The 144,179-nt window shown below is 40.5% G+C and overlaps 1 protein-coding gene and 2 pseudogenes across 3 annotated transcripts; all 3 read left to right on the top strand.

Moving 5' to 3' along the window:
* The first annotated feature begins 29,872 nt into the window (after positions 1–29,872).
* Positions 29,873–130,710, top strand: CYSLTR1 (cysteinyl leukotriene receptor 1). 3 transcript variants are annotated; one of them, XM_058292212.1, is made up of 4 exons: positions 29,873–30,133; positions 124,425–124,508; positions 127,084–127,245; positions 128,668–130,710. In XM_058292212.1, exon 4 carries the CDS (start codon positions 128,695–128,697, stop codon positions 129,718–129,720), a length of 1,026 nt encoding a protein of 341 aa, XP_058148195.1. In that variant the 5' UTR covers positions 29,873–30,133; positions 124,425–124,508; positions 127,084–127,245; positions 128,668–128,694; the 3' UTR covers positions 129,721–130,710. The 3 variants fall into 3 exon arrangements, with proteins under 3 accessions (XP_058148195.1, XP_058148194.1, XP_058148196.1); XM_058292211.1 differs by lacking the exon at positions 127,084–127,245 and adding an exon at positions 31,155–31,244; XM_058292213.2 differs by lacking the exons at positions 29,873–30,133; positions 124,425–124,508 and adding an exon at positions 125,280–125,362.
* Positions 61,938–69,891, top strand: LOC101423009 (caprin-1 pseudogene; annotated as a pseudogene).
* LOC139436156 (caprin-1 pseudogene) lies at positions 69,470–71,271 on the top strand (annotated as a pseudogene).
* Positions 130,711–144,179: the final 13,469 nt, after the last annotated feature.

The raw sequence follows: 144,179 nt of genomic DNA, 5'->3' as shown, positions 1-144,179 counted from the left end.
CTGAAGCGTGTATAGACTGTCAGTAAAAATGTTGAGAGGCTGGTCCGGGTGGAGATTAAGGACTGCGGCGACAGCTAGAAGTTCGCCTACTTGAACAGAAAAGTCATTTGCGAACAGCAGTTGCCGGGGCTCAGGATTCTTGGGAGTGTATATGATGGCTGCAAACGCTGTTTTTGAGGCGTCTGTGAAAGCAGTGATGGCTGAGGGGATTGGGTTCCGTGCAGGCAATGGACGGAACGGGTTGGAAAACACCAATTGAGACATTCCCTGCAGCAATCGGTGATGAGGATAATGGTTGTCAAAGGAGCCACGAAAGAGCTCTACCAGGCTTTGCATCTGGGCATTGTTCATGATGAGGGAGGTAGCTTCTTTTGCATCTAAAGGCCAAACAATAGTGTGTGGCGGGATGCCATACGTTTGTATGGAGAGGAGTACCAAGTCAGTGGCCAACGCGATCCAGGCCCTGGTAAAGGGGCAAATTTTTGGGAGTCTGCTTTTTGACGTATGCAGGAAAAGAAGGGGGCCATCTTGCCACAAGAGGCCTGTGGGTGTGATTGGCGTTGGCAGGACTAAAGCTAAGATTGGAAGGTCAGGGGAGAGCCGCTCTAGGCGGCACTGCTGCAGCACGGCGCTAACTTGCTGGACGACTTCTCGAGCAGCAGGAGTGATGGTGATGCTACGGGTGGCTGCAGTTGGTGGGCTGTCTTTGGTCTGCAAGAGCTCGAAGAGGGGTTGCATCTGCGCTGTTGTGATGGGCAGCGCCGAGCGAAGCCAATTGATTTGTCCACAAAGTCGTTGGAGTTCAGTCATCGTCATCTTGTGAGAGACATGAATTTGTGGGCTTGTGGGCTGAATGAAGTGATGAAAATGAAAGCCCAAAAATTGAAAAGGAGGTTGGAGGTTTATTTTGTCTGATTGCACGGTAAGTCCGAGGCTTGAAAGGTTTGTCATAACTGCAGAGAGCAGGTCATTGAGGAGCGCGCTGGAGCTCGCTGCTAAGAGAAGGTCATCCATATAGTGGAGGATGTATGTTTGCTCTGGATGGAATTTAGAGCGTAGCGGCTCAATGGCATGGTTAACATAGAGCTGACATATGGTTGGGCTGTTCCGCATACCCTGTGTCAGTACCCGCCATTGGAATCGAAGCGCTGCGCCCTGGTTGTTAGTGCGTGGGACTGTAAACGCAAATCGCGGACAGTCCTGCGGGTGAAGAGAAATAGAGAAAAAGCAGTCCTTGATGTCGATGGTTGCCGCGTAAAAATGCTGGGGGACTGCGGTGGGATGCGGGCAACCTGGCTGAGGTGATCCCATTGGCTTAATGTGCTTGTTGATTTCTCGAAGGTCATGGAGAAGGCAGAACTTGCCCGTGTTTTTCTTGTTAATGACGAAGATTGGCGAATTGTAGGGACTGGTGGACGGTTCAATATGCCCTGCTTGCAATTGCTCTTCAAAGAGGGCAGAGAGAGCTTGTAGCTTGTGAGCTGGCAAGGGCCACTGCTCGACCCAGATGGGCTCCTCTGTGTCCCATTCCAGAGGGATAGGGTCAGGTCTTGAGATGGGAGCAGTGGCCCCTATGAGGGGGGGGGCAGCGCAGCTAAAAAGGCTTCTGTAGTGATTCGAGCTTTTAGCTGGCTGAGGACATCTCTCCCCCACAGGATGGTTTGGACTGAAGAGAGTACGAGCGGGCAAATATGGCCTTCGTGTCCCTCTCGGTCGCTCCAGTGCAGGGGCTGGGATGTTCTCCAGGAGGTAGCGGCTCCCGTGGCACCTATGACTTGAGGGCCAGTCTCGAGGGGCCAGTGATTGAACGCAGCGATTTCAAAGGGAACACAAGAGATTTCAGCACCAGAGTCTAAAAGTCCATCAAGCCATTGCCCATCTATTTTGAGCTCTAATGAAGGTTTTTGGTGACGTCTAATAGGCATTGTCCACATTATGGTTTTGGAGCTTTCTGGAGGGCCTCTTGGGAGAGGGGCTGAGGCCTGCCCCATCGCCCGTTTAAAGGCTGTCTTGGAACACGACAGTCACGTGCCCAATGATACCCTTTTCCACAGCGCGGGCAGGGGGTGGAGGGCGGTCGGGCGGCAGGAGCAGGGCGTGGCGGTGGCACTATAGGCTGGGCTACTGGCTGCGGTGGGGCTGGAAGGTTGGGGCACTCACGAGCGAAGTGGCCTAATTCGCCGCAGCGGAAGCAGGTGTTGGTTGTTTGAACTGCAGCGACGATAGCTGTTGCGAGCGCAGAAGTTTGTCTGGACACTCCGGAGCAGGCGAGGACCCAGTCTTGGAGTGGCTTGTCACGCAGGGGGCGGATGATGGCTTTGCAAGCTGGGTTAGCCCCCTCTTGTAGGATGTCCTTAACGAAGGACTCGCGGGCTGTGTTGCCGACAACTCGCCTTTCTGCAGCGGCTTGCACACGAGCTACGAACTCATTGAACGGCTCTTCGGGTCTTTGGAAGAGCTTCATGAGAGGCTCTGGGGAGGCCGCGGCGCACGAACGGAAGGCTCAAAAAACACAGTCACGGAGCTGGAGGAAAAACCCAGGCGGGGTGGCAGTGTAGGCGCTGGGATCGCCGTAAGGGCCAAACCCGAGAAATGCGTTTGCAGGGTAATGCACACCCTGACGCGCGTTGTCAGCAATCTGATTGTCGATTAGGACACCGAGATGGGCTCGCCAGTCAATGAATTACCCGGGGGAGAGAACCGCTCGGGCTAGAGAGATCCAGTCGTAAGGGATGCAGCGAGGGATGGCCATACGCTCGAGAATGTCTTGGGCATGAGGGCTGGCAAGGCCATCCTCTTTTATCGCGTTGCGGAGCATTTGGATGTCTTTGGGAGAAAAGGGGCTCCACGCTTGTGGGTTCTGCGGAGTGCGAACAGGATTAAGGGGGAACATCTGAGCCAGAGGCGGAGTGGGAGGGGTGAGAAAGGCGGTGTCGTACGCCAGCGGAGAGGGGTTCACGATGCTCCCGCTATTGCTGGGGAAGGCGGGAGACGAAGCGGGCCATGGAGGTGAGGCATTGGCAGTGCTAACGGGCGCCGGCCAGGATGGCGCGGCAGTAAATGTGTTTTTGACTGGCCAAGATGGCGGCACGGAGACGTCACGCCTGACATCACTTCCGGACTCGGGCCAAGATGGCGGAGTGGCCGCGTCACTTCCGGACACGGGCCAAGATGGCGGGGTGGCCACGTCACTTCCGGGCACAGGCCAAGATGGCGGGGTGGCCGCGTCACTTCCAGGCACAGGCCAAGATGGCGGGGTGGCCGCGTCACTTCCGGGCACAGGCCAAGATGGCGCCAGAGGCTCTTCCGGTTTAGCGGAAAATGGCGGCCGGCAGGCATCCGGGGCGGGGCCGGATGGTGACGAAACAGGAAGAGGCGGGTAGAGGCGGGAAGACGGCGCAGAGGAAGAAGAAGGAGGAAGCACGCCATGTTGGCATTGTTTGCAGGGCGCGGTCAGGGAGGAAGAAGGCGGAAGGTCGCCATCTTGGTTGGGGTCTGGATCAGAGGACGTGGGGGGATTCAGTTCGAGTGCAGCCTCGAGCTGGGCGGGCAGAGAGCGAGTATCGTCATCTCCATCAGGGTCGCAGGTGAGAGGGTGGCTAGGCTCACAGGCGAGAGCGGAGGCAGGGGAGGGCATGCCTTGGAGACAGGCGCGGATAGCGACGAGAGCTGGGATAAGGCCAGGGGGAAACTGCTTGCGTTCGTGCTCCATAGCGGATGTTACCCGCTGAATTAAACGTTCATAAGTCTCTGGGCTCCAGAGAGCACAGGTGATGAGCCAAGGGTTAAAGGGTAGGAGAAGGTCCCAATACCTCTGTAGTTGACGGAGAGAGACCTTCACGTGGTGAGTTTCTAAAAGGGCCGCGAGTAAACGTACTTGAGGGACTTGGTGGGACGAGAGAGAGGCTCCCATTGTGACGGAGGGTTTAGGAGGGGGGTAGACTCGCTGTCGTTGAGGGCCGGATTAGGTTCACGGGTGGGCTGGGATGGCGAAGAGGGAGGGAACAATGCCGGAGAGTCCCTACCTTGAGTGGCGGTATGGGAGGACGGCAATGGGTCCCGTGCGGGAAGTCGAGCGGCTGGCCGGCCAAACAGGAACACGAAGATGTCGCTCCATCGCATACAGAAGGGAGCGGAGTCCCTGTTCAGGCGCCAATTGTTGTGCGGACTTCTGCTACCGCTGGAGTACAGCCGGCGGATCGCTGCCGGGGGTCGGGCCTACGCCACGGCCTGAACGGGGCGGCAACGGGCGGCTCAAGGCTTGGAGGGGACGCGCGGTCAGATGGAAGAAACCACGGAGACAAGGTCTATGCGCAAGTCTAATTTATTGAGGAAGTACACTTAGTTATATATGGTTGGGTAGAGGGAGGGGTTGAAGCTAGGGCGGGCTGGCTAGGGGTGATAATGGATAGGCGGGACTGGGCAGGCGGCTATGAGGTAAGCAGTGGCTAAGGAAGAAGGCAGATTATATGTTGGCAACGGGGGTGGGACTGGCGGGAAGGACAGCAACGGCTGGAAGAAGAAGATAACAAAGGCTGGGGGAAGGGGTGGAGGGAGGCAGCAACAGAGCAGCACTGTGCCTAGGAGTTTCCTCCTGACAGCCTTCATGTTAATCAAATGTGGCCAGTCTCAAAGCCAAACGCAGCATGTAAATGCAGTGCATTCCCCCCAGTGTGGGACATGACACCCGAGGATGAGCCTCCCTGGCACCAAGGGATCACTACCAAGTACCAACTGATGATGAAACTAGAAAATGACCTTGAATTAAAGGTTCAACGTGGATCAGCAGAATATCCCTGTCTACATATAACAACAGGAGTTAAAAATGCTGTTTGACCTAAATTAAGGGGGAAATGGAAAGGACAAATGAGTTTATGTGGCTATGAGTCTCTAAAAAAGAGTCTAGAGGATGTCAGAAGGATTGCCCTTATGCACAACTGAGCAGAGTCTCAGAGACAGATAAAGTAGATACAACCCCAGGTATTGGTTCTTTTGAGGGCTAAAGAGACCCACTGGTTCTATGGTCATGGCAGATGAGGTTCACTGCCATGTCAATTGGCCCTTCTTTGGAGCTGGTGTTTCTGCATGATGGAGCTGCACTCAGATGGGATCTCTTTTCACAAGACTTTCATGCTACTTTACTGGAATTGTACTTGATGCTGAGGTTTAAGATATATCTAAGGGATTTGAATCTCTGGACTGAAAATATGATAGCCAGGCCCTGAGCCTCAACAGATTAGAACTCCTACACTCTGATTTATTGGACTTACCCCACTCAGCTAACATGGAGTTGAAGAATGTCAACCACCACACCATGGAGCCTAGAGTGCCTACAACTGAAAGCAGGAGGATTGCATCCAGTATCCATGTGGAATCTAAGCCTCCTCTTAAAATAGAGGTGCAATGGACACAACCAATCAAAGGTCCACTGAGAAAATGTGGCATTGGAGTGGGAAAAGTGGCCATGGTGGCTGATGGGTGCGGGGAATGGGAAGAAGAGATGAGATGTGGAGGCATTTTTGGGACTTGGAGTTGTCCTGGGTGGTGCTTCCGGGACAATTACCGGACATTGTAGATCCTCCCAAGGCCCACTGGATGGAACGTGGGAGAGTATGGGCTATGATGTGGACCATTGACCATGAGGTGCAGCGATGCCCAGAGATATACTTACCAATTGCAATGGATATGTCATGATGATGGCAGAGAGTGTTGCTTGGGGGGAGTGGTGGGGTGGGGGTGGTGGCATTGAATGGGACCTCATATTTTTTTAATGTAACATTTTTACAAAATGAATTTTTTTAAAATCATGAAAAAAAGACAAACAAAAAAAGAAAGTGAATGGCTGGAAAACCATCATACAAGCAAACAGTAACCAAAAAAAGGCAGGAGTAGCTATATTAATATCAGACAAAATAGACTTTAAATGCAAAACAATTGTGAGAGACAAAGAAGGATACTACATTTTAGTGAAAGGGACAATCGGTCAAGATCGAACAATCAAAAATATTTATGCTCCTAACAAGGATGCCTCTAAACACATGAAGCAAACGCTGGAAAAACTAAGTGAAACAATAGATGCATCTACAATTATAGTGGTGGATTTTAATACACCACTATCAACTCTGGAAAGAACATCTCAAAAGAGAATCACTAAAGAAACAAAACATTTGAACAGTATATTAGAGGAGCTGGATCTAATAGACATATATATATCATTACACCCAAACACAGCAGGATATACATTTTTCTCAAGCACACATGGAACATTCTCCAAGATAGACCATATGCTAGGCCACAAAGAAAGGCTTAATGAATTCAGAAAGATTGAAATCATACAAAACAATATCTCTGACCACAGTGGAGTGAAGCTGGAAATTTGCAAGGGACAGAGGTCCAGATTTCATACCACAATTTGGAAATTAAACAGCACACTCTTTTTTTTTTATTTTTTTTATTGACTTTCCAATAATATTACATTGAAAATATATATGTGAGGTCCCATTCAACCCCACCCCCCCCTCTCCCCCCCCCAACAACACTCGTTCCCGTCATCATGACACATCCATTGGATTTGGTAAGTACATCTTTGGGCACCTCTGCACCTCATAGACAATGGTTCACATCATGGCCCATACTCTCCTCCATTCCATCCAGTGGGCCCTGTGAGGATTTACAATGTCCGGTGATTACCTCTGAAGCACCATCCAGGGCAGCTCCATGTCCCAAAGACGCCTCCACCTCTCATCTCTTCCTGCCTTTCCCCATACCCATCGTCCACCATGTCCACTTTTCCCAATCCAATGCCACCTCTTCTATGTGGACATTGGATTGGTTGTGTCCATTGCACCTCTATGTCAAGAGAAGGCTCAGATTCCACATGGATGCTGGATGCAATCCTCCCATTTTCAGTTGTAATCACTCTAGGCTCCATGGTGTGGTGGTTGTCCTTCTTCAACTCCATCTTAGCTGAGTGTGGTAAGTCCAATAGATCAGATTGTAGGTGCTGGAGTCTGTTGAGGCTCAGGACCTGGCTATCACATTGTCAGTCCAGAGATTCAAATTCCCTAAATATATCTTAAACCCCAACATTAACTGCACCTCCAGCACATTAGCATGAAAGTCTTATGAAGGGAGATCCCATCTGAGTCCAGATTCATCACACATAAACACCATTTCCAAAGAGGGGCCATCTGCCCTGGTAGTTAACCCCATTGGCCATGACCATAACTCCCATGGGTCTCTTTAGCCCTCAAAGGAACCAATATCTGGGGGTTGTATCTGCTTTATCTGTCTCTCTGACTCTGCTCAGTTGTGCATGAGGGCAATCCTTCTGCCAGCCTCCAGACTCTTTTTTAGAAACTCTTGGCATATAAACTCATTTCTCCTTTCCATTTCCCCCTTACTTTAGGTCAAACAGCATTTTAAAGTCATGGTATTTTATGTAGACATGGATATTTTGCTGATCCGCATTGAACCTTCCGTATAAGGTCATTTTCCAGTTGCATCATCAGTTGGTAGTTGATAGTGGTCCCTCGTTGCCAGGGAGGCTCATCCCCGGGTGTCATGTCCCACGCTGGGGGGAAGGCATTGCATTTACATGCTGAGTTTGGCTTCGAGACTGGCCACATTTGAGTAACATGAAGGCTGACAGGAGGAAATTCCCAGGCACAATGTTGCTCTAGGCCTTGTTCTTATTTTAGGTTTATCAGCTCACAAGCATAGTCATTAGCATCAGGGGCTCACTGTTGAACCCTCACTCCCTCCCGGTCCCTGCCACTGTACCTGGGAGACTGTTGGTGCTCCCCTAGGGACCACGACAGAGCACCACTGGCCAGGAACCCAGTACCCCCCCTACTGTGGTTTTTAATTGTTGCCACTATGAGTATATCCAGACATTACCATGCTCCCTGGACATATGTTCTGTACAGCTCCCTGTCAGCCATATATCACCGGTCATTGGCATCCCATACCAGTATCCCTCCATTGCCATTGTTGAAACACTCTGTGATCCAGAACTCCCTGAAATTTGAAGCCCAATATAATGTCATGGTCCCTTACTAGGGAATGGCATATAGTGATGGGTTTAAAGGATAGATAAAGAATTTGGATAAAGTTAGATAAAGAACTTAGATAAAGAATGTTGACTTGAAAAAATTCCACATCCTATCTTTTTCTTCCCCCCCCCCCCCTAATTATTCAGCTTTTCTTCACAGGAGTCCTAGACCACAGCAATGTATATATATAATATACAGCACTCCCACACATCCACCAGAAAACCTTTTCCCTTCCACAGTGATACTCTTACGCCCTATTCATATCATATTTACTTAAAGTGATGTACAGAGTCTGAGACATTAGCTTTCTAACAAGGTGACATCTGTGCTTACATTATGGTGCATACTTTAGGATACACAGTTCATTACATTTTTAGTTATCCTATGTTTTACATTATGGTTTATATTATCAGTCTGTCATCTCCTATATGTTATGGTTTAATATTACATGTTTTATATCCATCCTTGTGTACTCTCAAGAAACTCCTCTCTTGCCCCCTATTTACTTTGGTTCCACATATTTAACATCCATTTTCCCTTCCACCTTGGTGCCCACAGTGACAGCCAACCTCCGTTTCCTGAGGAGCCACTTCCAGAGATAGATGAAATAGTGTTCAGGGCCTAACTTGCTCAACTGCCCCAATGCCCTGGGAGCCACCCTTTCTCTCGAGGGATACAGTTCCCTCTATTTGATGGCATTAGTCCTCCCCAGGATGTGGGTCCACCCCCACTCTTACTACTTGGGTTTCTACCCCATGGTGTCACCCACTCTGGCAGAATGAGCATTTAGACATTCCCCAGGAGCCCGTCCTAAACAGCACACTCTTAGGAAAACATTGGGTCAAAGAGGAAATCTCAAAAGAAATCAATGACTACCTTGAAACTAATGATAATGATAACACAACATACCAAAATTTATGGGATGCAGCAAAAGCAGTAGTGAGAGGGAAATTTATAGCCATAAATTCATATATCAAAAAAGAAGAAAGAACAAAAATTGAAGATCTAACTGCACATTTGAAGGAATTAGAAAAAAAACAATAAAGTAATCCAACAGGAAGAAGAAGGAAGGAAAATCAAAGATAAAAGCAGAACTAAATGAAATAGAAAATTAGAAAGCACTTGAAAAGATAAACAAGACCAAGAGCTGGTTTTTTGAGAAGATCAACAAAATTGACAAACCTTTAGCGAGACTAACAAAGAAAAAAAGAGAGAAGATGCAAATACACAAAATAAGAAATGAGAAAGGCGATATCACCACTGACCCATTAGAAAAAAAGACTATCATAAGAGGATACTTTGAAAAACTATATTCCAACAAAAATGACAATTCAGAGGAAATGGACAAATTCCTAGAAACACATAAGCAGCCCATATTGACGAAAGAAGAAATTGATGATCTTAACAAACCAATCACAAGTAAAGAGAGAGAATCAGTCATTAAAAACATCGCAACTAAGAAGAGCCCAGGGCCAGACGGCTTTACAGGAGAATTCTACAAAACATTCCGGAAAGAACTAAAACCAATCCTGCTGAAACTATTCCAAAAAATCAAAACAGAAGGAACATTGCCTAACTCATTCTATGATGCCAACATTACCCTAGTACCAAAGCCAAACAAAGACACCACAAGAAAGGAAAATTGCAGACCAATTTCTCTAATGAACCAAGACACAAAAATACTTAACTAAATACTTGCTAATCATATTCAACAACACAGTAAAGGAATTATACACCACGACAAAGTGGGGTTTATTCCAGTTATGCAAGGATGGTTCAACGTAAGAAAATCAATCAATGTGATACACCATATAAACAGATTGAAGGAAAAAAATCACATGATTATATCTATAGATGCAGAAAAAGCATTTGACAAAATACAGCACACTTTCTTGATAAAAACACTCCAAAAGATTGGAATACAAGGAAATTTTTTGAACATAATAAAGAGTATATATGAAAAACCTACAGCCAACATTGTTCACAATGGAGAAATCCTAAAATCCTTCCCTCTAAAGTCAGGAACAAGACAAGGATGCCCATTGTCTCCCCTTCTATTCAACATTGTCTTAGAAGTACTTGCTCGAGCACTCAGACAAGAACCAGATATAAAAGGCATTCAACTTGGAAAGGAAGAAGTCAAAATTTCATTATTTGCAGATGACATGATCCTATACATAGAAAACTCTGAGAGATCTACAACACAGCTTCTAGAAGTCATAAATGAGTTTAGTAAAGTCTCAGGTTATAAGATCAATGCGCAAAAATCAGTAGCATTTCTTTACACCAATAATGAGCAAAATCAGGAGGAAATCAAGAAAAGAACACCATTCACAATAGTAAATAAGAAAATCAAATATTTAGGAATAAATTTAACTAAAGATGTAAAAAACTTGTACACTGAGAACTATACAAGACTGTTTAAGGAAATCAAAGAAGACCTAAATACATGGAAGAATATTCCTTGTTCATGGATAGGAAGACTAAATATTATTAAGATGTCTATCCTACCAAAACTGATCTACACATTCAATGCAATCCCAATAAAAATCAACACAGCCTTCTTTAAGGAACTACAAAAACTAACTTTGAAATTTATTTGGAAAGGAAATAGGCCCCAAATAGCCAAGGACATATTGAAAAATAAAAACGAAATTGGAAGAATCACACTACCTGACTTCAAAACATACTACAAAGCTACAGTAGTGAAAACAGCATGGTATTGGCATAAGGAGAGACACGCAGACCAATGGAATTGAATTGAAAGTTCTGATATAGAACCTCATCTATATAGCCATATAATATTCGATAAAGTCACCAAACCCTCTCAACTGGGAGAGAGTGGCCTATTCAACAAATGGTGCCTGGAGAACTGGATATCCATATGTAGAAGACTGAAAGAGGATGACCATCTCACACCTTATACAAAGATCAACTCAAGATGGATCAAATACCTAAATATAAGAGCCAAGACCATAAAGACCTTAGAAAGCAGTATAGGGAAACATCTACAGGACCTTGTAATAGGAAATGGCTTCATGAACATCACACCAAAAGCAAGAGCAGCAAAAGAACAAATAGATAAATGGGACTTCCTCAAAATTAAAGACTTCTGCACCTCAAAGGAGTTTGTCAAGAAATAAAAAGGGAACCCACGCAATGGGAGAAAATATTTGGCAACCATATATCTGATAATAGACTTATAACTTGCATATATAAAGAACTCATATATCTTGAAAATAAAAAGATAAACAACGCATTTAAAAAATGGGAAAAAGATTTAAACAGACACTTCTCCAAAGAAGAAATACAAAAGGCTAAAAAGCACATGCAAAAATGCTCCAAATCGCTAGCTATCACGGAAATGCAAATCAAAACTACAATGAGATCTTACTCCCATAAGATTGGCAGCTATGAAAAAAACAGAAGAATACAAACGCTGGAGAGGATGTGAAGAAAGGGGAACACTCATCCACTGCTAGTGGGAATGCAGAAGGATCCAGCCATTCTGGAGGACAGTTTGGTGGTTTCTCAAAAAACTAACCATAGATTTTCCATATGACCCAGCAATACCATTGCTGGGTATATACCCAGCAAAACTGAAAACAAGGTCACAAACCGATATATGTACACCAATGTTCATAGCAGCATTGTTCACTATCTCCAAAAGTTGAAATCAACCCACATGCCTATCAGCATATGAGTGGATCAATAAAATGTGGTATATACATACAATGGAATACTACTCGGCTATAAGAACAAATACACTACAAACACACATGATAACATGGATGAATCTTGAGAACTTTATGTTGAGTGAAGCAAGCCAGGCATTGAAGGACAAATACTACATGACCTCAATGATATGAAATAAGCAAGCTGCCTCAGAGAGCTAGAGACTGGAAGATAGACTTACAGGAAATTGGGGGGTGGAGGAAGGATGTGAGCTGACGTCTGCAGAGGTGGAATCTATGATCAGCTGGCGGTAAGTATGAGCACAAAAGAAGAGATAAAATGGAGGCAAGGGGTTGCCTTTGTGGTTTTGAGGGGGGCTGGGGATGGGCGGAGGGGTAATAGTGCCCAAAAAATTGGGGGGAGGGAGGGGCAACATACAAACATAGGAGAGTGTCAGGTGTTGGTTGAGAGTAAAATGCTGAGAAAATTGTATCAAAATATAATTAGGAGGGTTACCTGTTTAGGATGCTTGGAGGGGATGGTCTGATGAGGGACGGACTCCTGGGGAATGTCTAAATGCTCATTTTGCCACGATGGGTTGTACCATTGGGTAGAGACCCAAGTAGTGAGAGTTGGGGTGGACCCACATCCTGGGGAGGACTAATTACATCAAATAGAGGGAACTGTATCTCTCAAGAGAAAGGGTGGCTCCCAGGGCTTTGAGGCAGTTGAGCAAGTCAGGCCCTGAACACTGTTGCAAGTATCTCTGGATGTGGCTCCTCGGGAAATGGAGATTGGCTGTCGCTGTGGGCCCCAAGGGGAGGGTAAAATGGATGTTGAATGGAGGGAACCAAGATAAATGTGGGGGTAAGAGAGGAGTTTTGCGAGAATACACAAGGATGGATATAAAACATGTAATATTACACCAAAAACATATAGGGGACGACAGACTAATAATGTAAACCATAATGTAAAACATAGGATAACTAAAAATTTAGAAAACTGTACATCCTAAAGTGTGGACCACAATGTAAGCACAGATGTCACCTTTTTGAAAGCTATTGTCTCAGAGTCTGTACATCAGTTTAAGTAAATATGATATGAATAATTTATAAGATTATCACTGTGGAAGGGAAAAGGTTTTATGGTGGATGTGTGGGAGTACTGTATATTGTATATATGAATTACTGTGATCTGGGGCTCTTGTGAAGAGAAGCTCAATAATTAGGAAAAAAGAAAAGAAAAAGATAGGATGTAGAATTTTTCCAAATCAATACGTATTCTAGATCTGACCTTTAAACTCATCGCTATTGGGCTTCAATTTTCAGGAAGTTTTGGATCACAGAGTGGTTCAACAATGGCAGCGGAGGAATACTGGTATGGGATGTGATGGACAGGCGATATATGGTTGACAGGGTGTTATACAGGGCATATGTCCAGGGTGCATGGTAATGTTTGGATATACTCATAGTGACAACAATTAAAAACAACAGCTGGGGTGGGTACTGGGTTCCTGGCCAGGGGTGCTCTGTCCTGTTCCCTAGTGGAGCAGCGCCATTCCCCCAGGTGTAACAGTATGAACCAGGAAGGAATGAGGGTCCAACAGTGAGCCCCTGATACTAATAACTATGCTTGTGAGCCTATACGCCTGAAATAAGAACAAGGCCTAGAGCAGCATTGTGCCTGGGAGTTTCCTCCTGACAGCCTTCATGTTACTCAAATGTGGCCACTCTCGAAGCCAAACTCAGCATGTAAATTCAATGCATTCCCCCCAGCATGGGACATGACACCCGGGGATGAGCTTCCCTGGCACTGAGGGATCACCACCAAATACCAGCTGATGATGCAACTAGAAAATGACCTTGAATTAAAGGTTCAACGTGGACCAGCAGAATGTCCCTGTCTACATATAATAACAGGACTTTAAAATGCTGTTTTACCTAATGTAAGGGGGAAAAGGAAAGGAGAAATGAGTTTATATGGCTACGAGTCTCTAAAAAAGAGTCTGGAGTCTGTCAGAAGGATTGCCCTTATGCACAACTGAGCAGAGTCTAAGAGACAGATAAAGTAGATACAATCCCCAGGTATTGGTTCCTTGGAGGGCTAAAGAGACCCACGGGTTCTATGGTCATGGCAGAAGGGGTTCACTGCTATGTCAGATGGCCCTTCTTTGGAGCTGGTGTTTCTGCATGATGAAATTGGACTCAGATGGGATCTCTTTTCATAAGATTTTCATGCTACTTTACTGGAATTGTAGTTGGTGTTGGGGTTTAAGATATAATTAGGGGATTTGAATCTCTGGACTGACAATATGATAGCCAGGCCCTGAGCCTCAACAGACTCCAGCTCCTACAATCGGATTTATTGGACTCACCTCACTCAGCTAAGTTGGAGTTGAAGAAGGACAACCACCACACCATGGAGCCTAGAGTGCCTACAACTGAAAGCAGGAGGATTGCATCCAGTATCCATGTGGAATCTAAGCCCCCTCTTGACATAGAAGTGCAATGGACACAACCAATCCAAGGTCCACAGAGAAAATGTGGCATTGGTGTGGGAAAAGTAGCCATTGTGGCTGCTGGGTGCGGGGAATGGGAGGAAGAGATGAGATGTGGAGGCATTTTTGAGACTTGGATTTGTCCTGGGTGGTGCCTCGGGAACAATTACTGGACATTGTAAATCCTCCCAGGGCCCACTGGATGGAACGTGGGAGAGTATGGCTATGATGTGGACCATTGACCATGAGGTGCAGCGATGCCCAGATATGTACTTACCAAATGCAATGGATGTGTCATGATGATGGGAGAGAGTGTTGCTGTGGGGGACATGGGGGGTGGGGGCGGTGGGGTTGAATGGGACTTCATATTTTTTGAATGTAATATTTTTTTAAAATGAATAAAAAATAAAAATAAAAAAATAAAAAAATAAAAAGAAATGGTTTAATGAACTTCAAACTCAAACCACAAGCAGTGAAAGAAAAATTAGATAAATGGGACCTCCTCAAAGTAAAAACTTTTGCACCTCAAAGGAATTTTTGAAGAAAGTGATAATCCAACCTACACAATGGGAGAAAATATTTGGTAATGATATATTTGATAGGGGACTAATATCCTGCCAAATAAAGACCTAAACCTGAAAAATAAAAAGAAAACTCATTTTAAAAATTGGTGAGTGGTTTGAATGGACACTTCTCCAAAGAATAAAGACAAATGGCTAAAAAGCACATGAAAAAAATGCTCAACTTCACTAGCTATTAGGGAAATGCAAATCAAAACTAAAATGAGATATCTTCTGATATCCATTAGAGTGGTGGCTATTAACAAAACAGAGGACTACTAGTGTTAGAGAGATGTGGAATAATGGGAGTCCTCACCCACTACTGGTGAGAATGTCAAATGGTGCAGCCATTTTGGAGAACATTTTGACAATTCCTTAGAAAAATAACTACTGATATGGCATATTATCCAGCAATTCCACTCCTGGTTATATACACAGAAGAACTGAAAGCAAGGACACTAATAGCTATATGCACACCAATGTTCATAACAGCATTGCTTAACATTGCCAAAAGTTGGAATCAACCCAAATGCCCTTCAACAGATGAATGGATAAGCAACTTGTGGTATATACATACAATGGAATTTTACTCAGCTGTGAAAAGAAATACAGTGTTGTGGGTTTTTTTTGCTGGCAGGAGTTTATTGGGAAGCTCTCCCAATGCAGGGGTTCTGAAGATTAGACTTCAGCCCCCCACCAGTATGGTGGGGATCTGAAGAAAGACTTCATTCCCAGAAATACTGTATTAACACACGGGATAACATGCATGAGTCTTGAGGGCATTATCTTGAGTGAAGCAAGCCAGACACTGAAAGACAAATATTACCTGAACCTACTGATATGAATTAAAGAATTTGAGGAGACTCACAGAGCTAGATTATGGAAGATAGTTTTACAGGAAATAGAAAGTGAGAAGGAGGTTGTCAGCCAATGACCATATGGGTAAAAACTACAATAAGGTGGAAGTGTGTAGTTGTACAGTGGAGGGGCATGACAGTGGAGTAATGATGTTGTTAGGTTGGGCAGTGCTGGTTTGCCAGGGGGGTGGGATGGGGAGGGTGGACTGGACTGTCCATGGAACTGGGGAGAGGGTTGGTGGAGGGAACAGGTGAACAATGTGGATTGGCAGGTACCTTGTTGAAACTACGATGTTGGGAATGCTCTGTTGGCAATATGGCAATTGAAGTCTCCTCGTTTGTGGTGTTTGATGTGGGAGGCATTCAGGATAGCACACACCTGGGGCAGGCTTCTAGGTTGTGTGAGTGTTCATCTTGCCATAGTGCATTATAACAGTGGGTAGAGACCCATATAATGAGCAGCAAGGTGGTGAACTAACATCCTGGGGGTGTCCACTATGTTCTCAGATAGAAAGGTAAGAATCTCCCAAGAACATGTGCAGTGACTAATAGGGGAGGACAGACCAGTGAGTCAAACCCTCAGTGCTGTTTCAAGTAACTATGAAACTTGTCCTTTGAGGAGAAGCTGGGTGGTTGCCCTGGGTCCCGACTGGAGAGGGAGGAATAAAACTGAAAAAAAGCAGGCATTTTGAGGGCAATGGAAGTGTTCTACATGATCTTGTTATGATGGATACAGGCCATGTTAAATTTCATCAAAATTTATAAAAGTGTATGGTCCTAAATGTAAACTATAATGTAAACCATTGACCATGGTTAGTCACTATGTTCCAAGATTTGTACACCAGTTGTAACAAACGTCCTATACACATACAAAATGTTAGTAATAATGGAAGGGGGAAAATGGGGAGGATGTTGTGTATATAGGAGTTCCCTGTTTTTGGTATGTGACTTTCCTGTAACCTAAAACTTCCTTGAAAACAAAATGAAAAAAGTAAGACACTGAGGTAATAAACAGAAGAAAAAGGCACAGTACATAAAGGAGAAAAGATCTTACAGTGATGAAAGGCAAAATGTCAAAAAAATCAATATTTTTTTCATTAGTTTCTATTATTTCAAATTTTTCTTTTTTTTTTGTATTTTACTTATTATTTTTAATCATATCATTATTATTTCATTTTCTTATTAATTGTAGTTGGCTATTTTATTGGATTCATTATTGAAAAAGTTTTGGACCACAGAATGGTTTCAACTTTGGCAGGGGAAGTTCATTGGTGTGGGGTGTTAGTGACAGGCAATACATGGGAGGAAGCTAACCTGGGCATACATATAAGGCATATAAATGTGTTCAAGTGTTCATGGGGCATTGGCACAGTGGGTTGAGATTCATGCAATAACTGAAGGAATTTCCAGTTCCCATCCTGGGGAGCTCTGCCACATTCTCTTGGAACACCAAGAAACCCCAAGTAGAGGGGCAATGACTAGTAAAAGAGGATAGTCCAATGATGGACCCTTGATCTTGATGACTGTTGTTATGAACCTTTACTATTGAAATGAAAACTTTTCCTAGTATCATAAGGTGCCTAAGAGTTGCCTACTGGGAGCCTCGTGTTGCTCAAATGTGGCCTTTCTTTAGGCTGTACTCAGCGTATAAATACATTACCTTCCCCCCAGTGTGGGGTATAACCCCTGGGGATGAGCCTGCCTGACACTGCTGGATTACTACCAAGCATCAACTAGCAATGAAACCTTAAAAAGACCTTGAACAAAAGGGGGGAAAGGTAAAGACAAAACAATTTATTTGGCTAAGAGACTTCAAAGTGAGTCGAGAGGTCATTCTAAAGGTTATGCTTTGGCACATCTCAACAGGATCTCATTGACTGCCAAAGTAGATACTACCCCAAATAATAGGGCTCCTGAGGGTGCTGAGATCATCCAGACTTTAAAATCATGGCAGAAAGATCTGGAGTTTGGTGCCTTGCTGGTGGGCCATACTTTGGAATTTATTTTTTTTCTTCTTCATTTTCTTTTAAATGTTACACGCAAAAAATATGAGGCCCCCACATACCCCCCACCCGACCCACCACTCCCACATCAACAACTCTTCCATCATCATGGCACATTCACTGCACCTGGTGAATATATTCTGGAGCACCACTGCACCACATGGACAGTGGTCCACATAGTAGTCCACACTCTCCTCTGGTCCACCCAATGGGCTACGGCAGGACACACAATGTCCAGTATCCATCCCTGCAGCACCATCCAGGACTACTCCAAATCCTGAGAATGCCCCCACACCATATCTCTTCTTCCCTCTCCCAACCATCAGCAGCCACAGTGGCCACCCTCCCCACATCACTACTAAAATTTCTTCCCTTACTAATCACAATAGCTCCCTAGCAGAACACCAGTAAGTCCACTCTAATCCATACTCTATTCCTCCATCCTGTGGATCCTGGGATGGTTATGTCTAGTCCCCCTCTACATCAAGAGGGGGCTTAGATTCCACATGTATGATGGATGCAATTCTCCTGCTTGCAGCTGTAGGCAATCTCAGCTCCCTGATGTGGTGGTTGATCCGCTTCACCACCCTGTCAGCTGGCCAGGGGAAGTCCAACAAACCAGAAGGTAGGAGCTGCAAGTCTGCTGAGGCCCAGGGCCTGACAGTCACATGGAGAGTTCAGAGATTCAGGTCTCCTGAGTATACAGCAACCCAAACGCCAACCACAGGTCCAGTAAAAGTACCAGAAGAAGGCATGTGTAGAAAGGACATATCTGAGTCCAACTCCATTACAATCAGGAACACAAACTCCAAAGTAGGGCCAACTGACATGGCCCTGAACTCCAGAGCCATCTGCCATGACCATAGAACCTGTGAGTCTCTGCAGCCCTCAGGAGAACCAGCACCTGGGTTTTCATCTACCTTGGCTGTCTCTGGTACCCTACTGAGGTGTGCATAAGCATCACCCCTCTGATGACCTCCTGACACTTTTTGGAGATTCAGAGCCATAAAAACTCAATTGTCCTTTCCATTTACCGCATTTATCCACAGTCAAAAAGCAGTTTTTAAAATCTAATATTACATGTAGGCTGAGATATTCTGATTTGACTGATATGTCTGATTTGACACCTTTATTCAAGGTCTTTTTCTAATTACATCATCAGCTGGTGCTTGGTAATAATCCCTCAGTGCCAGGAAGGCTCATCCTCAGGAGTCATGTCCCAGGCTGGGGGGAAAGCAAAGCATCTACATGATGAGTTTGGCTTAGAGAGTGGCCACATTTGAGCAACATGGAGGCTCTCAGGAGGTAACTCTTAGGCACCCTGCAGTTCTAGGCCTAGTTCATATATCAGGCACACAGGCTCATAATTGGAGCCATCAGTATCAAGGGCTCATCATTGGACCATCTTTCTTGGTCTTTGCTGTTTCACTTGGGGAATTGTTGCTGTTCCATTGGGGAATGTGATAGAGCTCCCCTGGCCAGGAACTCAGCACTCTCTCAGCTGTCGCTTCCAACTGAAACCACTATGAAAATATCCAAACGTTTCTATGTACCCTGTATACATGCCCTGGAGAGCTCCCTTTCAACCACGTACCCCGCACAAATAACACCCCACACCAGTGTTCCTCCCCCACCATAGTTGAACATCTCTGTAATCCAAAACTATTTCAAAAAGGAAGCCCGTTGTATTGCCAGGTTCCATTAATAGTAAAATGGAATATAGTGAAGGGTTTAAAGGTTAGATATAGAATACATAGTAATTTAGAAAAATTATAAAGGAAAAATAAATTGGGGTATCAGAAAATGAAAAAATGAAAAAGCTTCATTTTTGATATTTTGCCTCTCATCACTGCTATAAGTGTTGCCCTGTATATTCAGTGGCAAGACAATTTCTTCCATTTCTTCCTCACTGTCTACATACTTCCTTTTTTTCTAAGTATTCAGTTTGTCTTCACATGAGTTTTAGATCACAGTAATTCACATATACTATATATGGTACTCCCACATATCCAACATCAAACCCTTTGACCCTTCCTGAACAATGATGTTTTTACATGTTCATATTATATTTGCTGCAGCTGATGTACAGATATTGAAACAAGAGCTTTGAAACACAGTTCCATTTGGGTTTACATTATGTTTATATTTTAGACTATACAATTTTCTAACTTTTTAGTTATCTTATGTTTTACATTATGGTTTACAACTTAGCCTATAGACTTCTATACTTTTGGTGAAATTTAACATGTCCTATGGCCATCATTGCATGATCTTGTGGAACACTCATTGCCCAACAGTTACACTGATTCCATGTATTCAACACCTCTTTTCCCCTCTCCTCAGGGTTCACCATGGCAATCAATCTTCCTTACTTAAAGGACCATATTCAGAGATACTTGCAACAATGTTGAGGGCTTGACATACCTGACTGCCCTAAGCCATTGGGAGCCATCAATTCTCTCTAGAGATACAATTCCCTCTGTTTGAGAACATCAGTCCTCCCCAGGATGTGGGTATACCTTCACTCTTACTCTATGGGTCTCCACCCAATGATATAACCCACTATGACAAAATGAGCACTCACACACTCCCTAGAAGCTTGACCTGTGTTAGATGCACCCCCTTAAGCATCTTAAACAGGTAACCATCCTTGTTAGATTTTCTAAATAGATTTCTCTACATTATAATTTCAACCGCGTAACTGACAATCTCCTATGTTCAAATGTTCCCCCCACCCTCTCCCAATTTCTTGGGCCATCTGATCCATCCTCCCATCCCTAGCCCCTGCAAGCCCACAAAACCCCACCCAAAGGTATCCCTATGCCCCTATTTTACCCTTTCCTGTACAAATACTTACCTCCAGCTTATCATAGATTTCACCCATGTAAGTGTCAGCTCGCAACCTTTCTCTACCCCCCAACTTCCTTTAAGCTGATCATCCAGTATCCAGCTCTCTGAGACACCTTGGTATACTTATTTCATATCAGAGAGGTCGTGTAGTATTTGTCCTTCAATGCCTGGGTTGCTTCACTCAACATGAGGTTCTCAACATTCATCCATGTTGTCATGTGTGTTTGTTCTGTATTCCTTCTTATAGCTGAGTAGTATTCCATTGTATATATATACCACATTTTATTTATGCATTCATCAGTTGATGGGCATTTGGTTTGATTCCAATTATTGGCAATAGTGAATAGTGTTGCTATGAACATTGGTGTGCATATATCGTTTTGTGTCCTTGTTTTCAGTTCTACTGGGTATATACCCAGTGGTGGAATTGCTTGGTCATATGGCAAATCTATAGCTGGTTTTTTGAGAAACCACCAAACTGTCCTCCAGAATGGTTGGATCCTTCTGTATTCCCACCAGCAGTGGATGATTGTTGCCATTCTTCCGCATCCTCTCCAGCAAATGTAGTCTTCCGATTTTTTGATAGCTGCCAGTTTAATGGGAGTAAGATGGTATATCATTGCTTTTTGATTTGCATTTCCCTTATAGCTAGTGATTTCGAGCATTTTTTCATGTGTTTTTCAGCCATTTGTATGTCTTCTTTGGAGAAGTGTTCATTCAGAACTTTTTCCCATTTTTTAAATGGGCTGTGTGCCTTTTATTTTCAAGATATAGGAGTTATTTATATATGCAGCATATGTTTCTTATCAGATATATGGTTACCAAATATTTTCTCACATTGTGTAGGCTCTCTTTTCACTTTCTTGACAAACACTTTTGAGGTGCATAAGACTTTAATTTTGAGGAAGTCCCATTTCTGTATTTGTTCTTTTGCTGTGCGTGCTTTCAGTGTGAAGTTCATGAAGCCATTTCCTATTACAAGGTTCTGTAGGTGCTTCCCTACATTGCTTTCCAAGGTCTTTATAGTCTTGGCTATTATATTTAGGTCTTTGATCCATCTTCAGTTGATTGTTTTATAAGGTGTGAGCTGCTAATTCTCTCTCATTTTTTACATATGGATATCCAGTTCTCCAGGCACCATTTGTTGAAGAGGACATTCTTTCCCAGTTCAGAGGGTTTGATGGCCTTGTCAATATACCCTATGGCTGTATATATGAGGATCGATATCAGAACTCTCAATATGGTTCCATTGGTCAGTGTGTCTATCCGTGTGCCAATACCAGGCCATTTTCACTACTGTAGCTTTGTATTATGTTTTGAAGTCAGGTAGTGTGATTTCTCCAATTTCATTTTTCTGTTCTTTTTCAATATGTCTTTGGCTATTCAGGGCCTCTTTCCTTTCCAAATAAATTTCATAGTTAGTTTCTATAGTTCCTTAAAGAATGCTGTGTTGATTTTTATTGGGACTGCATTAAATCTGTTGATAAGTTTTAGTAGGATACACATCTTAATAATATTTAGTCTTCCTATCCATGAACAGGGAATATTCTTCCATTTATTTAGGTGTTCTCTGATTGCCTTGAAAATGTTTGTGTAGTTTTCTGTGTATAAGTCTTTTCCATCTTTAGTTCAATTTATTCCTAGGTATTTGATTTTTTAATTTACTATTGTGAATGTATTTGATTCCTGATTTCCCCTCAGATTTCTCATTATTGGTGTAGAGAAATGCCACTGATTTTTGCCTATTGACCTTGTAACCTATAACTTTACTGATCACATTTATAAGTTCTAAAAACTTTGTTGTACACTTCTCAGGGTTTTCCATGTATAGGATCATATCATCTGAAAATAATGAAATTTTGAATTCTTCCTTTCCAATTTGGATGCCCTTTATGTCTGGTTCTTGCCTCAGTGCTCGAGGAAGTATTTCTAAGACAATGTTAAATAGGAGGGGTGATAGAGGGCATCCTTGTCTTTTTCCTGAGCTTATAGGGAAAGATTTTAGGATTTCACATTGTAAATGATGATAGCTGTAGTTTTCTCATATATATTCTTTATCATGTTCAGAAAGTTTCTTTCTATTCCGATCTTTTGCAGTGTTTTTATCAAGAAAGGGTGCTGTATTTTGTCAAATGCTTTTTCTGCATCTATACATATGATCATGCAATTTTTTCCTTCAGTCTGTTTATATGGTGTATTACATTAATTGATTTTCTTATGTTGAAACACCCTTGCATACCAGGAAGTAATCCCACTTGGTCATGGTGTATAATTTGTTTAATGTGTTGTTCAATACGTTTAGCAAGTATTTTGTTGAGGATTTTTGCATCTAGGATCATTAGAGAGATTGGTCTGTAATTTTCCTTTCTTGTGGTGTCTTTGTTTGGCTTTGATACTAGAGTAATGTTGGCATCATAGAATGAGTTAGGCAATGTTCCTTCTGTTTCAATTTTTTGGAAGAGTTTAAGCAAGACTGGTGTTAGTTCTTTCCAGAATGTTTGGTAGAATTCACCTGTGAAGTCATCCGGCACAGGGCTCTTCTTAGTTGGAAGGTTTTTAAAGACTAATTCTATCTCTTTACTTGTGATTGGTTTGCCGAGATCATCAATTTCTTCTTTTGTCAATGTAGGCTGCTTATGTGTTTCTAGAAATTTGTCCATTTTCTCTGAATTGTCATTTTTGTTGGAATATAGGTTTTCAAATATCCCCTTAATGATAGTCTTTATTTCTTTGGGGTCAGTGATGATATCTCCTTTCTCATTTCTTATTTTGTTTATTTGCATCTTCTCTCTTTTTTTCTTTGTTAGTCTAGCTAAGGGGTTGTCAATTTTATTGATCTTCTCAAAGAAACAGCTCTTGGTTTTGTTTATTTTTTCAAGTGATTTCTTATTTTCTATTTCATTTAGTTCTGCTCTGATCTTTGTTATTTCTTTCTTTCTTCTTCCTTTGGAGTTAGGTTGTTGTTTTTTTACTAATTCCTCCAAATTTGCAGTTAGTTCTTCAATTTTTGCTCTTTCTTCTTTTTTGATGTATGAATTTATGGCTATAATTTTCCCTCTCAGTACTGCTTTTGCTGCATCCTATAAGTTTGGATATGTTGTCATTTTCATTAGTTTCAAGGTAGTTATTAATTTCTTTTGAGATTTCCTGCTTTACCCACTGTTTTTCTAAGAGTGTGTTGTTTAACTTCAAGATCTTGGTGCCAAATCTGGGTCTCTGGCCCTTGCAGATTTCCAGCTTCATTCTACTGCAGTCAGATAAGTTATTTTGCATGATTTTGATCTTCCTGAATTCATTGAGAGTTTTTCTGTGGCATAGCATGTTGTCTATCCTGGAGAATGATCCATGTGCACTTGAGAAGAATGTATATCCTGCTATATTTGGGTGTAATGTTCTGTACATATCTATTAGGTCCAGCTCCGCTAATATATTGTTCAAAACCTTTGTTTCTATTTTGATTCGCTTTTGAGATGTACTGTCCAAAATTGATAGTGGTATATTAATGTCCCCCACTATAATCGTAGAGGCATCTGTTCCTTCACTTAATATTTCCAGTGTTTGCCTCACATATTTGGAGGTGCCCTTGTTAGGTGCATTAATGTTTATGATTGTTCTTTCTTCTTGAACGATTATCCCTTTCACTAATATGTAGTGTCCATCTTTTGCATTTGTTTTGCATTCAAAGTCTATTTGTCTGATATTAATATAGCTACTCCTGCCCTTTTTTGGTTATTGTTTCCTTGTAAGATTATTTTCCAGCCATTCACTTCAATGTCCTTGAATCCCTGGGTCTAAGATGTGTTTCTTGTTGACAGCAGGCATTTGGGTCAATTTCCTTATCTAATCTTCCAGTCTGAGTCCTTGACAGGCGAGTTTAATCCATTGACATTCAGTGTTATTACTTTCAAGGAATTACTTATATTAGCCATATTTTCTTTGGATTTGTGTTTGTAATGTTTTGTTTAATTTTCTTTTTCTGTTTTTGTCTTTTTAGTTGCTCCTGCACTCTCCTCCAACTCTGTCTCTCTTTTGTTTTTATCTTTCTTCCTACAGAACTCCCTTTAGTATTTCTTGAAGGGTAGTATTCCTGTTGGCATATTCTCTTAGTTCTGGTTTATCTGTGAATATTTTGAACTCTCCATTATTTTTGAATGCTAACTTTGCTGGATAGAGTATTCTTGGTTGAAATTTTTTTTTTAGTACCTTGCCTGTGTCATACCACTGCCTTCTTGCCTCCATGGTTTCAGATGAGAAATCAGCACTTCATCTTATGGAGCATCCTTTGTATGTGATGGTTCTCTTTTCTCTTGCTGCTTTAGTATATTCTCTTCATCTTGAGCATTGGATAATTTGACAACTATATGTCTTGGGGTAGGCTTGTTGGGATTTATGCTGTTTGGGGTGCATTGTGATTCCTGGACATGTACATGCATCTCCCTCAGTAGGTTTGAGATGTTTTCAGCCATTTTTCCCTCCAGCACCCCTTCTGTCCCTTTTCCCTTCTCTTCTCTTTCTGGGATGCCTATAATGCATATGTTTGTGCATTTTTTATTGTCATTCATGTCCTTAAGTCCCTGCTGAATTTTTTCTATCTTTTTATCGCTCAGTTCTACTATCTGTTTATTGTCAGATATACTGTACTTCCACATCCCTAATTATTTCTTCTGCTTCAAGTCTGCTCTTATTTGCTGAGAGTGTATTTTTGATTTCTTGAATTGTGCTGTTCATCACCATCTTATCTGTTATCTTTATCTTTTTGTGTATGATTGCAATTTCCTCTGTATTCTCTCCAAGTGTTTTCTGCATATTCTTAATCTCTTCCTTCACTTCATCAAATTGGTCCCTTAATATATGTTTTGAGAGCTTTAATTACTTGTGCAAAGTTCTGCTCCTCTTCCTGATTTTGAGTTTGTTCTTTGAATTGGGGCATGTTTTCCTGATTATTGGTTTGGTTTGTAGTTTTTTGTTGTTGTCTGATCATTCTATCTTGATGGGTTTAATCAGTTGCTTAGCTTCTTTGTCTAGTTTGGGGTTTAATTACTTTCTGTTTTTTCCTGTGTGTCAAGTCTTCTCTTTTTCACTTTGTTTGTCTTATTCTATTTCCTTGTTGTTGGTTAAGTTCACTTGAAGGAAAAAATTAGGGCCAGAGAAAGCAAAAAGAGTAAGTTAAGAAAATGAATAATAGTAGTATTGACAGTTGATATTAACAGAGGAACCATGTGAGATCTAGGAGAATGGATATTATACTCAGGTAAGTTATGTAGTGTTTTAACATTAAGAAAGTAGAGTACCTATAATGAGACAGTAAACTGAATATGGGGAGGAATGTGTGAATTAAAAGGCTAGTGTGTTCAGGAGAGAGGAAAAGAAAAAAGAAAGGGCAATAATGTGAAGAGTGAATATAAGACAGAAAACAGAGCAAAGGTATTAGAAATAAAAAGTCAGAAAAATAGCGGGGCAAAGAAAGGGATGTGTAATGTAAGAGGAACAATAAATGATGGTGGATAGAAAGATGTAGAGGAAAGGAGATAATTTTTGGTGGCCAAAATCAACACACAGACAAGAGGAAATGGAGGATGAGGAAATACAGTGATTGTGAAGCGCTCCCTGCAGCACCTAATGGAAAAAGAATAAAAAAGAGGAGAAAGAAAGAAAGAAAAAAGAGGGGGTGAGCCAAAAGGGAGAGGGGAAGCATGCAAGAAAAAGAAAAAGAGGGGGAAAAAAAGAAGAAGAAAGGCCCTTGGGGGAATAAAAAGGAAGGAAAAACAAGAAGACAAACCAACAAAATACTAGACAAAGTAACAAGCAAGGAATCCTCTTTGTAGTTAAATAAAATGCTTAGGGTTCTGAAGTTCCCCCTTTCTCTTTTCCTCACTTCCCTCTCTCCCAGGCAGCAGGAAAGCTGCCTGAGAGGTCCAGTAGGAGATTCAAGTGCATCCTTGTTGAACCAGCTCTGCACAGAAAGCAATGACTCTTAATTTCCAGAGAGAGAGCACCCACACCTCACCAGGAACTCCAAGTATACTATTGGAACCTTGGAAAGCACCTCCCAAAGTCTCTCTCCTTTAGGTGTGCTATGAGAGTGCTAGTTGATTTTCTGACTCCACCTTCTCCCAGACCAAGTTTCCTATCCCAGGGTATTTAGATGAATTGGGCTATCTCAGTAGATTCGCCACTCCTCTCTTCCCAGGCTCTCCCCAAGCCAACCGGTATGCGTCTCCAAGTGCAAAAAAAAAAGGGGAGGGGGAAGGGACCAGAAAATTGAACCTCCATTCCCTGGTCCCTCTGGTGCACCCCCCACCGAATCCCTCCCACTCATGGTGTCAGTCCAAAACTGGAGTGCTAGGGCAATCCTGGACCTCCGGGAGCACTGGACTTGGGAAAGGGAAGTCTGGGACACTGCAGACTCAGGGTATGTAGGTCTGTGGGACACGGGCTACAGGGGCTTAGGGGACATGGACCTTGGGACCATGCATCTAGGGATCATGGGGCCTAGGAACACCACCGCATAGCTGACAGTTCTCAGGGAACACTGCAGCAGCCAGCCCTAGGGGGAAAGGTCCTGTCTCCCCAAAGCCTCCGACTTTCCATACTTGCAACCCTCCATTCTACCTTTAGCAAGCACTACCTCTGTCACCGTCTCTCCAAATCGACATCCACACACCTTCTGTCTTGCAAAAACCCAAAGCAGTCCACTGCGGCAAGACTTCAACCGAACTTGGTTCCCTCATTGCAGGAGTGACTATGAGGTGCACTCACTCAGACACCATCTTGCCTATTCACCCTACTCTGGAATTTATGTTCCCCAGGGTGACACAGTTGGACTCAGTTATGGTTTCCCTACACATGACTCTTCTGTTCTTCTATTTGAACCTATAATTTGAATTAATACTAGAGTTGGTAGTCCAAGAGACTTAAATCTTTGGGTTGTCTATGTGCCAGCTGGGCCCTGAATCTCAACAAAGTTGTAACATCTACACTCCAGTTCACTTGTCTCACCAGGGCAATTAACAAAGACGTGATGATGGACAACTACCAAACCAAGGAACTGAGAGAGTCAACAACTGCAAGCAACAGAGTCCCATTCATCAGCCCTAATGGACTGCAGGCCCCTCTCAATTAGAGACAGAGTGGACATAACCTTCCCAGAATCCTCAGGATTGGAGAATGAACTATATACTAAATTAGACTTACTAGTATACTCCTATAGACTTATTGTGAGTCTAGCAATGGAATGATTTATATCACTGATGTGGGGGCAGTGGCCTCTGGAAGTTCTGAGGGCAGGAAGAGGGAAAAACAGGTGTAATTCAGGGGCATTTTCAGGACTTGAGAATTGTCCTGAATGGCATTAGAATGACAGTTACAGGCCATTATATATCTTGCCATAACCTATAGAATCAGGTGAGAGAGAGTGTAAACTACAATGTAAACTTTAATCCATGCTTAGTGGCGATGCTCCAAAATGTGTTCATCAATTGCAATGAATGCACTGCACTAATGAAGGATGTTGTTAATGTGGGAAAATGTGGGATGTGTGGGGAGCAGTGCATATGGGAATCCCCTATATATTTTAAGTAACATTTATGTAACCTAAGTATCTTTAAAAAAATTAGGTGTAATATGGTGGTATTTTGAGACATTGGAATTGTCTTGAATCATGTTGCTGTGATGGATACACACTGTTATATATCTTGTCATAACTTACAAAAATGTGTGGTAGAGAGTTTAAACTATAATTTAAACTATAATCCATACTTAGTGGCAATGCTCCAATTTGAGTTCATCAATTGCAACAAATATTCCACATTAATGAAGGAAGGGTAGGGAGTGGAGTATACGGGAATTCCCACATTTTTATGTAACCTAAGTATCTTTAAAATTTTTTAAATTTGGTTGGAAAGGCTTTTCCCCAACCACCAAACCCAAGGATTTACAAAATGAGATAGAGCTTCCAGGGGTCTGAGAGGCCAGGTCCCAGATTGGCTAGGAAATTTTTCTGGTACCTAGACGTGCACAGCTTGAGCCAATTGCTTTGTTCCTACAGCTTGTAGCAGGCCAGAGGACTATTAATGGGCTCATATTTTACTGAATGCATCAAACTATTTATTGATTATGAGGTAATGTTTAAAAAGCATTTTTAAAAGGCTAAATTGTGCCATTACCCTTTTGAAAAATTTAAACGTGAATCAATATAATTGATGTAATAAACATCAAGGTGCTGGCCCAGATTCCAATCAGCACATACCAAACTGCTATGTTCTCTATTCTCTAGAAGCCAGACAGAACACTCCATAGTTTGAACACCCCAGAGCTTAACTGAAGGCCAAAAGCACTCACTTAATTCTCAATTTCCTAACGCAAGACTACTGGCATGAAGCCCAGTCATTCCAGACCATTCTCAGTGGGACAGAAAACACACACACACTTTTAACGCAGAGGAGGCAATTAGTTGCTCTTGGGATTTCAGGAACACTAAGGCAATAATTTTCCAGGACAGTAATGCACCAGAAAGGAAACGGTATTTTAAAATGTGGATAGAGCAGGAGTGCCCTTCATGAAGGAATGAAAAAGAAAAAGATAAGGGCGGCAGACTTGGCCCAGTGGTTAGGGCGTCAGTCTACCACATGGGAGGTCTGCGGTTCAAACCCCAGGCCTCCTTGACCCGTGTGGAGCTGGCACACATGCAGTGCTGATGCGGGCAAGGGGGGGCCCTGCCACGCAGGGGTGTCCCCCGCATAGGGGAGCCCCACGCGCAAGGAGTGGGTCGCATAAGGAGAGCCGCCCAGCGCGAAAGAAAGTGCAGCCTGCCCAGGAATGGTGCCGCACACATGGAGAGCTGACACAAGATGACGCAACAAAAAGAAACACAGATTCCCATGCCGCTGACAACAACAGAAGCGGACAAAGAAGACGCAGCAAATAGACAGAGAACAGACAACCAGGGTCGGGGGGAGGGGAGAGAAATAAATAAATAAATCTTTTAAAAAAAGAGAGAAAGATGAAATTTATCTTGCCTAAGATCAAGTTTTACATAATACCAGTTATATTAGCATAATTGGAATTTTCTCCACCTACAAATATTCTAACCACCCATCCTCCAGTCAAAAACATCAGAGAGAACTAAATAAGACACAGTACACTCTTCCTTGCTTCCCATGTCAGAGCAGATGCATGATTTCCTGAGGAGGATTCTGTTGCTGGAGTCTGGCATAAAAGCTCACTTACACACACTGCAATGTGTAAGTCTCTATTTTCTATTGTTCCTCCCTCTCTCTCCTCCCCTTCCTCCACTTCGCACTAGAGGAGCCAAACTCATGCGTGCTTTGAACAGTTTGGGGACTAATCAGAAAGAGGAAGAAGAATCTGTATATATTGGCTAACAAATGTGCCCAGCCCTTTACATTCTTGAAAATAGCAGCTCCCAAACCTTTTCAAAGAAGTTTGGCAAAAAAGCAGGCTTCCTGTGAGTGGTGTGTGCCTTCAAGACTCTCCAAGGTATCCAGACTCACAACGCAGCTCACCAAAGAGGTTTAGCTCTCTAAGGGACTGGCAGATTGGATTTACTGAAGACTTGAAGCTTGCTTCGATAGATGAACATAAAAGGACCCTAAACTGACATGCTTGAAGGTAGCAGGTAAGGAGATTCAGTATTTCAATGTTAGGAACAAAGCAGTGTGCAGTAAAATTCTGCTAATGGCAGATTTTTAGCAAATTCCTGGGAGTTTTGGGGTAACTAATCTGCCTTGCCTGCTTTAAATTAGGTTGCTAGTATGAATTATTTTCTGCTTTTTTTCCTGGCCAGAGATTTGATTTTATCAGTCTGTCAACAAATATTGCTCAGTGCTTCTTCTAGGGGCTCAATGAGGCAAAAGACGCTGGAGACACTCCCCAAACCTCCAACCCCTTTCAAATTAAGCCAGAAATGTAGGGCAAGATTTAAAATCCTATTTTAAGGGCTCAGTAGAGTTTCTCTAATGTGTCATGGCAGTTTCCTTCAAGATGGAAAAAATCATACAGTGACTGCTAACGGTACATCAAACAGTGAGGAGTGATCTATTGTTTTCACAAGGCAGTTTCACATTCATTATCCCACTTAAAGCTTTCAATACTCTGTAATATAGACAATGTAGGTGTTACTATACCTGTTTTACAAATGAGGAAACAGAGAAATTATGTAATTTTCACACACTGCAAAACTAGAAATTGGTGAATTATGTCTGAAGACTGCCAATAGAAAATTCTTTCAACTACAAATTTGAAACAAATCAGACACACTAAATTTACACAGATCCAACAATTCCTACATTTTAGTAAAAATCTTTGACCAGGAGCATTCTCCTACTTGGCAGCAATGGGTTGGATTCAGTGGTTTCACTTTACAGAGCTCTGATTATTTTGGAACCTAAAGCAAAATGTGACTATATCTGGACTCAGGACTCTATTGCATTTTAAATATATTAATGAAATGTTTTTATAGACGATTTTTAAGTTTATGGTATCTACTGAAATAAGTCAATCATTCCAAAATAATTTTTGTTTTTTTATTATTAATGACTCAATTAGAACTAAAAGCCACCTGTGACTACATAATAAATAAATCAACGACCTCAATACTATATTTACATCCATTACCTTAACAAAAAGTTGTTCCCCAGGTCCTCATAATATTTACATGACTACGCCAGCCAGTCAATTCCTGCCAATAAAATAAATCAGCCTGGGAGTCAGTGCGCCTACCCAGAATGGTGAGTGAAAGAAAATTAACAGATTGCATATAAATCTGACTAACATTTCAATGTCTTCCTAATGCAGAATCATCAATTCTCATTTTCCACTACCTTCTCCCTCCTACCCTTAATCAAGCTAATGATTCATTTAGAAACTATTTATCTGGGTGAAAGCAAGACTCTTCCATGGTGCAGAAAATTATAAATTTGCCTTTGCAGTATCACTGACTGATAATAGCAGAAATTAAAGGGAAGGCTCCAAAATTTAAGATACGTTCATATTTGATACCATGAAGGGTAACTATCATAATCTCCCATATGATATAACTCTACATAAATCTCTTCTTTGTAGCCAGTATATTTCTTTTGTTCCTTTGAATGACATTAACTATATTGTAATCCATTTCAAATGTTAATCAGGCTCAATACTCTATGTGGCACAAAGTAAGTTAAGACATAGTCCCTGGCCTTGGGAAAAAGACAATATTTTGAGGGATACAAAAGTTATCCAACATAAAAACATAAGGTATTAAATCATATTTTAATGACAAAGGAGTTCAGAGAAGAAAGATAGCAATGGGCTGAATGGAGAAGTCATCACAAAGAAACCAAAATGAGATGGGCCTAATGAAATATCTAAGATTTGGTCCATTTCTTACATTTGGTGTATTTCACCCAACTTTCCCTATTATTAACACTCTGTATTAGTATTATATATTTGTTGTAGTTCATGAAAGAACATTCTCATATCTGTTCTGTTAACCACAGTCGAGAAGTAATATTTTGACAATGCTTTTTCATCATTTCTAACAAATGTTACACAACATAGCAAGGTATTGATTGTGGGGTGATGTTTGGGAGCCTTGTGTGTTATACATATTTGTTCTGCAAGTTCACAACTTCACTTATACACTTATGTTTATATATCTCCATGTATGAATGATATACTTCAATAAAATTTTAAATGAAAAAATATATCTATAAGATTTGGAATCAGTCTGAGCAAATTTGCCCTGTATATAGTAAGTGACCAATATATATTGTTTGAATTCAATTCTAGTAACAGAAATTTTATGTCAGAAAATTTATTGCAGCAGGAGTGAGCTTGGCACCAGCAGGGCACATTGAGAAGCTTGATCTGTCCAGGTAAATGAGTTCAGTTGGGGAATAACAGAAAATAAACGTGAGTAAAAATTTAAGGCCACATTATTAAAGACATTGCACTCCAGGAACTTTTTAATGGGTAATCATTTCACCAAACTTTGAGTAAGTGAGGACATGATGGAAAAGTGTTTTAAACAGATGAATCTGGTAGAGTTTCATAGACTTGACTATATTTGGGGAAAATTGGAGGTGAGGAGACTACTTATAAGGTGTAACTTAATGAGACACTTAACTAGGTTGGTGACAGTGGAAATGAAATGGAGAGAAACTCGAGAGACATTTAAAGGAAGAAGAGCTGAAAGTTGATGAGTGATTAGACAAGAAATCTAGAAGAGGAACAAGTCAAGCTGCCTCTGACATTTGGCAACCTGTAAGATCTAGGTAGTGATGTTACTATTCATAGAAATAGGTAACTTGGGGGTAGGGGTGGGAAGCATAGGACATAATGAGTTCTGATTGGGACCTATTGAATTTGAGGTAATGGCAAGAATTCCAAGTATAAATGTCTGGCGAATGGTTGGACAAAATGGCTCTGAATGTGAGTGATGGGTAAGCTTCCCTGCAGTTTGTTTTTTACTTTTTTTAATTGAAGTTTATCTTTCATACATGAACATCCATAAACAATAAGTTTATAGTAATTGTGGTGAACTTGCAAAACAAACATGCATATCATCATACTAATCCCGTATACCACCCTACCACCAACACTTTGCATTGCTGCAAACTATTTGTTACAAATTATGAAAGAGCATCATCAAAATACTACTATTAACTATAGCTCATATCTTATATTTCATATATTTTCCCCCAACCCACCCAGTTATTAACACCCTGTATTAATATTATATACTTGTTATAGTTTGTGAAAGAATGTTTTCATATTTGTTCAGTTAACCACAGTCCATCATCTGCCACAGGATTCACTGTTATACAGTCCCATGCTTTGCATAATCTATTCAAAGCATACACACAGTGACTTTCATATTCATCAGAGTTGAGATGTCTTCACATCATTCAATTTCAGAATGTTTTCATTACTCCAAAAGGAAAAATCCCCGTATTCCCTTATAACCCCCCATTGGTCCTTTGAATTGATATATCTTCTTTGTCATTGCTGCAAAAATATTACAATATTGCTGTTAACTATAATCCATAAATTACAATAGTTGCAATTTTCCCATGTATCACCATACTCTTAACACTTTGTAAAAAGAACCTTCTCATACTTATGCTATTAACCACAATCTTCATCCACCACCAAAATCACTATGTTATACAGTCCCTGGATTATTCTCTAGTTTCCGCTCAACTGATACATTGCATCCACAGACTACCCCTTTCAGTCAAAGTCACATTTATAAATCAGCAGTTAGTTATACTCACTATAATATATTACCATCAACTCTATTGTATTGCCCTGATAATATAAACTAAATATGATGAGTAAACTCATGGAGTTAAACGCTAGAGTATAGGTTACTAGAAAATAGGATGTGGCTTGAGAATGGGAGTGATGCTTAATGTACATAAAATTTTTACTAAGGTTTATTGTAAATGTGTGGAAATGAATAGAGTTCATGGTACTACATTATAGTGAGTACAACTAACCCTTCAGTTTTTAATACCAGTGAGAATGCTGCTAAGCATATCCCTGCAAATGCCAAGAAAGTTATATATCGTGATGCTCCACCTGAGTGGTACCAGATCTTCCTGTCCTCCTTCTCAACATCCTTGTTCACCATGGTGAAAAGTCACTGGGATCATTATTATAAGCATGGTTGTTTATAGGTTAAATTTCCATAGAGGATGCGTAGCTTTGCTCCAGTCAGTCAACAGTCAATCACTCAAAAAACATCAATTGCTTATTTTTCTATGTGTAAAATATTGGCATAGGCTAGGAAATGGGATCATAAAGCTTAAGATCAAAAGGTTGGATTTTTTCTCTACTGACCTAGGGGAGTTCACAATTTACCTAGACAGATAAGATTCTTATACATTAGAAGATACAATACAAGGTAGTAGAATAATGGGTGCCATAGGATTGGTACAGAAAATGAACATAATATACGTTCGGAAAAGAGAGAGGTGGGAGTGGAATAGGGAAGTCAGAGTAGGTATCAGGAAGTGGGACCTGAGCTAAACCTATTTTGGGAAGTAAAGAGAATTTTTAAATTTACATTTGTATGGTGCTGTGCAGTTTACAAAACAGTCTTATTTGCTCTTATTCATTTATAAATCCATTCAACAAACATCAGTGAGCAGCAGCAATATAAAAAGATTGCTACAACATTGCTCCTAACCTCCCTGAGCTCAGACTTACAGAACAACTAACTTTTTTCATTTGACAATAATAGGATATGTGGAAAGGAGAAAAGAGTGTAAATAAAAGTGGTGACCCTCTAGGCTGCACTCTCGTAAAATCTAAGTTTCCTGTATCTTGCCACTGCTCAGCAGAAGTGGAGGAAGTATCTGTGTTCTGAAGCTGAGTACTGAGTTTCAGTTTCCCCCACTTCCTCTTCTGTTTTAGCCCTACCCTTGTCACCCCACCCTTTTTGGCACTCCTCCAACACATACAGATCATCCATTTCATGGTTTCTAGCTTTTATTAGAAAGATGAAGGAAGTCTTGGGGTGATATTTGAATTAATAGAATCATAAACTACATCCAGATACTGAATTAACCTTTCATTATCTCCTATTGATTCAATTCATAAACATCCATCATCAGTCTCACCCAGGCCATATAGTTAGGAGCATCCTTGGGCTTTAGATGCTAAACAATCTAGGCCACTTTTGACTACTACCAGACTACTAGGTTATTTTAAAGTAAATTTTATTTCAAGTTCAAAAGATAATATAACAGACACAAGGCAGATTAACAAGTTATGGAAGCATTATTCCAAAAAAAAATCTATCCAGGTACTTTTATCACATCCTAAAAAGAAACCCAATTTTTTCTCTCCAGTATTCAGAAAGATACACAGATAAACATAGATTCATTAAAAGGTCTCTTTGTTAATGAAGAAAATTAAGAAGATAAAAAAATTTAATCATATTCATATTTCATAAAATGAAATGCCATATTCTTTTTTTTTCTTTTTTTGATTGACTTTTAATTAAATTTTTAAAATTAATTTATTGAAGCATATCACTCATACATAAACATATATAAACAAGTGTATAATAATAGCTGTGAGCTTACAAAACAAACATATATAACATCATACAGGACTCTCATAACTCACCCTACCACCAATAACTTCCATTGTTTTTAAACCATTTTAACTAATGATTAAAGAACATTGTCGAAATATTACTACTAACCAAAGTATTTTCCCCCAACCAACCATATTATTATTTTCTTTATATCATTTATATATGACATACATAAACAATTAAGTGCATAGTAAATGTTGTGAACTTACAAAGCAAACATGCATAACATCATTCTGGGATCCCATATATCAACCCTCCACCAACACCTTGCATTGTCGTGAGACGTTTGTTATAAGTTATGAAAGAATATTGTCAAAAACTTACAACTAATCATAGTCCTTATCTTACATTTGTTGTGATTTTCCCCCAACCCACCCTGTTATTTTTTTTTTTAATTAATTTTTTTTATTTTTTATTGACTTTGTAATAATATTACATTAAAAATATATATGTGAGGTCCCATTCAACCCCACCCCCCCACCCCCCCTCTCCCCCCCCCCCAACAACACTCGTTCCCATCATCATGACACATCCATTGGATTTGGTAAGTACATCTTTGGGCACCTCTGCACCTCATATACATTGGTTCACATCATGGCCCATACTCTCCTCTATTCCATCAAGTAGGCCCTGTGAGGATTTACAATGTCCGGTGATTACCTCTGAAGCACCATCCAGGGCAGCTCCATGTCCCGAAGACGCCTCCACCTCTCATCTCTTCCTGCCTTTCCCCATACCCTTTGTCCATTATGTCCACTTTTCCCAATCCAATGCCACCTCTTCTATGTGGACACTGGATTGGTTGTGTCCATTGCACCTTTATGTCAAGAGGAGGCTCAGATTCCACCTGGATGCTGGATGCAATCCTCCCATTTTCAGTTGTAATCACTCTAGGCTCCATGGTGTGGTGGTTGTCCTTCTTCACCTCCATCTTAGCTGAGTGTGGTAAGTCCAATAAATCAGATTGTAGGTGCTGGAGTCTGTTGAGGCTCAGGATCTGGCTATCACATTGTCAGTCCAGAGATTCAAATCCCCTAAATATATCTTAAACCCCAACATTAACTGCACCTCCAGCACATTAGCATGAAAGTCTTATGAAGGGAGATCCCATCTGAGTCCAGATTCATCACACATAAACACCATTTCCAAAGAGGGGCCATCTGCCCTGGTAGTTAACCCCATCGGCCATGACCATAACTCCCATGGGTCTCTTTAGCCCTCAAAGGAGCCAATATCTGGGGGTTGTATCTGCTTTATCTGTCTCTCTGACTCTGCTCAGTTGTGCATGAGGGCAAACCTTCTGCCAGCCTCCAGACTCTTTTTTAGAAACTCGTAGCCATATAAACTCATTTCTCCTTTCCATTTCCCCCTTACTTTAGGTCAAACAGCATTTTAAAGTCATGGTATTTTATGTAGACATGGATATTCTGCTGATCCGCATTGAACCTTCCGTATAAGGTCATTTTCCAGTTGCATCATCAGTTGGTAGTTGATAGTGGTCCCTCGTTGCCAGGGAGGCTCATCCCCGGGTGTCATGTCCCACGCTGGGGGGAAGGCATTGCATTTACATGCTGAGTTTGGCTTCGAGACTGGCCACATTTGAGTAACATGAAGGCTGACAGAAGGAAATTCCCAGGCACAAAGTTGCTCTAGGCCTTGTTCTTATTTTGGGTTTATCAGCTCACAAGCATAGTCATTAGTATCAGGGGCTCACTGTTGAACCCTCACTCCCTCCCGGTCCCCACCACTGTACCTGGGAGACTGTCGCTGCTCCCCTAGGGACCACGACAGAGCACCACTGGCCAGGAACCCAGTACCCCCCCTACTGTGGTTTTTAATTGTTGCCACTATGAGTATATCCAAACATTACCATGCACCCTGGACATATGTTCTGTACAGCTCCCTGTCAGTCATATATCACCTGTCATTGGTATCCCATACCAGTATCCCTCCATTGCCATTGTTGAAACACTCTGTGATCCAGAACTCCCCGAAATTTGAAGCCCACTATAATGTCATGGTCCCTAACTAGGGAATGGCATATAGCGATGAGTTTAAAGGATAGATAAAGAACTTGGATAAAGTTAGATAAAGAACTTAGATAAAGAATGTTGACTTGAAAAAATTCCACATCCTATTTTTTTCTCTTTTTCCCCCCCCCCCCCTAATTATTCAGCTTTTCTTCACAGGAGTCCTAGACCACAGCAATGTATATATATAATATACAGCACTCCCACACATCCACCAGAAAACCTTTTCCCTTCCACAGTGATACTCTTATGCCCTATTCATATCATATTTACTTAAAGTGATGTACAGAGTCTGAGACATTAGCTTTCTAACAAGGTGACATCTGTGCTTACATTATGGTGCATACTTTAGGATACACAGTTCTTTACATTTTTAGTTATCCTATGTTTTACATTATGGTTTACATTATCAGTCTGTCATCTCCTATATGTTATGGTGTAATATTAAATGTTTTATATACATCCTTGTGTACTCTCAAGAAACTCCTCTCTTACCCCCCATTTACTTTGGTTCCACACATTTAACGTCCATTTTCCCTTCCACCTTGGTGCCCTCAGTGATAGCCAACCTCCGTTTCCTGAGGAGCCACTTCCAGAGATAGATGGAATAGTGTTCAGGGCCTAACTTGCTCAACTGCCCCAATGCCCTGGGAGCCACCCTTTCTCTCGAGGGATACAGTTCCCTCTATTGGATGGCATTAGTCCTCCCCAGGATGTGGGTCCACCCCCACTCTCACTACTTGGGTTTCTACCCCATGGTGACACCCACTCTGGCAGAATGAGCATTTAGACATTCCCCAGGAGCCCGTCCTGCATCAGACCCTCCCCTCCGAGCATTCTAAACAGGTAACCCTCTTTATTATATTTTGATATGATTTTCTCGGCATTTTACTCTCCACCAACACCTGACCCTCTCCTGGTTCGTATGCTACCCCTCCCTCCCCCCACTTTTGGGCAACGTTACCCACCCGTCCCTCCCCAGCCACCCTCAAACCTGCAAAGCCCCAAGCAAAGGCAACCCCTTGCCCCCCTTTTATCTCTTCTTTGTGTTCATACTTACCACCATCTCGTCTTAAATTCCACCCCTGCAGACATCGGCTCATATCCTTCCTCCACCCTCCGATTTCCTGCAAGCCTATCGTTCAGTCTCTTGCTATCTAGGGCAGCTTGTTTATTTCATATCATTGAGGTCATGTAGTATTTGTCCTTCAATGTCTGGGTTGCTTCACTCAACATAAGGTTCTCAAGATTCATCCATGTTATCACATGTGTTTGTAGTGTGTTTGTTCTTACAGCCGAGTAGTATTCCATTGTGTGTATATACCACATTTTATTGATCCACTCGTCTGTTGATGGGCATTTGGGTTGATTCCAACTTTTGGCAATAGTGAACAATGCTGCTATGAACATTGGTGTACATATATTGGTTTGTGTTCTTGTTTTCAGTTCTGCTGGGTATATTCCCAGCAGTGGTATTGCTGGGTCATATGGCAAATCTATGGCTAGTTTTTTGAGAAACCGCCATACTGTTCTCCAGAATGGTTGGATCCTTCTGCATTCCCACCAGCAGTGGATGAGTGTTCCCCTTCCTTCACATCCTCTCCAGCACTTGTATTCTTCTGTTTTTTTCATAGCTGCCAATCTTATGGGTGTAAGATGGTATCTCATTGTGGTTTTGATTTGCATTTCCCTGATAGCTAGAGATTTGGAACATTTTTTCATGTGCTTTCTTGCCATTTGTATTTCTTCTTCGGAGAAGTGTCTGTTTAAGTCTTTTTCCCATTTTTTAAATGGATTGTTTATCTTTTTATTTTCAAGATGTAGGAGTTCTTTATATATGCAAGTTATAAGTTTCTTATCAGATATATGATTGCCAAATATTTTCTCCCACTGTGTGGGCTCCCTTTTTACTTTCTTGACAAACTCCTTTGAGGTGCAGAAGGCTTTAATTTTGAGGAAGTCCCATTTATCTATTAGTTCTTTTGCTGCTCGTGCTTTTGGTGAGATATTCATAAATCCATTACCTATTACAAGGTCCTGTAGATGTTTCCCTACACTGCTTTCTAAGGTTTTTATGGTCTTGGCTCTTATATTTAGGTCTTTGATCCATCTTGAGTTGATCTTTGTATAAGGTGTGAGATGGTAATCCTCTTTCATTCTTCTACATATGGCTATCCAGTTCTCCAGACACCATTTGTTGAATAGGCCACTCTCTCCCAGTTGAGAGGGTTTGGTGGCTTTATCGAATATTATGTGGTTGTATATGTGAGGTTCTACATCAGAGCTTTCAATTCGATTCCATTGGTCTATATGTCTCTCCTTATGCCAATACCATGCTGTTTTCACCACCGTAGCTTTATAGTATGTTTTGAAGTCAGGTAGTGTGATTCCTCCAATTTCGTTTTTCTTTTTCAGTATGTCTTTGGCTATTTGGGGTCTCTTTCCTTTCCAAATAAATTTCATAGTTAGTTTTTCTAGTTCCTTAAAGAAGGCTGCATTGATTTTTATTGGGATTGCATTGAATGTGTATATCAATTTTGGTAGGATAGACATCTTAATAATGTTCAGTCTTCCTATCCATGAACAAGGAATAGTCTTCCATTTATTTAGGTCTTCTTTGATTTCCTTGAACAATCTTGTATAGTTCTCAGTGTATAAGTTCTTTACCTCTTTAGTTAAATTTATTCCTAAGTATTTGATTTTTTTATTTACTATTGTGAATGGTATTTGTTTCTTGATTTCCTCCTGATCTTGCTCATTATTGGTGTACAGAAATGCTACTGATTTTTGCGCATTGATCTTATAACCTGCGACTTTACTAAACTCATTTATGAGTTCTAGAATCTTCGTTGTAGATCTCTCAGGGTTTTCTATGTATAGGATCATGTCATCTGCAAATAATGAAATTTTGACTTCTTCCTTTCCAATTTGAATGCCTTTTATTTCTGGTTCTTGCCTCAGTGCTCGAGCAAGTACTTCTAAGACAATGTTAAATAGGAGCGGCGACAGTGGGCATCGTTGTCTTGTTCCTGAGTTTAGAGGGAAGGAGTCTAGGATTTCTCCATTGTAAACAATATTGGCTTTAGGTTTTTCATATATACTCTTTATCATGTTCAAAAAATTTCCTTGTATTCCAATCATTTGGAGTGTTTTTATCAAGAAAGGGTGCTGTATTTTGTCAAATGCTTTTTCTGCATCAATAGATATAATCATGTGATTTTTTTCCTTCAATCTGTTTATATGGTGTATTACGTTGATTGATTTTCTTATGTTGAACCATCCTTGCATACCTGGGATGAATCCCACTTGGTCGTGGTGTATAATTCGTTTAATGTGTTGTTGAATACGATTAGCAAGTATTTTGTTAAGTATTTTTGCGTCTAGATTCATTAGAGAAATTGGTCTGTAATTTTCCTTTCTTGTGATGTCTTTGTTTGGCTTTGGTACTAGGGTAATGTTGGCATCATAGAAGGAGTTGGGTAATGTTCTTTCTGTTTCGATGGTTTGGAATAGTTTCAGCAGGATTGGTGTCAGTTCTTTCCAGAATGTTTTATAGAATTCACCTGTGAAGCCATCTGGCCCTGGGCTCTTCTTAGTTGGGAGATTTTTAATAACTGATTCTATCTCTCTGCTTGTGATTGGTTTGTTAAGATCATCAATTTCTTCTTTTGTAAATATGGGCTGTTTATGTGTTTCTAGGAATTTGTCCATTTCCTCTAGATTGTCATTTTTGTTGGAATATAGTTTTTCAAAATATCCTCTTATGATAGTCTTTATTTCTGTGGGGTCAGTGGTGATATCGCCTTTCTCATTTCTTATTTTGTGTATTTGCATCTTCTCTCTTTTTTTCTTTGTTAGTGTTGCTAAAGGTTTGTCAATTTTGTTAATCTTCTCAAAAAACCAGCTCTTGGTCTTGTTTATCTGTTCAAGTGCTTTCTTATTTTCTATTTCATTTAGTTCTGCTCTTATCTTTGTTATTTCCTTCCTTCTTCTTCCTGTTGGGTTACTTTGTTGTTGTTTTTCTAATTCCTTCAAATGTGCAGTTAGTTCTTCAATTTTTGCTCTTTCTTCTTTTTTGATATATGAATTTATGGCTATAAACTTCCCTCTCAGTACTGCTTTTGCTGCATCCCATAAATTTTGGTATGTTGTGTTATCATTATCATTTGTTTCAAGGTAGTCATTGATTTCTTTTGAGATTTCCTCTTTGACCCACTGTTTTTCTAAGAGTGTGTTGTTTAATTTCCAAATCGTGGTGTGAAATCTGGGCTTCTTTCCCTTGCAAATCTCCAGCTTGACTCCACTGTGGTCAGAGATAATGTTTTGTATGATTTCAATCTTTCTGAATTCGTTCAGCCTTTCTTTGTGGCCTAGCATATGATCTATCTTGGAGAATGATCCATGTGCGCTTGAGAAAAATGTATATCCTGCTGTGTTTGGGTGTAGCGATCTATATATGTCTATTAGATCGAGCTCCTCTAATATACTATTCAGATGTTTTGTTTCTTTGGTGATTCTCTTTTGAGATGTTCTGTCCAGAGTTGATAGTGGTGTATTAAAATCCCCCACTATAATTGTAGATGTATCTATTCTTTCACTTAGTTTTTCCAGCGTTTGCCTGACGTATTTAGAGGCACCCTTGTTAGGGGCATAGATATTTATGATTGTTCGATCTTCTTGACAGATTTTCCCTTGGACTAAAATGTAGTATCCTTCTTTGTCTCTCACAATTGTTTCACATTTAAAGTCTATTTTGTCTGATATTAATATAGCTACTCCTGCCTTTTTTTGGTTATTGTTAGCTTGTATGATTGTTTTCCAGCCTTTCACTTTCAATCTCCATGCGTCTCTGGGTCTAAGATGTGTCTCTTGTAGACAGCATATGGATGGGTCATATTTCCTTATCCAATGTCCCAGTCTGAATCTTTTGATAGGTGAGTTTAATCCGTTGACATTCAGTGTTATTACTATCAAGGAATTATTTGTGTTAGCCATACTTTGATTGGATTTGTGTTTGTCATATTTTGTTTGTATATATTTTTTTGTCTTTTTTGTTGTTGTTGTTGGTCTTATACTCTCCTCCAACTTTGCCTTTCCTGTTTTTTCCTTTCTTCCTGCAGCATTCCCTTTAGAATTTCTTGAAGGGGAGGTTTCTTGTTGGTATACTCTTTCAGTTTCTGTTTGTCTGCAAATATTTTGTACTCTCCATCATATTTGAATGCTAGTTTAGCTGGATAAAGTATTCTTGGTTGGAAATTTCTTTCCTTTAGTACCTTGACTATATCATACCACTGTTTTCTTGCCTCCATGGTTTCAGAAGAGAAATCTGCACTTAATCTAATTGAGCTTCCCTTGTATGTGATGGTTTTCTTTTCTCTTGCTGCTTTTAGGATTTTCTCTTTGTCTTGAGTATTGGATAATTTGACAAGTATATGTCTTGGGGTGGGCCTGTTGGGGTTTATGACTTGTGGAGTGCGCTGTGCTTCTTGGATATGTACATCTGTCTCTTTCAGTAGATTTGGGAAGTTTTCAGCCATTATTTCCTGCAACACTCTTTCTGACCCCTTTCCCTTCTCTTCACCTTCTGGAATGCCTATAATACGTATGTTTGAGCGTTTTGCATTGTCATTCAGGTCCCTAAATCCTAATTGGATTTTTTCTATCTTCTTATTGACCCCTTCTACTATCTGTTTGATTTCTGATGTACTGTCTTCCACATCACTAATTCTCTGCTCTGTCTCTTCTAGTCTGCTGATATTTGCTGCAAGTGTATTTTTGATTTCTTGAACTGTGGTGTTCATTCCCATCATATCTGTTATGTTTTTGCGTATGTCTGCAATTTCCCCTCCAAGTGATGTCTTCATGTTGTTAACCTCTTTCATTACTGCATCAAATTTGTCGGTGATAAATGTTCTGAGATCTTTCATTGCTTGTGCCAAGTTTTGCTCCCCTTCGTGATTATTGGTTTGTTGATTGGATTCAGCCATGTTTTCCTGATTATTGGTTTGGTTCGTAGATTTTTGTTGCTTTCTGGTCATCTCTTTATTTTGACGAATTTAATCAGTTCCTTAGCTTCTTTGTCTGCTCTTGGAGGTTAATTAGTTGTTATTTTTGCACAGGTGTTATATCTTCTCTTTGTCACTTTTTTCTTCTTATTCTAGTTACTTGTTGTTGGTTAAGTTCACTTTAGAGGAAAGTATTAGTGTTGGGGAAAGGCAATTGTGTAAGCAAGGGAAAAGTGTAAAGTTGTATTGGTGATGTATGTTAATAAAGCAGGAATATGAGATCTGGAAGGATGGAGGTTAGATTCATGTAGATTGTATAGAGTTATAGCTGTAGGTAGAGTACCTTTTATGAAGTTGATGACTGAATTTGGGAGGAATATGGTATGAACTACACAGCTATTGTTTTCATGAGAGAGGGAAAAAGAAAAGAAAGGTAATAGTTTCAAGAGTGGATAATAGACAGAAAACAGAACAAAGGTATTAGAAATTAAGAGTTAGACACTTTGTGGATCAAAGAACGGGAGGTGGGGGGTGGAATATAGGAGAGACAGTAGATGATAGTGGATATCAAGATGCAGGGGAAGGGGGATAGTGTAGGTAGCCTAAATCAGTTCACACAGAAATGAGGCAGTGGAGGATGGGAAAACCCAGCAAATGTGAGGTGTTCCCTGTAGCACCTATTGTATACTTGAATTAAAGTAAAAATAAGTGGAAGATGAGGGACAAGAGGGAAAGAGAAAACCGAAAGAAAAAAAAAACTAATTATAATAAAGAAAAAAGAAAGGCAAGAAGAAAGGAAGAAAGAAAAAGAGGATGGGCAAACGGTGGGGAACGGATAGGGAGAAGAGAGATACAGGTACACACGTGTCACAATTGCAACACTATCTAAAACAACAACTTCCCCCTGCTTTGCCCTAAAACCCCCCGTCTGTCTGCCCAAATGGGTCTGCAAGCACCTCCCTTCCCACAAACCCCCAATAGGCCGCCCAGGGCCCACGAACTCCCCAGTACTGCAGATGCTCAAAAAAAAAAAAAAAAAAAATTAAGTAAAATATATTAAAGAAAAACAACAAAAAACAAACAAACAAACAAAAAAAAAAAAAAAAACAGAAACCCCTCCGCAGGCCCGGCTCCGCCCACCGCGGAGGCTTAGACCGGCTCTGCCCGGCTCCTCACGCCGCCTTGGCCTGGCCTGGCTCCGCCCAGCTCCGCTCGCTACAGCGGCCCAGCCGGCTCCGGCGTCCACCTCCCGCCACCACGGCCTGGACCGGCCCTGCCCGGCTCCGTACCCGCCGCGGCCTGACCCGGGCCCGCCCGGCTCCAAACGCTACCGCGGCCCGCAGCCGGGGCCTGCACCGGCCCCGCCCGGCTCCAAACGCTACCGCGGCCCGCAGCCGGGGCCTGCACCGGCCCCGCCCGGCTCCAAACGCTACCGCGGCCCGCAGCCGGGGCCTGCACCGGCCCCGCCCGGCTCCAAACGCTACCGCGGCCCGCAGCCGGGGCCTGCACCGGCCCCGCCCATCTAAGTCCCCTCTTGACATAGATTTGCAATGGACACAACCAATCCAAGGTCTACAGAGAAAATGTGCCATTGGTGTGGGAAGGGTGGCCATGGTGGCTGCTGGGTGTGGGGAATGGGAGGAAGAGATGAGATGAGGAGGCATTTTCGGGACTTGGATTTGTCCTGGGAGGTGCTTCACGGACAATTACAGGACATTTAGATCCCGCCAGGGCCCATTGGATGGAGAGTATGGGCTATGATGTGGACCACTGACTATGGGGTGCAGCGATGCCCAGAAATGTACTTACCAGGTGCAATGGATGTGTCATGATGATGGGAGAGAGTGTTGCTGTGGTGGGAGTGGGGGGTGGGGGCGGTGGGGTTGAATGGAACTTCATATTTTTTGAATGTAATATTTTTTAAAAAAAGAATCTACCACCTAACACCAGATCTTGAAGATATTTTCCTACAATTTCTTCCAGGAGTTTTATGGTTCTTACTTTTATTTTTAGGTTTTTGATCCATTTTGAGTTAATTTTTGGATAAGGTGTGAGACAGGGGTCCTCTTTCCTGCTTTCAGCTATGGATATCCAATTCTTTCAGCACCATTTGTTGAATGGATTGTTCTGCCCGAGTTGTGAGTTTGACAGGCTAGTCAAAAATCACTTGACCATACACGTGAGGATCTGTTTCTGAACCATAAATTTGGTTCAATTGGTCTACTGTGTCTGTCTTTAGGCCAGTACCATGCTGTTTTTACCACTATAACTTGGTAATATGATTTAAAGTCTGGAGATGAAGGTTCGCCTTTCCTTTTTATGATGTTTCTGACTATTCAGGACCCCTTACCCTTCCAAATAAATTTGATGATCGTGTTTTCATTTTTTAAATTTATTTTATTTTTAAATTTAATATCACACAAAACATTACATTAAAAAACATAAGAGCTTCCATATACCCCACTCCCCCACCCCCACCCCATCAAATTTTTTATTCTATTTTTTTTTAGGACACATAAATAACGAAAAAATGGTACATTCAAAAAATATGAGGTTCCCATAAACCCCCCATCCCCCCTCAACTCACTCTTCCCACATCAACAACCTCTTTCATCATTGTGGTACAGTCATTGCATTTGGTAAATACATTTTGGAGCACTGCTGCACCACATGGATAATAGTTTACAGTGTAGTTTACACTCTACCCCAGTTCATTCAGTGGTTTATGGCAGGATATATAATGTCCAGCATCTGCCACTGCAATATCATTCAGGACAACTTCACATCTGGGATTGCATTGAATCTGTATATCACTTTGAGTAGAATTGACATCTTAGCGATATTTAGTCTTCCAATCAATGAGCATGGAATGTTCTTACAGTTTTTTAGGACTTTTTTATTTCTTTTAAAATTGAGTTGCAGTTTCCTGAATACAAGTACTTTACATCTTTGGTTAAGTTTATTCCTGACTATTAGAGTTTTATATGTCATATTTTATTTTCACCACACTTTTGACACTTTTAGTTACTTTTATTGATATAAACTTCATTTCTAGACTTTCTTCCAGGCCTTTCTCTCCTGACTTTTCTTTTCAGGCTCCAGCACAACCTTTAGTATTTCCTGAAAATCTGGTTTCTTACTTAGAAATTCTCTCAGTTTCTATTTATCTGTGAATATTCTAATCTTGCCCTCATTTTTCAAAGACAGTCTTGCTGGATATAAGATTCTAGGCTGGAAGTTTTTCTCTGGTAGTATCTTAAATATATCAGACCATGTCTTCTTGCCTCCATGGTCTCTGGTGAGAAATCAGCATTTAATCTTTTTGGATATCCCTTATATGTTATGCATTGCTTTTCTCTTGCTGTTCTCAGAATTCTCTTTGTCTTTGGCATTCTCATGAGTATATCTCTCAGAGTCAGTCTATTCAGATTTTTTCAGATGGGAGTATGTTGTGCTTCTTGTACATGGATATGTATGTCTCTCAATAAGGTTGGGAAATTTTCTACCATTATTTCTTCAGATATTCCTTCTACCCCTTTTCCCTTCTCTTCTCCTTCTGGGACACCCATGACACATATGTTTGCATGTCTGTTGCTTTCATTTGGTTCCCTGAGACCTTGTTCAACTTTTTCCGTTCTTTTATTTAACTGTTCTTTTGTATGTTCACTTTCATGGTTATTTCTTCAAGCTCACCAATCCTTTCTTCTGCCTCCTTACATCTGGTATTATATGGCTCCAATGTTTTTTAAATTACATTTATTGCACCTTTCATTCTCATAAGATCTGCTATTTTTCTATGTATGCTTTCAAATTCTTCTTTGTGCTCATCCAGTGTCTTCTTAATATCCTTAATCTCTTTAGCCACCTCATTGAATTTATTAAGGAGATTTCTTTAAACATCTATGATTAGTTGTATCTACTGTCTTATGTCATCTGGAGGCTTATCTTTCTCCCTTAATTGGGCCATAGTTTCCTGTTCCTTGGTGTGGATTGGAAATTTTTGTTGGTGTCTTGGCATCTGGCTTACTAGAGTATTTATTCTGGGTGCAGTTTTTCTCTTTAGTTGAGGGCTTCCTGCCCTTTCTCCTTTGCTGGTTGTTCAGTAGAAGCCAAGCATTTAGTTGGTACTGTAAGCTGTGGAGGCTCAAGCTGCCCTCATTGCCCCAGAGACCAATGAAGCTTCTTCCAATTTTCTCCTTTGCCATGGGTACGGACAGAATCACAGCTGTGTAGAATAATTCAGGTCGTGCAGACCTAGACTGTAGTTGCCCAGAGAGACTAATGGAGCTCCACGCCCCCTTCTCCCCTGTCTGGGACGGGGATGGAGCTGCAGTTGTGGGCAACAATCTATGCAGTATGGGTTCAAAATGACCACAGTTTCCCTAGTAGACTTCTGATTTTCAGTCTATGCCAGCAAAAGTTACCTGCAGTTGCCTGGATAGACTGGTGCAGAGCCTGCCAGCCTCCTCCATGCCAGAGGTGGGGCTGAAGCCTATGCTTGGGCTGCAGGCCATTCAGGGTGGAAGAAACCATTTCCTATGGTCACTGTGATTTTCAGTCAGCCCGGCTTCCCCTCAGGTTTTGGGGAAATAGAGCTTCCAATTTCAGCCACAGAATAGCTCCTGAGGCAGCTCATGCCACCAGAGTAGGATAGTAACCAGCCTCCATGGCTTGGCCAGTAATTTCCTGGAGAGGCTGGCGCAGGTCCCTGCAGCTTCCTCCCTGCTGAAGGTGGCATTGGGACCTAGGCTGGAACTGCAATCTGATCTGGATGGAAAGAAGCCAGTCCCCACCAGCACCGTGATTTCCAGTCTGCCCCACTTCCACTCATGATAGGCACGTAGTTAAAGGTGGTGGCTACCGGCCTTTTTCCGACTTGGACAGGCTTAAACTTTAGCTGTTCTCAGGATTATACTTTATCCCGCTGAATTTACTCATCAGTAGCTGAAATTAGTGCCCAACCATCTCTTCCTCCCTCATTTTTGGGAAGTGGAACTTTCAGTCTGAGCCATGGAATAGCTCCCGAGGTGGCTTGTGCCTCCAGTGGAGAATGGGCACTGGCCCCTGTAGCGTGGAGTGCTCTCCTTATGAGTCTTCTCTGCAGATGGGCAGTCTCCTCCTTCCATTCCTTCAAGGATGTTGCAGGATACTCTTCTGGCCTACTGGACCCCCCAAACAGGTGCTTCAGCTAGTTCCAGATAGCTCTGAGTGTTTACTAACTGCCCTGTAGCAGGAGCTGACTCTAAGAGCTCCTTACTCCACTGCTATCTTGTTGGTTCTCCACCACCACCCCCCCCATATTCTTTTTTTACCTTTAGGATTCATATAATACCTCCTTTGATTTTGGGGGTGTTTTGGGGTTTTTTTTTAAGATTTTTTAAATTTTTCTCCCCTTCCCTGTCCCCCCAGTTGTCTGCTCTCTGTGTCCATTCGCTGTATGTTCTTCTGTGGGAATCTGTGTCTCTTTTTGTTGCATCAGCTCTCCGTGTGTGCGTGGCACCATTCCTGGGCAGGCTGCACTTTTATCGTGCTGGGCGGCTCTCCTTACGGGGTGCACTCCTTATGCATGGGGCTCCCCTATGCAGGGGACACCCCTGTGTGGCATGACACTCCTTGAATGCATCAGTACTGTGCATGGGCCAGCTCATCACATGGTTCAGGAGGCCCTGGGTTTGAACCTCCCATGTGGTAGGCGCCTATCCATTGGGCCAAACCCACTTCCCCCTCTTTGGATTTTGCTACAAAAATATTACAATATTATTACCTATTATTAACTATGGTCTATAAGTTACATTAGTTATATTTTCCCATGTATCACCATATTCTTTACTGCTGGTATTAACTACAGTCCTTGTCTGCTGCAAAAATCACAGTTATACAGTCTCTGTATCATCCTCCAACTGTCTTCCAACTAACATTAACCTCCCAAAACTACCCATTTCAACCACAATCACATCCATAAATCAGCAGTTTGTTACACTCATTATAATATGCTACTATCAACTCCATCCATTATCACATATTTACAATTGACCTTATTAAACATTCTACATACATCCAGCATCAGTTACCCCTTCTCAACCCACATTCCATCTCCCACCAAACTACACTACATAGGCCAACTCCAGAAGTCTACTCATGGCATTTAGTTCATATCAGCGAGAGCATACACTATTTTCCCTTTTGTGTCTGCCCAATTTCACTCAACATAATGTCCTCAAGGTTCCTCCCTGTTGTCACATGCTTCCCCAACTTATTTCTTTTTACAGTTGAATAGTATTCCATCACATGTATTGACTACATTTTATTTATCCATTCCTCAGCTGATGGACACATGTTCTTTCCATCTTTTAGCAATTGTAAATAATGCCATTATGAACATTGATGTGCAAATATCTGTTCACATCTTGTTTTTCAGTTCTTCTGAGTATATTCCTAGCAGCAGGATGGCCTGATCATATGGCAGTTCTATTTTCAACTTCCAGAGGAACTGCCAAACTATCTTACACAGAGGTTGCACCATTTAACACTCTCACAAATAGTGGCGGAGTGTTCCTATTTCTCCACATCTTCTCCAGCACATGTAGTTTTATTTTTTTTTAATAACGGCCATTCTGTAGGGTGTGAAATGATATCTCATTGTAGTTTTGGTATGAATTTCCCTAATAGCTAGGAATGTTAAGCATCTTTTCATGTGTTTTTCAGTCATTTGTATTTCCTCTTTGGAAAATGTGTATTTGAGTCCTTTGTCCAATTTTTAATTGGGTTTGCTTGTTGTTTTGCCATTATATCACATGGAAATCAAAACCATGTCAGATATGTGGTCACCAAAGAAATTTTTCCATTGAGTTAGCTGTCTTTTCACCTTAAGAAAATTGTTTGAAAGATAAGAGCAGAACTAAATGAAATAGAAAATAAGAAAGCACTTGAAAAAATAAACAAGACCAAGAGCTGGTTTTTTGAGAAGATCAACAAAATTGACAAACCTTTAGCGAGATTAACAAAGAAAAAAAGAGAAAAGATGCAAATACACAAAATAAGAAATGAGAAAGGTGATATCACCACTGACCCCACAGAAATAAAGACTATCATAAAAGGATACTTTGAAAAACTATATTCCAACAAAAATGACAATTTAGAGGAAATGGACAAATTCCTAGAAATACATAAGCAGCCCATACTGACGAAAGAAGAAATTGATGATCTTAACAAACCAATCACAAGCAAAGAGATAGAATCAGTCATTAAAAATCTCCCAACTAAGAAGAGCCCAGGGCCAGACGGCTTCACAGGGGAATTCTACAAAACATTCCGGAAAGAACTAACACCAATCCTGTTGAAACTATTCCAAAAAATCGAAACAGAAGGAACACTGCCTAATTCCTTCTATGATGCCAACATTACCCTAGTACCAAAGCCAAACAAAGACACCACAAGAAAGGAAAATTACAGACCAATTTCTCTAATGAACCTAGACGCAAAAATACTTAACAAAATACTTGCTAATCTTATTCAACAACACATTAAACGAATTATACACCATGACCAAGTGGGATTTATTCCAGGTATGCAAGGATGGTTCAACATAAGAAAATCAATCAATGTAATACACCATATAAACAGATTGAGAGAAAAAAACCACATGATTATGTCTATAGATGCAGAAAAGGCATTTGACAAAATACAGCACCCCTTCCTGATAAAAACACTCCAAAATGCGGCGGCTTGCTCGGTCGGTAGAGGTGGGGTCTGGCTGCGGACGAGGGGTCGGTCCAGCTCTGGACGAGGGGTCGGTCCAGCTCTGGACGAGGGGTCGGTCCCACTTGGGACAAGGGGTCGGTCCGGCAGCAGACGAGGGATCGGTCTCACAAGGGGTTGCGCGGTTCGGCTGACGGGGTCGCCCGGCGAAGCCGGCGACGAAGGGGTCGCCCGGAGAAGCCGGCGACGAAGGGGTCGCCCGGAGAAGCCGGCGACGAAGGGGTCGCCCGGAGAAGCAGGCGACGAACTGGGGACAAGGGAGGCCAGGCCCTTGTCGGGGGCTCTCAGGACTGGAGGGCGCACGGCAGAAGAACTACCGCGGAGACAAGGTAAACACGCAAGTCCACTTTATTGAGGGACAGGCAACAGTTTTATAGGGGCTGGGGAAGGCTGATTGGTCGAAGCCACGCCCTGTTCTGATTGGTTGCCGGTGAAAGGTCAGTGGGCGGTACTGGACGGGGGAGGGGTGGTGGTTAGGGATTGGCTGTCGCTGTTGCTGGGGGAAGGGGCAGGGTTTAGGGATTGGTGGCTGCTGTTGCTGGGGTGGAGGGCAGACTTGAGTTTCCCGCCCACGCCTGGCTGTTGCTGCTGTCGGGGGAGGGAAAAGGGCAGACTGGAATTTTCCGCCCACGCCTGGCTGTTGCTGCTGTCGGGGGAGGGGAAAAGGGCAGACTGGAATTTTCTGCCCTGCGCCTGCACAGGGAGAAGGAAGAAGAAGGGTGCCGCCCCACAAGGCATCGGGTGGCGCCATCTGGGAGGAGGGGTGGCCGCGGAAGCATGGCTGCCGAGAAGGGGAGACCCAAGGGCACTCTGCGCCCATGCCGAGCTTCCTTCAGGGGTGGCGGTGGGCCCGACCAACCACCCTATTATGGGGGCAGCGGAATTAGGCCTACCACGGCCGCTCCCCTGCCAGGCCAGCAAACCACACTTCAGCCCGAGGGATGACCGCATTTCCCCCTTCTTTTCAAATAAGGGCCAGGATGGCAGCAGCAACAAGTAGCCGAGGCCCAAGAGGCAGTAAGCAATGAGGGAAGCGGGGCTGAAGAGGGAGGTGAGTATGACAGGGATACAAATGTACAATTTGGGGGGCAGTATCTTGCTGTTGCAAGCAAGGGTGGCCAATGTCCAATTCTTGTTGATCTCGGTTGCTATAAGGTCCATCTGCTTGTTAAAAGTCCAGGATGACAGCGCGTTACAGGTAGTTGATCTCTTCTTGGCGGCGAAGAGCGGTAGAGGCAGACTGTGTGATGGTCTGGAGGATCGCAGCGGTGAGGACAAGTCGCGTCAGGGCACCAGCGACGGTGGTGGCGGCAGCGTTGGGAGTGGTGGAGACGTAGGCGAGGACAATAAGAAGGCCAAAGTCTTCACGGGCGCGAGAGAGGCCGATGTTAATGGGGCGGGCTGACATGGGGCGGCCCAAACTGCAACGCAGTAGGGGTTCAAGCGAAAAAAGGAGGGGGGCGGGGGACAAGAAAGGATGCTTTGGATGGCTGAGAAGAGGAGTGAGGTCGAGACAGGAGGAAGCTCCGCAGAAGTATGGGGAGGCAAGAGCAGAAGCGTTATTGGATGCTAGAAAGCAGGCCGCGGGCCGGGGAAAGCGGGTTGCGGGCCGTTTAGCAGGGCTGGAGCTGCTTGAGAGCGATGGCGGCATGGGGGGCTGTGGTTACAATCTTCTGGGGTGGTAGCGGCTAGACAGATGGCAGAAAATATTATCAAGAAAGCAAAGGTTATGAGGAAGAAATAGAGTATTAAAGGCTGTGGGGGAAGTGAGAAGATCATTTAGAGGATAGGGTTGAGAATGGTATGTTTAAGACAGCAGCTTTGTGGTTTGTAGGAGACTGCTTTATAAACGAAGGAGAATGAGGGCAGTAAATATAGTAACGATAGATAGGAAGATGACAGTGAGGAGGAGTCTTTGTTTAAGGTTCCAATCGTCCAGCGCAACAGTGGCTAGGCCGATAGCGAGGGGTGTTGCTAAATAGACAATGGCTGCAAAGACAAAATCATCTTCTGTTTCCTTAAGAATAACTTTTCTTTAAATACTTAGTAGCATGCAATATTAGAAACCGTTTCCCAAAAGCAAGTTGGCAGGGGAGCTTGGTTGCTGTTAATCTTTCCTGTTATAAATTACCTTTTATTATTATTATCATCAATTTAGTTTTATATATATATATTTAAGAATGACCTTTTGGAATTAGCCATTTAATACCTTAATGTAAACAATGCTTTATTAAACCTTTTATTATTATTTATAACCATATAGACTATTGAAGATAAATTTTATCTTTACAGAACACATTCCCTTACGTAAAGTTATCACAATACCTTTTACACTTGCCGCATGCAAATTAAGTTTCAAGAGTTTATGAAAAATTAGCCATCCTACTTTAGGACAAAATACGTCTTTTTGCAAAACTTATTACATTTCAGTTAGCATTTTTACAAACTTTTAACCTTTTTTAATATTCATATAAGTTTCACATTCTTTATATTATCCTGTGAAGAAAAATAAGTTATTCATTTTAATCTAGGCAAGAAAACTTTTTATGAAGACGTACAGTTAATTTTGTTAATTAAGACTTACAATTTTTTTTAATTGTAGATATCTTATTAACATTTAAACTTATGTATTAATATAATAAACTTAAGTATTAATATAAGCGCTTATTTAATTTTTGGCCATTTGAATAGAGCTCTTTTAAAGATTTCTAGTAATTTATATTTACCATCCGGAGGTATCACAATATATGTTGACATTGAACGAACAGACAGACAAACACAGAACAATTACAACACATTAACAGAAATATATAATTTATTTACAGTTGACTCATAACTCTTACTTTCTTGGTATAGCTGCTTTTAAATCCTTTTTTATATAGCATATCATAGATTATACCCTTCAAGATTTCTTCTGGACTTCATGTTGCCTGTAATAAGCCAGGAGGGAATCTTTTACCTTCCTGCTCCACAGCAAAAGTGACCCTATCTATAAGGCGAGTATAGGTGTCCAGGTCCCAAAGCTGACACGTGGTAAGCCACGGATTAAAGGGGAGAAGAAGGTCCCAATATACTTGAAGCTGTTTGAAAGAGATCTTACACTGGTGAGTGTCTAGGAGACCGGCGAGGGCCCGAACTTGTGGGGCTTGCTTAGCAGATAGGATGTTACCCATTGCTAATGGCCTTTTGGAGCCGATAAGAAAAGGGGCCCTTACCTTGAGAGCGTGGCAATGGGAGCCGAGGTGCGTGGTGAGACGAGGGGTCGGAGCCGATGGGACTCCGACGGTGGTCGCGGGCCAAGAGAAGGCCCCGATGAGGGGAGGGCGGAACGACGAGCAGTGGAGCAAGGCAAAGGGGAGCAAGTGCGGAGGGGAGGAGGCAGAGGTGAAGGCAGGGGTGGAGGTGCTCAGGCACGCGCTCCTGAGAGTTTTATTGGTGCCTCTTAATCATAGCGGGTCGGTATAAGCCCCCGACATGGAAGGAGAAAGCCATCCAGCGATTCTCCCAGACCGCCGTGGATCGTATGAGGTCACCAAGGTTCAGGAGCAGCAATGCAGAGCAAAAAGATAAGGGTGAGAAGAGAGGAGGGTGTAGGGCTGTGGGAGGGTTACTTCAGACATGCAAGCGCGTGCTCCCGAGAAATCCAAGGCTCCTCTTAATCATAGCGGGTCGGTATAAGCCCCCGACATGGAAGGAGAAAGCCATCCAGCGATTCTCCCAGACCGCCGTGGATCGTATGAGGTAGCCAAGGCTCAGGTAGCAGCAATGTTGCATGAGAGAAGTCCCAAGGTGAGAAGAGAGGAGGGTGTAGGGCTGTGGTAGGATTACTTCAGACGTGCAAGCGCGCGCTCCCGAGAAATCCAAGGCTCCTCTTAATCATAGCGGGTCGGTATAAGCCCCCGACATGGAAGGAGAAAGCCATCCAGCGATTCTCCCAGACCGCCGTGGATCATATGAGGTAGCCAAGGCTCAGGTAGCAGCAATGTTGCACGAGAGAAGTCCCAAGATGAGAAGAGAGGAGGGCGTAGGGCTGTGGTAGGATTACTTCAGACGTGCAAGCGCGTGCTCCCGAGAAATCCAAGGCTCCTCTTAATCATAGCGGGTCGGTATAAGCCCCCGACATGGAAGGAGAAAGCCATCCAGCGATTCTCCCAGACCGCCGTGGATCGTATGAGGTAGCCAAGGCTCAGGTAGCAGCAATGTTGCATGAGAGAAGTCCCAATGTGAGAAAAGAGGAGGGGGGGGCCGCCAGGTTATGGAGTGAGGCTGTGGTGGAGTTGCCTTGCCCCACGTTGTGCTGTGGTGGGGTTGCTTTGCCCCAAGTTGGGCGCCAACTGCGGCGGCTTGCTCGGTCGGTAGAGGTGGGGTCTGGCTGCGGACGAGGGGTCGGTCCAGCTCTGGACGAGGGGTCGGTCCAGCTCTGGATGAGGGGTCGGTCCCACTTGGGACAAGGGGTCGGTCCGGCAGCAGACGAGGGATCGGTCTCACAAGGGGTTGCGCGGTTCGGCTGACGGGGTCGCCCGGCGAAGCCGGCGACGAAGGGGTCGCCCGGAGAAGCCGGCGACGAAGGGGTCGCCCGGAGAAGCCGGCGACGAAGGGGTCGCCCGGAGAAGCAGGCGACGAACTGGGGACAAGGGAGGCCAGGCCCTTGTCGGGGGCTCTCAGGACTGGAGGGCGCACGGCAGAAGAACTACCGCGGAGACAAGGTAAACACGCAAGTCCACTTTATTGAGGGAGAGGCAACAGTTTTATAGGGGCTGGGGAAGGCTGATTGGTCGAAGCCATGCCCTGTTCTGATTGGTTGCCGGTGAAAGGTCAGTGGGCGGTACTGGATGGGGGAGGGGTGGTGGTTAGGGATTGGCTGTCGCTGTTGCTGGGGGAAGGGGCAGGGTTTAGGGATTGGTGGCTGCTGTTGCTGGGGTGGAGGGCAGACTTGAGTTTCCCGCCCACGCCTGGCTGTTGCTGCTGTCGGGGGAGGGAAAAGGGCAGACTGGAATTTTCCGCCCACGCCTGGCTGTTGCTGCTGTCGGGGGAGGGGAAAAGGGCAGACTGGAATTTTCCGCCCACGCCTGGCTGTTGCTGCTGTCGGGGGAGGGGAAAAGGGCAGACTGGAATTTTCTGCCCTGTGCCTGCGCAGGGAGAAGGAAGAAGAAGGGTGCCGCCCCACAAGGCATCGGGTGGCGCCATCTGGGAGGAGGGGCGGCCGCGGAAGCATGGCTGCCGAGAAGGGGAGACCCGAGGGCACTCTGCACCCATGCCGAGCTTCCTTCAGGGGTGGCGGTAGGCCCGACCAACCACCCTATTATGGGGGCAGCGGAATTAGGCCTACCACGGCCGCTCCCCTGCCAGGCCAGCAAACCACACTTCAGCCCGAGGGATGACCGCACCAAAAGATCGGAATACAAGGAAACTTTTTGAACATGATAAAGAGTATATATGAAAAACCTAAAGCCAACATTGTTTACAATGGCGAAATCCTGAAATCCTTCCCTCTAAAATCAGGAACAAGACAAGGATGCCCATTGTCTCCGCTCCTATTTAACATTGTCTTGGAAGTACTGGCTCGAGCACTGAGACAAGAACCAGATATAAAAGGCATTCAAATTGGAAGGGAAGAAGTCAAAATTTCATTATTTGCAGATGACATGATCCTATATATAGAAAACCCTGAGAGATCTACAACAAAGCTCCTAGAACTCATAAATGAGTTTAGCAAAGTCGCAGGTTATAAGATCAATGCGCAAAAATCAGTAGCATTTCTATACACCAATAATGAGCAAGATCAGGAGGAAATCAAGAAACAAATACCATTCACAATAGTAAATAAAAAAATCAAATACTTAGGAATAAATTTAACTAAAGAGGTAAAAAACTTATACATCGAGAACTATACAAGATTGTTCAAGGAAATCAAAGAAGACCTAAATAAATGGAAGAATATTCCCTGTTCATGGATAGGAAGACTGAATATTATTAAGATGTCTATCTTACCAAAACTGATCTACACATTCAATGCAATCCCAATAAAAATCAACACAGCCTTCTTTAAGGAACTAGAAAAACTAACTATGAAATTTATTTGGAATAAAAAGAGGCCCCGAATAGCCAAAGACATATTGAAAAAGAAAAACGAAATAGGAGGAATCACACTTCCTGACTTCAAAACATACTATAAAGCTACAGTAGTGAAAACAGCATGGTACTGGCATAAGGAGAGACACACAGACCAATGGAATCGAATTGAAAATTCAGATATAGAACCTCATGTATATAGCCATATAATATTCGATAAAGCCACCAAACCCTCTCAACTGGGAGAGAATGGCCTATTCAACAAATGGTGCCTGGAGAACTGGATAGCTATATGTAGAAGAATGAAAGAGGATTACCATCTCACACCTTATACAAAGATCAACTCAAGATGGATCAAAGACCTAAATATAAGAACCAAGACCATAAAGACCTTAGAAAGCAGTGTAGGGAAACATCTACAGGACCTTGTAATAGGAAATGGCTTCAAGAATATCACACCAAAAGCACGAGCAGCAAAAGAACAAATAGATAAACAGGACTACCTCAAAATTAAAGCCTTCTGCACCTCAAAGGAGTTTGTCAAGAAAGTAAAAAGGGAACCCACACAATGGGAGAAAATATTTGGCAACCATATATCTGATAAGAGACTTATAACTTGCATATATAAAGAACTCATAGATCTCGAAAACAAAAAGATAAACAACCCATTTAAAAAATGGGAAAAAGATTTAAACAGACACTTCTCCAAAGAAGAAATACAAATGGCTAAAATGCACATGAAAAAATGCTCCAAATCCCTAGCTATCAGGGAAATGCAAATCAAAACTACAATGAGATACCATCTTACTCCCATAAGTTTGGCAGCCATGAAAAAAACAGTAGAATACAAATGCTGGAGAGGATGTGAAGAAAGGGGAACACTCATCCATTGCTGGTGGGAATGCAGAAGGATCCAACCATTCTGGAGGACAGTTTGGCAGTTTCTCAAAAAATTATCCATAGATTTGCCATATGACCCAGCAATACCACTGCTGGGTATATACCCATCAGATCTGAAAACAAGGACACAAACCGATATATGTACACCAATGTTCATAGCAGCATTGTTCACCATCGCCAAAAGTTGGAATCAATCCAAAAGTCCATCAACAGATGAGTGGATCAATAAAATGTGGTATATACACACAATGGAATACTACTCAGCTGTAAGAACCAATACACTACAATCGCACGTGATAACATGGATGAACCTTGAGAATCTTATGTTGAGTGAAGCAACCCAGGCATTGAAGGACAAATACTATATGACCTCAATGATATGAAATAAGTTAACTGCCTCAGAGAGCTAGAGTCTGGAAAAGTGGCTTACTGGAAATCGGGGGGTGGAGGAAGGCTGTGAGTTAATGTCTGTAGGGGTGGAATCTGTGATGAGCTGGGGGTAAGTATGAGCACAAAGAAGGGACAAAATGGGGGCAAGGGGTTACCTTCGGGTGGGGTTTTCTGGGTTTGAGGTGGGCTGGGGATGGGAAGAGGGGTAATATGGTCCAAGAAATAGGTGGGAGGGAGGGGCAACATACAAACATGGGAGAGTGCCAGAAGTTCATTGAGAACTAAATGTTGAGTAAAACGTATCAAAGTATAAGTAGGAGGGTTACCTGGTTAGGACGCTCAGGGGGTATGGTCTGATGCGGGACGGACTCCGGAGGGAATAGCTGAAGGCTCATTTTGCCAAGGTGGGTTCTACCATTGGGTGGGGTGGACCCATATCCTGGGGAAGACTAATGCCGTCGAATAGAGAGAACTGTATCTCTCGTGAGAAAGGACGGCTCCCAGGGCATTAGATTGGCAGGCGTTGTGGGCCCTAAGGGGAGGGGAAAATGGACGTGCAATGGATGGAACAAAGGTAAATAAGGGGGCAAAAGAGGAGTTATGTGAGAGTACACGAGGATGAATATAAAACAGCTAATATTACACCAAAAACATATAGGGGACGACAGACTAATAATGAAAACCATAAGACAAAACATAGGATAACTAAAAAATTTAGAAAACTGTACAACCTAAAGTATGGACGACATAGTAAGCACAAATGTTACCTTGTTTGAAAACTATAGTTTCGGAATCTGTACATCAGTTTCAGGAAATATGATATGAATAAGTTAAAAGATTATTGCTGTGGAAGGGAAAAGGTTTTATGGTGGATCTGGGGAAATACTGTATATTGTATATATGAATTTTGGTGATCTAAGACTCTTCTGAAGCTGGCATTATGTTGGGATTCACTTTACGGGAAGTTTTGGATCACAGAGTGGTTCAACAATGGCAGCGGAGGAATACTGATATGGGATGTTATTGACAGGATATATATGGTTGACAGGGAGTTATACAGGGCATATGCCCAGGGTATATGGTAATGTCTATATATACTCATAGTGGAAACAATTAAAAACAACAGCTGGGGGGGTACTGGGCTCCTGGCTGGGGGGTCACTGTTGTGGGCCCTGGGAGAGCAGCAGCAATCCTCCAGGTGCAACGGCAAGAACCAGGAAGGAAGGAGGGCCCAACAGTGGGCTCTTGATACTAATGGCTACACTTTTGAGCCTATGCACCTGCAATAAGAACAAGGCCTAGAGTAGCATTGTGCCTGGGGGTTTCCTCCTGACAGCCTTCATGTTACTCAAATGTGGCCACTCTCACAGCCAAACTCAGCGTGTAGATGTGATGCATTCCCCCCAGCATGGGACACGACACCCGGGGATGAGCCTCCCTGGCACCGAGGGATCACTACCACATACCAGCTGAAGAAGCAACTAGAAAATGACCTTGAATTAAAGATTCAATGAGGAACAGCAGAATATACCTGTCTACATATAATAACATGACTTCGGGAAGCGGTTTGACCTAATGTAAGGGGGAAATGGAAAGGAGAAATGAGATTATAAGGCTGTGAGTCTCTAAAAAAGAGTCTGGAGGTTGTCAGAAGGAATAGCCCTATGTACAACTGAACAGAGTCTAAGAGACAGATAAGGTAGATACAACCCCAGGTATTGGTTCTTTTGAGGGATAAAGAGACCCACGGGTTCTATGGTCATGGCAGAAGGGGTTCACTGCCGTGACAGATGGCTCTTCTTTGGAGCTGGTGTTTCTGCGTGATGGAAATGGACTCAGAGGGGATCTCTTTTCACAAGACTTGCATGCTACTTTATTGGAATTGTAGTTGGTGCTGGGTTTAAGATATATGTAGGGGATTTGAATCTCTGGACTGATAATATGACACCCAGGCCCAGAGCCTCAACAGACTTCAGCTCCTACACTTTGACTTATTGGACTTACTCCACTCAGCTAACATGGAGTTGAAGAAGGTCAACCACCACAACATGTAGAGTGTCTACAACTAGAAGCGGGAAGAGTGCATCCAGTACCCATGTGGAATCTAAGCCCTCACTTGACATAGGTGTGCAATGGACACAACCAATCCAATGTCCACAGAGAAAATGTGGAATGGGTGTGGGAACGGTAGCCATGGGGGCTGCTGGGTGTGGGGAACGGGAGGAAGAGATGAGATGTGGAGGCGTTTTCGGGACGTGGAGTTGTCCTGGATAGTGCTTCACGGACAATTACGGGACACTGTAGATCCCCCCAGGGCCCACTGGATGGAACGTGAGAGAGTCTGGGCTATGATGTGGACCATTGACTATGGCGTGCAGTGATGCTGAGAGATGAACTTACCAGGTGCAATGGATGTATCACGATGATGGGAGAGAGTGTTGCTGTGGGGGGGAGTGGGGGGGCGGGGGCGGTGGGGTTGAATGGGACCTCATATATTTTTTTTAATGTAATTAAAAATAATAATAAATAAATATTTTTAAAAAAAAAGAAAATTGTTTGAAGCACAAAATTGTCTAATTTTGAGGAAATCCTATTTACTGATTTTTCTGTCATTGCTCATGCTTTTGGTGTAAGGTCCAAGAAAACACCACCTACCACAAGATCTTGTAGATGTTTCCCTTTATTTTCTTCTAGGAGTTTTATGTTTCTAATTTTTATATTTAGGTCCTTGATCCATTTGAGTTAATTTGTATGTACGACATAAGATAGGGGTCCTCTTTCTCTCTTTTAGAAATGGATATCCAGTTTTCCCAGCACTGTTTATTAAATAGGCTGTTCTGACCCAGCTGAGTGGGTTTTACAGCCTTGTCCAAAATCACTTGACCATAGATGTGAGGTTCTATTTCCAACTCTCCATTCAATTCTATCAATCATTCTGTCTATCTTTATGCTGGTGTCATCTTGTTTTTTCCACTGTAACTAGATAATATGCTTTGAAGTTGGGTAAGTGAGAGTTCTCCAACTTCATTCTTCTTTTTAAATATATTTTTGTCCATTCAGAGGCACTTACTCTTCCAGATAAATTTGATTATTTGCTTTGCTAATTCTACAAAGAAGGTAGTTGGAATTTTATTGAGATTGTGTTAAATACGTAGATCAGTTTGGGTAGAATTGACATCTTAATGCTATTTAATCTCCCAATACATGAACACAGAACATCCTTCCGTTTATTTAGGTCATCTTTGGTTTCTCTTACCAATGTGTAGCAATTTTCTGAGTATGGGTCCTTTATGTCTTTGGTTAACTTTTTTCCTAAATATGTGATTCTTTTAGTCTCTATTGTAAATGGAATATTTTCTGACTCCTTCCTCAGATTGCTCATCAGGAGAAATAGCAATAACACATATTTATGCAGCTAACTTACATGCCCCAAAATACATGAAATACACACTGACAAGACTGAAAGGAGAAATAGTATTCTCAGCAATTATAGTTGGATAATTCAATATACCACTTTCAGCATTGGATAGGACATCCGGACAGACGATAAATAAAGAAACAGAGAGCTTAAATAATATTATAAGTGAACTAGACCTAACAGACATTTACAGAGCATTTCACCCTGAAACATCAAGATGTATATTCTTCTCAAGAGCTCATTGTATCTTTCTCTAGGAGAGACCATATTTTGGGACATATTAAGTCCGATCTCAATAAATTTTAAAACACTGAAATTATACAAAGCACTTTCTCTGATTGTAATGGAATAAATTTAGAAAATAATAAAACTGCACAAAACGGAAAATTCACACATATATGGAGATTAAGCAATACATTCTTAAATAATCAGTGAGTCAAATAAGAAATTGCAAGGGAAATCAGTAAAAACCTCAAAATGAATGGAAAGAAGAACACAATATATCACAACTTATGGGATACAGCAAAGGCAATACTGAGAAGGAAATTTAGAGCCCTCAAGGCTTATATTTTTAAAAAAGAGGGAGTGAATGTGGCTCAAAATGTTGAGCTCCCATCTCCCACATGGAAGGTCCCAGGTTCTGTTCCTGGTGCCTCCTGAAAAAAACAAAAACAAAAAACAAGCAATGGAAACAAGAAAAGCAACTCAGGGAAGTTGATGTGGCTCGGAGGTTGAGCACCAGCTTCCCACATATGAAGTCCTTGGTTCAATCCCCAATCCCCAGTACCTCAAAAAAATGTAACTCAAGCAGTTGAGCACCTGCTCTCCATGTACAAGGTACTGGGTTAAACCATCAGTACCTCCTAAAAGCAAAACAAACAAATAAATGAAAAGACCAACACCCATTGGGGAGTGGATGTAGTCCAGTGGTTGAACACCCATGGGGAAGGTCTTGGGTTTAACCCCTGGTACCTCATAAAAAATAACCTAAAGGCAAGGACTTAACTATATACATGGAGGAACTAGAAAAAGAAGAGCAATCAATACTTGAACAAACAAAAACATAATGAATATAAGAGTAGAAATTAATGAAAAGAAAAAATAAGACAATAGAGAGAATCAACAGAACTTAAAGTTGGTTCTTTGAGAAGATCAACAAAATCAACAAACCTTCAGCTCCATTAACAAAGAAAAGAAAAGATGCAAATAAATAAAATCAGAAATAATAGGGGAGGCAATACCCCTGATCCAGCAGAAATAAAAGAGATCATAAGAGGATATTATGAAAAACTGTATGCTAACAAACTAGTCAATGTTGATGAAATGGACAAGTTTCTAGAAACACAGGAATAACCCAAACCAATCCTAGAATAAATAGAAGACCTCAACAAACCAATCACATGTAAAGGAATTGAAACAGTCATAAAAAGCTTCCAAAAATGAAAAGTCCTGGACCAGATGGCTTCACAGATGAATTCTGCCAATCATTTAAAGAGATTTAATACCAATATTGCTCAAAAATTTCCAAATATTGAACAGTAAGGAACACTATCAAACTCATTCTATGAGGTCAACATTACACTCATAGCAAAGTCAAATAAAGATATTATAAGTAAAGAAAATTACAGACAGATATCTCTAATATAGATGCAAATATCCTCAACAAAATACTTGCTAATGGAATCCAAAAACACATTTTTAAAATTGCACATCATGATCAAGTGGGCTTTATACCAGTTATGCAAGGTGGTTCAACATAAGAAAATCAATCAGTGTAATACATCACATTAACAAATTGAAGATGAAAAATATCATGGTCAGGTTAATAGATGCAGGAAAGGCATTTGACAAAATACAACATTGTTTCTTGATAAAAAACACTCCGAGTGATAGGAATAGATGAAAACTTTCTTAATATGATAAAGTGCATATGAAAAACCAACAGCTAATATTGTACTCAATGGTGAAAGACTAAAAGATTTCTCACTGAGATCAGGAACAAGTCAAGGATATCCACTCTCTCCACTGTTATTCAGTATTGTGCTAAAAGTTCTAGTTAGAGCAATTAAGCAAGAAAATACATAAAAGTCACCCAAATAGGAAAAAAAAGAAGTAAAACATTTCTCTTCTCTCATGTTATGATCCTGTATTTAGAAAATCCAAAAAAATCCATAGCAAAGTTACCAGAACTAATAGACAAGTTCAGTAAAGTGGCAGGATACAAGATGAGTACACAAAAATCAAGAGTATTTCTATACACTACCAGGTGACTTCTGCCTTCTTCTTTGTTTTATGTACTTTGCCTTCATTTCCTGCTTAAATGAATGGATTCAGTATCCTCCACCCCTTTTCCTTTATTCTCCATCAATCTGTAAAATGTCCACGTACACATTTTTTCATTCTTCAATGTTTTAGGTTTCTTTTGAATAGATTTTACACTCCTAGGTGTATCCACATTTCATTTTCCCTTTACATCATTACCTAGATTTCTGCACAATAGCATTAGCATTTTCATTTAAAAACTATGCTCTTCCCTCCACTCACTAGACACTGACCCTGGTGAGTCAAGTACTGCATTACACAAAATCCCTTAATACAATGTAGTATCATTTACAAAGTCACCCAATTAGGAGAGGAAGAGAGCAAAAATGAAAAAAACATGCTCACTGCCATTAATGGGCTCATTATCAAATTGAGTGAGACAGACATGTAAGCAAAAAACATAACTACAGCATTATGATATATATAGAAAAGAATCATGCACATGAAAGTATTCATAGAGAATGACAACTTCAACTGGGATTTTGAAGTATAAATAGAAATTTGCCAGGTCCACCTCTTTGAGCATGTAAGTGTAAAAGAGATAGTTCAAGTATCTGCAATAGAAAAGGTGTGATGAGGTAAGGGCTTGAACTACCTCTGTCAGAGAGAAAGGTTCAAGAGATATTATAAAAAAGAATAAACAAAACTTAGAGTTTACATGTTAGGGATAAGGTAAGGGTAAGGTGGAGACAAAGATAACTGTCATGTTCTATGGCAGGGTGACTAGAAGACTATTAGTATCAATGAAAGAACAGAAAACTCAGTTGGGGAAGTTGATTTGGGAGAGAGGATGATATATTTGTTTTAAATGTGAAGAAATTGAAAAAAAGTCCAGTTATCTAAGAAATTTAATAGGCAGCTGAACATGAGAGACTAAAATTTAGGTGAGTAGCTTGTCCCTGAAACAGATTTGAGTCATCCATATAAAAGTAGTATTTAAATACCAGGGGAAACAATAACTTCTCCAAAGGAAAAGAAAAGCATAGACTGGAGGAACAAACATTGGCATTACATTGACAACATTCAAAGCTCTCAGGAGATCAGCTAGAGGGAGGATTAGGGGAAAGTGGCAGAATAGAGAGCTCTGGAACTAAGTTTTTCCACCAAAAAAAAATTTAAACAGGAAGTAATTTTCTGAAACAACTATTTTGAAATTCAAGGGGCCAGAAGTCTATACAAGATCCAGAGAAGTGTAGGAGGAATAGGGTGATAAATTATGATAAAGAACAGGAAATTTTTCTCTGCACAGTGGCTACCAGGGCTCAACCCCACACCTTTGCAGCAGACCACTGTGGAGTCCAACCTCTGGTTAGAAGCTGTTGACAGAAAGGATGTAAAGATCCTCTTCCCCAAGAACAGGGGTGAGCATGGTTGATCACTGATCACACATTTTGATTATTGAATTCAGATCACTGTGGTATCAGCTCTGAGAGCAACCATTGTTTCAACCTTACCTGGGCAAGGGCTGTGGCAGTCATTGTTTCAACCCAAACCTGTGGGGCAAGTGATGGTGGAGACTTAAAGACTCTGCATTTCCTCAGGTTTGTGGGGGACAATTACCTGAAGGGCTGCATTTGCTGGGCAGGCCAGGAAATCTCAGTTTTAGGGAGCCAACTGAGAAGCTATTGGCACCTTTCCCAACCCTCCCTTGGCACATTGGAGAAGGTCAGCACCCTTCCCTTGCATCTCTGGCCCTGTTTCAACTTGGAAAGATGAACAAGGGAAAACTCTCTCCATTGTTCCCTCCTCCAAGAATTTTCCCTCCAGGCAAAAGTAATCTGGAACAACAAAAGGAATATAAAAATCTTGGATAGTCTAGGATAAAGGCCTGATGGCTAGAAACACCTGGAGGACGAATGTCTGAAACCTGGGAAACAAAGGGGACAATCAAATTCCTGTAAACAAGGGAAATCCAAAATAACTAACAAGCAAAAGCCCAGCACAAGATATAGGCCCAAAAATACAGGGGAAATCCTGCACACTGCATTTGCCATGGGAAGACATTCCTGATATGAGGGATGAAGCTCATGTAAATATCTTATCACCAGCTGGTTACAAAATCAAGAACCAAACATAAATCACAGAGTTAATATTTTAAAATGTTAAAATGTACCATGTGCAATAAGAATACAAGATAAACAAAGAAAAAGGAAATGATGGTCAATCAAAAGGAAAAGGATAAAAATACATAAAACACCAAAGAAGAAGATGAGAATGTGGGCATACAAACAAAGCTTTTTAAAAAATAGCCTTAAAAATCTCAAGGAGATAAAGGAAAATACAGAAAAAGAACTAAAGGATAACTGGAAAACAATGAATGAACAATATGAAATCTTTAGGAAAGAGATGGAAATTTTAAAAAGTTACCAAACAGAACTGGAGTTGAAGGCAACAATAACTGAAATGAAAAATGCCCAAGAAGGTTTCAAGAGCAAATTAGAGCTGACAGAGGAAAGAACTAGTGAAGTTAAAGACAAGACACTTGAAATAAGTCAGGCTGAAGAACAAAAAAGAAAAAAGAAATGTTGAAATCAAAAATAACCTAAGACACCATTGGGACACAATAAAGGGCACCAATAAACACAATATGGGAGTCCAAGGAGGAGAAGGAAGAGATAAAGAGGCAGAAGGAATATTGAAAGAAATAATAACAGAGAATTTCTGAAACGTAGCAAAAGACATGAATATGAACATCCAAGAAGCCCAGAGAAGAACAGGATAAGCATGAAGAAAAATATGTTCCATCATATATTGACCACATTACCAAATACAAAGGACAAGGAGAGAGTTCTGAAAGGTGCAAGAGAAAAGCAATGTATTAAGTACAAGGGAGTACCAATGAGACTGAGTGCTAATTTCTCACAAGAAAAAGAAAGCAATGGGCTGAACAACTGAAGCTGCTGAAAGAAGACAAATGCCAGCAAAGAATTTTATTTGATAAGACTTTCTTTGAAAAATGAAGGAGAAATTAACACATTCTCAGATAAATAAAAGCTGAGGGAGTTGATCACCACTAGACCTGTTCTACAAGCAATGCTAAAGGGAGTTCTTTGGGCTGAAACAAAAAGACACTAGACAGTGGTTCAACGTAGAATAAAGAAATAAAGACCACCAGTAAGGTTAGCTATATGGGTAATTATAGGTGTCAGGGTTATTGTAGTGTATTGTTTGGTATTTAACTCCACTTCTTAATTCCTACAAGTGCTAAAATGCATACAAGGTAATGATAAGCCCATGTTTTTTGACATAAAATGTACAAAGATATAGGTAGTAACAAGTACAAAAAGTAGTGGTGGGACAAAAGGGTATAGGAAGAGTGTATGTGCATGCTATTGAAGTAAAGTTGGCATCAACGCAAATATGATTGTTACATATTTAGGATGTTAAGTTTTAACCTCAAGGTAACCAGAAAGAAAATAGATCAAAATATATCCAGATAGAAATCAGAAGACACTCATTATGGTAAAACACAAAAATCAAATAAATATGAGTAGGCATTAACAGAAGTGAGAGGAAAAAGGTATAAGACTTATAAAAGCTAAATAGCAAAAATGGCAGAAGAAAGTCCAGTATTATCAGTAGTGACTTTAAATGTAAATGGATTAAACTCCCAGTCAAAAGGCAGAGATTGGCAGAATGGATTAAAAATCATGACCCAACCATAGGATGTCTGCAAGAGACTCACCTTTAATTCAAAGTTACAAGTAGGTCGAGGGTGAAAGGAAATAAATATACCATGCAAGTAGTAACCAAAAGAGAACTCAGGTGGCTATACTAATATCAAATAAAATAGACTGTAAGTAAAAAACAGTTATAAGGCCCTCCCCTAACTCCTCACTCAGGCTCCCAGCTGCTGCATACCTTGTCCTGTCTTTCTCCTGACCCATAGCTCTAGTCTTTCCTCCTAGTTTTTCTTCTCTTCCCTCATGTTCTAAAGATGCCTTCCACCACTAGCCACAGCATAAGCTGCAATAAGTCACCTGGACCGCCACCCCCATTGGGGTCCTCCTGGAGTAGGGTAGAGGCCAGGGGTACTGGGCTGGCTTTTCAGCATCCCATAACCAGCACCAGTGCTGTCCAGACTGAGTCCATGAATCAGATTTTTGCTGTGATTAACTAGAAACTGTGGAACCTGGGGAAGAAAAATGGCAAGCTTGATGATTACCAGGAAAGGATGAACAAAGGAGAAAGACTTAATCAAGATCACCTGCATGTGGCTTCTATGTACCAAGAAATCACAAATAACTTGGAGTTTGCAGAAGAATTACAGAAGAGTTTGATGGCATTAAGCCAAAATATTCAGAAAGCAATAAAGAAGACAGTAAGTACATCAGGAGCAGCTTGTCTGAAAAGAAGCTGAACAGAAAGATTTCATACCTAGTTCAGCTGCAGTATATTTTGAACAAATTTGGAGATAATGAGGTACCAACTGACCTGAAACAAGGCTTGAATGGAGTGCCAATACTGTCTGAAGTGGAATTGTCATTGTTGGATAAATTCTATAAATTAGTGGACACTGAACAGGACATAAGCTTGAGGTTGAGCAGTAAGACCATGCCTTCATGCACCTGTGGGACTTGCTGGAAGGGAAGGAAAAATCTATATGTGGAGCAAACTAAAGCTCTAAAGGAAATTGTTGGGAATGTTTTTCAGTCAAACTACTTTCACAATACCCACAACCACCAGAATGGGCCATGTGAGGAAGAAGAGGCAACCTCAGCACCTACAGTTGAAGAACAGGTAACTGAAGCTGAACCTGAGCCAGTAGAAGAGGCTCAACAAAGTGAAGTTGAATCAACAGAGTACGTAAATAGACAATTTAGCAAAATGGGTGTAGCTCAAGCAATTGGGCTCCTGTCTACCATATGGGAGGCCCAGGTTCGATTCCCAGGGTCTCCTAGTGAAGGCAAGCTGGCCCACACCACAGAGAGCTGATGGCCTGCACTGCAGAGAGCTGACAGCCCACACTATGGAGAGTTGGCACAGCAAGATGACATAACAAAGGGAGATGCAGAAGAGAGACAGTGAGAGATGCAGGAGGCTAGGGAGCTGAGGTGGCTTAAGCAACTGAGTGCCTTTCTCCCATGTCAGAGGTTCCAGGAGCTGTTACTGGTGCCTCCTAAACAGAAAATGAGAAGAGAAGAAAAGCAGTCAAAGGAGAACACACAGTGAATGGACACAAAGAGCAGACAGCAGGCACAGGTGGCAAGGGGGGATAAATAAAATAAAATAAATCATTTTTTAAAATAGACAATTTATGGCAGAAAAAGTTCAGCAGCAGTGGAAAAGAGCAGATAGATGAGCAGGTAGACTGTTTCACCTTGAAACAGTCAAGGTGGTAAATTCACTCCCACAGCAACCACAGGTTGCATCTCCTTCAGTATCAGAGCCTCACTCTTTGACTCCAGTGTCTCAGGCAAATCCCCTTGGAGAAAATAGTGAGTACAGGACCTTATGGCACAATTACAAAGGCTCTATAATTTCATACAGGATTTAAAAATTTTGAAAACCAGACACTGGATCCTGCCATTGTATCCGCACAATCCATGAATACAAAACAAATCATAGACATGCCCCAACTGGTTTGCACTCCAATACATTCTAAATCTAGACTTGTTCAAACTAATCAATTTCTTGTACAGCAAGAAGCTACACAGGTCCCTTTGGTTTCCTCTATGTACAAGGGGTACACAGCATCTCAGCCCTTGTATCAACCTTCTCATGCTACAAAGCAATGACCACAAAAGGAACCACTTGACCAAATTCAGGCAACAATCTCTTTAAATACAGACAAGACTACAGAATTATCATTCTTCCTGATGCTTCTCAGACTCGAGTGTTCCAGCTAAGACAAGCAAACCTTTACATAGCAGTGGAATAAATGTAAATGCAGCTCCATTCCAATCCATGCAAATGTTGTTCAGTATGAATGTCCCAGTTCCTCTTGTTAGTGGAAATTTAAAGGTTAAAGCTCCAAAAACAGTATCATGCTAGTTATAACAAGAACTTTTCTAGTCAGCTCACTAAGTAAAGCAAACAGAACTTCAGCAAGAACAGCTTCAAATAGTGCTTGGCACTTACCATTGTTCCCAGGACCAGCTCCAAAAAGTGACTAATAACCACCAGCAGCCAAATCAGCAGAACACAGGATTTCCACATAGCAGTCACCCCTACTACAACAGTCTTGGGATGTCTCATGGAGGCTCCTGTGGTGTTTGAGGCTTGATGAATGGATACTGAGGCCCTGCCAAAGGATTCAAAGGAGGCTATGATGGTTACCACCCTTCATTCTCTAATTAGAATGGTTATATGCAATCTCAGTTCAGTACTCCCCGGAACTTTTTTGGCTGTCAGTGGGATGGATATAAGTAGAATTTCAAGTGAGGTCTAGGCAAAGTAGACCACGTGGAGCCCCATGACATTGTGGAGAGACCCTAAGACCCAACAGAAGGATGCCACAAATGAACACTCAGCATGTAAATTAATGTGATTCGTGGATTATGTTTAATCACACACAAAAAAAAACACTGGCTAGTGTAAAAGCCAGTGTGCCATACTATGTTACCAGAAAAACTATTATCAATTTATTCTCCCTTTAAGGAAACTTATTACAAAGGGACCATTCCATTTTCATCCCACAAAGACAGGACTACAATCGTCTGCTTTATATTACCTGGATATGGAAGGAAGCATTTTTACTCTGCATGTTCTGTCCTCAGCATCATCTTTGAGCCTTGCACATAACACAGATTCCTCACCCTTACATTGGAATAAAGCATATTTTATAGGATGATAAATTGTCTTTGACAATGACTATTGTAAGATTGGTACTAAATATCATTCCTTATGACATATTCGTTGTTATTAATTATTGGATCTTGCTGTATTGTCACCAAAATTGGTACAGGTACTGATGAAAATCTTTAATGGATAATCATAACACTTTGGTCACATATCTTTTCTGCAGCCTAAAGGTTTTTAAAAGAAAAAGATCAAATGTCTGCTGCCGTTTAAAATTGTTATCTTTTGAAAAGCACCGTGTATTAGTCAGCCAAAAGGGTGCTGATGCAAAATACCAGAAATCTGTTGGGGTAGACATGTACAGTCACAAGGCCATGAGCATAAGTTACTTCCCTCATGAAAGTCTCTGACCATGTATTGGAGAAAGATGGCTGTCAGTCTCTATGAGGGTTCAGCCTTCCTCTTACTCCTAGGGCTCTGTGGTCCAAGATCCTTCCAATCTCAGCTGTAGGGTAGCATAAGTCTCGTCTCTCTTCTCAGGGCTTGTTTCTTTCGAGGCTTTCTCAGACTAAGGGCTCTAGTCTCTTCAGCTGCAAACTATCAGGCAAAAGGCTCAGCTCTCTCCATGAGGCTCTAGCATCCAAATCTGAACTCTCTGTGTTCTCCTTCTCCATATATTTATTTACTTCTCTGTCTTTGATTGAGCATCTACTTATATAGCCCACAGCTGTAGGCTAGTTGTTGGCAAGGATGCCCTAATGATGTGGTCAAATAAAAGCCCTAATCTTGATTTAATAAGGTAAAAGTAAAACATCTGAATCTAATACACCCAAAGAAACAGACTAGTTTACAAATACAATCAGTAATTATTTTTGGAATTCAATAATATCAAACTGCCATACATCAGTATGTGTTTTAGTTTGACTTTCCTTTTTAGGGAAATGACAGTCAGTAGTTTCAATTATGATAGTATAAGCAAAACAAATAAAACATATTTTTAAAAGTCATATCTTGGAAAAAAACAATTATGAGGGACAAAGATGGTCATTATATACTAATAAAGTGGCAATTCAACAGGAAGATGTGACAATTATAAATATTTATATGCACCTAACAGAAGAACCAAAAAATATATTAAGCAAATACTGACAGATGTGATGGGAGAAATTAACTATTCTATAATAATAGTAGGTGACTTTCAGGGAAGATGGCAGGACAGTAGGGGACTACAGGACACACTACTCCTATAAAAACCACTAGTGGACAGGCAGAAACTGTCAAAATTAATGGTTCTGCAGCTGTGGAGACCAGGGGAGCCCTGCACAGCGTACAGGAAAGAGCAGGGCAACTGAGAAGTTGCAGTAAAATCTGTGACTGAATCACTCCCACAGCAGTGGTGGTCCTCCATCATCCAGCTTTGAGGCTTCTCTTGGGTACAGGCCAGGGCTGACTGCCCACAGGGAGAGGGATATGAATCATTCTTCCCCAAGAACTGAGTTGGAAATTGCTTCTGATCAATGATTTTGGACTGCTGAGTTCCAACTCTGAATGACAGTTCTAGAAGGCATGGAATAAGGATCCCCATGGCCATTGTTTCAACACCTCCTAGGGGAGGTTGAAAAAATACTCTCCCTCCTAGAGCTGCTGGGAAAGGAGTGCTGAAGACTGTCATCTGCTGGCAGGACAGGGAAGTGGAGTTTTGGTGAGCCAAGAAAAAAAAAAACTGTTTGATAACTACCTTGATAGTCTCCCCAACGCCCTTTGGAACTGGTCAATGCCCCATTCATGGGTTCCTGGCCCTGTTTTGATCAGTTAAATAAGGGCAATTCTAAAAATCTAGAATAAGTTGAATCGAGTGTCATAAAAGAGCCTTAACAGAAATACAATCAAAAATAAAATCTTAGGCAATCAAAAGAAACTGACCATCAGGGTAAACTCATGAAGATAAGCAAATGCTTAGACATCAGAAAAAAATTAAAAGGCATACTAAGAAATAGGATGATCTGTCCCAGTCAAAGAAACAAAATAAAAAGTGAAAGAAGATGAAGAATTTGGAAAAACTAATCAAAGATGTGGAAATAACTATCCTACTCAGATATGACCTTTCTACACATGCCTCTTCTGTTAGTTTTACCGGACCTGTGGTTGGCATTTGGGTTGGTGTATACTCATGAGACCTGAATCTCTGGACTGTCTATGTGACAACCAGGTCCTGAGCCTCGCAGACTTGCAATTCCTGGACTTATCCTGGCCAGCTATTACAGGGAGATGAAGAAGGTCAACCACCACACCAGGGAGCCAAGAGTGCCTACAACTGCAAGCAGGAGAATTGCATCCATCATCCATGTGGAATCTAAGCCCCCTCTTGATGTAGAGGAGGATTGGACATAACCATCCCAGGGTTCACAGGATGGAGAAATAGAGTGTGGATTAGAGTGGACTTACTGGCATTCTGCTTGGGAACTATTGTGATTAGTAAGGGAAGAAATTGTAGTATTGATGTGGAGAAACTGGCTACGGTAGCTGCTAAGGATAGGAAGAGGGAAGAAGAGATATGATGTGGGGGCAATTTCAGGATTTGGAGTTGTCCTGGATGGTGCTGCAGGGACAGATGCTGAACATTGTGTGTCCTGCCATGGCCCACTTGGTGGACTGGGGGAGAGTGTAGACTACAATGTAGACCACTGTCCATGTGGTGCAGCAGTGCTCCAAAATGTATTCACCAGGTGCAGTGAATGTGCCACGATGATGGAAGAGGTTGTTGATGTGGGAGAAGCGGGGTGAGGGTGGTGGGGGATATATGGGGATCTCATATTTTTTAATGTAACATTTCAAAGAAAAAAAGAAAGTGAAAAAATAAAAGTGCAAAATAAAAAGGATATATGAGTGACAAATGCACATAAAAATATATTCAACATCATCAACCATTAGGGAAATGCATATTCAAATCATTTCAAGATACACTATAATATTAGAATGACTAACACTAAAAATATTGACAACACCAAGTGCTTAGAAGGATGCAGAGCCACTGGAAATTTCATGTATTATTAGAGGTAATGCAAAAGGATACAGCCACTCTGAAAAACAGCTTGGCAATTTCTTATAAAATTAAATGTAAATGTAATATATGCACAAGTAATCCAACTCCTGAGTATTTACCCCAGAGAAATGAAAATTTATATTCAGACAATAATCTGAACAAAAATATTTGTAAGAGTTATATTCATAACTGTTAAATACTGAAAGCAACCCAGTTGTTTTTTAGAGTGAATGTATAGACAAACTGTAGAATATCTACACAATGGACTGCTAGCCAGCAATATAAAGGAATGAACTACTGATGCAAGCAAAAAGTGGATGAACCTTGAACATGTTATGCTGAGTGCAAGAAGCCAATTGATTATATACTGCATGATCCCATTTGTATTACATTCTCAAAAGCACAAAGCTCTAAGAATGAAGAATAGATCTGTGGTTGCTAAATGTTAGAAGTGGGACCATAACGGGATAGCAGAAGGGATATTTTGGGTGAGGGAACTGTTATGTATCCCAATTGCAATGATGGTTATGTAAATCTATATGTGTGTTAAAAGCCATAGATCTGTAAACCAAAAAAGTCTATTTTACCGTGTGATTATTTTTAAAAAATAAATTCAATTAGAAGGAAAGAAAAGAAAAAAAGAACTCTCCTAAATGAACTCAAAGAGATGAAGGAAAATATGACTAAAGAAATAAAGGATATTAAGAAGACATTGGTTGGGCATAAAAAAGAATTTTAAAGCATGCAAAGAAAATTAACAGAACATATGGAAATGAAAGGCACAATAGACAAGATTAAAATATATGAGAGGCATACAACAGAAAACTTGAAAAGACAGAAAAAAGATCACAGAATTAGAAGGTAGGCCATTCAAAATCTTACAAACAGAAAAAGAAATAAAGAAAAAAATAGAAAATATTGAACAGGGTCTAAGAGAATTTAATGACAGCATGAAGTGCACAAACATATGCATCACGGATGTCCCAGAAGGAGAAGAAAAGGGAAGAGAGGGGCAGAAAGAATATTTGATGAAATAATGACCAAATACCTCCAAATTCTTATGAAAGACAATACCAGTCCAAGAAGCACAACATACTCCAGCAGAATAAGTATGAAAATGCCTAATACAACATACATATTAATCACAATGTCAAATGCCGAAGATAAAAAGAGAATTCTAAAAGGCGCAAGAAAAAAGTGATTTCTCACATAAAAAAGGACTTTCAATGTCACTAAGTGCCAATTACTCCTCAGAAACCACTGTGGTGGGAAGAGAAAGGTAAGATGTATTCATGATCCTGAAAGAGAAAAACTGCCAGCCAAGAATTTTTTATACAGCAAAACTGCCCTTCAAAAATGAGGGAGATTTTTACTTGAACCTATTAACACTATACTTGATAAATATATGTCCCAGAGACTTCAATCTTTGATCCATTGATGTGCCAGTTGAACCCTGAATCTCAGCCAAGTTCCAACACCTACTCTCCAGTTTACTGGACTCACCTATGGCAACAAACAAGGAGATGATGATGGACAACACCCATCCCCAGGAACAGCGAGTGCCTGCAACTGCAAACAATATAGTTCCATCCACCTGCCCTATGAGATTTAACCTCCCTCTCAATTTGAAGCAGAGTGGGCATCATCATCCCCAAATCCTCAAGATTGGTGAGTGAACAATGGACTAAAGTAGATGTATTATTATTCTACTATACGCTTATTATTCTTACAATGGAAGAACCCTTACAATTGATATAAAGGCAGTAGCCATTAGAGGTTCTGAGGGGTGGGAGAGAGAAGAATAGGTGTAATATGGGGGCAATTTGGGGACATTGGAGTTGTCCTGCATAACATTTCAGTGATGGATACAGGCTATTTTATATTTTGTCATAAGCTACAAAATTATGCAGGACAGAGTGTAAACTATAATGTAAACTGTATTCCATAGTTAGTAGCAATGCTTAAATAAGTGTGCATTAGTTGTAACAAATGTAGCAGACTAATGAGTCATGTTGTTGATGTGGGAAAGTGGGGGAAAGGTAGGTAGTGGAGCATAAGGGAATCCCTCATATTTTATGTAACATCTATGTAATCTAAAGCTACTTTAAAAATAAAAATATATAGCTATTCTTGTATAGGATGGAATCACTTTAAAAGCAAAGCTGTTATTAGAGACAAGGAAGGATATTCAATATTAATAAAAGGGGCAATTCAGCAAGAAGAAATAACAATCACAAAGGTATATACAACTTACCAGGAGGCCCCAAATTACGTGAGGCAAATACTGGCAAAACTGAGAGGAGAAATAAATGTTTCTACAATAATAATTGGAGACTTCAATACAGCACTCTCAGCATTGGATAGAACATCTGGGCAGAGGATCAATAAAGAAACAGAGAGATTGAATAATATAACAATGGAACTAAACCTAATCAACATATACAGAACATTGCATCCCAAAACAAGATATACATTCTTCTCAAGTGCTCATGGTTCTTTCTAAAGTATAGACCATATGTTGTGTAGCAGAACAGATCTAAATAAATTGAACATGATAAAAATTATACAAAGCACTTTCTCTGATCATAATGGAATAAAGTTGGAAATCACAAAAGATAGAAAAAAGGAAATTCACCAATAAATGGAGATTAAACAACACACTCAAATAATCAAAGAAAAAATTGTGAGAAAATTCAATAAATATCTCAAGATGAATGAAAATGAGAACACAGCATATCAGAAGGTATGGGATGCAGCAAAAGCAGTGTTGAGAAGGAAATTTATAATTAAATGCTTACATTAAATAAGAAGAAAGAGCTAAATCAATGACCTAACTACACATCTGGAGAAACTAGAAAGGACAAACTAATCCCAGAGCAAGCAGAAGGTAGGAAATAACAAAGATGAGAGAAGAAATAAATTAATTTAAGAACAAAAAAAAAAAAAACACACAATAGAAAAAAAAAACAGAAGTTGGTTCTTTGAGAAGATTAACAAAATTTTCAAACCCTTAGCTAGACTGACAAAGAAAAAAAGAGAGATGATGCAAATAAATAAAATCAGAAATGAAAATGGAGACATTACTATGGATCCCACAGAAATAAAAGAGATCATAAGAAGATAGTATGAAAAATGATATGCAAAAAAAACTAGACAATGTAGATGAAATGGAAAATTTCCTAGCAATGTACAAACAACGTACACTGATTCTAGAAGAAATAGAAGACCTCTACAAAGCAATCACAATTAAAGAGATTGAAGCATTCATCAAACAACTCCCCAAAATGAAAAGCCCAGGACAAGATGACTTCACAAGTGAAATCTACCAAACATTCAAAGAAGACTTAATTCCAATCTGACTCAAACTCTTCCAAAATATTGAAGAAAGAATGCCACCAAACTCATTTAATGAAGCTAATATCACCCTACTACCAAAGCCAGGTAAGGATATTAAGAAAAAAGAAGACTACAGACACTTTTTCCTAATGAATATGGATACAAAGATCCTCTACAAAATACTCGCTAACCAAATGCAACAACACATTAAAGGAATTATTCATCATAATTAAGGTGGTTTTATATCAGACATGCAAGAATAGTTCAATGCAAGAAAATCAATCAGCATGTGGTATAATATACCACATTAATAAATCAAAGAAGAAAAATCACATAATCTCAAGTGATGCAGAAAAGGCATTTGACAAAATACAGCATCCTTTCTTTTTAAAAAATATATTTTTAGTACAGAAGTTGTGAACTTAACTAAACTATCATGCACATGTGTAGAATTCATATACAACACCTTTTACCAAGACACCATGCTGTGGTGGAATGTTTGTTACAGATTACGAGATAATATCATCAGACTATCAACACCAACCATGGTCCATAACATATATTTGGCACACTTTTTCCATACCTCCCATTATAAGCATAGTAGACCTTTAGCATTGATGCAAGAATATTGCAGTATTACTGTTAACCACAGTCCATAGGTCACACCAATTGCATTTTTCCCATGCTTCTCCACATTTCGACAACCCTGCAATAGTGACATACATCTACTCTAGCTCACAGAAAAACATTCTTCCATCTGTACTACCAACCAAAATTCTCATCCAACTCCGGGTTCATTGTGTTATTCAGTCCCTAGACTATTTTCTACCTTTCATTCAACTGGCATTTACATCACTGGACTAACCTTTTCAGCAATGGCTTTCAGTCCAATGCATTTCTTTCCTAAGGTCATTTTATTTGTTTTGTTTGGTTTTGTATTAATTACTTTTTTAATTTTTAAATGATCTTTAGATTATATAAGTGCTACATAAAAATTAAGAATTTCCCGTAGCCCCACTTCCTTCTCTAACCACACATTCACACATCAACAACACCCCTCATTGTGATAAATTTGTTACAATTGATGAACACATTTTGAAGCATTGCTACGAAACTTGGATGACAGTGTACATTATATTTTACACTCTGGCTGGCACAATTTTGTAGGTAATGACAAAATATATACTGGCTTTATCCATCACTGAAATGTCATGCAGGACAATTCCAAAGTCCCCCAAAATGCCCCCATGTTACACATATTCTTCCCTCTCCCATCCCTCAGAAACTCTGGTGGCCACTGCCTTTATATCAATTATAAGAGTTCTTCCATTGTGAGAATAATAATGTCTATAGTAGAATAACAGTAACTCTACTTTAGTCCATTGTTCATTCCTCAATCTTGAGGATTTGGGGATGGTGATGCCCAATATGCTTCTAATTGAGAGGAAGCTTAGATCTCATAGGGCAGATGCATGGAAAAATCTTTTTTCTTTAAGATTTATTTTTGTTTCTTTCCATTTCCTCCCCCCCCCCCCCCGCTTGTCTGCTCTCTGTGTCCATTCAATGTGTGCATGAAACAATCTTGCATGCAGTTGCAGACACTCTCTCTTCCTGGGATGGGCATTGTACATCATCATCTCATTGTTAGTTGTCCTGGATGAGTCCAATGAACTAGAGAGTAGGTGTCACAAGCTTGCTGAGATTCAGGGCTCAACTGGTCCATGGATGGGCCAAAGATTTAAGACTCTGAAATATATGCTTACCACATATAATGCTAATTATAGGATCACACAAAAGTGACAGAAGAGCCATGTGTAAAGAATCTATAAATGAGTCTAACTCTGTTACACTGGGGAGCATAAATTCCAAAGTAAGGTCCATTGGCAGGGTGCTGAATTCCTGAACTGTTTTCCCTGCTTATGGTTTCTGGATTTCTCTAGAGCCCTCAGGAGACCTGCTATTTGAGGCATTGTTTACTGTGGCAGTCAATGACATCCTGCTGAGACTTGTATAAGTGTAACTTCTGGAATGAACTCCTGATTCACTTTGAAATCTCTTAGCCATAAAAACTCATTTATATTTACCATTTCTACCTTTTTGGTCATTGTTTTTCCCAGATGTATTGATAGTTAGAACTTGGTAATAATCTCTCAGTGCAAGAGAGGCTCATCCCTGGGAGTCATGTCCCATGCCAGGCTGAAGGTATTGCATTTATATGCTGAGTTTGGCTTAGAGAGAGGCCACGTTTAAGAAAAAAGAAGACTTTTTAGGAAGTAACTCTTAGGCAATATATAATACTAGGCTAAGTTTCAATTTCACAAGAACAGGTTCATAAGTACAATCATCAGTATCAAGGGCCTAGCATAATGGTCTGGCTTCCTTCACTAGGCACTGCCCTTGAACTCAGGGGATTCTTGCTTTCCTATTAGATAATGTAGCAGAATTCCCAAGGATGGATATTCGATATTCTTTCAGTTACTGTGTGGATCTCCACCCACTGAGACAATGCCCCATGAACACCTGAACATATTCATATGTCTTAGACACATGCCTCAGGTGAATCCCTTCCCAAGCATCCCTCCATCACTGACACCCGGTACCAGTGATCCACCCCTATCATTCTTGTGACCCTTCTATGAATCAAAACCTCTCCAAAAATGAAGCCAACAAAATAGACAAAGTTAATATGAAAATGAAATAATAATTTTTAAAATAGCAAATCAAATTTTTTAAAAAATTTTTTCAAAATAATAAAATTTTTTAAAATTTAGAGATTGTGTCTTTCATCACTAATATCTGTTTTCTTATATGTACAGTGACATTTTCTTTCTTATATTGCCCCAGTGTCTTATTTTTTTTTCATTTTCTCTTCAAAGAAGCTTTAGGATACAGAAAAGTCACATAGAGAATGTAGAAGATTACCATATACCCAATGCCTTCCTTCTTTCCCCCTCTCTGCTATTATTAACATTTTACATATAGATAATACATTTGTTACAATTGATGTACAAATATTGAAGCACTGCTATTAACCATCTTAAATGGTTTACATTATCGTTTACTTTTGGATCATACATTTTTATAGGTTTGATGAAATTTGAAGTGGCCTGTGTTCACTATTGTTAGATAATGCTGAACAATTCTAATGCTCTAAAAATTTCCTACATTCCAGCTAATCTATTCTTCACTCCCCCTCCCTTGGCAATTACAGTAACCACTAAGTTTCACTTTTTGAAAAATTAGATTCATAATTACTTGGAATAATATTGAGGGTTTGACATATTAGTCTGCTTTCTTTTATCAGGTACTGCATATGATCTTGAGGGATTCTTATCCCACTATTGGAGAACATAGCAGGACTACCTGGGAGGGATTTTGATATTTTCTTGTTTATTGTGTGGGTCTCCACCCACTGATATAACATGCTATGACAAGATGAACACTTACATATTCCACAGAAGCCTGCCCCAGGTGTTCCCTTTCCTGTATTCCCTCCCCCCACATCCAACACCCTACATCAATAACCTTCCCCTACCATATTTGCCAAAAGAACAGTCCAAAAATTAATTTTAATCACAGACCTGAAAATACCCAGAATTCACTTTCTTCTTCAAACCCTCCCACCAGTTCCATGGATAGTCCAGCCAACTGTGCACCTTACTCCCCCTTCATAGGTCATTACCACCAAGCCCAATAGCATCACAGCTCTACTGTCACACTCATCCACTGCACAATTACACCCTTCCACATTATCATAGATTTTGCCCATATGGGCATTTATTCATCACCCTCTACTCCCTTTCTGTCTCCTCTAAACCTATCTTCCAGACTCTAGCTCTGAGTCTGCTCAATTTGTTTAATTCATATCAGTGAGGTCATGTGTATAAGTCAGCCAAAGGGTACTGATGCAAAGTACCACAAATTTGTTGGCCCTTAAAAGGGTATTTTGGGGGGATAGAAGCTTACAATTATAAGGCCCTAAAGAGCTCAAGTCAAGATAACATAAGAGGTATTTTCTCACTGAAGTATATTGCCATGTGTTCAAGTAGGATAGTGGGTGCTCTCTGCCTGGTCTCTCCTTCCTCTTTTCTCTTAAGGCCCCATGGATGGAACTCCTTTCAATTTCAGCTATAGGTTGAAGGACTCTTTTCTTTTGGGCTCAGCTGCTCTGTTTTCTTCATAAGGTCAACTGAAAACTATCAAGCGAATGGCTCATCTCTCTTCCCTAGGCCACAGGATCCGATTCCATGTCTATGGAGCTCCCTTCCTCTTTTCTCATGTGTCGGTTTCTCTATCCTTGATTGAGTGTCTGTTTTTATAGCCCACCAAGGGGGACATGGACTCAACCCTGTAGGCCCTAATTATGTGGTCAAATCAAAGCCCTAATCACAACATAATCAAATAATCAAATAAACATAAACCCTTTGAATTTAATACATTCAAAGGGTAACATGCTAAGAGGAAAAAACAAGTTTACAAACATAATCAGTATCTCTTTTTGGAATTCACAAATAACATCAAACTGTCACATCATTTAATATTTGTCCTTCAGTACCTGGCTTACTTCATTAAACATAGGGTCTTCAAGATTCATCCATGTTATCCTATGTGTTAATACTGCATTCCTTCTTTTAACTGAGTAATATTCCATCGTATACATATACACCAGAGTTTGTTCATCCATTTTCCTGTTGATGGATATTTGGCAAACAAAATTTTGGCCAGCAATGGGTAAGTGTTCCCTTCCTCCATTTCCTCGCCAACCTTGTCGGCCTGTTCTTTTAATAGATGCCAGTTTAATAGGTGTAAGATGATATCTCATTGTAAATTGGGTTTGCATTTCCCTAATAACTAGTGATGTTGAGTATCTTTTCATGTGCTTTTTAGCCAATTGTATTTCTTTGGAGAAGAATCTATTGAAATCACTTGCCCATTTTTAAAATGGATTCTTTGTCTTTTTATTTTCAATATGTAGGATTTCTTTATATATGCTGGATATTAGGTCCCTATTGAATAGATGGTTCCCAAATATTTTCTCCCACTGAGTAGGCTGCCTTTTCACTTTCTTGACAAACACCTTTAAAGTACAAAAGTTTTTAATTTTGAGGAGGTCACATTTATCTATTTTTTCTTTTGTTATTCATGCTTTGGGTGTAAAGTTTTGAAACCATTCCCTACTACAAGATATTGAAGATGCTTCCCTACATTTATCTTCCAGGAGCTTTATGGTCTTGGTTCTTAAATTTAGATATTTGTTCCATCTTGACTTTTGTTTAGGGTGTGAGATGGTAATCCTCTCATGTTCTTTTGGATATCAATATCCAGTTCTCCAAGCACTATTTGTTGAAGAGGCCATTCTCTCCAAGTTGAGAAGGCTTAGTGGCCTTCTCAAATATCAATTGATCCTATACAAGAGTATCTATATCAGAACACTTCTATTATGTTCAACTGGTCAGTAAGTCTATCCCTGTGTCAATACCATGCAGTTTTGACAACCGTAGCTTTGCAATATGTTTTAAAGTCAGATAGGGCGATTCCACTAATTTCATTTTTCTTTTTCAATATGTCTTTGGTTACTCAAGGACCCTTGGCCTTCCAAATAAATTTCATAGTTAGCTTTTCCAATTCAGTAATAGAAGTGCTGTTGTAATTTTTATTAGGATTGTGTCAAATCCTCAAATCAGTTTGGGTAGGAAAGACATCTTAATGATATTTAGTCTTTCTATTCATGAACAGGGACTATTCTTTCATTAATTTAGCTCTCCTTTGATTCCTTTTAACAATGTTGTGTAGTTTCCTCATAAAAGTCCTTTACATCTTTAGTTAAGTTTCTGATTAACTTAACTGATTCTTTTAGTTCCTATTCTTTTAGTTCCTATTTTAAATGAAATTTTTTCTTGATTTCCTCCTCAGATTGCTCATTTTTGGTGTACAGAAATGCTACTAATTTTTGCTAGTTGATTTTATACCCTGCCAATTTACTGTACTCATCTAACAGCTCTAGAAGCTTTGTTGTAGATTTCTCAGGGCTTTCTACATATAGAATCATGTCATCAGTCAATAGTGAATTTTTTTCTTCCTTTCCAATTTGAATGCCTTTTATATCTTTTTCTTGCCTAAGTGCTTGAGCAAGTTCTTTTAACACAATGTTAAATAAGAATGGTAACAGAGGGCATCCTTATCTTGTTCCAGATGTTAAAGGGAAAGCTTTTAGGATTTCACCATTGAATATGAGGTTAGCTGTGGGTTTCTCATATATATCTTTCATCATGTTGAGGAAGTTTCCCTCTATTCCTATCTTTTAAAGTGTTTTTCCACCAGGAAAGCATTCTGTATTTTGTCAAATGCTTTTTCTGCATTGATAGGGATGATCATGTGATTTTTTTCTTTCAATCTGTTACTGTTATGAAAGACATTGATTGATTTTCATATGTTGAAACATCCTTGCATACCAAGGATGAAAGCCATTTAGTTATGATGTATAATATATTTGTTGTGTTGTTGAATATGATTAGCAATTATTTGTTGAGGATTTTAACATCTAGGTTTATTAGTAAGACTGGTCTATAGCCTTCCTTATAGCATCTTTGTGTGGCTTTGTTATTAGTGTCATGTTGGCATCATAGAATGAGTTTAAGCAGAATTGGTATTAGTTCTTTCCAGAATGTTTAGTAGAATTCTTCTGTGAAGCCATGATGGTCCTGGGCTCTCCTTAGTTGGGAGGTTTTGATTACTGATTCAATCTCATTATGTGTGATTGGTCTGTTGAGGTGATAGAATTCTTATTTCCCCAGTGTAAGCTGCTTATGTAGTTCTAGAAAATTGTCCATTTTACCTAAGTTATTCATCTTGTTGGTATACAATTTTTCAAAGTATCCTCTTACAATATTCTTTATTACTGTGGGGTCAATGGTGACATCCTCTTCTTTGTTTTTTAATTTATGTCCTTGCATCTTCTCTTTTTCTTTGTTAGTCTAGCTAAGGATTTTCCAGTTTTATTAATCTTCTCAAAGATCCAGCTTTTGGTTTTGTTAATTTTTTCTAGTGTTTTCTTATGTTCATTTTAATTTAGCTCTGCTCTATGTTTTGTTATTTGCAGTGGCCTGTGTTCCTTTGAAACAAAAGTGTTTGGACCAGAGAAAAGGAAAGAGATAATAAGAGAAAAAGAATAACAGTAAAAATAATTTGAAAAGTTAGAGGAAGAACCATACAACAGCTAGGAAAAAATATAAGTAATATGATTTAAAAATCATAACAATAAAATGGAATAAAATAAAAAATAATAGAAAATATGAAACAACAAACAAAATAAAGAAAAAATAGAATGAATTAAAAGGTCCAAAAGATGGGAAGACAGGAAAAGGAAAAAAAGGAAACCAAACAAGAAGAGGTGGAATTAAAGAAAAGCAAGAGAAAACAGAAGATTAAAAAATGAAGGAAAGAAAAGAAAGTAGAAAAATTAAGTAAAATAAATAAAGGAAACAAAGAAAGCAGAAAGACACCAAACAAGAAACAAAACAATAACACAAACAAACCAGGAAAAACAGTCTTACTTCTTAGGCCTCTAAGGAGCTTTTCAGACTGCCAGTACTCATCAGTCAATCACCCTGCAGTCTGTTCTCCACAAGTGATGTACTCAATTTAGTGAATAAAAATAAAGAAAAATGAAAAAAAAGTAACTGAAAAAAATTAAAAATATCAGATCCAAGAAGACCTAAAACAAGAAAAAAATCACCTACCTCTATGTTTCCTGTCATAAGGTACCAGCCTAGCACCTGATAATCCAGGTGGTTCCCTTCTCTTAGTAGGTACCAGGAATTGAACCCAGGACCTCCTATTTGCAAGGAAGGAATTCCTTCACTGTGCTACACCAGCCCCACAGGTTAAGCAGGCTTCTGAAAGCTTATCTAGGTCTTCCTAACACTCCTCCCCCCCCCCCCCCCCCCCCGCGCCCCCGCCAGAGTCCCTCAGGCAAGTTGGGCTCCTGATTGCTGGAGCTGGGCTGGCAAGGTACCTGTCTCCACACCCTTACTGACCTATTTCCTGTCTCCCCCTGGGTGGCTGGGTGTGACTGCCTGACTGATCAGATACCCCCTCCCCTCTCCCTGGGGCCACCTCAGCTTTGGTTGGGGTCCTTTTTGAGATTCAAAGGGGGCTCATCTGGCCAGACTCAATGAAAATAAACCACACTCCACCCTCTGCCAGACCCCTCTCCCCTGATACCTCCCACTTAGGTGCAGTGAGGCAATGGTTTTACCTTGACTTTTGCCTTAAGGGTGGTGTAAATGTGCCTTTTCCAGCCACAGGAGTGATTAACTCATGGTTTTCCTTTATCTTCTTATCTGTTTCACTCCCTTCTGGATGATGCACTGCACAGCATTTTCCTATTCTATAGATCACCAAAACAAGACCCTTGGAGAGATTTTTGCCCTTTCTCCATTGTTTTTTGTGAGAGAATTGAGCTCTGCCTATCTACTTTACCACCATCTTCTTGGAAGTCTACCTCATCCGTTCTTGACAAAAAATACTCCAAAAGACAGGAATTGAAGGAAACTTTCTCAATGTGAAAAAGGGCATATATGAAAAACCCAAAGTTAACATTGTACAGAATAGTGAAAGATTGAAAAGTTTACCACTGAAATCAGGAACAAGAAAAGAATGTTCACTGTAACTACTGTTGTTCAATACAGTGAAAACGTTCTAGCTAGAGCAATTAGGCAAGAAAAAGAAACAAAAGTTATCCAAATTGGAAAGGGAGAAATAAAATTTTCACTACTCACAGATGATACGATCATATATATAGAAAGCAATTAAAAATCTACAACACAGCTAAGAGAGCTAATAAACAAGTTCAGGAGAATGGTAGGATACAAAATTAATATGCAAAAATCAGTAGTGTTTTTATACACTAGTAATGAGCAATCTGAGCAGGAACTGAGAGGAAAAATACATTTACAATAGTGACTAAGAGAATCAAATATTCAGGAATAAATTTATCCAAGGACATAAAGCACTTGTATTCAGAAAACAACAATGTGTGGCTAACAAAAAATCAAAGAAGTCATAAAGAAATGGAAGAACATTTCATATTCATGGACTGGAAGATTAAATATCATTTAGAAGTCAATTCAACCCAAATTTGTATACAGATTCAATACAATCTGATTAAACCTCCAACAGCCTTTTTTAAAGAAATGGAAAACACAATTATCAAAATAATTCAGAAGGGTAAGGGACCCCAAATAGCCAGAAACATCTTTAAAAAGGAAAATCAAAGTCAGAGGACTCTCACTTTCAGATTTTAAATTATACTACCTAGCCACGGTGGTAAAAAAAATAGCATGTTAAATGGAACAAAATTGATGGTACAGAAACAGACTCTCACATTTATGGTCAAGTGATTTTTGAGAAGGTTGTCAAGTCTACCCAGCTGGGGCAGAAGAATCTATTCAATAAATGGTATTGAAAGAACTGGTTATCCATATATAAAAGAAAGAAAAAAGACCCCTTACTCACATCTTATGTGGGCAGCAGCAGGCCTCCGGGAGGGTCGGCGGTTGGCCGGGCGGGCTCTCCGGACGGGGCTGCCTCGCGGTCGAAGGAGAGGAGGGGGTTCGGCATGAAGCCGTTGGGCCCTCGCTCTCTCCGCTCAGGCACGGGGGACGCGCGGTGCAAGCAAGAACACCACGGAGACAAGGTCTAGGCACAAGTCTGCTTTATTGTTGAAGGGGACATGGTTTTATAGGGTCTAGGGATACGTAAAGGGACTTGATTGGTGCTGGCGGGTGCTGTTGCTTGCGTAGACAGTTACTGGACAGTAGGCGGTTACTGGACAGTAGGCGGTTACTGGACAGTAAGCTGGCTAAGAGGTTAGGAGCAAGGGAGGGGAAGGGGAAAGTGTGGGTTGTCTAGATAACGGCTAGGCGGAAGACGGAGAAGGGGAGAAGGAGGGGCAGCGCCGGCTGCCAATACTGGGAGGGAAGGAGACGGGGACAATTGCTCCCTTTTGTTTAAAAGTATGTGCTTCGGGGGAGGTGAACTGGTGGCAGCAGGGGCAGTATGGGATAGGGTACTGGAGTAAGACGAGGGGAGGAGGGAGACCATGAGGACCGGATGGCGGCGAGAAGCAGAGGGCCCTCCCAGCTGCTCTCAGCTGCAGAGGACACAGCGTCTGGCCAGGACGCATGTGCCTGCTGCTGGGGTCGGCGCACGCCGGCGCCTGGCGCGCGCCGAGCTCTGCCAGCAAAACGGGGTCGTGATGTTCCTGAACCCCTCGCCCGATTGGGGGAGAAGGAGGGAGATGAGTGAGGAAAGGGAGACAGGAGGTTACAGGCGTGCGGTTCGGTGTTTGCGGCGGGGGCGGGAGGAGCGCAGCGGATGGCTTGGTGGTGGCTCTTTAGTGGCGAGGCGTTGATAATGAACCTGCACAAATGAGCGGAATACCGCGTTGGCTTGGTCTTTGGCGAGGCGGACTATTTTTTGGACGGCCCAGGGTCCTACAGTGAGGGCTAAGATGATGATGATGAGTGGGCCTAAAAATGGAAGGAGGTATGGGAGGAGGGTATGGAGAACACTGGAAAAATAGTTCGCATTTTCTCGCTCTTTGCGGCGCTTGTCCAGTCCCTCCTGGACCTTTCTCAGGTTGTCCTCGACTAAGCCGGTGGAGTTGGCGTATACGCAGCACTCCTCTCCAAGGGCGGCACAGAGACCCCCTTCCTTAAGGAGGAGGAGGTCGAGGCCGTGGCGGTTCTGGAGGACTACCTCAGAGAGAGAATTGAGAGAATTTTTTAGATGTTTTACAGCATTTTGAAGGTAGGTGATATCTTCGTCGACGGCCTGTCTGAGAGAGGAGAGGGCAGAGGACTGTGTGGCAAGGGCGGTGATCCCTGTGCCTGCCCCTGCGAGACCTAGAAGGGTAGTGACTGTTAGGACTGCGGTGACAGGCTCTCTCCTTTGTAAGTGGAGGGAGGTTTGTCTGCTCAGCACGCGGCGGAAAAATTCGTGGTCAGAATGGTAAACAACTCAAGGGGCGAGAAGGATGAGCAGGCAAGTCTCATGGGTAGCATTGAGGGTGGTGACATTGAGGCAGGGGGTTAGCCCGGTGGAGGTGCAAAGCCATTGGGAGGTGTTAAGGGGGATTAAGAACTTGGCGGAAGTGCTGGGAGAGGAGTAGTTAGAGCAAGCACTAAGGGAGGGGTGGGAACCTTGACGAGAATGAACACAGCGTCCTGTGGAGGAAACAGATTGAAAGGTTAGGGGGACGGAGGAAGTGTTCCAGTTGCACTCGGCTGGGTATACTGAAGTGGATTCATTGAACGTGAAGTTAACGGCGACAGGCTCATAGATAGGAAGGGAGGGGGAGAGGCAGAGCCAACAGTTCTTGGTGAGGTTGGGGTGAGAGGTATTTAGAGAGAAGTAGGATGCATAGATTAATGCGAGAAGGGGACTGGAATACTTGGGAGGGGGGGCCATGGCTGGGGAGCGATGGACGAGGGGGGGTGCCGCTGGAAGGGGGGAGGCGGGGGGATTGAGGACTTTGTTGGGGCCAACGGCGAGGGGTGGGGATTCAGGCGTGGGCAGTAGTTTTCTGATGATGAGGACGGCTTCCTCTTGCCAGCGCTGGAGGGTCCAATTGGAGCGTTGATGGGCCGAGTTGACAACAGCCGGGGAGATGAAGGGAAGCATGACGATGAGAGCAATGGGAAGAACGGAACTACCCGCGTGGCGGCGAATCATCTGTGGAGACAAAAGAGAGAGAGAAAACTACAAAGGAAACAGCGATGGGAAGGAGGCAAGTTAGGTAGGCAACTCGTTAGGAGGATCATTGGTGTCAGCGTTAGTGGAAGCCTCAGTGGTGTGGGGCTTGATGAGACGTCCTGGGACCCAGATGGGCTGAGGCTCTGATTCAGGGAAAACGCAGGCGAATCCCCATCCTTGGGCTAAGAGAGGGGCAGGTCCATGCCATTGGGTGGTCTGCAGGTCACGCCAGAGGACAAGCGGTGCAGGGGTGGCCCAGAAGGTAGGCCCCCAGTGCATGTGGACCGGTGAAAAGCCTTGGGCATTGAAGGTCATCAGGTTGTGTCGGATCAGGGCCTCTGTGACGACGTCGCGAGGGGTGCGACGCGGCTGGTCGGCAGATGTCTTGAGAATGAGGGTTTTGAGAGACTGGTGAGCACGCTCTACTAGGCCTTGTCCCTGCGGATTGTAGGGAATGCCGAAGTGATGGGTGATGCCGTAGAGCTTGAGGAATTCGGCAAAGGAGGCGCTCCGGTAGGCAGGTCCGTTGTCTGTCTTGATGTCCCATGGAATGCCCATGAAAAGAATAGATTCTCTGAGCGCTTGGATGGCGTGCTTGGCCATTTCTCTGGTGAGCGTGGTTGCATAGCAGAGATGAGAGAAGGTGTCGATGGCTACATGGAGGTATTTCCATTGGCCAAACTTGGGGACGTGAGTGACGTCCAGTTGCCATCTGGGATTGGGGCGGAGCCCACGAGGGTTAACTCCCTGCGGTTGGAGCGGCCCCAAGGGCAGCAATGGAGTGCACGTTCGGCATGACCGCACAAGGTGTTTGCAGGTATGGATTGGGAGGTCTGGAAAGAGTTTGTGAAGGCCAGCTGCTGAGAAGTGAAATCTGGCGTGCAGCAGCTTGGCCTGATTGATGAGGTCTCCGACTTCAACGGTGGTCTCGGCTGGAAGCAGGTGAACGGCCTGATCAGCAAGGTGGTTGCCGTGGGCCAGGGGCCCGGGAAGGCCAGAATGGCTGCGGATGTGAGCGATGAACCAAGGCTGTCGGCGGTTCTCTATGAGCTCTTGAAGGTCCAGGAGAGCGACGTTGATGCTTTCACTCGCTGAGTTGTCGGGCGGAAAAAACGCAGAAAAGGCATGACTTGGCAGACTTGTAGGCAGTAGAGGCTGTCTGTAAAGATGTTCAGTGGACAGTGGGGATGGGTTTGGAGTGCTAAGATGACAGCACGCAGTTCGGCCACTTGCACAGAGGATTGATGGAGGCGCACATGTGAACGTGGCTGGTGCTCGCCGGGTGCGAAGACAACGGCGGCAAACTTAGTCTTGGAGGCATCTGTGAAGATGATGGTGGTGTCTGGAAGAGGCTTGCTGGACGGAAAAGGGAAATGGCCGGGGGCGGCGATTTCTAGCAGGGGAAGGCCCTGCAGTAACCGATGCTGTGGAAAGTGGTTATCGAAGTCCCCTCGGTAGAGTTCCATGAGTGCCTGCATATCTGAAGACTCACGCAGCAAGGTGGTAGTTTGTTGCACAGTCAGTGGCCACACGAGAGTGTCCAGCGGGTAGCCGTAGTGGTGGGTGGCCTGATCGACCAGGGCGGTAGCGAGCTGGACGAAGAGGGTGGTTTGCGGGCAGATCTTTCTGAGCTTGCTCTTTGCCATATGTACCCAGAGGAGGGGCCCATCCTGCCAGAGCAGGCCAGTGGGTGTGCCCCGTGTGGGGAGAACTAGTCCCAGCAATGTCTTATCGGGGTCGTAGCGCTGAAGTTGGCAGCGCTCGAGGGCCTGGTTGAGCTGTAGTAAAGCTCCCTTCGCCTCTTCGGTGAGGTGGATTCTTTTGTTGGGGACCGATGAGAGCGGACCACCGGAGCACAGGAGCCGGAACAGAGGCTGGAGCTGCTGGGTGGTGATAGGAAGCGCTGGGCGCAGCCAGTTGACTTGACCACAAAGTTGCTGTAGCTCGTGGAGCGTGAGCACATCGGGGATCCTGATGCTGGGCGCTTGTGGTGCCACGGTGGAGGTGATGGAGAACCCCAAGAATTGATATGGTGGGTGGGTGGTCAGTTTTTGTGGATTGACCTTGAGGTTCAAGTCTTCCAGGTGGCTCAGTAGGCGGTCGAGCACGGTGCGCAATCCCGATTCGGAGGGATGCGCGACAAGCAGATCGTATATAGTGGATGATGTTAGCGTACTTCACGAGTGGCTGGATGGCTTCGCGTACATACATCTGGCAAATGGCAGGGCTGTTTCGCATGCCCTGAGGCAGAACGCGCCAGTGGTATCGCAGTGCCGGTTCCCGATGGTTGGTCTGAGGAACCGTGAAGGCGAATTTCGGTCGGTCATCCGGGTGCAACGGGATGGAGAAAAAGCAGTCTTTAATATCTATCACTGCAACAAACCAATGCCGGGGCACCGCGGTACGGTGGGGGAGGCCGGGCTGCGGCAATCCCATAGGCTTGATGTGTTTGTTGATTTCTCTTAAGTCTTGAAGTAGACGGGACTTCCCGTTCTTCTTTTGAATGAAGAAAATTGGCGAGTTGTATGGGCTGGTGGAGGGCTCGATGTGGCCCGCGTGAAGCTGCTCATCAACAAGCCCCTTAAGAATGTCCAGTTTAGGGATCGGGAAAGGCCATTGCTCCACCCAAATGGGCTCCTCTGTATCCCATTGCAGAGGAACGGGTGCTGGAGGTCGAACGCGAGCAATGGCCGAAACTATTGGGGGGGCAGCTGCGGTGGCGTGGCAGTGAGAACGGCTCCCGACTGATGCAGGATATCACGGCCCCAAAGAACTTGCGAGATTTCCTTCAGAATGAGGGGGCGGAAGGTTCCCTGTCCACCTTCTGCGTCTCTCCAGATGACGTCCTGGGCAACTTGCTGGGAGGGCGCTTGGCCGGTGGCTCCCACCACTAGGGGGCCATGGGTCAGAGGGAGGTGCCCGGCCTGGTCGAGTGGGATGCAGGAAATTTCTGCTCCTGTGTCGAGTAGCCCTGTGAGCCAGCGGCCGGAGACTTGGATAGAGAGAAGAGGCCTGGTGGAGGGTGCGATGGGAATAGACCAGAGTACTTTCATGGGCGGGGGCGCTGAGTCGTTGCGGCCTCTTTGTTGCAGGGCTGAGGCCTGCCCCCATGGCCGTTTAAAGGCTTGCGGCTGGTGTTAGGGACGCGGCAGTCGCAGGCCCAGTGGTATCCTTTTCCGCACCGTGGGCACGGAGTGGAAGGAGGCTGTGGTGGATGGCCTATGTTGGGCACGTCCGGCGGCGGCCGTGGCTTGTTGGGGCAGTCTCGAGCGAAGTGGCCGAGTTCGCCACAGTGGAAGCATTCGTTGGAGGCCGAGACGGCAGCGAGGACAGCCTGGGCCACGGCGGAGGCCTGGGCGTTGACTCCGGAGCAGGCGAGGACCCAGTCGTGGAGGGGCTTGTCTCTCAGCGGCCTGATGATCGCCTTGCAAGTTGGGTTTGCACCCTCCTGAACAATGTCCTTGATGAAGGTCTGGGCCTGCATGCCAACGACCTTGAGCTCGACCGCGGCCTGGACACGTGCCATGAAGTCGGAGAACGGTTCCTCTGGTTTCTGGAAAAGTCTGGTGAGTGGCTCGGGTGCGGAGGCGGCACAGTTGCGGAAGGCACAGAGGGCACACTGCCTTAGCTGGATGTAGAAGCCTTGAGGGAGGGCGACGTAGCTCTGTGGCATGGCATAGCGCCCCAGTCCGAGGAACACATTGGCAGGATATCGGGTGCCGTCGCGGGCGTTCTCGGCGATTTGTTTTTCGTTCTCAGCAGCGAAATGTGCGCGCCAGTCAATAAACTGCCCCGAGGGAAGTATGCCTCTCGCGAGGGATATCCAGTCGTAGGGGAGACAGCGGGCAAAGGTCATACATTCAAGGAGGTCTTGAGCATGGGGGCTGGCGAGACCATCCTCTTGGATAGCGCTGCGGAGGGTTTGCATGTCTTTCGGGGAGAAGGGAATCCATACTTGGGGGTTTGCTCGAAAACGATTGGGATTTAGCGGATACATATCAGTGATTGGAGCAGTGGGGGGCTCGAAGAGAAGATTATTAGAGCGCGGGAGGGGGTGTCTATTCGGCGGCACATAAGATGGTGGGCGCTCGTACGCATCATCTAGGTCGTCATCAGAAGATGGCGGATGAAGCGCTTCCGGTTCCGGGTAAGGGCAAGATGACGCCGGTTCCGGGTAGGGGCAAGATGGCGCCGAGGCAGGAAGGGGAGGGTACAACGGCGGATAGTCCTTCCGTGAAGAAGCAGGAAGGGGCGGGGAGTGCGGCTTCTTCCTCTTTTGGGAGGAAGAAGGAGGGAGCGTGCCCTCTTGGGTGGGCTTTCCTTTGTTTCGTGAGGAAGAAGGCGGAAGTGCGCCATCTTGGTCGGAGTCAGAATCAGTGGCGCAAGGGGGGTCAAGCTCAAGCGCGGCCTCCAACTGAGCCGAGAGTGATTCGGCATCGGAGTCGTTACCGGGAGCACCATCTTGGCGGCCGCGCCCTTCCCCTGACTCATCCACGGTATCGCACGGGAAGGCCTTGGCCTCGGGAGTGGGCATGCCTTGCAAACAAGCGCGAATGGCCACAAGAGCAGGGAGGAGGCCGGGGGGAAAGACGCAGCCCTCATGTTCCATGGCTGAGGCTACTCGTTCGATCAGCCGGGCATAAGTGTGAGGACTCCAGAGCGGGCAGGTGATGAGCCAGGGATTGAATGGGAGAAGTAAGTCCCAGTAGCGCTGAAGCTGGCGGATGGAAACTCTAACCTGGTTAGTTTCCAGGAGGGCAGCCAGGGCCCGAACCTGCGGGACCTGACGGGAGGAGAGCGAAGCACCCATTCTGGTTTGAATGGAAGACGCCGAAGAGTCCCTACCTTAAGCGAAGCATGGGGGGTAGGTGTCAGAGTGGGCCCCACCCACGTTGGGCGCCAAATGCAGGCAGCGGCGGGCCTCCGGGAGGGTCGGCGGTTGGCCAGGCGGGCTCTCCGGACGGGGGTTGCCTCGCGGTCGAAGGAGAGGAGGGGGTTTGGCACGAAGCCGCTGGGCCCTCGCTCTCTCTGCTCAGGCACGGGGGATGCACGGTGCAAGCAAAAACACCACGGAGACAAGGTCTAGGCACAAGTCTGCTTTATTGTTGAAGGGGACATGGTTTTATAGGGTCTAGGGATACGTAAAGGGACTTGATTGGTGCTGGCGGGTGCTGTTGCTTGCGTAGACAGTTACTGGACAGTAGGCGGTTACTGGACAGTAGGTGGTTACTGGACAGTAAGCTGGCTAAGAGGTTAGGAGCAAGGGAGGGGAAGGGGAAAGTGTGGGCTGTCTAGATAACGGCTAGGCGGAAGACGGAGAAGGGGAGAAGGAGGGGCAGCGCCGGCTGCCAATACTGGGCAGGAAGGAGACGGGGACTATCTTACAATAAATTTAACTCAAAATGGATCAAAGACCTAAATATAAAAGTTAGAACCATAAAACTCCCAGAAGTAATTGTAGGGGAAAATCTTCACGCCCTGGTGGTAAGTGGTGGATACTTTAAACTTACGCCAAAAGTACAAGCAATGATTAGTAATATACTTAATAAATACATTCTCAGAGACTTAAATCTTTAGTCCATTCATGTGCCATTTGAGCCCTGAATTGCAGCAGCATTGCAACACATACTCTCTTATTCATTGGTTCACCTAGGACAGGTAAAAAGGAGATGATGATTGACAATGCTAATCCCAAGGAACAGAGAGTGTCTGCAATGGCAAACAAGATAGCTCCATCTATCTGTCCAATGGGACCTAAATCTCCTCTCAATTACAAGCAGAGTGGACATCATCATCCCAAATTCCTCAAGATTGGGGAATGAATAATGGACTAAAGTAGAGTTATTATTATTCTACTATACACTAATTATTATTCTAGCAGTGGAAGAATCCTAACCATTGATGTAAAGGCAGAGGCCACCAAAAGTTCTGAAGGATAAGAGAGGGAAGAATAGGTGCAATATGGGGGAATTTTCAGGACATTGGATTTGTCCTGAATGACATAGTGGTGATGGATACAGGCCATTCCTATTTTGACATAACTTACAAAATTGTGGGGGACAAAGTTTAAACTATAATGTAAGCTGCAGTCCGTGGTTAGTAGCAATGCTTCAAAGTGGGTTCATCAGTTGTAACAAATATATCACACTAATAAAGAATGTGGTTAACATGGGAAAGTGTGGGAGGGGTAGGGATTGGGACATAAGGGAATCCCTTATATTTTTTATGTAAGCTTTATGTAATCTAAAGCTTCTTTAAAAATAAAATTATTATTTAAAAAATACCTAGACTTTGAGTTACCTGTATGACCTAAAGCAAAGCAGGATCTTTCTGGGCACAAAATGTAAAATAAGGAGGACTGGAAAAAAAAAAAAAAAACATGAGCAATGAGAGAAAAATTGGATAAATGGGGCTTTCTCAGACTTTTGTGATTCAGAGGACTTTGTCAAGACGTTGAAAAGGCAGCCTACTCAATGGGAGAAAATCTTTGGAAACCACATATCTGATAAGGATTTGGTTTCCATACTATATAAAAGGATCACACACCTTAATAATAAAACAACAAACAGTCCAATTAAACAATGAGCCAAAGACTTGAATAGGCATTTCTCCAAAGAGGAAATACAAATGGCAAAAAAAAAAAAAAAACACATGGAAAAAAATGCTCAACATCACGAGCTATTAGGAAATTGAAAATAAAAACTGCATCGAGATGCCCTCTCACACCTCATAGAATGGCTATTATTTTTAAGAATCAGAAAACTTCAAGTTCTGGAGAGGATGTGGAGAAATAGGAACACTCCTACACTGTTGGTGGGAATGTAGAATAGTGCAGCCTCTGTGGAAGATAGTTTGGCAATTCCTCAGGAAGCTAAATATAAAATTGCTGTATGATCTGGGAATCTCTCTACTAGGAATATATTCAGAAGTACTGAAAACAGGTATGCAAAAAGACATTTGCCCAACAATGTTTGTAGCAGTGTTATTCACTATTGCCAAAAAGTGGAAATAACCCAAAAGTCCATCAACCAATGAATGTATAAACAAAATGCGGTATATACATACAATGGAATACTTCCATAAGAAGAAGTTAAATTGGGACACATATTATAACATGGATGAACCTTAAAGACATTATACTGAGTGAAATGAGCCATGCACAAGAGGACATATATTGTATGTACTCACTAATATGAACTATATGTGAAGAATAAACACATAGAATTAAAATTTAAAATTTATGGTATAGGTTACTAGGAAATAAGATGAGGGCTGAGAAGGCGTACTGATGCTTAATGTATGTAGAATATTTAATTCATTTGTCCATAAAAGTGTGGAAATGGATAGAGTTGATGGTAACACATTATAGTATAATATATAGTATACCATAGTATAACTAACACAGCTGGTTTGTAAATGGGATTGTGGCTGAAAGGGGTAGTCTAGGGATGTAAATGTCAATTTAAAGAAAGCTAGAGAATAATCTAGGGACTGAATAACATAGTGAACCCAGGGGTGGATGAGGATTGTGGTTAATGGTACAAATATAATAATGTTTTTCTATGAACTAGAGCAAATGTACATCTCTATTACAAGTTGGTAAAAATATGGTGAAACATGGGAAAAACAATTAATGTAACTTATGTACTATAGTTAATATTGTAATATTCTTGCATCAATGTCAAAGAAGGTACTGTCTTACTAATAGGGGGGTATGGAAAAAAATATTCCAAATATATGGTATAGACTATAGTTAGTGGTGATAATCTGATGTATTCTCTCATAATCTGTAACAAGGGAAATGGACTTTGGCCCAGTGGTTAGGGCGTCCGTCTACCACATGGGAGGCCCGCGGTTCAAGCCCCGGGCCTCCTTGACCCGTGTGGAGCTGGCCCATGCGCAGTGCTGATGCGCGCAAGGAGTGCCGTGCTACACAGGGGTGTCCCCCGCATAGGGGAACCCCACGCGCAAGGAGTGCACCCATAAGGAGAGCCGCCCAGCGCCAAGGAGGGAGCAGCCTGCTGAGGAATGGCGCCGCCCACACTTCCCGTGCCGCTGACGACAACAGAAGTGGACAAAGAAACAAGACGCAGCAAAAAGACACAGAAAACAAACAACCGGGGGAGGGGAGGGGAATTAAATAAAATAAAAATAAATCTTTAAAAAAAAAAAGAAAAATAATCTGTAACAAATGTTCCACAACAATATAAGGTGTTGGTGGAGAGGTGTTGTATGGGAATTTTGCGTATTATGCATGATTGTTTTTGAAGTTCACTATTTCTCTAATAAAATGTATGTGTATATATATATATAAATGAGAGTTATTTTTAAATATTCACAGATAAACAGAAACAGAAAGAGTTCAATAAACAAAGGCCTACCCTAAAATAAATACTAGAGGGAGTTTTGCAGGCTGAAAGAAAAAAAAACAGTAGAGGGAGGCTTGGAGGCGAATGTAAAAATGAAGAGTGTAACTAAGGATAATTAAAAGGATAAAAAAGTAAAAAAATATATACATGACATAGAAAAACTCCTGACATTTCCTCAAGGAAGCTAAATATAGAATTTCCACAAGATCCAGCAATCTCACACCTAGGTAGTTCAGAAGAACTGAAAGCAAGGATGTGAATAGATATTTACACACTCATGCTCTTAGCAGCATTATTCACAATTGCCAAATGATAGAAAGAGCCAAAGGGTTCATCAACCAATGAATGGATAAATAAAATGTGGTATATGTGTACGGTAGGATATTATTCAGTCATGAAAAAGATTGAAGTTCATATACATGTGACAACATGGATAAACCTTGAAGACATTATTTTGAATGAAATAAGCCAGACACAAAAGGACAAAGATTGTATGATTGCACTCATATGAACTAACTATAATTGGCAAACTCATGGAGTTACTGTCTAGAATATAGATTGCCAGGAGATAGAATGAGGGTAAAAAATGAGTAGCTAATGATTATTTTGTGCAGAATTTTTAATAAGGTTGATTGCAAATGTTTGGAAATGGATAGAGGTGATGAAATAACATTATAATTAATGTAACTAGTAACACTGACTTGTGCATACAATTGTGGTTGAAAGGGGAAGTTTACAAAGTTTATGTCCTAAATGATATTGCAGGGATGGATGCTGGACATTATATATCCTGCCATAATCCCCTGAATATACTGGGAGAGAGTGTATATTACAATGTAGAATATTATCCACGTGATGCAACAGTGCTCCAAAATGTATTCACCAAATGCAATGAATGTGCCACAATGATGAAAGAGGTTGTTGTTTTGTGGGAGGAGTGGGGAGGGGTGCATATGGAAATCTCTTATATTTTTATTGTAACATTTTTTGTGATCTATGTATCCCCCAAAAATATAATTTAAAAAATAAAGTCAAAAAATAAAAATAAAAAAGGAAGGCTAGAGGATGAAACATGGGATTGTATAATATAGTGAACCCTGTTGTGCAAAATGGTTGTGGTTAATAGTAGAAATATAAGGATATTCTTCTATGAACTAGAACGAATATATGTCACTATTACATTGTATTAATAGGGAGGCATATGGAGAAAATATTCCTAATGCAAACTCTAGATGCAAACTCAAATTATAGTTAACAATAATATTATAATATTCTTTTATCAATTACAACAAAGATACCACAGTGCTAAGTGTTGATATTAGGGTGGAATAGGGAGTATGGAGTTTTCTATTTGCAGTAATGAAAATGTTCTAAAATTGATCATGGTAATGAATGCCTGTGATTATACTGAGAGCCATTGTTTGTACACTTTGGAAGGATTGCATGATGAGTGAATAAAATTGTTTTTAAAAGTTTTTTAAATATAATGTAGGAGACTTTAACAAACCATTTTAATTAATGAATATAACATCTAGTCAGAAGTTCAATATTGAAGTACAAGGTTTGAAGGATATTTTAAAGCAATAGATATAATTGATATATATAGAACACTTCCCCAACTAAAACAGAATACACATTTTTCTCAAGTGAACATGGATCATTCTCCAGGATAGACCAAATTTTGAGTCACAAACAACTCTCAAATTCAAAAATATTGAAATCAAACAATATTTATTCTCAAAGTACATGAAAATGAACGTAGAAATCAATAACAGAGGGAGAAATAGAAAATTCACAAATATGTGGAAGTTAAACAACATATTCAAACAACAAATGGATTGAAGAGGAAATCTGAAGCAAAATTAAGAAATATCTTAAGGTGAATGAAAATGAAAATACAAGATGCCAAAACTAATAAGATGTAGAGATGGCAATGCTGAGTGGTAAATTTATAGCTACAAATGTTTACATTTAAAAAGAAGAAAGACTGAAAATTAGAATTATAACCTCAAAACTGAAAGAACTAGAAAATGGAAAGCAAACTAAACACTAAGCAAACTGAAGGAAAGAAATAACAAATATTAGAGCAGAGGAAAATTAAATAGAAAACAAAAAACAATAGATCGGATCAACAAAACCAGAAGCTAGTTCTTTCAAAAGTTCAATAAAATTAACAATCCTTTAGCTAGATTGACAAACTAACAAAGAGAGAGGATATAAATAACTAAAATCAGAAATGAAAACAAGTACATTACTACTGATCCTGCTGAAATGAAAAGACTATAAGAGGGCACTATGAACAACTGTATGACAATAAATTACATAACCTAGATGAAATGGACAAAATCTTAGGATCACACAAATTACCTACATTACTCAAGAAGAAACAGAATATATCAACAAACCAATTAGTAGTAAAGCAATTGAATAATTCATCTAAAACCTCCTAACAAAGAAAAGCCCAGGAACAGATGGCTTCACAGGGGAATTCTACAAAACATCCCAGGAACACTTAATGCAAGTTCTTTTCAAAATCTTTCAAAGAATTGAAGAGGAGTGAACACACCTTGTTTTAGTTTGCTAAAGCTGCCAAAAGCAATATGCAATGAAATGAGTTGGCTTTTACAATGGGGATTTATTACCTTACAAGCTAATAGTTCTGATGTCATGAAAATGTCCAAATCAAGGCATGATAAGTTGATGCTTTCTCACCACATACCAGCTGCTGGCAATCCTGTACTCCTATGTCACATGGCAAGGCACATGGCAGCATCTGTTGGTCTCCCTTTTTCTTCTAAGTTTTGTTGATTTTTTCTTCTTGTTTCTGTGGATTTCTCTCCCTTTACCTGAGTTTCACTCTCTTATAAAGGACTCCAGTAAGAGGATTAAGACTTACTCTGGGTCATCCCTTAACAGAAGTAACCTAATCAAACGTCCTACTTACAGTAGATTTACACCCACAGGAATGGATTAGCTTTAAGAACATAATTTTCTGGGGTCCATATAACTTCAAATTATCACACTCCCTAATTGATTCTATAAGGCCAACATCACCTTCATACCAAATCCAGACGAAGTTACCACAAGAAAGTAAATTACAGACCATTATTTCTCATGAAAATAGACACACACATCCTCTGCAACACTGGAAAAAGGAGTATAATAGCTTTTTAAAAGAATTATACACCCTGTACAAATGGGATTTATACCTGGTAGACGATGTTGGTTCAACATAAGAAAATCACTTAATGTAACCACATTTACAGAATGAAGAGAAAATCCATATAATCATCATTACTGATACAAAATTGTATTTGACAAAATCTAGAGCCCATTCTTGATAAAACAATTAAAACACTAAGAATAGAAGGAAACCTCCCTCACATGGTAAAGGGCATATATGAAAGTCTGCAGCTAACTTCCTACTTAATGGTGCAAGACTGAAAGTTTTTCCTCTAAGATCAGGAACAAGACAAGAACGCCCAATATTATTCAACATTGTACTGGGAGTTCTTGTCAGAGCAGTTAAGCAAGGAAAAGAAATAAAAGACCTTCAAATTGGAAAGGAAAAAGTTTATTTTCCCTATTTGCAGAAAACATGATCTTATATACAGAAAATCCTGAAAAAGTGACAAGAAAGTTCCTAGATCTAATAGATGAATTCAGCAAAATGTTGTGGTAAAACTCCATATGCAAAATAGTAGTAGTGTTTCCACTTATTATTAATGTACAATGCTGATGCACGCAAGGAATGCCGTGACATGCAGGGGAGTCCCCCACATGGAGTGCGCCCCATAAGGAGAACCGCCCAGAGCGAAAGGAGGTGCAGCCTGCCCAGGAATGGCACCACCCACATGGAGAGCTGGCACAAGATGACGCAACAAAAAGAAACACGCAGCAAATAGACACAGAGAACAGACAACCAGGGTGGGGGGAAGGGGAGAGAAATAAATAAATAAATCTAAAAAAAAGAAAAAGAAAAAGAAAGAATTTCATTCACAACAGCAACTAAAAGAATCAAATATTTAGTAATAAATCTTGTCAAGGATGTAAAGGATTTGCACACAGAAAACTACCAAACGTTGCTATAAAAAAATCCAAAATACTTAAATAAATAGGATATTCCATGTTCATGAATTAGAAGAGTAAATATCGATTATCTGTCAATACTACTCACAGCAATTTATAGATTCAATGTAATCTGAATGAAAATTCCATCAACTTTCTTTTCAGAAGTAGAAAAGTCAATCAGTAAATTCATATAGGATATAAAGTGACCCCAAATAGCTAAAACCATCTTGAAAAAGAAGAAGGAATTTGGAGGTTTCACACTTCCCAATCTTAAAACACTATAAATCACAATATCAAAAAAGCATAGTACTAGCAATAGTACAGAACTATAGACCAGTGGAATGGAATTGAGATCTCAGAAATAAATCCTCAACTTTATGACCAAATGATTTTGACAAGATGGCAAAGACCACTCAATTGAGAAAGAACAGTCTTTACAATGGAAAATTGGATCTCCATTTGCAAAAAAATAAATAAATAAAGGCAGACCTCTACCTCAAAATATTTTCAGAAATAAAGTGAAAATGGATCAAAGACCTAAATACAAGAGCTGGGACTATAAAATTCCTTGAAGAAAATGTAGAGAAGCATCTTCAGAACCTATTTTAGGCAATGTTTTATTAGACTGTACATACAGAGCACAAGCAACAGAAAGAGAAATTGATAAATGGGAATTCATCAAAATTAAAAACTTTTGCACCTCAATGGACTTTAACATGAAAGTAAAATGGTAACCTACAGAATGGGAGAAAATATTTGGAAATCACATATGCAATGAAGATTTAATATTCAAAATATATAAAGAAATCTCCCATTCCCCAGAGACACTATTCAGGCCTTCATCTATCTCCAGAAGTACTGAACAGTATTGTAACCTTCTTTTTCTCAGCAGACACAACATTGTCTATTACATCACCAGGAAAAGTAAACTTAGAAATGGGCAACCTCTGTCTTTTGCTGTTCCACTTCCTCTTTCCCTTACATGTCGGTATTCTTTTCTCACTCTTCACCCTCTAGTAGCTTCCCATTCACTAAAGGATAAGGTAAAGTTCTCTAGAATGGTATATAAGATGCTCTATGATCTAGATCTTGCATTTCTTTCTAATCTAATTTCTCACTTTAAACCTCACAGTCCAATCACACTCTGACACACACAAACACACACACACATGCATTCACATACACATTTCATTTTATATTTCAGACATATAAAACTGTTAGGAAGTCCACAAACATGACAGGCTATTTCACTTCTCCATGACTTTGCTCATTCTACCTTCTACCCCAGCCTAGAAAGTTCCTCTCCATCTCCCCTACCCTTCTCTCTTTCAAGGAGATTTCCTAACATACACACATTATTTACTACTCTCAGTCTCTATGTTCTTTATATACTTCTACTGCAGCATTATATACTTACATACTTACATTGTAGTTCGCTAATTTATTAACATATTCATATGTCCTTTAGTAGAGTTTGAGCCTTTCCTGGGTAAGGCCTGTGTCTTATTTTCTAATAAATCTAGCACAGAGTTGACACACTGTAAGTGCCTAAATATATCACTTATAATTTAACTAGCATATAATAGTAGTACAGAGGATCAGGAAAGTTTTCATGGAAGAGATGGTGTGAGAGATTGTTTTAAAATGTTTAGAATTATACCTGAAAGCAATGAGATGAAAGGACATTTCAGATTACCAAATGCCTTGAGCAAAGGAAAAGAGATCAAACAGAGAATAGAGCTGGACACAGGGTCATAGTTACATACTACAAATATAGTAAATCATGGGAAAGTGATTCTGTAACATTAGGATGCAATACTATTGTAGACTTGAATGGTGTTCCAAGTTTAATTTAATAGGTCACTGGAGGCTTTTGAGATGCAAGTTCTAACCATATGTTAGAACTGTACTTTAAGAATAATAATCAGGCATAACTGATAAAGATAGATTTAACTGAAGAGAGATAAGATAATTTTAAAGAAAGCTGTAATTCCTAATATTCAGTAAACACTACTCCCATATGTTAACCAAAAAGAGAACAAAAAATTGATAAACCTTTGGCTTTTTTATAGTCTTCTGCCAGCAGTTTGTTCAGTTGCCATGGTTTACACCTGTATATGAATTCTTATGTCAGTGTATAGTGATATGCCTTGTGGAATCTTAAATTAAACCGTGTAGTATTGTGTTCCTTTCAGGACTCATTTTATCTTTCTGGGTCACAACAAGAGTAAGATTGGAGTACACGTTCTTTAAGTACTCTTCCAACTCTAATGTTCTATAAAATTAAGCCATTCAATCCTTTTTTTTTAGCCGTTCTCTCAGACTCTTTATTTTTTTGTCTTTATTTATTTTTTTAATATTACATTCAAAAAATATGAGGTCCCCATATACCCCCACCTCCCTCACCCCACTCCTCCCCCCCATAACAACAATCTCCTTCCTCCATCATCATAAGACATTCATTGAATTTGGTGAATACATCTCTGAGCACTGCTGCACCTCATGGTCAATGGTCCACATTCAATCTTAATAGAAGTTTCATAGCCACTTCTGGAAGCTTCCTTCCATTGTGTAGTGCTGTTTGAGGCTTGTTTTCAGTATTCTGATATTAATTTCCCTTTTAATGACTTAGGTAGTCACTTTGTTCACCTAACAGTTATGTGGGAACATAGCTTTCATCCCTTCTTATAATCGTGTCTGGTCTCAACTCCTCATGAAAGCCTAAACTCCAGGACTCTGCCAGTTTATTCTTTGCCCTGCCATTTCTTGTAAAGAGTACCCGTGTGGCACTGGTAAATTTTACAAAGAATTTAATACACCTTAGAGGAGCAAATTTGATACTGTGATAACAGTTTCACAGGACCAGAAGAGACCTTGAGAAGTAATTTAGCGCAATCTAGAAGAATGAGATTTAGACTTTCTTTTATAGGCAATCAGGAACTTGGGAAGTGGAAGAAGGTTTGACGAAGGAACTGATTAGTCAGGATTACTCCCCACTGCTGATTTAAGAACAAATTGAAGCATGCTTTCCATTCTTACTCCCAGTGCATTACATACTTGAAACTAAATAGTATATTTCTTTCTTAAAAGCAATCTTACTGAGACATATTCACATACCATACAATCCATCTAAAATGTACATTCAATGGATTTCGTTATAATCACAGAATTGTGCATTCATAAATACAATGGATAGTAGGGCATTTTCATTATTCCAGAAAGAAAAAAAAAACATACCCCTTCGAAGTCACCTCTCAATCTCTCTATCCCCTGAAATAAATATCTGATCATCTAATTCCAACTCTATAAATTTATTTATATTTACAATTTATATATATGGAATAATATAATATGCAGTACTTGTGTCTGGTTTCTTTTACTTAGCATAATTCTCTTTTTCTACAATTGCTGAAAAATATTAATATGCTACTATTTACTACAGTCCATACTTTGTTTTAGGTGCATTTTGGCCCAAATACCACCCAATTATTAACATATTATGATATTAATGTATATTTGTTCTGATACATGAAAAAACGTTTATATATTTGTACTTTTAACCACAAACATCATCCACAATAGGGTTCAATATGTTATACAACCCCAGGTTTATCATTTAGCTTTCCTTCTAGTGACATACATGACCCTCAGTTTCCCCTTTCAACCACAATCATACCTACATATTGGCACTGCTAATTATATTCACTTTAACATGCTATCATCACCTCCATCCAATTCCAACCATTTACAATCAGCCTTATTACAAATCCTGCACAAACTAAGCCTCAGCTCCTGATTCTCTATCCTTGCTCTATATTCTAGTGACCAATTTTCTAGCTAAATTTATTCCATGACTTTGCTCATTATATTTAGTTCATATTAGTGTGGTTATAAAATATTTGTCTTTTTGTGTCTGGATTGTTTCATTGAACATAATGTTCTCAAGGTTCATCTCTGTTGTCATATGCCTTATGACTTAATTTCTTCTGAGAGCTAAATAGTGCTCTATTGTATGTATATGCTGCATTTTGTTTATCCATTCCTCAGTTGATGGACACCTGGGTTGTTTCCATCTTTTGGCAATTGTAAGTAATGCTAATATAAATATTGGCATGCAATTGTCTATTCACGTACCTGTTTTCAACACTTCTCAGTACATACCTAATAGTGGGATTGGCAGATCTATATTTTACTTCCTGAGGAATATCCAGTCTACAGTTCCACTAATAGTGATTAAATTTTCCTATTCCTCCACATCCTTTCTAGTATTTGTAGTGTTCTGGGTTTTGTTTTGTTTTTTTAATAGTGGCCATTCTAATAGGTGAGAAATGATATGTCATAGTAGTTTTGGTTTGAATTTCCATAATAGACATGATGTTAAACATCACTTTCCTCTTTGGAAAATATCTATTCAAATTTTTCATTCATTTTTTTATTGAGTTTTTAGCCTTTTAACATTGAGTTGTAGAATTTCTTTATATGTCATGGATATTAAACTCTGATCAGATATGTGGTTTCCAAATATTTTCTCCCATTGAGTAAGCTGCCTTTTCGCCTTCTTGACAAAGTTTTTTGACACTCAAAAGTATTTCATTTTGAGGTAGGCCCTTTGTTCTATTTTTCTTTCTTTGCTCATGCTTTGGGTGCTCATGCTTCTTACCAGAAGACCTTGTAGATGATTTACGATATTTTATTCTAGTTTTATGGTTCTAACTTTTATATTCAGGTCTTTGACCCATTTTGAGATAATTTTTGTATAAGACGCAAGTTAGGGATCCTCTTTTATTCTTTTGGGTATGAATATCCAGTTCTCCCAGCATCATTTGTTGAAGAGACTGTTCTTTCCTAGCTGAGTGGGCTTCGTAGCCTTGTCAAAAATAAATTGACCATAAAGGAGAGGGTCTATTTCTGAACTCTGAGTTCAATTCCTTTGATCAATATGCCCATTTTTATGCCAATACCATGTTGTTTTAAACAATCTAGTTTTGTAACATGCTTTAAAGTTAGGAAATGTGAATTCACCAACTTCGTTCTTCTTTTTTAAGATATTTGCCTATTTGGGGTATCTTCCGTTTCCAAATAAATTTAATAATTGTCTTTCAAATTCTGTAAAGTAAGCTGTTGGAATTTTTATTAAGATTGCATTGAATCTGTAAATCAATTTGGGTAGAAGTGATATGTTAACAATATTTTGTTTTCCAATCCGTGAACATGGAATGACTTGTTTTTGTTTAGGTCTTCTTTAATTTCTTTTAGAAATGTTTTGTAGTTTTCTAAGTACAGGTCTTTTACATCCTTGGTTAAATTTATTGCAAAATATCTGATTCTTTCACTCGATATTGTAAATAGAATTTGTTTCCCAAATTCCTTTCCAGATTGTTCACTAGTAATAAATGGAAACACTAATGATTTTTGCATATTGATGTAGTGTCCTGCCACTTTGCTGAACTCATTTATTAGCTCTAGGGGTTTTGTTTTAGTTTTTTGGATTTTCTAAATATAGGATCATGTTATCTGCAAATAGTGAACATTTTATTTCTTCCTTTCTGATTTGATGCCTTTTATTTCTTTTATTTTTCTTTTTCTTTTTTTTTTTTTTTTTTTGCCTAATTTCTCTAGCTAGAACTTCTATTACAATGTTGAATAACTGTGGTGAAAGGGTATATCCTTGTCCTTTTCCTGGTCTTAGAGGGAAAAGTTTCAGTCTTTTCCATTGAGTATGACTTTGGATGAGGCTTTTTTATATATGCCCTGTATCATGTTGAGGAAAGTTAGTTTTATTCTTATGCTTCAATGTATTTTTATCAAGAAGGTATGCTAGATTTTGTTGAACACCTTTTCTGCATCAATCAAGATGATCATGTGATATATCTCCTTCAATTAGTTATTGTGGTTTATTACATTAATTTATTTTCTTGTGTAAAACCACCCTTGCATACAGAGGATAAAACCCATTTTACTATGGTGAGTAATTTTTTAATGTGCAGTTGGATTAGATTTGCAAGTATTTTGTTGAGAATTTTTGCATCATATTCATTAGTGATTGGTCTGGAATTTTCTTTTCTTATAGGATCTTTATCTGGCTTTTTTATTAGGGTGATGTTGGGTTCATAGAATGAGTTAGGTAGTGTTCCTTCCTCTTCAATATTTTAGAAGAATTTGGACAGGATTGGTATTAATTCTTCTTCAAATGAATGGTGGAATTCATTAGTGAAGTCATCTGGTCCTGAGCTTTTCTTTGTTGGGGGAGTTTCTATGACTGATTCAATATCTCTACTATTGAGGGGCTTATTGAGGCCTTCTAATTCTTCTCACATGAGTATGGGTAGTTTTTATGTTTCTATGAAGTTGTCCATTTCATCTAATTTGTCTAATTTGTTGTCCTACAGTTGTGCATAGTATCTTCTAATGATCAGTCTTATTTCTGTGAGATCAATAGTAATTCCCCCCTTTCATTTCTGATTTTATTTGATCCTCTCTTTTTCTTTGTCCATCTAGCTAAGGATTTTTCAGTATTGTTGATCTTCTTGAAGAACCAAATTTTGGTTTTATTGATGATCTCTATTGTTTTTTGTTCTCAATTTCATTTATTTATGCTCTAATCTTTATTTCTTTCCTCCTGCTTGCTTTGAGATTAGTTTGCTATTCTTATTCTAGTTCCTCCAGATGTGCAGTTAGGTCTTTGAATTTAGCTCTTTCTTCTTTTATAATGTAAGCACTGAAGGCTATAAATTTCCCTCTCAGTGCTGCCTTTCCTTCATCCCAAACATTTTGATATATTCTCAATTTCATTTGTTCTGAATTGTTTACTGATTTCTTCTTTGACCCATTGATTGTTTAAGAGTGTGTTCTTTAATCTCCATATAGTTATGAAATTCCCCATTCTCCTACTGTTTGTAGGTGCATTGTTTGTCTATTTCTACATGGTCTAATTCATTTATCATGATAGTCAAGGTCTCTGTTTCCTTACTGATCCTCTGTCTATATGTTCTATCCATTGATAAGAGTGATGTATTGAAGTCACCAATATTACTATAGAGACATCTATTTCTCCCTTAAGTTTGCCAGTGTTTGCCTCACGTATTTTGTGGCACCCTGATTAGGTGCATAAATATTTAAGATGGTTATTTGTTCTTGGTCAATCGCCCCTTTTATTAATATGTAATGTCCTTCTTTGTCTCTTATAAAAGTTTTATATTTAAAATATATTTCATCTAATATGAGTTAGCTACTCCAGGTTTTCTATTACAAACTGGTTTGTTGACAAATTCTCTAAGTTTCTGTTTATTTGTGAATAATTTAACTCACCCTTATTTTAGAAGGACAGTTTTGCCAGATAAAGAATTCATGCTGGCAGTTTTTCTCTTTCAGTATCTTAAAGATATTATACCACTGCCTTCTCACCTCTATGGTTTCTGAGAAGAAACCTGGACTGAATCTTATTGGGCACCTCTTGTATGTGATGGAATGCTTTTCTCTTGTTTCTTTGAGAATTTTCTCTTTATCTTTTGAATTTGGCATTCTGAATAGTGTATGTCTCTAAGTAGGTCTATTTGGGTTTATTCTGTTTGGAGTATGTCACCCTTCTTGGATATGAATATTTATGTCTTTCATAAGAACTGGGAAATTTTCTTCCATTATTTCCTCAAATATCCTTTCTGCCCTTTTCTGTTTTCTTCTTCTGGGACACCCATGAAGCATATGTTTGTGGACTTCATGCTCTCTTCAGTTTCCTGAGACATTGCTCAATTTTGTCCATTGTTTTCTCTGTTCTTCTGTCATTTGAAGTTCAGATGCCCTGTCTTGTAATTCACTGATTCTTTCTTCTGCCAGTTCAAATCTGGTTTTGTATGCTTCCAGAGTAGTTTTAATCTCATCCATTTTTTCTTTCATTCCCATAATTTCTGTTACTTTTCTTTGCAAGCTTTCAAATACTTCTTTATGCTCACCCAGTGTCTTCTTAATATCCTTTATCTCTTTAACAATATTTTCGCTCATCTCCTTGAATTGATTTAGGATATTTGTTTGAACATCATTGATTAGTTGTTTTTTCTGGATTTTTAATTTGTTCCTTTGATGGAGCCATATCTTCCTTTTTCTTATTATGGCTTGAAATTTTTTGCTAATGCCTGAATATCTGACTATGTTGGTGAATTTACTCTATGGTTGATATCTTTCTCTTGCCTCAGGTGTTTTTTTTCTTTTTTGGTTGGTTGGTTTGTTGGCTTTGTTTTATGGTTCTTCTTTGGTTCTTTCTTCAGCGTAATCTGCATCTTAAAAATTGCCTATGTTCCAGTTATCAAAAAAGGGGCGGTGTCTCATTAAAGAGGCACAGAACAGATCCAAAGGGCCCTAGTGACAAGGACAAGAAAGATGCCAAAATGCATCTTTTTTTCCCCCTTCAGAAGCCTTCCTGGCCTGTCAACAATGGTACTTTTCAGTGAACCTTGCCCCAGTTTTAAGAGGGAGGGAGTGTATCTCTTCCACCATCCACTGGATAGTATTGAGACAATGGTAAATTTTCCATTCTGCCTAGAGTCATGATTTAAAACCAAGTCCTGCAAATTGGCTGAGGAGAAGGCACTCTTGGCCCTCTGCTGCACTCCCTCTTCCCAGGGAGGAAAACATCTGATTCCTTCTCAGTCAGCAGCAGTCATGCATGAATTGTACTGAAGCTGTTTGCCTCAAGGTTGGAAGATGCATGCCATTCCCTGCATGGGGTGGTTAAGTCGCAGTTTGTAATTCAGCTTCTATTTCTTTCCATCCTACTCCTTCCTGGATGATGCACAACATTTCCTTGATCTGTAGATCTCCGAGACAGTTGTTTCAGACAGCTTCTGCCTTTCCTGTCATAAGAGAGATGAGATCTGCCAATCTCTACTCCATTGCCATCTTCCCAGAACTCCAACAGTATATTCCTTGGCTTATAACTAACAAAGTACAGAAACTTAATGAGTGTTCACTGTAGTTACATCCCCTATTTTATTTAATTTTCCAAAACTTTTCAGAATTATAATCCTCACCCGTGAGTTGATAATTTCTTCAGAAACACTATCATGCTGTTTCCTTGCCTATTATTGAGGACATTAATAACACAGTGACAGGTCAGGGCCAACTCTGTGAAATATGGTTATTTCACTCCCAGTCAACACTGACCAGAGATCCTCAAGCATAATCCTGCTACCAATTAAATGCTAGTGGATAAGATGCATTGAGAGTTTACCATGTCCCAAGTTCTGGTTTAAGCTTGCTGAGAACATGAAGATGAGTGAGATATGCTCCCTGCACTTCAGGAATGTTAGTTAAGAAGAGCTAAGACAAGTAAAGAAATACAGAGGTTTAGAAAATATTTTGGAATTAATGAATATAATATAATTAATATATAAATATTTGGCAGAAAGTAATAAGTTCCATAGTTATATCAAATTTTCTTGTTTTAATAATGAGTATGTTATGAAGGGTCACATTTAAAGATCTAAATCAGGCCAATGAGCTCTTCTCTTAACAAAGACTGTTTAATTCCCTCTGAATATTTCTTAGTACTTAATATAAACTACTCTTATGAGAACTTTATGAATATTTTTCTAGATATAGACGTTAACCTAGAGGATCTGTTTTCAGGCATGTCCTGTAAAAATTTTAGTTAAACATCAATGAGTTTAACAGAATTAATAGTTTGGAAATTTAGAAAAGGCTAGAGGATGTCTCATTTTATTCTAATTATAACGAAACTATAATCCATTCATCTACATCTAATGATATTAAATTAATGTAATTTTTCATGGTCTATTTACATATATAATTATGGACCACTCTTTTTAAATATATTTTTTATTTTTAAAAAATCTTAGATTACACAAAATGTTAAACAACAAAATATAAGGGATTCCCACATGCCCTATTCCTCACACATTCCACCCTTCCTCATATTAGCAGTTTCTTTCATTAGTGTGGTACATGCATGTCAATTGATGAACATATTTGTAGCATTACTACACAGCATGGATTATAGTTTACATGGTTGTTTACACTTTCTCCCACTCAGTTATGTAGGTTATGGCAGGATATATAAGGGCCTGTACCAGTCACTGCAATGTCATTCAGGACAATTCCAAGTCCCAAAAATGCCCACATATTACACCTATTTTTCCCTCTTCCTGCCTTCAGCACCTCTAGTGGCCACTACCTGCACATCAATGATATAATTTCTTCCATTGTTAGAATACCAGTAAGTCTATAGTATAATGCCTCTAAGCCCACTCTAGTCCATATTTTATTCTCCAATTCTGAGGACACTGGGGTGGTGATACTCACCCCACCTCTAATTGAGAGGAGACCGCAATCCCATATGGCTGATGGATGGAACTCTCTTGCACTTGTAGACTATCTCAGTTCCTTGGTATGGTGGTTGTCCATCCTCACCTCCTTGTTAGTTGTCCTGGGTGAGTCCAATGAACTAGAGAATAGGTTTTGCAACTCTGCTGATGATCAGGGCTCAACTGTCACATGGAGAGCCCAAAGATTCAAGTCTTTTGGACCTAAACTACCAACTCCAGCACCAACTATAGTTTCAAATAGAAGCAACAAAAGAGGCACGTGGAGAGAAGTCACATCTAAGTCCAACTCTTTCATACTCGGGAGCATACTCTGAAGTAGGGCCCACTGATGAGGCACTATACTCCCAAGCTATCTGTCATGACCATAGGATATGGAGGCCCACTATTTGAGTAGTATCTACTTTAGCAATCTATGAGAGCCTACTAAGACGTACATAAGTCTTACATCTGGGATGACCTCCCAACTCACTTTGAAGTCTCTTAGTCATATAAACTCATGTGTCTTTACCTTTTCTCCCTTTTATTCAAGGTTTGTTTCCAGTTGCATTGTTCATTGGTGTTTGGTAGTAATCCATCTGTGCCAGGGAGGCATATCTCCAGGATTCAAGCCCCACAATGGGGGGAAGGTAATGCATTTATATGCTGCTTGGCTTAGAGAAAGGCCACATGGAGGCTCTCAGGAGTTACTCTTAGGAACCCCACAGCACTAGACTAAATTGCAATTTCAAGAGCAAAGTCTCATAAACATAATTGTCAATATCAAGGACCCGTCATTGGACCATCCCTCTTCCCTAGTCATTGCCTTGCATTGAGGGATTGTCCCTGTTCCATTAGAGAATGTGGCAGAGCTCCCCAGGATGAGAATTTAGTATTCTTTCAGTTATTGTGTGAATCTCCACCCATAGTGACAATGCACTATGAACATTTGAACACATTTATGTACTTCGTATGTATGCCCAGGTGAACTTCCTCTCATATATTCCCCATCACTAACACGCCACACCAATGATACTCCCCTGTACCAACTGTAACCCTATTGTGGTCCAAATTTCTTCAAAAATGAAGCCAAGAATATCACCAAATACAATAAATAGGAAAATGGAGTAATGATAGTTTTAAAAATAAGAAATGAAATACACAATATTTTAGAAACACTAAAACTAAAATTAAATTTAAAATTGGGATATTAAAAAATAATGAAAAATATTTAGAAAATTTTTGACATTTTGCCTTTCATCACTATTTCTTCCATTTCTTCCCCAGTGTCTTACATTTTTCATTTTGTCTTGAAAGAAGTTTTAGGTCTCAGTAAAATCACATACAGAACACAGGGAACTCCCATATATCCAACATCATCCCCCTTTCCCTCTTTCATTTATCAATAACCTTTTTATATGTGGATCTTATATTTGTTACAACTGATGTACAAATATTGAAACATAGCCACTGACCATGGTCAATGGTTTACATTAAGGTCTACATTCTAGACCATACACTTTTATAAATGCTTTATGAAATTCAACATGGCCTGTATCCATCATTGCAAGATCATGTAGAACCCTTCCATCATCCCCTTTATATCCCCCTTTCTTTTTTTTTTGTCTTTATTTATTTTTTTAATATTACATTCAAAAAATATGATATCCCCCTTTCCATCTACTCTATTTCTCCCTCCCGTTCCCCTCAGGGTCCACAACAACCACCAGGCTTTACTCCTTGGAGGAAAAGATTCATAGTTAATTGAAACAACACTGAGGGCTTGACACACCGGTCTGTCCTCCCCTATTAGGAACTGCCCATGCTCTCAAGAGACACCTACCTCTCTGTTTGAGAACATATCTGGCCTCCCCAGGATGGGAGTCCAACTTTTTCTTGCTCATTATGTGGGTCTCCACCCACTGATACAACACACTATGACAAAATGATCACTTGCACATTCTCTAGAAGACTGCCCCAGGTACACCCTGTCCTGAATGCGCCCCCCCCCCCATCCAAAACCCTAAGCCAGTAACCCTTTCTTGTCATATTGTCAAAAGAACTTTCCCAACATACATGCCAATACCTACTGTTCACCTGCTCCCCCCCCCCCAACCCTACTCCTGTTCCATGGAAAAGGCCACTTTTAAGTCTCTTTTAAGAGCAGATATACCTTTAGATCGAAATTCCAAAGTTTCAATATTTTATGTATTTCTAAGAGAAAAGTAATGCTGCATTACTGTTTTCTGTAACACTCAGGAAGGTAAGGTATAATCAGTTCCCCCACACTCCACAGTATTCAACTTCAGGCAACTGGATGATTTTCTGTTGATCCACTTCATCCTTTTTTAATGGCATCTTGTGCCTTTTTTCAAGAGCATTTTTCTACTCTACATAAACCTACCTTCACCTGGGAACTTAAAACTGGACCTAGAGACTTTAAATGAACTCAAGACAAAGATTTCTGAAAAACACCTTCTGTTGGAGCATTTAAATGTAAGCTCTGTACTCTTTCCACTTCCACCTCTCCAGAAAAATGTCTGAGATGAAATCAGCACCCACCCAAAGCACTTTAACAAAACACCCCTACATTTCTATTTAGAAGTCCACACTTTCACTGCTGCCCCTCTTGCAGATTTTTCTAGCATGTCTTTGTTTTTGTTTTGTTTTTAATTTTTTTGTCTTTATTTATTTTTTAATATTACATTCAAAAACCATGAGGTCCCCATATACCCCCCACCACCCTCACCTCATCACTCCCTAGAAAATCCCTTTATAGGGATTTTTTAATAGGCAGAATTCTAAAATGTCCCCTAAGAGTCCTACTCACCAAACAAGCCCTGTACAGTTCTCTTACCTTGAGTATGGGTGGGCCTTATAAATATGAGGGGAATTCTCTTCTCTAGTTAGGTTACTAATGAATTAATTTAAAAAGGAGATTTTACTGGGTGAACCTGACCTAATCAGGTGGTTAAATTTGATTAAAAGTTTTAATACTTGCATTTTCCCTTTCTCTCTTTATTGTAAATTTATTTTTATTAGAGAAATTGTAGGTTTACAGAAAAATCATGCAGAAAATATAGAATTCATACACACAGACACACATGCACAGTTTTTTCAATTATTAACAATTTGCATTAGTATGGTATATTTGTTACAATGGATGAAGCAATATTATTATAACTGTACTGTTAACTTCAGCCAAGAGTTTACATTAAGGGTCACTGCTTGTATTGTTCAGCTTTATATTTATTTATTTTTAATTTTTATTCTATGAACATACATACAATCTAAAATTTCCCCCTTTTTATCACATTCAAATACATAATTCAGTGCTGTTAATTGCATTCACAATGTTGTGCTACTACTCATTACCAAAAGAAATTTTCCATCACCCCAAACAGAAAGTCCACACCAATTAAGCATTAACATCCCCTTCACTACCTTAACCCCAGCCCCTGGTAAACTGTCTTCTAGTTTCTGACTCTATTAATTTCCTTATCTTAGTAATTTTATATCAGCAAGTTCATACACTATTTGTCTTTTGTGTCTAGTTTATTTCCTTCAAAATGATATCTTCAAGGTTCATCCAGTTGTTGCATATATGAGAACTTCATTCCTTTTCATGGATGAATCACATTCCACTGATTATTTATACCACAGTTTATTTATTCATTCACCTGTTGATGGACACTTGGGTTGTACTGGTGTGCAATATCTGTTCAGGTTCTTAATTTAAACACCTTTGAGTATATAACTACAAATATAACCTTTTCATGTTGGTTCTAAACTCAATATGCTATTGAGAATATTTTCTCTAAGGTGACCACTAACCTCATAATTGCTAAATCATATTACCATTCTCTCAGGTCTTTTGGGGACATTTGAAACCATTGACCACATTCTTTCTTAAAACTTCTCTTTTGGGTTCACAACACTGCAGATTTTGCATTTTCCTTGTCTCTTTTCAAAACTCTTTCTTCCTTTATTATCTTCATTTTATAGATAAAGAAACTGTCTAATAGAAATGTTAAGTAGCATGCCCATAGTCACACAGCTTGTAACTCATTATTCGACTCAGACCAATTATGTCAAAGGCTATTGTGATTTTCCTCTAAATCTATGTTAACATTGCCTCAGTACAAAAATTAAGCTGTGTTTTTCTCCTTTAGTGAAGAAGGAGTGGTATAGTATAATAGAAAGAAGTCCTTATTTATGAAGCAGGGGACTTGTTATAAATAAGAAATGGAATAGAGTAAAACTAAAAATAATCTCAAAGTGAAATACAGGGATGATGGATCCATAGGAGAAGTCAGGGTTGTTTGACTTTATCCCTCATCAAGTCCTCTCATAATATTTAGAATAGTTCTGAAATTCTCTGTAATTCCATAATTTGTATGGTCTGCTTGAAGACACCTCACATCACATAGATTGGTCATGTTAAAAATTCCAGGTATCTTGCAAGAAGCATGAGCAAGGGATTAGCATGGACAATTATAAATCATTGGATAAATGGTCATTACATAGGAGAAGATAGAAGCTCTCGCGTTCTTTGCATTCTATTGCAGAAATAACTTGACTTAGCAGCATGCCTTCTGCAACATATATGGACCTCCTTCCCAGTTAAAAACTTAAATTGAGGATTTTCTATTTGGAATTTTGTTTCCAAGTTGTAAACTTTAAAATAACTAAAGTTTATGGCCTCACTGTGGAGTATTTGGAGGATTTTTAACAATTATAGTCCTCTAGCTCTCCCAAAATGGGAACTAAAAAGATTTTCTGCCAAACCCTTGTCACCACAACTCATATTTATTTTTCAAAATGCTACATCTTTTAAACCAACAAACTGACCACAAAATAAGCTATCCTCCCCTTTCCCTAAGTTTGAGTTTTTCCATTAGCTTCCTATAGTTTAGAAAATAAAGTAGTGTACTATAAATTTTCACTTACCCTCTTGCTCCTTATAAAAAAATTATATTTCCCATAATGGTTCCTTTGCCCCTGTTTTCATCAAGTAAAAGGCTTGTCATTCATTTTATTCCAACAAAGTGCAATCTGTAACATAAAATTTCCAAATTTGAATTAATACAACTGCACTTCCTTGTATATTTTAGGAAATTTTCTCACAGTCTCTGGGAACAAAATTCCAGAATTGAGGTAATCTTTCTCTAAGATGATTTTTACATTCCAAATACCTGAATGCAAATTACCACCCCTCATCTAACTGATCAAAGTTTCCCCTTGCATATCCCCTGATTAGGGTTTTGCTTGAGACATCAAGTACACTTTACTACCTCCCTGGATATTGCCTATAAAGGAAAAAGGATCATGATTTTTTAAGTTGGATAAATAACAATGTCAAAATAGATGTTTCATCCAGCATCCAGGTGGAATCTGAGCCTCCTCTTGACATAAAGGTGCAATGGACACAACCAATCCAGTGTCCACATAGAAGAGGTGGCATTGGATTGGGAAAAGGGGACATAATGGACAAAGGGTATGGGGAAAGGCAGGAAGAGATGAGAGGTGGAGGCGTCTTCGGGACATGGAGCTGCCCTGGATGGTGCTTCAGAGGTAATCACCGGACATTGTAAATCCTCACAGGGCCTACTTGATGGAATAGAGGAGAGTATGGGCCATGATGTGAACCAATGTATATGAGGTACAGAGGTGCCCAAAGATGTACTTACCAAATCCAATGGATATGTCATGATGATGGGAACGAGTGTTGTTGGGGGGGGGGAGAGGGGGGGTGGGGGGGGTGGGGTTGAATGGGACCTCACATATATATTTTTAATGTAATATTATTACAAAGTCAATAAAAAATAAAAAAATTAAAAAAAAAATAGATGTTTCATTGTTCAAAGGACAATACAAGTGAGGCAGGAGGGCAGGTGGGAATGATAACTCCTCATAAATGATGAAAACATTACATGAAAAAAGTTAACATTTGGTACTCCCAGGTGTGCTCTCAGGACAAAATAGCAGGTCTGAAGAGCAAAGATGTTGGCTGACTTTGGCAAGTCATTATACTACCCTCAAAGGAAATGCCTGCCAAGTCAATCTGAATTTTAAATTAGCATGTCAGAATAACAACATCCTTGAACCAAGCATTCCCAAGAATCATTATTCTAATCCATTAAGCAGTAACAGTCATTCCATAGCACATTTTGGCTTAAGATAATTACACATCAAAAAGATGCCACCTGATCATCTTGTCATAGTGTGTTATTTCAGTGGGTGAAGACCCACACAATAAACAAGAAAATATTAAACTCCCATTTTGGGGAGTACTGCTATGTTCTCAAATAGAGGGACAAGAATCTCTCAAGAATATAGCAGTACTTAATAAAGGAAAACAGAACAATATGCCAAGCCATCAATATTAATGCATGTAACTATGTATCTTATTCTTCAAAAATTAAAGGTTCTGAGAGGAGGAGGAGGGAAGACTAGAATAGATGGAACATAGGGCATTTTTAAGGTATTGGAATTGTTCTGCATGATCTGGCATTGATGGATACAGGCCACTATAACAGTTTTCAAAATACATAAAATTGTATGGTGCAAAATATAACCAATAGTGTAAACATTGGCCATGTTAAGTAGCAATGCTTCAATATTTGTGCATCAAATGTAACAAATGTATCATACTCGTGTAAAATGTTATCGATAGGGGAAAATATGAGAAGGGGAGAATGTGGCATATAGGGGAATACCATATATTTTTATGTGACTGTTCTGTCTAAAGCTTCTTTGGAAATAAAGTGAAAAAATTAAGACACTGGGGGAACATACAGAAGAAATTGTCACAGTACATAAAAGATAACATATCTTATAGTGATGAAAGACACAATGGAAATTTTTTTTAACTTTCACCTTCTTTTTTTTGTATTTTATTTGTTTTTTATTATTAGTTTATCATTTTATTCATCTTTTGCTTTGTTTTTGGTGAAGTTTTGGATTGCGGAAAGGTTGCAACTGTGGGAGGGGAGGATCTCTGGTCTATACTGTCAGTGATGGGAGATGTTTAGGGAGGGGTACACCTAGGGCATGCCTTTATGGGATATGAATATGTTCAAGTGGTCATGGGATATTGTCTCAGTGGGTGGAGACCCACAAAATAACCAAAAGAAAATTGAATTCCCAACCTGAGAAGTCCTACTACATTCTATAATAGAGCAGCAAGAATCACTAGAGTACATGGGCAGTTCTTAGTGAAGGAGAACAGGTCAATATGCCAGGCCCTTGATATTGATGCTTGTCCGTACAAGCCTCATTCTTGTGAAATTGAAACTTAGCTTAGTATTATATATTAACTATGATCTACCTCCTAATAGCCTCTATGTGGCTCAAATGTGTCCTCTTACTAAGCCAAACTCAGCATATAAGCTCACTATCTTTACCCTAGTGTGGGACATGACTCCTGGGGATGACTTGCCCTGACACCAAAGGATTATTACTTAACACCAACTAATGGTGCATTTGGAAAAAGACCTTGACCAAAAGTGGGAAATATTAAATATAAATGAATTTTTAAATATTTATGTTTATTTATTTCTCTCCCCTTCACCCCCTCTCTGTGTCCATTCACTGTATGTTCCTCTGTGTCTGCTTGCATTCTCGTCAGGCAGCACTGGGAATCTGTGTCTCTTTCTGTTGCATCATCTTGCTGCATCAGCTCTCCGTGTGTGTGTGGTGCCACTCCTGGGAGGGCTGTGCTTTTTCCACGTGGGGCAGCTCTCCTTGCGGGGCCCACTCCCTTGCACGTGGGAAATCCCTATGTGGTGGACACCCCTGCATGGCATAGCACTCCTTGCATGTAGCAGCACTGCATGTGGGCCAGCTCACCACTCTGGCCAGGAGGCCCTGGGTACCGAACCCTATATGGTAGGTGGACACTATAAGTTGAACCACATCTGCTTCCCACAAATGAGTTTTTAGGTTAAGAGATTTCAAAGTGAGTTGGAAGGTCATTCAAAGGTTACACTTATGCACCTCTCAGGAGGATCTCATTGGCTGCCACAGTAAACTGTGCCCCAAGCAGCAGTTCTCCTGAGAGCTTTAGAAACATCTAGGCACTATAGGCAGGACACACAATCTCAGGAAATTGGCACCCTGTTAGTGGGTGTTACCTTGGAATATATGTTTCCTAATGTAACAGAATTGGACTCATTTATAATTTCCCTACACCTGGCTTTTCTGCTCTTTTTATTTGAACCTATAATTAGCATTATTCCCATTAAAAATACGTATCAGAGACTTAAATCTTCTGACTGTTCATATGCAGGTTGAGCCCTGAATCTCAGCAGAGTTGCAGCCAACACTCAATCTCCAGTTCATCAGACTTGCCCAGGATAATGAACAAAATGATGATGATGGACAACACCCACCCCAAAAAACAAAGTATCTACAACTGCATGCAGCACAGTTTCCTCCATCTACCCCATGGGATCTAAGCCCTTTCTCAATAAGAAAAAAAGTGGGCATCACCATCCTAAAATCCTCATATTGAGGAATAAACAAACATAAGGTGGGAATGCAGCTATGGGCTAAAGTAGAATTATTATTCTAACAATGGAAGAACTTTTAACATTAATATAAAAGCAGTGGCCACCAATGGCTCTGAGGGGAAGGAGAGGGAAAAATAGTGTCACATGGGGCATTTTTGGAGATATTGGAATTGCTCTGAATGACATTGCAATGATGGATCAGGCCATTATACATTTTGTCAAAACCTATAAAAATATGTGGTGCAAAGTGTAAACTATAATGCAAACTACTCACATGATTAGTAGAAAAGCTTCAACATGTATTCATCAATTGCAACAAATGTACCACACTACTCAAAGATGTTGTTAATGGGGAAAAGTGGGGGTGGGTTTGAGGGGGGTATATGGGAATCTCCCTATATTTTCAATGTATCATATATGTAACCTAAAGCTTCTTTAAAAATAAATTTTTTTAAAAAGCTGCCAAAGGCTAATGGCCAACTAAGATTGCAGTGTAAGGGGCTGCCAGGTGCTTTTCCCACAGAACAACTAGCAAAATCTGGCAGATTTATAATTTTCAAAACTCCAGAAAACATTTAAAGTGTTATAATAACTGGGAAAGAAACAAATCAAGAAAATACAGCTTCAAAAAAGGCAGGAGAATTTGTGACACCCTTGATTCCCCTCCCCCATCCCCTCTCTGCTGTGGTGTGGAGCCAGCCTGTAATCTCACTGTGGTTCCCTGGCCCTGTTCAGAGGGAACAGAATACCCCTATGTGCATGCTGTGGTGCCTGTATGTCAGAAATTCCTCAGTGGCTCATCTTCCCACAACATACCCCGCCCAGCAACTTACTGATTGCAATCATAATGTTTATTAAGGAAAGTTTGGGAATTTTAAAAATAATCTATTTTATCACCCAAATGCTACCACTGATAATCTTTTGATGTTAAATGTTCTAGACATTTCTGTGCATAAGTTTTTGGTGTGTTTACATAGGTGTTATTCTGTACATACAATCTTATGTCTCTTTTTGCACTTAACGTATAAACAATTTTCCCATGTTATAAAAAATTGCCCGCTTAAGTTATCATAATCAGGCCAGGCAATCACTAATGGGGCACAGTCCGGCTCCAATGGGACTGAGATGAGAGACTCCTAAAAGCAGTTTTTCTCCTTGCAGTTTCCTGGCTTGCCAGCAGATGCTGATAATCAGTTGATCTTTCCACAGAGATATCTCTTTCAACCTCTGCTTGCTAGTGTTCTGGTCTGGCCAGAGCCCAGATTCAGTGCAGGCTCTGCTGATCAAATTCACTGAAGAAAAACCACTCCCTGCCCTCTGCTGCACCCTCACTTTTCCCAGGAAGGAAGACTTCTGTTCTCCTCTCAGTTGGCTACAGTGAGCCATGGGTTTTATCCAGGCTGTTCAACTTGCATGTGTGGGATGGGTGCCATTCCCAGCCATGAAGAATAGTAACTCAGAGTGTTCATTTTGCTTCTTCATCTCTCTGTTCCTTGTCCTGAAAGATGCACAGTATTCTCCTGGTCTGCAGATTCCCAAAGCAACTCCCTTGGACAGGTTTTTGCCATTTCTCCATTTTTGTGAGAGAGATGAGCCCTGCCTAACTATTCTGACTCCAACTACCCAGAAGTTTTCCCCTTTACTTTCCATTTGATTTCAAAGATTGTTTTAGTAGAGTTCTTTTGCAATGTGCCAACCTATTTCTACTTGATAAGAATAAGCTGCAGGAAGGTGTTTATTTTGTTCCCACTTCAACCACAGATAAAGAAAAGTAACCAGTCTCTGGGCACCTTGCACACCAGAACAAAATTTGCCATAGATTAGTCTGCACAGAATTGTTTAAAAGGTTGTTTGTAACTGTTTAGAAATGAATAGAAATGGTTAAAACATATCATGGTGTTTGTATCTAGCAGAGCTATTGTATGGGTATGACAGTGGTTGTAAAGTCTAAGGTCATGTATTTTACTAGAAGAAAAGCTAAAAACTGTAACATGGGACTGTATAAGATAGTAAAACCTCATGTAAAACACAAATATGGGTGATATTGCATATATAAGACTGTTTTACAAAATATAAACAAAAATATATTAGAAGGAAAAAGAATAGCAGCTATGTACCTCAGTCAAGGCCTAGAGAGATTGAGAGATGATAAGTTTTGTTTGTTTATTGTTTCATTATAATTATTATTGGAATAATGAAAGTGCTCTGGGAGTGATTGGGATGATGAATGAACAAACACATGATTTACACCGAATACCACTGATTGTACTCTTTGGAAGGATTTATGTTTTATTAATATGCATCAATAAAATTCTGAAGTTTAAGAAAAGAAAAATATGAATGTACAAAATAAATTAGAGAGATGGAAATGAAATAGCAGCTATGTATAGCAGGGGAAGCTTAGAGAGATTGAGAGGTGAATATTAAGGGTACAGTTTTTTGTTTATTACTATTAATATTAGAATAATGAAAATATTCTAATAATGAATGCACAATTATGTGATTATACCAAACACCATTGACTGTGCAGTTTGAATGCATTGTATGCTTTACTAATATGCATCAATAAAACTGATTAAAATTTTTTTTAAATGTTGTCATAGAGCAAGAAAAATTTAGAGGAAAAACGTCCAGGCTGCTACTGCTTCAAGAAAGCCTTTCTCTGCTCATTCTTTGAAGAAATGTTTATACTTTGTTGGATTCTCTGATATAACTTAATTGAAGAGAAGGGGCACTCTCTAGCAAAGTTAACTATACAAGGCAGCAAATCAGTTGATATCTAAAGGTTTATAAGGGAAGTGGACTTGGCTCAATGGATAGAGCATCTGCCTACCACATGGGAGGTCCACGGTTCAAACCCAGACCCTCCTTGACCCGTGTGGAGCTGGCTCACATGCAGTGCTGATGCGCGCAAGGAGTGCCGTGCCATGCAGGGGTGTCCCCCGCATAGGGGAGCCCAAAGCACAAGGAGTGCACCCCATAAGGAGAGCCGGCCAGCACAAAAGAAAGTTCAGCCTGCCCAGGAGTGGTGGCTGCACACACAGAGAGCTGACAAAAAAAAGATGATGCAACAAAAAGAGACACAGATTCCTGGTGCCGCTGACAAGAATAGAAGCGGACACAGAAGAACACACAGCAAATGGACACAGAGAACAGACAACTGGGATGGTGGGGGGAGGTGAAGGGGAGAAAAATAAATAAAATAAATCTTTTTAAAAAATAAATAAAAATAAAGGTATATAATATATTCCAAATTAATGACATAAATAATAAATGATATGAGTTTTAGGGAGAGAGTCCAAGGTCCCTTAAGTTATCCTTCCTTCGAAGAAATCTTCCCTATACCACCCCAGATTGATGTATTTGAGGTTTTTTAATGCACTAACTCTTCCTCCTAACAAAGTATATACTTAGATGTGAACTTCAAAATTATTTCTCCTTTGAGCTTCATAAAAAGCTGTTTAGAAGAGGAAATTGAGGAATTCTCATAGTTTCATAGAGGAGAGTTTTATAATACTGCTCATCTTTAGACACAGTAGATACTTGCCCATAGCAGTAGCCATCTATGATCAGCTCTGGTCTGTGTTTAACATTTTCCAACTGGGGATGTGAAAATGGATGGAGGTAAAAGAAGGAGGCATGGAATCTAATCCTAAATCTGTCAGTAAAGCTTGAGCTCCCATCACATACCCTGGATCTGGGTTTAAGGTTGCTAAGCTCCCATGACCCTTCTGAACTGCTCCTAACCTCATTAACTTCCTTTTTAATATTATGATTTTAGCTTGGGCTTCCTCTGATATTGAAACATAAGAAGCACCAATCACTAACCAGGAATATTTGCGAAGGAGACTGCAGTACAAAAAAGGTATGGCTCCATTTTCAAAATGAATCCTGTTTTTACAATGGGCTAAATATCTTTTAAAAGTAACTTCCTTTGTTATCTTCACTAAAACAAAATTAATTCCATTAATGTTTATTGCTTGCTTATGGTAATCAATTAATGATCCTTTGCTTTGTGCTAATATGATTCTTAGCATACTGTATCATAACCTCTCCACTCTTTCGTGCTGTTCTTCTATGTGTCACTCCTCTCCCCCACCAGGCTGTAAGGTGCATAAAGGCAGGGATGAGTTCATTGGCATCTATGTATCCATATAGTGTGGGCTACATAACGGGGTATCTCAATACGTTCTAGAGGAATCCAATTAAATGTGTAAAACAAGCAGAGCCATTGTAAAATGAGTGGCTTGAATTCAACGTTCTCTATCTTTCTTGGATTACTCATCTTAAAAGTTTTACCACTTTCTTTGTATCGCCTAATGTAAGACATTGACTTAACTTACAATTTTAAATAAACAGTTGATCCTAAATATCAAAATTTCTAGGAAAGCTTATTTTGGTCTGTAAGGGTTTTCCCAGACCTTATTAAATGAGACTGAAATCATTTGTTTCTTTGTATGCTTTTTAAAGTTATTTATCAGTTTCAGTTGACATCTTTCATTCAAAGAGCTGAGAATTTCAAATTTATTTATACCATTTATGGATTAAATATAATAAACAAATGGTTAATCTACATCAATGATTTTAACCTTATGGTTACCTCTATGATTTATATCTTCCTTAATACTTTAGGTAACAACTCTACTTAACTTTAGGCTCTGAGGCTGGAAAAGTTTTGAATTTTATTGGAAGAAGATAACTCTAAAAGCTTTTTTAATAGTAAGTAATACCTTCAAATGATAAGCTTGCACAAGCATTCTTTTACTCATTCACTCAATTAACACTTCTTGAGCAAGCTACATATATGTTAGGCCCTGTGTGGGAAGGTTTCTTATGTAGCAAATAGACGATCTGGTTGGGAAGTTATGGATGAAAATCATTGGTCTACAAGATAAATTTAAAGTCCCATAGAAGTTCAATAATAAAGAAATTACTTTGGAAGGAGGCTAAGAGAAGGCCTGGTCAATAAAGTGTAATTTGAGCTAAAAGATGGGTAGTTTTGTATATGCATAGATTGCCCAAAGGGCATTTCAAGAAGAAATATTATGGAAAACTGCAGGCTGATGAGAAAACATGCAGGGTATGTCCCTAGAATAGTAAAATAGTTTTTTCATTGAACTATGGGCAAAAGGGAGAAGTGAGGGAGAAGGTGGAAAAGGTAAGGTTTGTCAGATTGCAAGCATTAAATACCAAGCTGAGAAGTCTGCATTGTATTCGAAAGGCAATAGGAAAACACTGAAGGTTTTGGAGCAAGGGCATGACATGACTGGAAGCACCAATGTATAGAAAATTATTCCAGAAAAAGTTTGTAGCAGATAGATTTAGTGATAATAGTAGGAAGGACTGATGTTAATTATCTAGTACCTTCCAAGAGTGGTTCTTTTTTTTTTTTTTGTCCTTTTTTTAAAAAATTTATTTATTTATTACATTCAGAAAATATGAGGTCCCCATATACCTCCTACCCCCTTCACCCCACTCCTCCCCCCATAGCAACAATCTCCTCCATCATCATGAGACATTCATTGTATTTGGTGAATACATCTCTGAGCACCACTGCACCTCATGGTCAATGGTCCACATCATAGCCCACACTCTCCCACGTTCCATCCAGGGGGCCATGGGAGGATGCACAATGTCTGGTAATTGTCCCTGCAGCACCACCCAGGACAACTCCAAGTCCAGAAAACACCTCCACATCTCATCTCTTCCTCCCATTCCCCACACCAAGGAGCCACCATGGCCACTTTATCCACACCAATGCCACACTTTCTTCGATTACTAATTACAATAGTTCATGAATAGAATATCAGTAAGTCCACTCTCATCCATATTCTATTCCTCCATCCTGTGGACCTTGGATTGGTTGTGTCCACTCCACATCTATATCAAGAGGGAGCTTAGATTCCAGCTGAATGCTGGATGCAATCCTCCTGCTTTCAGTTGTGGCCACTCTTGGCTTCATGGTGTGGTGGTTGACTTCCTTCAACTCCATGTTGGCTGAGTGGGGTAAGTCCAATAAACCAGAGTGTAGGAGCTGAAGTCTGTTGAGGCTCAGGGCCTGGCTATCATATGGTCAGTCCAGAGATTCAGATCCTCTGGGTATATATTAAACCCCAGCACCAACTACAGTTCTGGTAAAAGTAACAGGAGAGGCTTGTGAAAAAAGATCACATCTGAGTCCAGCTCCATCATACAGAAACACAAACTCCAGAGAAGGACCAACTGACATGGCACTGAACTCCATCTGCCATGACTATAGAACCTGTGGGTCTCTATAGCCCTCAGAAAAACCAATACCTGGGGTTGTAGCTACTTTATCTGTCTCTGGGACTCTGCTCAGGTGTGCATAAGGGCAACCCCTCTGATAACCTCCCGGCTCTTTTTTGGAGACTCATTGCCATATAAACTCATTTGTCCTTTCCATTTCCCCCTTGATTCAGGTCAAAAAGCATTTTTAACTCCGGTATTATATGTAGACTGAGATATTCTGCTGGTCCAAGTTGACCCCAAGAGTGGTTCTTAAAACAAAGACAGTGTCAAAAATCTCAACAGCACCACCTAGTGACTCACTGCATAATACAGCCTGGTTTGGGGAAACGCAGGTAACTGGGAAGCAAAATGCAAACTAATGTAGAGGGTGGGAATGGAGTACTTGTTTTTCTCTATGGTCTTAGATATCTACCCTCAAAATAGTTCTTCAAATTTCTGTCTTAGTCTAATAGTTCTCGGTGAAAAATAAAAGGGAAAAGGAATTACTAGCTGGAATGAATGGATGGATGAATGACTCTCTCAACAACAAATATAATTTTTAGAAGTGGTAAACCTGGGAAAATATATGGCTGAATCCCACCTGCAACCACTACCATAGATGTCTGTTTCTGTATCTCAAGTTAAAACACAGGTTCAGTTCCTTCCATTGTTGGCAGTTCTTGCATGCTCAAGTAGTCCTCCCCCCCTTACCAGCTCCAACCTTTCTCCTACCAGGGAGCAAGAGCTCTGTAAAAGACCAAAGAATATGACTTTAATTAAAGATTGTCAGCCATATCATACATTGATGAGATGCTTTCACCATCTTAAAGAATAAAAGAGAAGAATCTGGAGGAACATTAAAGAAATCACTACTTCTACACTACCTTTTCCTACCTCTCTCTGATCAGAGCTCATTGAGTGTTCTAAGTGACACAGCTGAATTAGGCTAGACCAAGTAACAAACTCTCACCATATAATAAATGACTGGATAGTGCATTGAGTGAGTCTAAGAAGAAAACAAGGGTGAACTACTACTACAATAGTCTCACCATGTAGTATATTCTAACTAGTTATGCTACATATTTCCTCAGAGCCTTAAATTATGGTGCAGATTTTTGAGATGTATTTTACCTCTCTGGGACTTTTTTTTGCATCATTAAAATAATTGGATGACTTCTAGGATTTCTCCAACCATGGTGTTTTATTATTCTAAATAGAGACCACAATGCTCTGAATTAAGATTTTCCCCTAGAAGAATAAGTTTTATTAATAACAAATTAGATTATTTTCCCTAGGTATGAGAAGCACATACCAGATGTTACCTACAAAGCTCTCTTCTTGATGCAACCAAGCATTTTCACTCAGATTTTATTCTCCAAGATGGAAATGAATAGAAACAAATGCTCTTCCAACCCCCAGTTATAAACTCCAATTGAAAGGCAAACTGTTAAAAATGGAAATTTATTGAATAGTACTGGAGTAGCATGACATAATAAAATATAACAAAGCTGTTTTACCTAGATCATTAAGGTCAAGGGAAATTCTATCAGGCAAACATGAGTGGGAAAGGAGAAAAAGAGTTTCCTGAGTGCCTTTAGGGCCTTGACCCTTCTCCTAGAAGCAGAGTATGGCTGAATCCTTCCTCATTACCACACCACTCTTGCTTCCTGCCTTGCTCAAAAAGTATACCTAGTGACACTATGAAATGAAATCTTAGGACTTCCTGTAATTTACGACCTGGTGAAAATTGACAAGACGATCTTTTTATATTGTAGGCACCAAGGAGACATTTCTACAGAAACATGGATGGTGTCAGAAACATGACGGTATCTTCTGCCAATAATAACACATGCCATGACACTATTGATGACTTCCGCAATCAAGTGTATTCCACCTTGTACTCTATGATCTCCATTGTGGGTTTCTTTGGCAATGGTTTTGTGCTCTACGTCCTTATAAAAACATATCATGAGAAGTCAGCCTTCCAAGTATACATGATTAATTTAGCAGTAGCAGATCTGCTATGTGTGTGCACACTGCCTCTCCGTGTAGTCTATTATGTTCACAAAGGCATTTGGCTCTTTGGTGACTTTTTGTGCCGTCTTAGCACCTATGCCTTGTATGTCAATCTCTACTGTAGCATTTTCTTTATGACAGCCATGAGCTTTTTCCGGTGTGTTGCAATTGTTTTCCCAGTCCAAAACATTAATTTGATTACACAGAAAAAAGCCAGGTTTGTGTGTTTTGGCATTTGGATTTTTGTGATTTTGACCAGTTTTCCTTTTTTTTTAATGAGATATTCTTACAAAGATGATAAAAATAACACCAAGTGCTTTGAGCCTCCACAAGACAGTCGGTCTAAAAATTATATTTTGGTTTTGAATTATGTGTCATTGTTTTTTGGCTTTATCATCCCTTTTGTTATTATAATGGTCTGTTATACAATGATCATTTTAACCTTACTGAAAAAGTCAATGAAGAAAAATCTTTCAAGTCATAAAAGGGCCATAGGAATGATCATAGTAGTGACTGCTGCCTTTTTGATTAGCTTCATGCCATATCATATTCAACGTACAATCCACCTTCATTTTTTACATAGCGAAACTAAATCTTGTGATTCTGTCCTGAGAATGCAGAAGTCCGTGGTCATAACTTTGTCTCTGGCTGCATTAAATTGTTGCTTTGACCCTCTCCTATATTTCTTTTCAGGGGGGAACTTTAGGAGAAAACTGTCTACATTTAGAAAGCATTCTTTGTCCAGCATGACTTATATACCCAAGAAGAAGGTCACTTTGCCAGAGAAAGGAGAAGATAAATATAAAGAATAGTTTAAACACATCTTGAGTGCAAACTAATGGTAGAGTTTTCCAAACAAGTATTATATCAAATAATTTACAAGTTTTGTAATCAGCCAAAAATTTACAATAAAAATTTCCATTAATAAATTGTAAATACTAAACTGAACATGTGTTCTTATAAATGTATCTTTTATGCACCCACATTTTTACAGACCCTAAAGATGAACTAAATTGTACATGTAATGAATGCTTTTACTATCATAAACCAAAAAGTGGAGTATATTTGTCTTTGCATTATAAAAAAAAAAAACCACGGGTCTGAGATGAATTTTTCCCTCCTTAAATAAAAGTTTTATAAAGAATAAAAATAATCTTCTAAGATCTAAAATTTCCAAAAAGTTATTAATCATCCCAACATATCCCTTCCCATGCATGCCATTAGATGAAAACTGGAGATGCCCAATGAGTTGCTTAAAATATACCATTAGCCTCTTCCTTTCTAATACTGATTGACTCCACAGGGAAGGACCAGTTCTTCCAGAAGAGAATGTGCAAGTGCTAAGACAGAAAACTATTGATTCACATGACCGTAAAGGCTCTGTGCAATGTACAATTTGGAAACTGAGGAAGATAAACCTGGTCAAAAGCTAATTTGTCTCCAATTCTCTTCCCTCTTCCTCTGGTCCTGAAAGAGAATAGTGGAGGTTTTCTTGGTGATTGAAGTTCCCTATAATCCTTCTTAAGAAACCAGAAAACTGGCACTCTATAAATGAAAAAAAGCAATTAAAAATATATCTGATGGAGAAGAAAAGAAGTATTTTTCTACATGACTATTACTGGATCCAAAATTAAGTATAATGGATTTCTGCTGAAAAAATTTAAATGCCCATGTTACAAATTGTTTTAAGAATGCATATATTTTACAGATATGCATATAACTGTATGTAAGAGATTTTGTTCTATGATATGCATTTATAATTGAAAGTTTATTATAAGTTGTATTAAAGTATTATAATCTTTGCCTTTTGATTGGCATGTTGACAGGAATATCAAAGAAATGTTTACAATGATTTTTATATTACTGTGGGAAACTTTGTATTTAAACAGGGAAGAACATAGCCAATGGGGTAAGCAAATAAAGCCAATTTCTCATTAAAACAACTGAGAGGAAGCCAAGGGCTGCCCTACTGACCTGCTTTGGGATACAGCAGACCAGGGCACTGCTTCACAATGCCCAGGAGAATCAGGGACAGAGAGGAAGAGGCCAAAACAACAAGCTGTGAGTTACTGATCCTCGCAGGCACAAGGAAGGGCTTCCCTCCCCCAACCCTGAGATTATTGAGTGAGGGTAAAACTGGCAAATTGTCTCTGAATGAGAGGAAAGCGGTCTTTTTCCTCCCTGCCAGCTCCTTTAGATACACATAGAGTGGGAGGGTGCCCTGGGTCATCTAGGAGGGTACTGAAAATATAAGGAAGCCTGAGAAAAATCTTGAGTTGCTCATCCCTATGGCTGGAAGTGGCACATATAACCACCCTCAGGACAAAGAACGTGGAGCCACTGGTTTCCTCCTCCAAACTGGGTGTAACAATAAACTCCATGGGAGGAGGAGGGGTCATGGGAAGAGGAGGAGTCTGGGAGGGTGGAGAGTGGTTTCTTTGAAGTTATTCTAGAGAATCACGCTGTCCTGGAGTGTCAGAAGGGACTCAGATGTGACAGGATTAAGGGAGGAGGACAGGCAAGATGTCACACCCAGCAACCTAGACAAAGAGAGGAGCCACAAAAGAGAGGAGATAGAGATTCCCTCAGGCAGACTGCCACTCCCAACAGCCTAGGTATAGAGAGGAATTATACAAGAAAGCAGGCAGAGATACTAGACTAACCAGCAAGACTTCAGGGAATCTAACCTGCCTGAGGGGAAGGGGCAGATAGACTTCTTTTTTTTTTTCTGCCATGCCTTCATGACTTTTATTTTATTTTTTTATATTCTGATTCCTTTTATTTATTTATTTGCTTACTTACTTTTTAAGTGTATTTTTGAAGATACATAGATCACAAAAAATGTTACATTAAAAAATATAAGAGGTTCCCATATACCCACACCCTACCCCACCCACACCTCCCACATCAACAACCTCTTTCATCATTGTGGCACTAGAGTTGGACTCAGATGTGACCTTTCTACAAATACCTCTTCTGTTACTTTTACTGAACCTCTGGTTGGCACTGGGGTTGGTGTATACTCAGGAGACTTGAATCTCTGGACTGGCCATGTGTCAACTGTGTCCTGAACCTCTGCAGAGTTGCAGATAGGCTTCTAAAAGGCTGTTTAACCTAAGGAGACAGATTAGCCCATGGAAGAATTCCTGCCTAGCATATACAAGGTCCCTTGTTCAGTTCCCAAAGATTCTCTGAGAAAGGATACAGGAGTATCAGGCACCCAGCTGAAACCATATGACAAGGAACATGTTGCCATTCTCTCTGTATTAGCTTTCCTTGAATCTCTCATTTGAAAAAAAGAACAAGTTTCCTTTTTAAATTTCCTTATATGGCTCACTAAAACCTAGCTTAAAATCTGTAGAGGACAGGCTGCAGGGTGAATGGTGAATAGCAGCAGCCTGAGAAGATTTCTAGGGGAGTAAGAAAGAAGACTGTTTTTCCAGGTTTATCTTTGTTTTGTGATTTTTTAATTTGCCTTCTACATCTTTAAAAAAAAAAGAGTAGCTGCTGTCATGTTTTCTTGTTGTTAAGTTTCCCCTTCCTTTGTTGCTGTTTGTTTTTACTTTTTTCTTTGGTTTACCAATTTTCTCTAACCATGTTATATCTTTTCTTTCCTTCATCTTTATGTTACCAGATTTCATTTAGGTTCTTTGACTGTGCTGGAGAAATGAATTTCAAGAGCACATCAGATGAGTTAGGCCAGTAATTTATTTAAGTAAGGAAGGAAGAGAAATGGAGAAAATAACAGATGAAGGGTCCTAGGTATAAAGGAAGGAGCTGAAAAGTGATAAAGAAGGCTGATTACAGGCTATAATTTCCCATCATAGTTTATAAATGCCCAGGTTTTACTTGCGTGGTGATCTAAAACAGGGGAGAAGGTAGCTGGAGTCCCGGCTCAAGAGTCAACAGAGGGAAACGGACTTTGGCCCAGTGGTTAGGGCGTCGGTCTACCACATGGGAGGTCCGCGGTTCAAGCCCCGGGCCTCCTTGACCCATGTGGAGCTGGCCCATGCGCAGTGCTGATGCGCGCAAGGAGTGCCGTGCTACACAGGGGTGTCCCCCGCTTAGGGGAGACCCACGTGCAAGGAGTGCACCCATAAGGAGAGCCGCCCAGCGTGAAGGAGGGAGCAGCCTGCTGAGGAATGGCGCCGCCCACACTTCCCGTGCCGCTGATGACAACAGAAGCCGACAAAGAAACAAGACGCAGCAAAAAGACACAGAAAACAGACAACCGGGGGAGGGGAGGGGAATTAAATAAAAAATAAAAATAAATCTTTAAAAAAAAAAAAAAAGAGTCAACAGAGCACCAGAGAGCAAGAGAGCTTGTTCAGGCCTTGTACCTGGCTTTTGAACTGTTAATTATCTCATCCTGTTGCTAATGACAGGAGAGGAGTTCTGGCTGTTTGCTGTTTTGGTTGCTTTTTCCCCCATCAGGCTCCCAGGAGGGCCCAACGATAAAGTTCTTAGGGAATATCCAGGCTTCTCCTGGCTTCCGGAAGAAATTTTCTGAGTGGTAGAATCTTGGGGAGGGTCTTCCAGCAGTCATCTTGGGTTGCTGATGTCCACATGGACTTCTTGCCAGGTTCCACATCCATCTATTGATTTCCTATCTTACTAGCCTGCTTCATTTATATTTTCTGTTGTTGTTTTTTCATTCCACCTCTTTTTACTTGGTCTTAAATTTTTCATGTTCTCATTTCTCTCTCCCTCCTACTTTCTGTTTTCATTCTTTTTTACTGTTTTTCCTTTCTTGCTTTTACTTTTTCATTTCCCCTCTTCCCATCATTGAAGCCTCTTAAGTATTATATACTGTTCTGTATTCTGTTTCTTGTTTCACTGCTTCTATTCCACTTTTCTAAACATTCCTCTATACTTCTTACTCAGGTTAATTATTCAATTTCCTAGGTCTTGTACAGTCCCTCTCCCACCTTTTACTATTATTAACAATATTATTCTTTTCCTCTTCCTATCTCTTCCTATTTCTCTGGTCCTAACTTATATTTCAAGGGAATGTAGACAGAAAAAAAAGGAAATAGAATAAGAGGAATGAAGTGTCATAGTGAAACCTTACCACACTCAAAAACAACAAAATAAAACCATAGAGAGAGAAGATAATTAACTGAATAAATCCATCAAGATAAATAGAAACCTATACACAAATGAAAAATTACAAACCATACAAAGAAACAGGAACACATGGCCCAGGCCAATGAACAAACTAAAATCCAAGAGGAGATGCAGAACATGTAAAAACTGATCAGATCTGTGAAAACAAATATCATGAATCAACTAAATGAAGTGAAGTAAGAGATTAAGGATATTAAAAAAGACACTAGGAGAACATACTGAAAATATTGTAAACATACATAAAAAGATAATGGATGTGATGATGGTGAATGGCACAATCTAAGGAATTAATAAAAACTGGAAGTACATAGCAGATTTGAAGAGGCAGAAGAAAGAATTAGTGAAGTGGAATACAGTACATCTAAAATCAGAAAAATAGTAAAACAGATAGATAAAAAGGTAGAAAAAATCCAGCAGGGACTTAGGGACTTGAACAACAATGTGAAACACACAAACATATACATTATAAGCATCCCAGAAGGAGAAAAGAAGGGAAAGGGGACAGAAGCAGTATTGAATGAAATAATGGCTGAAACATCCCAACCCTATTGAGGGAGATGGACATACATGCCCAGAACATACAGCACATACAAACAGTATAAATTCCAACAGGCCTGCTCCAAGACATATACTTGTCAAACTATCCAGTGCTCAAGATGAAGAGAGAATACTGAAAGCAGCAAGAGAGAAGAGAACCATCATATACAAGGGAAGCTGAATTCTCATCTAAATCATGAAGGCAAGAAGGCAGTGGTATGACATGGTCAAGGTGCTAAAAGAAAAAACTTACAGCCAAGAATTCTCTATACCACAAAGCTAGCATTCAAAAATGAGGGAGAGTTCAAAACATTCACAGAAAAACAGAAATTAAGAGAGTACATCAATAAGAAATCTGCACTTCAGGAAATACTAAAGGGGGTTCTGCAGGTCAAGAGGAAAAAACAGGAGAGAAAGAGAGTTGGAGGAGAGGGTAAGAACAACTAAAAAGACAAAAAGAGAAATAAGAACAACCTGTGACATACAAAAAGCAAAAGAAAATACAGGAAGCAGACTTGGCCCAATGGATAGGGTGTCTGCCTACCACATGGGAGGTCTGTGGTTCAAACCCTGGGCCACCTTGACCCGTGTGGAGCTGGCCCATGTGCAGTGCTGATGCATGCAAGGAGTACCATGCCAAGCAGGGGTGACCCCATGTAGGGGAGCCCCATGCACAAGGAGTGTGCCCTGTAAGGAGAGCTGCCCAGCATGAAAGAAAGTGCAACCTACCCAAGAATGGTGCTGCACACATGGAGAGCTGACACAACAAGATGACACAACAACAAAAATAAAAGAAACACAGATTCCCAGTGCCACTGATAAGAATAGAAACGGTCACAGAACAATGAATGGACACAGAGAGCAGACAACTAGGGGGTGGGGGGAGAGAAATAAATAAAAAAGAAATTAAAAAAAAGAAAATACAGCTAATGTAAGTAATTCATTGATAGTAATAACATTGAATGTTAATGGATTAAACTGGTGTTAATGGATTAAACCTGTCAAGAGACATAGATTGGCAGAATGGATGAGGAAGTATGACCAATCTATATGTTGTCTACAAGAAACCCACCTTAAATCAAGGGATTCAAGAAGGCTGAAAGTGAATGCTTGGAAAATAATTTTACAAGCAAACAATAACCAAAACAGGGCAGGAGTAGCTATACTATTATCAGACAAAATAGACTGTAAATGCAAAATTATTATATGAGAGAAAGGCAGACACTATATATTAATAAAGGGGTAATCTCTGAAGAAGAAAGAACAACCATAAACATTTATGCACCTAACAGGGTTGCTTCAAAATACATGAGGTTGGAGAGGGGCAAGACGGCGGCTGAGTGAACTTCCCTGTTAGGGTCTCCTGCAGGGAATCGGCTGGGTGGCATTGGAAACTCTTTGGGACCGGGTTGTTTCGGGATTTTTGCTCGTCCGGAGGTGTCTGGACATCGATTTGGAGGGAAGGTAACAGAGAGGATCCGTCTGTGAAATATACACAGAGATCCCGGCTACGTGTGGAGGATTCCCTCCTTGGGTAGGCGGAGCCGAGGCATTAAGCGCCGCGGCGGCTGCGGGAGCCGGGCCGGGCCGCGGCAGCAGGCAGAGCCGGGCCGGGGAGTTCATGGGCCCTGGGCGGCCTATTGGGGGTTGGTGGAAAAAGGGAGGTGCTTGCAGACCCATTTGTGCAGACAGACAGATGGGGGTTTTAGGGCAAAGCGGGGGGAATTTGTGATTGTGGACACAAACAATAACATTTCCACCTAGAGCCATGCCCCCCCCCAAAGCCCGGCTGCTGACCTACAGCAGTCCCAAAGTGATAGCAACAAAGAGACACTACCAGGGTCTCACGGGGTGGCAGACGTTTGGAAGTTGATTAGGGGAATATTTTGCGAAGCGTGGGAATTTCGGGTTTGGACTCTGTTATTAGCGTTTCTGGCTGGAGCCCCTTCCCCGGACCTGGATATTTGATCTGAGTCATTAAATTGGCTGCAGCCTAGAGGAGCCCCCAGGTGGAACGTTCCCGGGGACCACAGGGTGGGAGGGTTCCTGAAGTCAATTGGTGATATATCCACATGATAGACCCTAGTAAGTGAGTGAATTGTAGGACACAGAACACAGGATAGAGCTTGTGGATGAGACCTCACCCATAGGGCTGGCACCCAGCTGCGGGGATCACTGAAGGCTGTGATGGACTGTGGTGCTCCCAGGATTCCTGTTAACTGGACTCGAGGTTGCCAGGTCTGAGTTCCCTGGACTCTGGCAGCCCACACACCAGAGACTCACACCTCTTGAGACCTCAATACCTCAGATTGTTCATCCCTGAATCCACCACGCCCTGAGGTTCATCTGAGGCCCTTGAATATCCTAGCCCTCAATGTTTGCGTTTTCTCTTCTTTATTTTACTTTCTTTTGTTTTTATTTTTATTCTATTTTTATAGAATTCTATTCTATTTTTTTTATTCTAGTTTTTTAATGTTCTGATTCCTGGCATTGCATTATCCCCTAGTCTTTTCTCCCAGCGTATCCCGCAAAGTATCTTTTTTTTTTCAATCATCTCTTTCGTGTCCCCGATCTTCTTCTTATTCTATTTTATCTTAACAATACAATAGGTCCTGCAGGAAACACCTCACATTTGCTGGGTTTCCTCATCCTCCACTGCCTCATTTCTCTGTGAATAGACTTAGGCTATCTACACTATCCCCTTTCCCCTACAACTTGATATCCTCCACCATCTGCTATCTCTCCTACATTCCACCTCCCTTTCTTTGATCCACTAAGCGTCTAACTCTTAATTTCTAATACCTTTGTTTAGTTTTTCATCTGGTATCTGCCCTTGAAACTATTAACCTTTCCCTCTCTCATGAAAACAATAGCTTCTTAGTACATACCATATCCCTCCCATATTCAGTCAGTTACCTCATTAACGTACTTTCCTACTACTATAACTCTACACAATTTACATGATCTAACCTCCATCCTCCCAGAACTCATATTGATGCTTTGTTAAAATATATCACAAATACTACTTTACACTTTTTCCTTCCTTACACCATTGCCTTTCCCCAGCACTAATACTTTCCTTTAAAGTGAACTTAACCAGCAATAAGAAATTGGAATAGGAAGAACAAAGTGACAAAGAGAAGATATAACACTTACGCAAAAACAACAGCTAATTAATCTCCAAGACTAGACAAAGAAGCTACAGAACTGATTAAACCCGTCAAGGAAGAATGATGACAAGACAGCAACAAAAATATACAAACCAAACCAGTAATCAGGAAAACATGGCTGAATCCAATCAACAAACTAAAAATCAGGAAGGGGAGCAGAACTTCGCACAAGCAATGAAAGATCTCAGAACATTTATCACCGACAAATTTGATGAAGTAATGAAAGAGGTTAACAACATGAAGACAACGCTTGGAGGGGAAACTGCAGACATGCGCAAAAAAATAACAGATATGATGGAAATGAACACCACAATTCAAGAAATCAAAAATACACTTGCAGCAAATATCAGCAGACTAGAAGAGGCAGAGCAGAGAATTAGTGATGTGGAAGACAGTGCATTGGAAATCAAACAGATAGTAGAAGTGGTCAATAAAAAGGTAGAAAAAATCCAGATAGGACTTAGGGACCTGAATGATAATGCAAAAGGCTCAAACATACATATTATAGGCATTCCAGAAGGAGAAGAGAAGGGAAAGGGGTCAGAAGGAGTGTTGCAGGAAATAATGACTGAAAACTTCCCAAATCTACTGAAAGAGACAGATGTACATATCCAAGAAGCACAGCGCACTCCACTGGTCATAAACCCCAACAGGCCCACCCCAAGACATATACATGTCAAATTATCCAATGGAAAAGACAAAGAGAAAATTCTAAAAGCAGCAAGAGAAAAGAAAACCATCACATACAAGGGAAGCTCCATAAGATTAAGTGCTGATTTCTCACCTGAAACGATGGAGGCAAGAAGGCAGCGGTATGATATAGTCAAGGTACTAAACGAAAAAAATTGCCAACCAAGAATACTCTATCCAGCTAAACTAGCATTCAAAAATGATGGAGAGCTCAAAATATTCACAGATAAACAGAAACTGAAAGAGTATATCAACAAGAAACCTCCCCTTCAAGAAATTCTTAAGGGAGTTCTACAGGAAGAAAGGAAAAAACAGGACAGTCAGAGATGGAGGAGAGTGTAAGAGCAACAAAAAAGACAAAAATAGAAGGGGAAAATATAATAATACAAACAAAATATAACAAACACAAATCCAACCAAAATAGGGCTACCACAAATAATTCTCTGAACGTAATAACACTGAATGTCAACGGATTAAACTCACCTATCAAAAGATTCAGAATGGGACACTGGATAAGGAATTATGACCCATCTATATGTTGTCTACAAGAGACACATCTTAGACCCAGAGACGCATGGAGATTGAAAGTGAATGGCTGGAAAACAATCATACAAGCAAACAGCAACCAAAAAAAGGCAGGAGTAGCTATATTAATATCAGACAAAATAGACTTTAAATGCGAAACAACTGTGAGAGACAAAGAAGGATACTACATTTTAGTGAAAGGGACAATCTGTCAAGAAGATCGAATGATCATAAATATTTATGATCCTAACAAGGGTGCCTCTAAATACGTGAGACAAACGCTGGAAAAACTAAGTGAAAAAATAGATGCATCTACAATTATAGTGGGGGATTTTAATACACCACTACCAACTCTGTACAGAACATCTCAAAAGAGAATCACTAAAGAAACAAAACATTTGAACAGTATATTAGAAGAGCTGGATCTAATAGACATATATAGATCATTAAACCCAAACACAGCAGGATATACATTTTTCTCAAGCGCACATGGAACATTCTCCAAGATTGACCATATGCTAGGCCACAAAGAAAGGCTTAATGAATTCAGAAAGATCGAAATCATACAAAACAATATCTCTGACCCCAGTGGAGTGAAGCTGGAAATTTGCAAGGGACGGAGGCCCAGACTTCACACCACAATTTGGAAATTAAACAGCACACTCTTAGAAAAACAGTGGGTCAAAGAGGAAATCTCAAAAGAAATCAATGACTACCTTGAAACAAATGATAATGATAACACAAAATACCAAAATTTATGGGATGCAGGAAAAGCAGTACTGAGAGGGAAATTTATAGCCATAACTTCACATATCAAAAAAGAAGAAAGAGCAAAAATTAAAGAACTAACTGCACTTTTGATGGAATTAGAAAAACAACAACAAAGTAACCCAACAGGAAGAAGAAGGAAGGAAATAACAAAGATAAGAGCATAACTAAATGAAATAGAAAATAAGAAAGCACTTGAAAAAATAAACAAGACCAAGAGCTGGTTTTTTGAGAAGATCAACAAAATTGACAAACCTTTAGCTAGACTACCAAAAAAAAAAAGAGAAAAGATGCAAATACACAAAATAAGAAATGAGAAAGGTGATATCACCTCTGACCCCACAGAAATAAAGACTATCATAAGAGGATACTTTGAAAAACTATATTCCAACAAAAATGACAATTTAAAGGAAATGGACAAATTCCTAGAAACACATAAGCAGCCCATATTGACGAAAGAAGAAATTGATGATCTTAACAAACCAATCACAAGCAAAGAGATAGAATTAGTCATTAAAAGTCTCCCAACTAAGAAGAGCCCAGGGCCAGACGGCTTCACAGGTGAATTCTACAAAACATTCTGGAAAGAACTAACACCAATCCTGTTGAAACTATTCCAAAAAATCGAAACAGAAGGAACATTTCCAAACTCCTTCTATGATGCCAACATTATCCTAGTGCCAAAGCCAAACAAAGACACCACAAGAAAGGAAAATTACAGACCAATTTCTCTAATGAACCTAGATGCAAAAATACTTAACAAAATACTTGCTAATCGTATTCAACAACACATTAAATGAATTATACACCATGACCAAGTGGGATTTATTCCAGGTATGCAAGGATGGTTCAACATAAAAAAACAATCAATGTGATACACCACATAAACAGATTGAAGGAAAAAAATCACGATTATATCTATAGATGTAGAAAAGGCACTTGACAAAATACAGCACCCCTTCTTGATAAAAACACTCCAAAAGATCAGAATACAAGGAAACTTTTTGAACATGATAAAAAGTATATATGAAAAACCTACAGCCAACATTGTTTACAATGGAGAAATCTTTTTTAATTAGTGTGTTATTTATTTATTTATTTTTTTATTGACTTTGTAATAATATTACATTAAAAATATATATATATATGAGGTCCCATTCAACCCCACCACCCCCACCCCACCTCTCCCCCCCCCCAACAACACTCATTCCCATCATCATGACACATCCATTGCATTTGGTAAGTACATCTTTTTTTTAATTTATTGACTTTGTAATAATATTACATTAAAAATATATATGTGAGGTCCCATTCAACCCCACCCCCCCACCCCACCTCTCCCCCCCACAGCAACACTCGTTCCCATCATCATGACACATCCATTGGATTTGGTAAGTACATCTTTGGGCACCTCTGCACCTCATAGTCAGTGGTCCACATCATGGCCCATACTCTCCTCCATTCCATCCAGTGGGCCCTGTGAGGATTTACAATGTCCGGTGATTGCCTCTGAAGCACCATCCAGGGCAGCTCCATGTCCCAAAGACGCCTCCACCTCTCATCTCTTCCTGCCTTACCCCATACCCATCAGCCACTATGTCCACTTTTCCCAATCCAATGCCACCTCTTCTATGTGGACATTGGATTGGTTGTGTCCATTGCACCTCTATGTCAAGAGGAGGCTCAGATTCCACATGGATGCTGGATGCAATCCTCCCACTTTCAGTTGTAATCACTCTAGGCTCCATGGTGTGGTGGTTGTCCTTCTTCAACTCCATCTTAGCTGAGTGTGGTAAGTCCAATAAATCAGATTGTAGGTGCTGGAGTCTGTTGAGGCTCAGGACCTGGCTATCACATTGTCAGTCCAGAGATTCAAATCCCCTAAATATATCTTAAACCCCAACATTAACTGCACCTCCAGCACATTAGCATGAAAGTCTTATGAAGGAAGATCCCATCTGAGTCCAGATTCATCACACATAAACACCATTTCCAAAGAGGGGCCATCTGACCTGGTAGTTAACCCCATCGGACATGACCATAACTCCCATGGGTCTCTTTAGCCCTCAAAGGAACCAATATCTGGGGGTTGTATCTGCTTTATCTGTCTCTCTGACTCTGCTCAGTTGTGCATGAGGGCAATCCTTCTGCCAGCCTCCAGACTCTTTTTTAGAAACTCGTAGCCATATAAACTCATTTCTCCTTTCCATTTCCCCCTTACTTTAGGTCAAACAGCATTTTAAAGTCATGTTATTTTATGTAGACAGGGATATTCTGCTGATCCGCATTGAACCTTCCGTATAAGGTCATTTTCCAGTTGCATCATCAATTGGTAGTTGATAGTGATCCCTCGGTGCCAGGGAGGCTCATCCCCGGGTGTCATGTCCCACGCTGGTGGGAAGGCATTGCATTTACATGCTGAGTTTGGCTTCGAGACTGGTACAATGGCGAAATCTTGAAATCCTTCCCTCTAAACTCAGGAACAAGACAAGGATGACCATTGTCTCCGCTCCTACTTAACATTGTCTTGGAAGTACTTGCTCGAGCACTGAGGCAAGAACCAGATATAAAATGCATTCAAATTGGAAAGGAAGAAGTCAAAATTTCATTATTTGCAGATGACATGATCCTATACATAGAAAACCCTGAGAGATCTACAACAAAGCTTCTAGAACTCATAAATGAGTTCAGCAAAGTCGCAGGTTATAAGATCAATGTGCAAAAATCAGTAGTATTTCTGTACACCAATAATGAGCAAGATCAGGAGGAAATGAAGAATCAAATACCATTCACAATAGAAAATAAAAAAAATCAAATACTTAGGAATAAATTTAACTAAAGAGGTAAAAAACTTATACACCAAGAACTATACAAGACTGTTCAAGGAAATCAAAGAAGACCTAAATAAATGAAAGAATATTCCTTGTTCATGGATAGAAAGACTGAATATTATTAAGATGTCTATCCTACCAAAACTGATCTACACATTCAATGCAATCCCAATAAAAATCAACACAGCCTTCTTTAAGGAACTAGAAAAACTAACTATGAAATTTATTTGGAAAGGAAAGAGGCCCCGAATAGCCAAAGACATATTGAAAAAGAAAAACAAAATAGGAGGAATCACACTACCTGACTTCAAAACATACTACAAAGCTACAGTAGTGAAAACAGCATGGTATTGGCATATGGAGAGACACACAGACCAAAGGAATCGAATTGAAAGTTCAGATATAGAACCTCATGTATATACCCATATAATATTCGATAAAGCCACCAAACCCTCTCAACTGGGAGAGAATGGCCTATTCAACAAATGGTGCCTGGAGAACTGGATATCCATATGTAGAAGAATGAAAGAGGATTACCATCTCACACCTTATACAAAGATCAACTCAAGATGGATCAAAGACCTAAATATAAGAGCCAAGACCATAAAGATCTTGGAAAGCAGTGTAGGGAAACATCTGCAGGACCTTGCAATAGGAAATAGCTTCATGAATATCACACCAAAAGCACGAGCAGCAAAAGAACAAATAGATCAATGGAACTACCTCAAAATTAAAGCCTTCTGCACCTCAAAGGAGTTTGTCAAGAAAGTAAAAAGGGAACCCACACAATGGGAGAAAATATTTGGCAACCATATATCTGATAAGAGACTTGTAACTTGCATATATAAAGAACTAATATACCTTGAAAACAAAAAGATAAACAACCCATTTAATAAATGGGAAAAAGATTTAAACAGACACTTCTCCAAAGAAGAAATACAAATGGCTAAAAAGCACATGAAAAAATGCTCCAAATCTCTAGCTATAAGGGAAATGCAAATCAAAACCACAATGAGATACCATCTTACTCCCATAAGGTTGGCAGCTATGAAAAAAACAGAAGAATACAAATGCTGGAGAGGATGTGAAGAAAGGGGAACACTCATCCACTGCTGGTGGGAATGCAGAAGGATCCAACCATTCTGGAGGACAGTTTGGCGGTTTCTCCAAAAACTAACCATAGATTTGCCATATGACCCAGCAATACCACTGCTGGGTATATACCCATCAGAACTGAAAACAAGGACACAAACCGATATATGTACACCAATGTTCATAGCAGCATTGTTCACTATCGCCAAAAGTTGGAATCAATCCAAATGCCCATCAACAGACGAGTGGATCAATAAAATGTGGTATCTACACACAATGGAATACTACTCGGCTGTAAGAACAAATACACTACAATCACACGTGATAACATGGATGAACCTTGACAATCTTATGTTGAGTGAAGCAACCCAGGCATTGAAGGACAAATACTACATGACCTCAATGATATGAAATAAGCAAACTGCCTCGGAGAGCTAGAGTCTGGAAAAGAGGCTTACAGGAAATCGGGGGGTGAAGGAAGGGTGTGAGTTAACGTCTGCAGGGGTGGAATCTGTGATGAGCTGGCTGTAA

The sequence above is a fragment of the Dasypus novemcinctus genome, chromosome X (assembly GCF_030445035.2).
Source record: "Dasypus novemcinctus isolate mDasNov1 chromosome X, mDasNov1.1.hap2, whole genome shotgun sequence".
In the NCBI taxonomy this organism is placed as follows: domain Eukaryota; kingdom Metazoa; phylum Chordata; class Mammalia; order Cingulata; family Dasypodidae; genus Dasypus; species Dasypus novemcinctus.
This window is presented reverse-complemented; position numbering and strand designations above follow the sequence as displayed.

Excerpts from the sequence above, each read along its gene's own strand:
- CYSLTR1 (XM_058292211.1), top strand. Across the intron at positions 124,509-128,667 it reads GAGACTGCAGTACAAAAAAG|GCACCAAGGAGACATTTCTA; the intron begins GTATGGCTCCAT and ends TTTATATTGTAG.